This window comes from Anomaloglossus baeobatrachus, chromosome 1, assembly GCF_048569485.1.
Source record: "Anomaloglossus baeobatrachus isolate aAnoBae1 chromosome 1, aAnoBae1.hap1, whole genome shotgun sequence".
NCBI classification, from domain to species: Eukaryota; Metazoa; Chordata; class Amphibia; order Anura; family Aromobatidae; genus Anomaloglossus; species Anomaloglossus baeobatrachus.
In genome coordinates, this window is record NC_134353.1 from 443150950 (window position 1) to 443295128 (window position 144179).

The 144179-nt window shown below is 48.0% G+C and overlaps 1 protein-coding gene across 1 annotated transcript; it reads left to right on the forward strand.

Annotated features, from left to right (window-relative positions):
* Nucleotides 1–879: 879 nt before the first annotated feature.
* Nucleotides 880–111905, forward strand: MED16 (mediator complex subunit 16). The gene is made up of 14 exons (XM_075352694.1): nucleotides 880–1153; nucleotides 50096–50203; nucleotides 50390–50559; nucleotides 50657–51088; nucleotides 51216–51321; nucleotides 75112–75267; nucleotides 75394–75602; nucleotides 79767–79973; nucleotides 83670–83880; nucleotides 83970–84103; nucleotides 88798–88990; nucleotides 89854–90067; nucleotides 93566–93649; nucleotides 111004–111905. Exons 1-14 carry the CDS (start codon nucleotides 1018–1020, stop codon nucleotides 111128–111130), a joined length of 2487 nt encoding a protein of 828 aa, XP_075208809.1. The 5' UTR covers nucleotides 880–1017; the 3' UTR covers nucleotides 111131–111905.
* The last annotated feature ends 32274 nt before the right edge of the window (nucleotides 111906–144179 follow it).

Below are 144179 nucleotides of genomic sequence, written 5' to 3' on the forward strand. Positions count from 1 at the left end.
GATTTACATGAGCGACGTGACGTCCCATCGCTCCTTTAGATCCCGCATGTGCGCACTTGCCATTCCTGCAGCCTTGTTATCCGGGTGTTTGCTTTTCAGCTTCAGACGTGCACTGCGCATGATCAGAAGACTCCTGCGGTTCCAGTCATGCGGAGCGCATGTCTAAAGCCGAGAAGAAGGCACCCAGATAACGGCTGCGGGAATGGCAAATGCGCATGCGTGGGATCCCAAGGAGCGATGGGACGTCGTTCATGTAAATCCATGGTATCACGCCCACAGGGGGCGAAGCGACGCTCATGGGACTAGAGCCCCTGCTCATTTGCATAGGGAACACATAAGTAATAAAACACATTTTTATACATTCACATTACACAATATTACAACACAGGGATGGGTAGGAAGGGGTTACTAGACCAGACATCACCCTGCTACTAGGTTAGACCACATACATTACCTGACAGGTTTCTTTAAGTTTGGATATAACTGTCTGTTCTTCGCAATGCATCACGGGAGTGGGAGAAATGCAAATCTGTGTGATGAGGTCATTGGTAAGCGACACCACTCAGCCACACGCTTTTGGTTGTGGCTAAATCCCATTGAGTAGAAGGACCTGTGGGCGTGATGGGCTTCATTGGTGGGCGTGGTGATGTTTCCGCCCGTCCACCATACTCATACAAGGGGGGGGGCTTCGCACCCCCTGCACCCCCAATTTGGGGGTCTTACCCCAGACTCCCGCTTCTATTTTAATCAACTCCATGCCCAGATGGACTTAAAAGAATAATGTATTTTCCTGGTACCAGCAATGCTGGCGGAGGCCACGCCCCCTTCTGTCACATGGGCATGACGTCTTTCCACTGGGATTTAGACGTTACCACACGCTTCTTGTGTCATAGCTAATGGCCCGTGCGTTCCACTGGTGTGTGAGGCAGTGCTGTCTCCGGCAGGTAGCTCCCGGTCTCCTATAATTACCCGACACTGGTGTTTCCCTGAGTGTCCGTGGTCTCGCAGACTTCCACCATGGACGTAGCCTACATCTGTGAGTGGGACAGAAAGCCCCGGACCAGCCACTGCCCCTCCATCCCGCTGGTGTGTGCCTGGTCTTGTCGCAATCTGATTGCCTTCACCACAGACCAACGCAATGAAGAGGAGAAAGGTAAGCCGGCTGTGCCCGCGCCCCTGTGCTGAGGCGGCTCGGTGTGTGAGCGCATGTCAGCGATGCCCAGCGAAGAGGTGATAAATAGGCAGCAAACTGTGCCCGCAGATTGTTAGGTGTGGGGAGTCGTGGGACTGTGTACATCGCCGCTACGTAACCCAAGCCTTAATAGCATTGGCTGTGCAGTAAAGCCTGTTTATTATTTCTTCTTACTGACCTGTGGGGTCTGACCACTGGGATCTGCATCGACATATCAGGGACTTTATTCACAATGGTAACTTTGTACAGAATAGTATAACGAATCAGACGCCCGACCGCTGCTCTGCTCATTCTCTACAGAATAGTATAACGAATCAGACGCCCGACCGCTGCTCTGCTCATTCTCTACAGAATAGTATAACGAATCAGACGCCCGACCGCTGCTCTGCTCATTCTCTACAGAATAGTATAACGAATCAGACGCCCGACCGCTGCTCTGCTCATTCTCTACAGAATAGTATAACGAATCAGACGCCCGACCGCTGCTCTGGTCATTCTCTACAGAATAGTATAACGATCAAACGCCCGACCGCTGCTCTGCTCATTCTCTACAGAATAGTATAACGATCAAACGCCCGACCGCTGCTCTGCTCATTCTCTACGGAATAGTATAACGAATCAGACGCCCGACCGCTGCTCTGGTCATTCTCTACAGAATAGTATAACGAATCAGACGCCCGACCGCTGCTCTGCTCATTCTCTACAGAATAGTATAACGAATCAGACGCCCGACCGCTGCTCTGCTCATTCTCTACAGAATAGTATAACGAATCAGACGCCCGACCGCTGCTCTGCTCATTCTCTACAGAATAGTATAACGAATCAGACGCCCGACCGCTGCTCTGGTCATTCTCTACAGAATAGTATAACGAATCAGACGCCCGACCGCTGCTCTGCTCATTCCCTGCAGAATAGTATAACGAATCAGACGCCCGACCGCTGCTCTGGTCATTCCCTGCAGAATAGTATAACGAATCAGACGCCCGACCGCTGCTCTGGTCATTCTCTACAGAATAGTATAACGAATCAGACGCCCGACCGCTGCTCTGGTCATTCTCTACAGAATAGTATAACGAATCAGACGCCCGACCGCTGCTCTGGTCATTCTCTACAGAATAGTATAACGAATCAGACGCCCGACCGCTGCTCTGGTCATTCTCTACAGAATAGTATAACGAATCAGACGCCCGACCGCTGCTCTGGTCATTCTCTACAGAATAGTATAACGAATCAGACGCCCGACCGCTGCTCTGGTCATTCTCTACAGAATAGTATAACGAATCAGACGCCCGACCGCTGCTCTGGTCATTCTCTACAGAATAGTATAACGAATCAGACGCCCGACCGCTGCTCTGGTCATTCTCTACAGCAGGGGTGGGGAACCTCCGGCCCGCGGGCCGTATACGGCCCGTCACGACTTTTTATGCGGCCCCCAGGCACATTCCCAGGGACCGCTGTGCTCTGGCAGCAGCCGCGCTTTTCCCGGCTGCCGGCCCTTTAAATCTCACTGCCTGATGCCTTGAGGGTAGATGCTAGAATGTACGGGCTCTATCCAGATCCTGACTTCCAGGACCTGACTGCAGCCCATACATTCTAGGCTTAACCCCGGCCTGTGCTAGTGTGCTCTCTGCTCTGGTGGGCGGGGTAAGCAGCACGCTGCGATATGTCACAGAAGAGCTGCAGCAGATTTACCAGCCTCCCGGACCTGCTGTCTGCGTGACTCCTCCTCCCCCTCACTGTGAGTACGCAACCCATCGCTACCCCCCCCCACCTCCCGCTAAGTGCTGTGTACTCCCTTGTGCTGTGTGTACCCCCTAATGCTGTGTATCCCCCTAATGCTGTGTATCCCTCTAATGCTGTGTGTACCCCCCAGTGCTGTGTACCCCCCCCTAATGCTGTGTGTACCCCCTAATGTTGAGTACACCTCTAGTACAGTGTTTACCCCTTAGTACTGTGTGTGCTCCCCTAGTAATGTCTGTACCCCTTGGGTGATGTCTATGCCCCCCCCAGTGCTGTCCGCACCACCTAATGCGGTCCATGCTGCCACCAGTGCTGTCCATGCCACGGTCAGTGCTGTCTGTGCCCCCTTATGCTGTCCGTGCTCCCCAGTGCTGTGTGCCACCCCTCAGTACTATGTACCCCCCAGTGCTCTGAACTTGCTACTGCTGTCTGTACCCTCCCACTGCTTTCTATGCCCCCAGTCTGTGCCCTCCTGTTGATGTCTATGTTCCCCCAGACTTCTCTGTGTCTCCCTAGTGCTGCCACCTAGTGCAGTCCGTGCAGCCACCTAGTGCAGTCCGTGCAGCCACCTAGTGCAGTCCGTGCAGCCACCTAGTGCAGTCCGTGCAGCCACCTAGTGCAGTCCGTGCAGCCACCTAGTGCAGTCCGTGCAGCCACCTAGTGCAGTCCGTGCAGCCACCTAGTGCAGTCCGTGCAGCCACCTAGTGCAGTCCGTGCAGCCACCTAGTGCAGTCCGTGCAGCCACCTAGTGCAGTCCGTGCAGCCACCTAGTGCAGTCCGTGCAGCCACCTAGTGCAGTCCGTGCTGCCACCTAGTGCAGTCCGTGCTGCCACCTAGTGCAGTCCGTGCTGCCACCTAGTGCAGTCCGTGCTGCCACCTAGTGCAGTCCGTGCTGCCACCTAGTGCAGTCCGTGCTGCCACCTAGTGCAGTCCGTGCCGCCACCTAGTGCTGTCTGTGCCACCGCCAAGGCTGTCCATGCCCCCCTACTGATGTATATGCCCCAGCCCCCTCCTGTGATGTGTACTCCCAGTGTCTCCTGTAATTTATGCACCCCAGCCCCTCCTGTGATCTATATGCCCCCAGCATCTCCAGACCGAGACAAACCTGGAAAAGCAGCTGTGAGAAACAAGATGATCAATATCACCGAACACACAGTCACACCAAACAGAAGCAGCTCCGGCCACCACAATAGGGGTGAGTTAATTAATCGTTTGACCAAATTTTTCAAGTTGATAATGTTGTGCGGCCCCCAAAGGTTAGTAGGAAATTCCAAATGGCCCCCGGCAGTAAAAAGGTTCCCCACCCCTGCTCTACAGAATAGTATAACGAATCAGACGCCCGACCGCTGCTCTGGTCATTCTCTACAGAATAGTATAACGAATCAGACGCCCGACCGCTGCTCTGGTCATTCTCTACAGAATAGTATAACGAATCAGACGCCCGACCGCTGCTCTGGTCATTCTCTACAGAATAGTATAACGAATCAGACGCCCGACCGCTGCTCTGGTCATTCTCTACAGAATAGTATAACGAATCAGACGCCCGACCGCTGCTCTGGTCATTCTCTACAGAATAGTATAACGAATCAGACGCCCGACCGCTGCTCTGGTCATTCCCTACAGAATAGTATAACGAATCAGACGCCCGACCGCTGCTCTGGTCATTCCCTACAGAATAGTATAACGAATCAGACGCCCGACCGCTGCTCTGGTCATTCTCTACAGAATAGTATAACGAATCAGACGCCCGACCGCTGCTCTGGTCATTCCCTACAGAATAGTATAACGAATCAGACGCCCGACCGCTGCTCTGGTCATTCTCTACAGAATAGTATAACGAATCAGACGCCCGACCGCTGCGCTGGTCATTCTCTACAGAATAGTATAACGAATCAGACGCCCGACCGCTGCTCTGGTCATTCTCTACAGAATAGTATAACGAATCAGACGCCCGACCGCTGCTCTGGTCATTCCCTACAGAATAGTATAACGAATCAGACGCCCGACCGCTGCTCTGGTCATTCCCTACAGAATAGTATAACGAATCAGACGCCCGACCGCTGCTCTGGTCATTCCCTACAGAATAGTATAACGAATCAGACGCCCGACCGCTGCTCTGGTCATTCCCTACAGAATAGTGTAACGAATCAGACGCCCGACCGCTGCTCTGGTCATTCCCTACAGAATAGTGTAACGAATCAGACGCCTCGACCGCTGCTCTGGTCATTCCCTACAGAATAGTGTAACGAATCAGACGCCCGACCGCTGCTCTGGTCATTCCCTACAGGATAGTGTAACGAATCAGACGCCCGACCGCTGCTCTGGTCATTCCCTACAGGATAGTGTAACGAATCAGACGCCCGACCGCTGCTCTGGTCATTCCCTACAGGATAGTGTAACGAATCAGACGCCCGACCGCTGCTCTGCTCATTCCCTGCAGGATAGTGTAACGAATCAGACGCCCGACCGCTGCTCTGCTCATTCCCTGCAGGATAGTGTAACGAATCAGACGCCCGACCGCTGCTCTGCTCATTCCCTGCAGGATAGTGTAACGAATCAGACGCCCGACCGCTGCTCTGCTCATTCCCTGCAGGATAGTGTAACGAATCAGACGCCCGACCGCTGCTCTGCTCATTCCCTGCAGGATAGTGTAACGAATCAGACGCCCGACCGCTGCTCTGCTCATTCCCTGCAGGATAGTGTAACGAATCAGACGCCCGACCGCTGCTCTGCTCATTCCCTGCAGGATAGTGTAACGAATCAGACGCCCGACCGCTGCTCTGCTCATTCCCTGCAGGATAGTGTAACGAATCAGACGCCCGACCGCTGCTCTGCTCATTCCCTGCAGGATAGTGTAACGAATCAGACGCCCGACCGCTGCTCTGCTCATTCCCTGCAGGATAGTGTAACGAATCAGACGCCCGACCGCTGCTCTGCTCATTCCCTGCAGGATAGTGTAACGAATCAGACGCCCGACCGCTGCTCTGCTCATTCCCTGCAGGATAGTGTAACGAATCAGACGCCCGACCGCTGCTCTGCTCATTCCCTGCAGGATAGTGTAACGAATCAGACGCCCGACCGCTGCTCTGCTCATTCCCTGCAGGATAGTGTAACGAATCAGACGCCCGACCGCTGCTCTGCTCATTCCCTGCAGGATAGTGTAACGAATCAGACGCCCGACCGCTGCTCTGCTCATTCCCTGCAGGATAGTGTAACGAATCAGACGCCCGACCGCTGCTCTGCTCATTCCCTGCAGGATAGTGTAACGAATCAGACGCCCGACCGCTGCTCTGCTCATTCCCTGCAGGATAGTGTAACGAATCAGACGCCCGACCGCTGCTCTGCTCATTCCCTGCAGGATAGTGTAACGAATCAGACGCCCGACCGCTGCTCTGCTCATTCCCTGCAGGATAGTGTAACGAATCAGACGCCCGACCGCTGCTCTGCTCATTCCCTGCAGGATAGTGTAACGAATCAGACGCCCGACCGCTGCTCTGCTCATTCCCTGCAGGATAGTGTAACGAATCAGACGCCCGACCGCTGCTCTGCTCATTCCCTGCAGGATAGTGTAACGAATCAGACGCCCGACCGCTGCTCTGCTCATTCCCTGCAGGATAGTGTAACGAATCAGACGCCCGACCGCTGCTCTGCTCATTCCCTGCAGGATAGTGTAACGAATCAGACGCCCGACCGCTGCTCTGCTCATTCCCTGCAGGATAGTGTAACGAATCAGACGCCCGACCGCTGCTCTGCTCATTCCCTGCAGGATAGTGTAACGAATCAGACGCCCGACCGCTGCTCTGCTCATTCCCTGCAGGATAGTGTAACGAATCAGACGCCCGACCGCTGCTCTGCTCATTCCCTGCAGGATAGTGTAACGAATCAGACGCCCGACCGCTGCTCTGCTCATTCCCTGCAGGATAGTGTAACGAATCAGACGCCCGACCGCTGCTCTGCTCATTCCCTGCAGGATAGTGTAACGAATCAGACGCCCGACCGCTGCTCTGCTCATTCCCTGCAGGATAGTGTAACGAATCAGACGCCCGACCGCTGCTCTGCTCATTCCCTGCAGGATAGTGTAACGAATCAGACGCCCGACCGCTGCTCTGCTCATTCCCTGCAGGATAGTGTAACGAATCAGACGCCCGACCGCTGCTCTGCTCATTCCCTGCAGGATAGTGTAACGAATCAGACGCCCGACCGCTGCTCTGCTCATTCCCTGCAGGATAGTGTAACGAATCAGACGCCCGACCGCTGCTCTGCTCATTCCCTGCAGGATAGTGTAACGAATCAGACGCCCGACCGCTGCTCTGCTCATTCCCTGCAGGATAGTGTAACGAATCAGACGCCCGACCGCTGCTCTGCTCATTCCTGCAGGATAGTGTAACGAATCAGACGCCCGACCGCTGCTCTGCTCATTCCCTGCAGGATAGTGTAACGAATCAGACGCCCGACCGCTGCTCTGCTCATTCCCTGCAGGATAGTGTAACGAATCAGACGCCCGACCGCTGCTCTGCTCATTCCCTGCAGGATAGTGTAACGAATCAGACGCCCGACCGCTGCTCTGCTCATTCCCTGCAGGATAGTGTAACGAATCAGACGCCCGACCGCTGCTCTGCTCATTCCCTGCAGGATAGTGTAACGAATCAGACGCCCGACCGCTGCTCTGCTCATTCCCTGCAGGATAGTGTAACGAATCAGACGCCCGACCGCTGCTCTGCTCATTCCCTGCAGGATAGTGTAACGAATCAGACGCCCGACCGCTGCTCTGCTCATTCCCTGCAGGATAGTGTAACGAATCAGACGCCCGACCGCTGCTCTGCTCATTCCCTGCAGGATAGTGTAACGAATCAGACGCCCGACCGCTGCTCTGCTCATTCCCTGCAGGATAGTGTAACGAATCAGACGCCCGACCGCTGCTCTGCTCATTCCCTGCAGGATAGTGTAACGAATCAGACGCCCGACCGCTGCTCTGCTCATTCCCTGCAGGATAGTGTAACGAATCAGACGCCCGACCGCTGCTCTGCTCATTCCCTGCAGGATAGTGTAACGAATCAGACGCCCGACCGCTGCTCTGCTCATTCCCTGCAGGATAGTGTAACGAATCAGACGCCCGACCGCTGCTCTGCTCATTCCCGCAGGATAGTGTAACGAATCAGACGCCCGACCGCTGCTCTGCTCATTCCCTGCAGGATAGTGTAACGAATCAGACGCCCGACCGCTGCTCTGCTCATTCCCTGCAGGATAGTGTAACGAATCTGACGCCCGACCGCTGCTCTGCTCATTCCCCGCAGGATAGTGTAACGAATCTGACGCCCGACCGCTGCTCTGCTCATTCCCCGCAGGATAGTGTAACGAATCTGACGCCCGACCGCTGCTCTGCTCATTCCCCGCAGGATAGTGTAACGAATCTGACGCCCGACCGCTGCTCTGCTCATTCCCCGCAGGATAGTGTAACGAATCTGACGCCCGACCGCTGCTCTGCTCATTCCCCGCAGGATAGTGTAACGAATCTGACGCCCGACCGCTGCTCTGCTCATTCCCCGCAGGATAGTGTAACGAATCTGACGCCCGACCGCTGCTCTGCTCATTCCCCGCAGGATAGTGTAACGAATCTGACGCCCGACCGCTGCTCTGCTCATTCCCCGCAGGATAGTGTAACGAATCTGACGCCCGACCGCTGCTCTGCTCATTCCCCGCAGGATAGTGTAACGAATCTGACGCCCGACCGCTGCTCTGCTCATTCCCCGCAGGATAGTGTAACGAATCTGACGCCCGACCGCTGCTCTGCTCATTCCCGCAGGATAGTGTAACGAATCTGACGCCCGACCGCTGCTCTGCTCATTCCCCGCAGGATAGTGTAACGAATCTGACGCCCGACCGCTGCTCTGCTCATTCCCCGCAGGATAGTGTAACGAATCTGACGCCCGACCGCTGCTCTGCTCATTCCCCGCAGGATAGTGTAACGAATCTGACGCCCGACCGCTGCTCTGCTCATTCCCCGCAGGATAGTGTAACGAATCTGACGCCCGACCGCTGCTCTGCTCATTCCCCGCAGGATAGTGTAACGAATCTGACGCCCGACCGCTGCTCTGCTCATTCCCCGCAGGATAGTGTAACGAATCTGACGCCCGACCGCTGCTCTGCTCATTCCCCGCAGGATAGTGTAACGAATCTGACGCCCGACCGCTGCTCTGCTCATTCCCCGCAGGATAGTGTAACGAATCTGACGCCCGACCGCTGCTCTGCTCATTCCCCGCAGGATAGTGTAACGAATCTGACGCCCGACCGCTGCTCTGCTCATTCCCCGCAGGATAGTGTAACGAATCTGACGCCCGACCGCTGCTCTGCTCATTCCCCGCAGGATAGTGTAACGAATCTGACGCCCGACCGCTGCTCTGCTCATTCCCCGCAGGATAGTGTAACGAATCTGACGCCCGACCGCTGCTCTGCTCATTCCCCGCAGGATAGTGTAACGAATCTGACGCCCGACCGCTGCTCTGCTCATTCCCCGCAGGATAGTGTAACGAATCTGACGCCCGACCGCTGCTCTGCTCATTCCCCGCAGGATAGTGTAACGAATCTGACGCCCCGACCGCTGCTCTGCTCATTCCCCGCAGGATAGTGTAACGAATCTGACGCCCGACCGCTGCTCTGCTCATTCCCCGCAGGATAGTGTAACGAATCTGACGCCCGACCGCTGCTCTGCTCATTCCCCGCAGGATAGTGTAACGAATCTGACGCCCGACCGCTGCTCTGCTCATTCCCCGCAGGATAGTGTAACGAATCTGACGCCCGACCGCTGCTCTGCTCATTCCCCGCAGGATAGTGTAACGAATCTGACGCCCGACCGCTGCTCTGCTCATTCCCCGCAGGATAGTGTAACGAATCTGACGCCCGACCGCTGCTCTGCTCATTCCCCGCAGGATAGTGTAACGAATCTGACGCCCGACCGCTGCTCTGCTCATTCCCCGCAGGATAGTGTAACGAATCTGACGCCCGACCGCTGCTCTGCTCATTCCCCGCAGGATAGTGTAACGAATCTGACGCCCGACCGCTGCTCTGCTCATTCCCCGCAGGATAGTGTAACGAATCTGACGCCCGACCGCTGCTCTGCTCATTCCCCGCAGGATAGTGTAACGAATCTGACGCCCGACCGCTGCTCTGCTCATTCCCCGCAGGATAGTGTAACGAATCTGACGCCCGACCGCTGCTCTGCTCATTCCCCGCAGGATAGTGTAACGAATCTGACGCCCGACCGCTGCTCTGCTCATTCCCCGCAGGATAGTGTAACGAATCTGACGCCCGACCGCTGCTCTGCTCATTCCCCGCAGGATAGTGTAACGAATCTGACGCCCGACCGCTGCTCTGCTCATTCCCCGCAGGATAGTGTAACGAATCTGACGCCCGACCGCTGCTCTGCTCATTCCCCGCAGGATAGTGTAACGAATCTGACGCCCGACCGCTGCTCTGCTCATTCCCGCAGGATAGTGTAACGAATCTGACGCCCGACCGCTGCTCTGCTCATTCCCCGCAGGATAGTGTAACGAATCTGACGCCCGACCGCTGCTCTGCTCATTCCCCGCAGGATAGTGTAACGAATCTGACGCCCGACCGCTGCTCTGCTCATTCCCCGCAGGATAGTGTAACGAATCTGACGCCCGACCGCTGCTCTGCTCATTCCCCGCAGGATAGTGTAACGAATCTGACGCCCGACCGCTGCTCTGCTCATTCCCCGCAGGATAGTGTAACGAATCTGACGCCCGACCGCTGCTCTGCTCATTCCCGCAGGATAGTGTAACGAATCTGACGCCCGACCGCTGCTCTGCTCATTCCCTGCAGGATAGTGTAACGAATCTGACGCCCGACCGCTGCTCTGCTCATTCCCCTGCAGGATAGTGTAACGAATCTGACGCCCGACCGCTGCTCTGCTCATTCCCCTGCAGGATAGTGTAACGAATCTGACGCCCGACCGCTGCTCTGCTCATTCCCCTGCAGGATAGTGTAACGAATCTGACGCCCGACCGCTGCTCTGCTCATTCCCCTGCAGGATAGTGTAACGAATCTGACGCCCGACCGCTGCTCTGCTCATTCCCCGCAGGATAGTGTAACGAATCTGACGCCCGACCGCTGCTCTGCTCATTCCCTGCAGGATAGTGTAACGAATCTGACGCCCGACCGCTGCTCTGCTCATTCCCTGCAGGATAGTGTAACGAATCTGACGCCCGACCGCTGCTCTGCTCATTCCCTGCAGGATAGTGTAACGAATCTGACGCCCGACCGCTGCTCTGCTCATTCCCTGCAGGATAGTGTAACGAATCTGACGCCCGACCGCTGCTCTGCTCATTCCCTGCAGGATAGTGTAACGAATCTGACGCCCGACCGCTGCTCTGCTCATTCCCTGCAGGATAGTGTAACGAATCTGACGCCCGACCGCTGCTCTGCTCATTCCCTGCAGGATAGTGTAACGAATCTGACGCCCGACCGCTGCTCTGCTCATTCCCTGCAGGATAGTGTAACGAATCTGACGCCCGACCGCTGCTCTGCTCATTCCCTGCAGGATAGTGTAACGAATCTGACGCCCGACCGCTGCTCTGCTCATTCCCTGCAGGATAGTGTAACGAATCTGACGCCCGACCGCTGCTCTGCTCATTCCCTGCAGGATAGTGTAACGAATCTGACGCCCGACCGCTGCTCTGCTCATTCCCTGCAGGATAGTGTAACGAATCTGACGCCCGACCGCTGCTCTGCTCATTCCCTGCAGGATAGTGTAACGAATCTGACGCCCGACCGCTGCTCTGCTCATTCCCTGCAGGATAGTGTAACGAATCTGACGCCCGACCGCTGCTCTGCTCATTCCCTGCAGGATAGTGTAACGAATCTGACGCCCCGACCGCTGCTCTGCTCATTCCCTGCAGGATAGTGTAACGAATCTGACGCCCGACCGCTGCTCTGCTCATTCCCTGCAGGATAGTGTAACGAATCTGACGCCCGACCGCTGCTCTGCTCATTCCCTGCAGGATAGTGTAACGAATCTGACGCCCGACCGCTGCTCTGCTCATTCCCTGCAGGATAGTGTAACGAATCTGACGCCCGACCGCTGCTCTGCTCATTCCCTGCAGGATAGTGTAACGAATCTGACGCCCGACCGCTGCTCTGCTCATTCCCTGCAGGATAGTGTAACGAATCTGACGCCCGACCGCTGCTCTGCTCATTCCCTGCAGGATAGTGTAACGAATCTGACGCCCGACCGCTGCTCTGCTCATTCCCTGCAGGATAGTGTAACGAATCTGACGCCCGACCGCTGCTCTGCTCATTCCCTGCAGGATAGTGTAACGAATCTGACGCCCGACCGCTGCTCTGCTCATTCCCTGCAGGATAGTGTAACGAATCTGACGCCCGACCGCTGCTCTGCTCATTCCCTGCAGGATAGTGTAACGAATCTGACGCCCGACCGCTGCTCTGCTCATTCCCTGCAGGATAGTGTAACGAATCTGACGCCCGACCGCTGCTCTGCTCATTCCCTGCAGGATAGTGTAACGAATCTGACGCCCGACCGCTGCTCTGCTCATTCCCTGCAGGATAGTGTAACGAATCTGACGCCCCGACCGCTGCTCTGCTCATTCCCTGCAGGATAGTGTAACGAATCTGACGCCCGACCGCTGCTCTGCTCATTCCCTGCAGGATAGTGTAACGAATCTGACGCCCGACCGCTGCTCTGCTCATTCCCTGCAGGATAGTGTAACGAATCTGACGCCCGACCGCTGCTCTGCTCATTCCCTGCAGGATAGTGTAACGAATCTGACGCCCGACCGCTGCTCTGCTCATTCCCTGCAGGATAGTGTAACGAATCTGACGCCCGACCGCTGCTCTGCTCATTCCCTGCAGGATAGTGTAACGAATCTGACGCCCGACCGCTGCTCTGCTCATTCCCTGCAGGATAGTGTAACGAATCTGACGCCCGACCGCTGCTCTGCTCATTCCCTGCAGGATAGTGTAACGAATCTGACGCCCGACCGCTGCTCTGCTCATTCCCTGCAGGATAGTGTAACGAATCTGACGCCCGACCGCTGCTCTGCTCATTCCCTGCAGGATAGTGTAACGAATCTGACGCCCGACCGCTGCTCTGCTCATTCCCTGCAGGATAGTGTAACGAATCTGACGCCCGACCGCTGCTCTGCTCATTCCCTGCAGGATAGTGTAACGAATCTGACGCCCGACCGCTGCTCTGCTCATTCCCTGCAGGATAGTGTAACGAATCTGACGCCCGACCGCTGCTCTGCTCATTCCCTGCAGGATAGTGTAACGAATCTGACGCCCGACCGCTGCTCTGCTCATTCCCTGCAGGATAGTGTAACGAATCTGACGCCCGACCGCTGCTCTGCTCATTCCTGCAGGATAGTGTAACGAATCTGACGCCCGACCGCTGCTCTGCTCATTCCCTGCAGGATAGTGTAACGAATCTGACGCCCGACCGCTGCTCTGCTCATTCCCTGCAGGATAGTGTAACGAATCTGACGCCCGACCGCTGCTCTGCTCATTCCCTGCAGGATAGTGTAACGAATCTGACGCCCGACCGCTGCTCTGCTCATTCCCTGCAGGATAGTGTAACGAATCTGACGCCCGACCGCTGCTCTGCTCATTCCCTGCAGGATAGTGTAACGAATCTGACGCCCGACCGCTGCTCTGCTCATTCCCTGCAGGATAGTGTAACGAATCTGACGCCCGACCGCTGCTCTGCTCATTCCCTGCAGGATAGTGTAACGAATCTGACGCCCGACCGCTGCTCTGCTCATTCCCTGCAGGATAGTGTAACGAATCTGACGCCCGACCGCTGCTCTGCTCATTCCCTGCAGGATAGTGTAACGAATCTGACGCCCGACCGCTGCTCTGCTCATTCCCTGCAGGATAGTGTAACGAATCTGACGCCCGACCGCTGCTCTGCTCATTCCCTGCAGGATAGTGTAACGAATCTGACGCCCGACCGCTGCTCTGCTCATTCCCTGCAGGATAGTGTAACGAATCTGACGCCCGACCGCTGCTCTGCTCATTCCCTGCAGGATAGTGTAACGAATCTGACGCCCGACCGCTGCTCTGCTCATTCCCTGCAGGATAGTGTAACGAATCTGACGCCCGACCGCTGCTCTGCTCATTCCCTGCAGGATAGTGTAACGAATCTGACGCCCGACCGCTGCTCTGCTCATTCCCTGCAGGATAGTGTAACGAATCTGACGCCCGACCGCTGCTCTGCTCATTCCCTGCAGGATAGTGTAACGAATCTGACGCCCGACCGCTGCTCTGCTCATTCCCTGCAGGATAGTGTAACGAATCTGACGCCCGACCGCTGCTCTGCTCATTCCCTGCAGGATAGTGTAACGAATCTGACGCCCGACCGCTGCTCTGCTCATTCCCTGCAGGATAGTGTAACGAATCTGACGCCCGACCGCTGCTCTGCTCATTCCCTGCAGGATAGTGTAACGAATCTGACGCCCGACCGCTGCTCTGCTCATTCCCTGCAGGATAGTGTAACGAATCTGACGCCCGACCGCTGCTCTGCTCATTCCCTGCAGGATAGTGTAACGAATCTGACGCCCGACCGCTGCTCTGCTCATTCCCTGCAGGATAGTGTAACGAATCTGACGCCCGACCGCTGCTCTGCTCATTCCCTGCAGGATAGTGTAACGAATCTGACGCCCGACCGCTGCTCTGCTCATTCCCTGCAGGATAGTGTAACGAATCTGACGCCCGACCGCTGCTCTGCTCATTCCCTGCAGGATAGTGTAACGAATCTGACGCCCGACCGCTGCTCTGCTCATTCCCTGCAGGATAGTGTAACGAATCTGACGCCCGACCGCTGCTCTGCTCATTCCCTGCAGGATAGTGTAACGAATCTGACGCCCGACCGCTGCTCTGCTCATTCCCTGCAGGATAGTGTAACGAATCTGACGCCCGACCGCTGCTCTGCTCATTCCCTGCAGGATAGTGTAACGAATCTGACGCCCGACCGCTGCTCTGCTCATTCCCTGCAGGATAGTGTAACGAATCTGACGCCCGACCGCTGCTCTGCTCATTCCCTGCAGGATAGTGTAACGAATCTGACGCCCGACCGCTGCTCTGCTCATTCCCTGCAGGATAGTGTAACGAATCTGACGCCCGACCGCTGCTCTGCTCATTCCCTGCAGGATAGTGTAACGAATCTGACGCCCGACCGCTGCTCTGCTCATTCCCTGCAGGATAGTGTAACGAATCTGACGCCCGACCGCTGCTCTGCTCATTCCCTGCAGGATAGTGTAACGAATCTGACGCCCGACCGCTGCTCTGCTCATTCCCTGCAGGATAGTGTAACGAATCTGACGCCCGACCGCTGCTCTGCTCATTCCCTGCAGGATAGTGTAACGAATCTGACGCCCGACCGCTGCTCTGCTCATTCCCTGCAGGATAGTGTAACGAATCTGACGCCCGACCGCTGCTCTGCTCATTCCCTGCAGGATAGTGTAACGAATCTGACGCCCGACCGCTGCTCTGCTCATTCCCTGCAGGATAGTGTAACGAATCTGACGCCCGACCGCTGCTCTGCTCATTCCCTGCAGGATAGTGTAACGAATCTGACGCCCGACCGCTGCTCTGCTCATTCCCTGCAGGATAGTGTAACGAATCTGACGCCCCGACCGCTGCTCTGCTCATTCCCTGCAGGATAGTGTAACGAATCTGACGCCCGACCGCTGCTCTGCTCATTCCCTGCAGGATAGTGTAACGAATCTGACGCCCGACCGCTGCTCTGCTCATTCCCTGCAGGATAGTGTAACGAATCTGACGCCCGACCGCTGCTCTGCTCATTCCCTGCAGGATAGTGTAACGAATCTGACGCCCGACCGCTGCTCTGCTCATTCCCTGCAGGATAGTGTAACGAATCTGACGCCCGACCGCTGCTCTGCTCATTCCCTGCAGGATAGTGTAACGAATCTGACGCCCGACCGCTGCTCTGCTCATTCCCTGCAGGATAGTGTAACGAATCTGACGCCCGACCGCTGCTCTGCTCATTCCCTGCAGGATAGTGTAACGAATCTGACGCCCGACCGCTGCTCTGCTCATTCCCTGCAGGATAGTGTAACGAATCTGACGCCCGACCGCTGCTCTGCTCATTCCCTGCAGGATAGTGTAACGAATCTGACGCCCGACCGCTGCTCTGCTCATTCCCTGCAGGATAGTGTAACGAATCTGACGCCCGACCGCTGCTCTGCTCATTCCCTGCAGGATAGTGTAACGAATCTGACGCCCGACCGCTGCTCTGCTCATTCCCTGCAGGATAGTGTAACGAATCTGACGCCCGACCGCTGCTCTGCTCATTCCCTGCAGGATAGTGTAACGAATCTGACGCCCGACCGCTGCTCTGCTCATTCCCTGCAGGATAGTGTAACGAATCTGACGCCCGACCGCTGCTCTGCTCATTCCCTGCAGGATAGTGTAACGAATCAGACGCCCGACCGCTGCTCTGCTCATTCTCTACAGCAGACCTGGGCAAGGGGCGGCCCGCGGGCCACATCCGGCCCGCCTGCTCTCTGTGACCGGCCCGCCCGTCTTCAGCCGGTGCAGTGGAGCCGGGCTGCAGCGTGCGAGCAGGGAGAGATCCTGTGCAGGTCCGCACAGTAAGTGCAGGCAGCGGAACGCAGGAGTCTTTCCTCTGTTCCCTGCCGGCACTAATTGTCAGTGACACACGCGCGCGCTCTGACGTTGTCAGTACTGCGCTGCGTGTGTCATTTCAAAAGTTCCCGCCCGGCAGGAGAAGGAGCAGCACAGCAGACGGAGTAATTCATCCTGCTGCTTGCAGGACCTGCGATGATGTCACGCCCATGTGACTGTGTGGGAGGAGATACGGGATGCCGGGCAGAAAGCAAAGATACTGAATCCTGAAGGAGATGTGGACACATGATGACTGGTAATGAGAAAAGAGGGGACATGAGGGGGAGGGGGGCTGCAGGGTGAGGGGCATATGAGGGAAGATGGAGCTGCAGGGTGAGTGGCATATGAGGGCTGCAGACTGACAGAAGGATGTGAAGGGGTGCAGAGTGTTTGAGAGGGGTAAGTTGGAGTACAGGCAGGGTGAGATATGTGGGCATGGTGTGTGACATATGGGGGTGTAGTGTGTGTGATATGGGGGTGCAGGCTGTATGTGGGGAGCAGGGTGTGTGACATATGGGGGTGTAGTATATTACAGGTGTGCTATATGGAGATGTATATTGTGGTATAGTATATGGGGGTATAGTGATGTAGTATATTACAGGTGTGCTCTATGGAGGTGTAGTATATTACAGGTGTACTATATGGAGTTGTAGTATATTACAGGTGTGCTATATGGGGGTGTACTATATTACAGGTGTAGTATATGGGGTGTAGTGATGTAGTATATTACAGGTGTACTATATGGAGGTGTAGTATATTACAGGTGTGCTATATGGAGGTGTATATTACAGGTGTGCTCTATGGAGGTGTAGTATATTACAGGTGTGCTATATGGAGGTGTAGTATATTACAGGTGTGCTCTATGGAGGTGTAGTATATTACAGGTGTACTATATGGAGTTGTAGTATATTACAGGTGTGCTATATAGGGGTGTAGTGATGTAGTATATTACAGGTGTGCTATATGGAGGTGTAGTATATTACAGGTGTACTATATGGAGGTGTAGTATATTACAGGTGTGCTCTATGGAGGTGTAGTATATTACAGGTGTACTATATGGAGTTGTAGTATATTACAGGTGTAGTATATTACAGGTGTGCTATATAGGGGTGTAGTGATGTAGTATATTACAGGTGTGCTATATGGAGGTGTAGTATATTACAGGTGTAGTATATGGGGTGTAGTTATGTTGTATATTACAGGTGTATATAGGGGTGTAGTGATGTAGTATATTACAGGTGTGCTATATAGTGGTGTAGTATATTACAGGTGTAGTATATGGGGTGTAGTGATGTAGTATATTACAGGTGTAGTATATAGGGGTGTAATGATGTAGTATATCGGAGGTGTTGTAATACTATTGTATGTTTGAGGATTTCGATAGCGTTAGGGCAATGACAGCCAGAGACGAGTTTGTGGTACAAGATGTTTTTATGATATGTAACCACGGTAGATACACAACGGAAATACACAGTATAACAAACACAAAACAATACCTTTCTGAAACGGAGCGAAGGGGATTCCCGGGGCCACGCACCGGACTCCCCCAGGGAGACCACCAGAGCGAACCCCTATACAGGGACTGTCCGGCAATCAACCCCGGAAGGCCTAAATGCGGTGCAGCCGGGACACAAGGGGCAAGCGGTAAAGTCCAGAAGTGTCCGTACGGAATGAAAGTCCAGAATGGTTATGAACCGGAAGAAACCGGGCAGACGTGCTGACAAAAGACGGCAGACGGAGTCCGGGCACAGTTTGAAGAAACCGGGTGTGGTCCAGAGTCGGTCGGTAGATTTCCAGGAGGATCCAAAGGTAATCAAGTAGCAGCAGCAGCAAAGCAGGAGCACACAGCAAGCAGTATACTCAGGCACTGGACTAAGCTTAGAGGCGGCCTTTTAAGCAGCTGGACAGGAAGTAGGGCAACAGAACACAAAACTCCATGTTAACTGAGGGCAAGCTTTTTCAAAAGAGGACTGGAAAACCCGGAAACCTGACAGGTGTATTATATAGTGGTGTAGTATAATACAGGTGTATATGGGGGTGTAGTATATTACAGGTATATGGAGGGAGTGTAGTATAATACAGGTGTAATATATAGGGGTGTAGTGGTGTAGTTTATTACAGGTGTAGTATATGGAGGGGGTGTAGTGATGTAGTATATTGGGTAGAACTGACGTAATTATATTAGTCCGGCCCTCTAAACCAATCCCAATTTCTCATGCGGCCCCATGGGAAAATTAATTGCCCACCCCTGCTCTACAGAATAGTATAACGATCAAACGCCCGACCGCTGCTCTGCTCATTCTCTACAGAATAGTATAACGAATCAAACGCCCGACCGCTGCTCTGCTCATTCTCTACAGAATAGTATAACGATCAAACGCCCGACCGCTGCTCTGCTCATTCTCTACAGAATAGTATAACGAATCAAACGCCCGACCGCTGCTCTGCTCATTCTCTACAGAATAGTATAACGAATCAAACGCCCGACCGCTGCTCTGCTCATTCTCTACAGAATAGTATAACGATCAAACGCCCGACCGCTGCTCTGCTCATTCTCTACAGAATAGTATAACGAATCAAACGCCCGACCGCTGCTCTGCTCATTCTCTACAGAATAGTATAACGAATCAAACGCCCGACCGCTGCTCTGCTCATTCTCTACAGAATAGTATGAGTCGGACGCCCGACCGCTGCTCTGCTCATTCTCTACAGAATAGTATGAGTCGGACGCCCGACCGCTGCTCTGCTCATTCTCTACAGAATAGTATAACGATCAAACGCCCGACCGCTGCTCTGCTCATTCTCTACAGAATAGTATAACGAGTCGGACGCCCGACCGCTGCTCTGATCGTTATACTATTCTGCAGAGTATGAGCAGAGCAGCGGTCGGGCGTTTGATCGTTATACTATTCTGCAGAGTATGAGCAAACGCCCGACCGCTGCTCTGCTCATTCTCTACAGAATAGTATAACGAATCAAACGGCCGACCGCTGCTCTGCTCATTCTCTGCAGAATAGTATAACGAATCAGACGCCCGACCGCTGCTCTGGTCATTCTCTGCAGAATAGTATAACTAATCAAACGCCCGACCGCTGCTCTGCTCATTCTCTACAGAATAGTATAACGATCAAACGCCCGACCGCTGCTCTGCTCATTCTCTACAGAATAGTATAACGATCAAACGCCCGACCGCTTCTCTGCTCATTCTCTACAGAATAGTATAACGATCAAACGCCCGACCGCTTCTCTGCTCATTCTCTACAGAATAGTATAACGATCAAACGCCCGACCGCTGCTCTGCTCATTCTCTACAGAATAGTATAACGAATCAAACGCCCGACCGCTGCTCTGCTCATTCTCTACAGAATAGTATAACGAATCAAACGCCCGACCGCTGCTCTGCTCATTCCCTACAGAATAGTATAACGAATCAAATGCCCGACCGCTGCTCTGCTCATTCTCTGCAGAATAGCATAACGAGTCGGACGCCCGACCGCTGCTCTGCTCATTCTCTGCAGAATAGTATAACGATCAAACGCCCGACCGCTGCTCTGCTCATTCTCTGCAGAATAGTATGAGTCGGACGCCCGACCGCTGCTCTGCTCATTCTCTGCAGAATAGTATGAGTCGGACGCCCGACCGCTGCTCTGCTCATTCTCTACAGAATAGTATGAGTCGGACGCCCGACCGCTGCTCTGCTCATTCTCTACAGAATAGTATAACGATCAAACGCCCGACCGCTGCTCTGCTCATTCTCTACAGAATAGTATAACGATCAAACGCCCGACCGCTGCTCTGCTCATTCTCTACAGAATAGTATAACGAATCAAACGCCCGACCGCTGCGCTGCTCATTCCCTACAGAATAGTATAACGAATCAAACGCCCGACCGCTGCGCTGCTCATTCCCTACAGAATAGTATAACGAATCAAACGCCCGACCGCTGCTCTGCTCATTCTCTACAGAATAGTATGAGTCGGACGCCCGACCGCTGCTCTGCTCATTCTCTACAGAATAGTATGAGTCGGACGCCCGACCGCTGCTCTGCTCATTCTCTACAGAATAGTATGAGTCGGACGCCCGACCGCTGCTCTGCTCATTCTCTACAGAATAGTATGAGTCGAACGCCCGACCGCTGCTCTGCTCATTCTCTGCAGAATAGTATAACGAATCAGACGCCCGACCGCTGCTCTGCTCATTCTCTGCAGAATAGTATAACGAATCAGACGCCCGACCGCTGCTCTGGTCATTCTCTACAGAATAGTATAACTAATCAAACGCCCGACCGCTGCTCTGCTCATTCTCTACAGAATAGTATAACGATCAAACGCCCGACCGCTGCTCTGCTCATTCTCTACAGAATAGTATAACGATCAAACGCCCGACCGCTGCTCTGCTCATTCTCTACAGAATAGTATAACGAGTCGGACGCCCGACCGCTGCTCTGCTCATTCTCTGCAGAATAGTATAACGAGTCGGACGCCCGACCGCTGCTCTGCTCATTCTCTGCAGAATAGTATAACGAGTCGGACGCCCGACCGCTGCTCTGCTCATTCTCTGCAGAATAGTATAACGAGTCGGACGCCCAACCGCTGCTCTGCTCATTCTCTGCAGAATAGTATAACGAGTCGGACGCCCAACCGCTGCTCTGCTCATTCTCTGCAGAATAGTATAACGAATCAGACGTCCGACCGCTGCTCTGCTCATTCTCTACAGAATAGTATAACGAGTCGGACGCCCGACCGCTGCTCTGCTCATTCTCTACAGAATAGTATGAGTCGGACGCCCGACCGCTGCACTGCTCATTATTTACAGAATAGTATAACGAATCAGACGTCCGACCGCTGCTCTGCTCATTCTCTACAGAATAGTATAACGAGTCGGACGCCCGACCGCTGCTCTGCTCATTTTCTACAGAATAGTATAACGAATCAGACGTCCGACCGCTGCTCTGCTCATTCTCTACAGAATAGTATAACGAGTCGGACGCCCGACCGCTGCTCTGCTCATTCTTTGCAGAATAGTATAACGAGTCGGACGCCCGACCGCTGCTCTGCTCATTCTCTGCAGAATAGTATAACGAGTCGGACGCCCGACCGCTGCTCTGCTCATTCTCTACAGGGATGCTGAGAAAATTCAAGTGTGGCACTCAGCATTGCCACTAACTGGGATGGGGAGCAGGACACCCATAGTTAGACCACCACTGATCAATCAGTTATCACATACTGTGGTAATATACAAGAGGACAAGAGTAAAGTGCAAAATTCAATATACTTTATTAAGACATACACAACACAGGTTAAAATGGTACACTACCATATCAATAGGGAACACTAAACCACAATCCTAGTGTAATAGAATAATAGCCTACTGTGGTATATCAATGTATAAGAGCAAATAGCTATATAGATAGTGGCTGTCAAAGGGTTAATTCAGGACAGAAGGTAAATGGTAATGTCTAATAAGACAGGGGCTGTGGATGGGGATACAGCACATAGGTCCATCATGGAGTCTCCAGCAAAAAACTGGGAGAGACCATGATGATGATAAGGCTAAAATCAGGAATAGAGAATACAAATCCTACAGATTTGAGGATAAGGAACCATCAGTGTAGGAGCACACAGGAGATTTACTTCATGTTCTTACCTAAAGTGCTAGTGCAGTGGAGGATTCAAGTGTGCTCCAAGTGCCGATGGCCCCAGCACAGTCCCAAGTCTGAATGAAATCCCTAAAAAACGCCCAGGGTCTCCATCCGACGCGCGTTTCGTGGGGTGTAAGCTTTCTCAAGGTGGGGAGCCACTTTGGCTCCTTATCCTCAAATCTGTAGGATTTGTATTCTCTACCTATTGATATGGTAGTGTACCATTTTAACCTTTCTGTGTTGTATATGTCTTAATAAAGTATAATCATAATAATATACAAGAGGACAAGAGTAAAGTGCAAAATTCAATATGAGTAGTGCAGGCACCTCCTCTGCCCTACCTCGGCCGACGTGGTGCTTATATTGATGGCTCTCATTATGAGAATTGTGTTAACTACCCACAGTATGTGATATTAAAGGGAAGGTATCGTGCCCAAAAAAAAAATTCAATAACTGAAAAAATGTAAAGTTTTAATGTTTTGCACTACTCACACAGGCCGACAGGTGACAGGCCATGGGGGGAGAGCGTGGGGCTGTAATTGGAGATGGTAGCATTGATGACGGGGGGAGGGGCGCCGGTACACTACTCACACAGGCTGAACGGGTGACGGGGAATAGTTCAGCACACAGCATGACCGCTGTGAGCTGCAGAAAGATGGCGCTGATCTCCTCCCTCTGTTGTGATCTGGACAGCCCATGGGGCGCGTCCAGGGGAGCTCTCCTGTAATAAGCCTAGGGGTCGGATTCCGACAATCAGAGTGAATGCACAGGGGCTGCCATAAAGGAGGTGAGTAACTGTCATTACACATAGCAAATCCAGCGTGGCAGACCCCAGTGCTTTCGGTAAAACTAGAATTTAATAAAAATTAAATAAACAGTGAGTTTAATTTTGCATTAATAGTGATTATGAAATCAAGTATTTTTAATACAAAAATAAAAAAACACGACACCCTACCTTTAACTTTAGGGGCCACTTTTATGGTCTTTGAGGTCTTGGACATATACATTAGTTCAGGGGTCTCAAACTTGGCTGGGTGTATGGGCCGCACAATTTTAATTTGAGAGCCACATTGATTGCAGGATAAAGTGACATTTCTATTGGTACCTTTTTTTTTTTTTTTTTTTTTTTTTTCCCTATACACCTTTTGGATCACTATTTTTGAACATTTTTTTTGCTCGTTAAGGCTGCTTTCACACATCAGTTTTTTTGCTGTCAGGCACAATCTCATTTGTGCCTGATACAACTGATTCGTCGCAGATTGTGTAAAAACTGATGCGACGGATCCAGCAAAAAACGGATTCGTTTTTTTTTTTCCTTTTTCATGCCGAGAGAGACCCCACCATAACCGCACACACCGGCACTACCGCCCCCATCATCACCGCACACACTTGGACACTACCGCCACCATCATCACTGCATCGACCGGCACTACCGCCCCCATCATCACCGCACACACGCAGGCACTACCGCCCCCATCATCACTGCGCACACACCGGCACTACCTGAGTGACGTCACCGCTGACAGCGCGACTCACTTCAGTTGCTGCGTGGAGCTCACAGAGAGCGGTAGTGTTCTATGGCCGCTCCTGTAAGCTTCCGATGTAGCAGAGCTGAAAGCGTCGTGGGACCTCGTGTGGATTACTTCGGACCTGGAGGGGTATTTGGGGATTAATAAAGTGGTGAAAGAGGATGTTTTTTTGTCTTTTATTTCAAATAAAAGATTTTTCGGTGTTTGTGTTTATTTACTTTCACTATAGCTTAATCATTGGGGGTGTCTCATAGACGCCTGCCATGATTAACCTAGGACTTAGTGCAACTCTGGGCTGCCATTAACTCCTTATTATCCCGATTTCTACCACACCAGGGCAATTCGGGATGAGCTGGGTAGAGTCCCGGGACTGTCGCATCTAATGGGTGGCTGGGGGGCTCCCCATAATGTGGGGCTCCCTGGGAATACTAGCCTTCAGCCGTGTGGCTTTACCTTGGCTATATCACAATTGGGGGGACCGCACGTCGTTTTTTTAATTTATTTATTTTACTGCAAGATATAGACCCGCCCACCGGCGGCTGTGATTGGTTGCAGTGAGACAGCTGTCACTCAGTGTGGGGGCATGTCTGACTGCAACCAATCATAGGCGCCGGTGGGCGGGGGAAGCAGTGAATACTAGATGGAATAATGAGCGGCAAGCATTTTCAAAAGCAGGAGAAGCCGCCAGAGCAGTGTGACAGCCGTACAGTGCCGAGCCCGTGAACGGTGTGTATAAAGGAGGGAGGGAGAGAGAGACCGACAGAGAGAGACTTTTTACACACCGCCCAGAAACAAAAAACGGATCCATTGTTGGTTTCCGGCATATTCCGGATGACGCCAAATCCGGCGCCTATAAGCTGCCATTATACAACATGCCGTATTACATCGGATTCGGCGTTGTTAGTTTCCGGCTGCCAGACAATGACTTTTTGCCAGATTCGGCGGATGCTGCATACAATGCAAGTCCATCTGGCACAATCCGGCTTTCATACAAGTCTATGGGGAATAAAACTGATCCAGCACCGGATCCGTCTTCCCCGTTTTTTGCCGGATTGTGCCTGATGCCAAAAAACTGATGTGTGAAAGCAGCCTTATTATAACACGCACGCACACGCAATGTCTCATCCTGGTCTTCTATTGTGCCATTACACAAATACGCACTAGCAATGTCCCATCCTGATCTTCCATTGTGCTATTAATCACTAGCAATGTCCCATCCTGGTCCCCTATTATGCGATTAGAGACACACGCACACAATGTCTCATCCTGGTCCTCCATTGTACCATTGAACACGCACGCACAGGCAGTGTCCCATCCTGTGCCATTAAAAACACACACACACACACACACACACACACACACACACACACACACACACACACACACACACACACACGTGCAATGTCTCATCCTGGTCCTCCATTGTGCTATCTCTCCCTCTCCCCCCCCCCCCTCTCTCTCTCCTCCCCCCTCTCTCTCTCCCCCCCCCCTCGGCCACAATCGTCAAGGGGGGCACCTGCCTGTGGGCCGCATGCGGGTCGCGTGTTTGAGACCTCTGCATTAGGTATTTTATGCCTCAGTATATTGACCCCTGACCACTGAGGTCTGCCATCCCTGCTTTGATTGTTTACCGGTTGAACACTACCTACATTAGCTCCTCATTACTAAAACTAATAAAGCAAAGTAATTGCCTATAATGACTTATCATATTCCATTTTCCTGTGAGAATAAGAAAATTATCAGTGACCAGGATGATTATTGTAGGCAACATAATGGGCACTCAGAAAAGAGACAAAACTGTGACAGGGTGCAGTTATTTGAATAGAAACTCTATTACAAAATAAGCAGATAGATAGAATATCTTTCTTCAAGTTCCATCTTCTTTGTTCTGTCACGTGTATAAGGACAGGCTCTGGATCTGAGTTCTCAATTACCATCTGAGACCATGCAAATTAATTAAACATTAATGAAGAAAAGTCCAGCTCACCACCTGGTTTTGCCCCTCCTCAGAATGGAGCAAAAGAGTCCAGCCTCGCCAGTGACCAGCCATCCAGTAAATAAACGGATCTAGCTCTTGTTGTAGCTGTTCTGTTTTGTCACAAGTCAGCTTATGGGATCACCAGTGAGGTCCTCTGAATTAGGCCTCTTCAGGCCTAATCAAGATCGAGCGCTCGGAGAAAGAGACCTGCATCATTCATGTGAGCATGATCAATTTTCCTGTTTATTTAACCAAAGTACAGTTTATTTATACCATTTACAGATCAATGTGATATTGCAAAAAAAACTTCTAGCTGGACTTCACAAGTTGCTCATATGACCTTTAAGTTTTAGCAAAACAAAAATGTAGAGTCATGCATATGAGATAAGAAGAAAAGAACATTTAGAGACAATAATAATCCTTGATCTTGTCTCTTATTCCGAAGGCTCTATGACTATGAACTACTTACTAATGAAATAAAATATCTTTAATAAAGAAATAGAGAAACCATTTAACCCTTCTATATCAATTTCCCCCTTTTGTAAATGGTATAACCTTCACTACAGGGTCAGTAGGTGTCCAAACAGGAGCTGCTGGCTCATGGGCCTAGTACCCATGAGGGGTCTTCCTACCACTTCACCCATCCACCCTCAGTGTGGACACCTACTTCCCGTCAGTAGAGGCCATTTGGGGTCCGTAGTAAACTACAGAGGGTTCAATACTGAAACTCTTAGAACATACATTATTCAATAGTTTAGCTAACGCATATATCAATGTTTTTACAGCTATATAAAGCAATAGACAGAACAACAATATTTGCATACAGGATTGTATAATGCCAGAAACCCAACCTGCTAGGCCCTTAAAGGGAACCTGTCAGCAGAAATTTCCCCTAAAACCTCACAGATTCCCCCTCTGCAGCTCGTGGGCTGCATTCTAGAAAGGTCCCTGTTATTATTGTGCCCCCTTTCTGACCAAAAAAAAGAGTTTATAAAGAGGTACCTTTTTGGCTTCTGATTCTCTAAATGTGTCACGGGGGCGGGCAGCCTGATGGCCGTTATTCTGCCCCCTGGTCCTGTATGCCGCCCCCATCGCTGATTTCCATACTTTTGGACGCCGCCCACTGTTCCAGCCATCCCCGCGCATGCCCAGTGCCAGTCTCACGGGACTGAGCACTGTGACTGCTGGTGACGTGTGCGCAGGCAAGTGATTATGGGCGGGACTGTGACTGTTATCAGCAAGTACCCGCCCATAATCTCGTGAGCGCGCAAACCTCTCCAGCGTCACACTGTGCTCAGTGTAGATGCTAGACTGTATGGGCTGCTTCCAGGTATGACATCCCTTTGTCACGTGATAGTATTTTGAACACGCCCCTATCACGTGACAAAGGGACGTCATCCCTGGAAGCAGCCCATACAGTCTAGCATCTACACTGAGCACAGTGTGACGCTGGAGAGGTTTGCGCGCTCACGAGATTATGGGCGGGTACTTACTGATAACAGTCACAGTCCCGCCCATAATCACTTGCCTGCGCACACGTCACCAGCAGTCACAGTGCTCAGTCCCGTGAGACTGGCACTGGGCATGCGCGGGGATGGCTGGAGCAGTGGGCGGCGTCCAAAAGTATGGAAATCAGCGATGGGGGCGGCATACAGGACCAGGGGGCAGAATAACGGCCATCAGGCTGCCCGCCCCCGTGACACATTTATAGAATCCGAAGCCAAAAAGGTACCTCTTTATAAACTCTTTTTTTTGGTCAGAAAGGGGGCACAATACTAACAGGGACCTTTCTAGAATGCAGCCCACGAGCTGCAGAGGGGGAATCTGTTAGGTTTTAGGGGAAATTTCTGCTGACAGGTTCCCTTTAAACCAATTAGCTGGATTCATAAAAGAAAATGTATTTCCCCACCAGGAGTCTTTGCTGGAATCATCCATATATATACATATATACATATAATAGGAGAACAGACAAAAACTGGTGACTATGTATGTAGATACACACATAGACACAAACACACGGAAAAAATCATTGTCCTTTCCATAGATAGCAACATCGTTATATTGAAGACTGAACCATAATCCATCGTAGGTAATGGGGCCTGAATGAGGGATCTTAGTCTTTAGTTTGGTAACTACACCCTCAATGTCCGGATTGTATTCCATCCACCACGACTGTCCCCTAGGCTGTGTGATATTTAGCTGGAACCAGGGATTAGTGACCTTTCCAGCTATAGTTAAGGTGGCAAATACATCTTTTCACCAGAATATCGATAGAGTCCAGGTTTCATTGTACATACAGTCTGATATCAACACCTCCTGTGGTTCCAGAGGTAAGGCTAAATAAGGCATAGTCTTTGAAGAAAATAAAACTGTGTGTGCAGATCCAACAGTCTTTTGGCTTTCCTCCTTCCATGTCCTCAGTAAGAGAAATATGGTGGCGAATGAGTTTATTATCCCAGTCCGTATTTAAAAGTTTGCTCAGTGTCTTTGTTTGGCGCAGCAACCCTGCTACACCTAGCAGGATAATTAGCAAAACTGTCATTCTGCCGGTGGAGTGACCTTTTTACAGTGACTGGCGTGGATCCAGGTGGGCTTTCCCTCAAGTTTCACTGAGGTGGATGTGGTCAGCTGGACTTGGAATGGGCCATCAGAGCGTGGATCTAGGCCCTTCTCACGTGTCTGCGCACGACCACCCAATCACCTGGATTCAGTTGATGCACATCTGCACTTGCATTGGGATCTGGAATGGATGAAAAGACATGTTTATGCACCACATTAAGTCTTTCCTGTAAGGTCTGGACGTAGGCTGTCATAGTGCCGTGTTGCATCTGTAACACTTGTGGAAAAGTAGAGACCTGTTTTTGGGGCACTACCAAACAGGACTTCAAAAGGAGACAAGCCTGTCTTTCTATTTGGAGTGTGTCTGACTGAAAAGAGTGCCAGGGATAAGCACTCTACCCAATTCTTTCCTGTCTCTGCCATGGCCTTTTGAATTTTTAGTTTAAGTGTCCCATTTAATCTCTCTACTTTTCCACTGCTCTGTATATGATAAGGGGTATGGAATGCCTGCTCTATTCCCAGGGCCTGCATAATGTCCCTCATTATTTCTCCAGTGAAGTGTGTACCCCTGTCACTTTCTATGGCTTCTGGGATGCCATACCGACAGACTAGTTCCTTCATCAGTTTTTCTGCAGTTGTTTTAGCATTTGCACATTTTACTGGATAGGCCTCAACCCATCCTGAGAAGAAATCTACACATACCAGGACGTATTCATACACTCCTACCTTGGGTAGTTGTATGTAGTCTATTTGCAGTCGTTGACACGGTAGAGCGGTCTGGGTGTTGCTTTCTTAGGGACTTTTACTGTTTTACCTGGGTTGTGTTGTGCGCAGATAATGCAGGATTGTACGTGTTTGGAGGCTACGTAACTGAAGCCAGGAGCGATCCAGAAGGCATTCACCTGGTTACACATGTGACTTTTTGAGGCGTGAGTGGGGCCATGTGTTGCTTGTGCCATCATAGGGAACAGGGACCTTGGTAAACACAACCTATCCTTACTTTCCCATACTCCATTTGAGTTCAGCCCAGCTCCCATTTTCCCCAGTGTTCCTTCTCTGTTTGGGCAGCCTGATGCTGGAGGGATTTCAGGACATCCAGACTTACTGTGGCTGGGACTTGCTGGCTCCCTGCCACTATCCTCTGATCCCTAGGCCTCTTTGCCGCTGCTTTCGCAGCCGCATCCACCCTTCTATTGCCCGCTACCTCCAGTGAGTCACCTTTTGTGTGTGCTTTCACCTTAATGATGCCAACCTGGACTGGTAACATTAGTGCCTCCATTAACCGTTTTACCAATTCTGCATTTTTAATAGGCTTACCAGCTGACGTAAGAAAAGCTCTACTTCTCCAGATAGGGCCAAAATCATGACAGATCCCAAATCCATAATTTGAGTCTGAATAAACATTAATTTTCCTACCTGACCCCGCTCTACACGCCTCAATGAGCGCTGTTAGCTCCGCCTCCTGCGCGGACATTTGCGGCGGGAGTGGTTCAGCTCGGATTACCTCATGTGAGGATACTACTGCATATCCAGTGTAGAATCTCCCATCCAGGTGGTATCTGGAGCCATCTACAAAAAAAACTCAAAATCTGCATTAGTAATAGGTGTATCATAGACATGTGGAAAACCTGCTGTCTCCTGACTCATCAGCTCTATGCAGCCATGCTCGTGCGTCATGTCAAAGTATTCATCCTCACTTGCTACCATTGTCACCAATTCCCCCTTTTCTGAATCTACTGGCAAAAGGGTGGCTGGATTCAGAACATTACACCTCTTGAGGGTGACATACTCAGGAATCAGAAGGGCACATTCAAGTCTGAGCTGTCTGGCCATAGACAGGTGTTTCGGTTGGACTTGCACAAGTATAGCATGAATGTCATGCGGGGAGTAAATTGTTAAGGGAAATGTCAATGTGATCTTGCAAGCTTTCCCTAGCAGTACTGCAGCAGCCGCTACAGCACGGACACACGTGGGAGACCCTCTGACAACTGGGTCCAATCGCGCTGAGTAGTAAGCTATTGGTCTTTGTTTGTCACCATGTTGCTGTGTGGGGACGGCTGTCGCATGCCCTCCCCGTTCTGTGCAAAACAAGAAAAATGGTTGATCGTAATTTGGAATACCCAGGGCCGGGGCAGATACAATGAGTAGTTTAAGGGAATGAAAGGAATCAATAGCTTCCTGAGTGAGGTCAAAGGGGTCAGATGACAGACAATCATAGAGGGGTTGCATCATTTGCGAGGCAGACCTTATCCAAGGCCTGCAGTATGACACTAAGCCCAAAAAGGTGCGCAGTTGCCGGTGGGACCTGGTAAGGAGAGATTTTGGACTGCTTGTTTTCTCTCCTCAGTCAGGTGTCTCGTACCTTCAGAGATACAGTGACCCAAAAATGTTACCTTTTGCTTACAGTACTGTAATTTTTCACGTGAAACTTTGCAACCATTCTCTGCCAGAAAACACAGCAAAGAAATTGTGGCTTCCTTGCAGGACGTCTGGTCTGGACAGCAGAGCAAAAGGTCATCCACGTACTGCAATAGCGTAACCTGTGGATGAGGCGGTTGCCACTGTTCCAGAATTCCTGCCATAGCTGTAGAATAAATGGTAGGTGAATTCATTCCTCCTTGCAGGAGGACTGTCCACATGTACTGTTTCCCCTCATGTGTGAAGGCAAAAAGATACTGACAGTCAGGGTGTAGAGGCACAGAGAAAAATGCATTTGCCAAATCAATTACCGTAAAACATTTGGAGGTCCCTGGGATTTGTGACAGTAAGGTATGTGGGTTTGGAACAATAGATGTTACACTCTCAGTGACAGCATTGACAGCTCTCAAATCATGCACCATTCTGTACGTGTCAGGGGAACCTTTGGGCCCTTTTTTTCTTGATTGGATACAAGGGAGTGTTACAGGGGGGAGGACCTTTGTACTAGAGCCCCTGCTTGCACATATTCTCTGGTCAGGGCCATTGATTTGGCTGGGCTTAAGGGATACTGTTTTATCAAGGGAATTTCAAACACCAATCCCTCCAGTCCCTTCATGGTCACCAGTTTCCTAGGCCAGAGGCAAAGGAGGAGGGAAGGAAGGAGGAGAGTCAGTCCGCTCCCTCTCCTATTTGGGGTTTTTGCACTGTCTGGCGTAATGTCCATTCTGTCCACAATTCCAGCACTGTACAGTCGCTCGGTCACCTGGTGCCCTCCCTTTCTGCTTCCACTGTTTTCCTTGTGCTCTAGCATACATAACTGGTTGCTTGCATTTTGTCAGTTCAACCCCCTTAGCTACTTGCAGAAGGTCTGTTGGGTCCATGTTTCTCCACTCAGGTCTGGCTGTCTGTACTGCTTTTCGTAAAACCTTATTCATACCGTTAACGAATATACTCATCAGTATTTTGTCATTAAGGGAGGTTCTGACTTTGTCCCCCACGCCTGCCCACTTCAGCTGTAACCTCCAAAGGTACGTCTCTATACTCTCCCCTTCCTGCTGTATTACGTCAGTCAGGGAAAGAGGGAAAGGTTGGTCTTCAGGGTCAGATAACTGTTTTCTTTCCTCACCATCAGAGTAATGTCCAGCTTCCTCCCCAAAACTCAATTCCTTCACTACCTCTGTCTCAGTGTCAGCGTCCTCTGTCATCACATGTGATCTGGTTCGAACAGGATTTAGTGCAATCTGCTTAGGGCGAGTAACATTACACGTAGCACAAGTACTTCTCCAGTCTGGGTTTTTCTGACTACAATGTTTACAAGTCCATTCATCTGGTCTGGGTTTCTGATCATGTGAAGGTGGGGCGGTAGCAGTCACAGTTTTTGCTCTTGGTGCATTAAAACATTTATAATACACTTTACATAACAATAATATAATAATACATCCCACTGTTATTTCTTTACATCCACAATGCTGCACCTCTTCCTTGAATCTGTGCCATTTCTCAACATCCAAACACCCACGCTCTGGCATGTCTGCCTTTCTGAGTATTGGTCTGACATTTTTCACTGCTTCCTTGACTTTCCTTTCTTGCACTATCTGTTTGGCTGTTTTGGATCCTGCTGGAGCCCCACACTGAACAAGTTGCCCATGGCTTCAACTTATTCCCACACAGCCCACCTTTCTGCAAATGCCCTCTCAGTGTCCCTGAACCTTGTTAACAGGCCACACTTCTCCTGGCAAGTCAGAATGGGCTCTCAAGTGGTAGCAGGAAGGCTCAATCAGCATTCACTCTCACCTGCTACACTTGTAGGGCGTATTGGGAAGGGTTAAAAAACACCTCTCACCCAATAGACCAGATGACTAAAGCAGGAAGGACCAGGTGTGATAGTCCTCTCACCTGCTAGACCACCTCCATGTAAGTGGGAAGGCCACAATGCTCTCTAACCCACTTAGACCTGATGTGCAGTTGGGTAGTCCATGCTGGTCCTTTACAAAGTATTCCAGCAACGAACGTAAACTAGAGTTAAACCAATAAACCAATACAATCCTCAGAGCTGACTTTGTCACAGAGGGCAGAAAATCACGCAGCTGTTCCCAACAGAATGTCAGCAGCGCACAGTTTGTTTAGCAAGAGTCTTATCTCGTCCAGATTCAGCTTTCCAAAACACAATCCTAATACCCACTGGTATAATACACAATCCCAGCAGAAAATTGAGACTACTTATATACCTTCTCAGTACTAATATTCTACTTTGCTATAAAACCTTCATCCCCATTTTGAGGGGAAGAAACACACAATATCTCACTATAAGGACAGATCCCAGGACCACTTGTCTTACTCATTCATTGATTCCAGAAACATATGTAACAATACACCTTCCAAGGGTTAACCTCACATGCAAATAAAATTATCTAAACCGCTCTTGACACTGATGGGAAAAAAATACATATGTCAGGTATCCACTCAAATACTCTATATGGCTATGCCCTGTGACATTTCACAACCGGAACATCTTTTCACAGTCCACAGTATGACCTATAACCATTAGACTTATACATACATATTATTTCACCAAGTCTCTTATCTCTTATCTCAATTACTTGTCACTTTGTTATTCAGAGGCTTCTCATCAATATACAACAACCTATTGCCTGCCTACTTTATCTAGGCATTAATATGAAACCACTTATGAACACATATCCCTAGACCAGTGTATTGCCCATCAAAGATGCAAAGATGGCCAAAGCGAAACACAAAACACAGCAAATGCAATTATACAGAGACTGTCCCAAATTCCGTGCTATGCAATCAGATAATGGACGGACAACAGATTATCTTATTACTCTATATTTCAACTCTCATTCAGACATGCATGAAAAAAAACAATACTCACTGGTGATGCCAGAGTTCTTGAACCGTGTGTACAGCCTTACCCAGAATATTCGGGAAATCAGAGAGAGTGAAATAAAGTGTAAGAATAAAGCTTCTCACCTTGCTGCAGCTGAAATTTCACTGTCTCAAGAGTCCCCAAAACCTCTTCCGAATAGGTTGGTTGGCCACGGCTCCACGTTGGGCACCAAAAACTGTTGTAGCTGTTCTGTTTTGTCACAAGTCAGCTTATGGGATCACCAGTGAGGTCCTCTGAATTAGGCCTCTTCAGACCTAATCAAGATCGAGCGCTCGGAGAAAAAGACCTGCATCATTCATGTGAGCATGATCAATTTTCCTGTTTATTTAACCAAAGTACAGTTTATTTATACCATTTACAGATCAATGTGATATTGCAAAAAAAACTTCTAGCTGGACTTCACAAGTTGCTCATATGACCTTTAAGTTTTAGCAAAACAAAAATGTAGAGTCATGCATATGAGATAAGAAGAAGATAAGAAGAACATTTAGAGACAATAATAATCCTTGATCTTGTCTCTTATTCCGAAGGCTCTATGACTATGAACTACTTACTAATGAAATAAAATATCTTTAATAAAGAAATAGAGAAACCATTTAACCCTTCTATATCACTCTTCACATCCAAGGTGCAATTTATTCATCCACATTAGAGCACATTATGGCAGTTACAATATGCAGTGAAAACCCTTTTAACACGTTTCAATTGACGGAGCAATCTTAGTCATCATCACTGCCCGCTGTGAAGTTCAGGCTGCAACTGAAGGGAGTTACTCAGGTTAGCCACGGCAACAGCATGGCCACTGCCTCCACCTGTGACAGCAAATCACCTGAGTTACATTCCGCTGATCGCGCGGCTCACTTCAGTAACTCCAGGTTATTTGCTGTCACACGCAAGGCTGTGGAATCAGAGTTCATTTTGGTGGAGTCGGTATAAAATGGATAGACTCAGACTCCTAAAATATGATCAATAGGGTACAGTAGTGCAATGCAGAATGTGCTGAATATTTTTTCATAGGAATTTGGGAAAGTTATTAAATGTCCTATAAATGGCTGTTCTATTCCTGATCTAAGGCTACATTCACACAAAGCGTTTTTGCTGCATTTTTTTGAGGATACGTTTTTCAGCTGCAAAAGCAGATCAGCTTTTTTAAAAACCGCATCACCTGAAAGGTTTTTGAGCTCATAGATAATGTTTTCAATAGAAAAAGCAGATTAGAAAAACGCCACACAAACTGAATGCTCATTCTTTGTATGGATCTGTATCTGAGCCCAAAAACGGATCCTCACAAAACGATGTGTCTGAATGTCATATCTTGAAACCCATTGACTTTGCTGGGATGCCCAGAGTTAAAGCATTTCACTGAACTATTTTGCCATCTATGTTCGATATGTTTGTGACAAGAAAGAAATGGTTACCAAGACACTGGCAGTAACCGATACTAAAGCTCATCACACCAGCCAGTTTCTCCAGGCCTTAATGGAAAAAGTTCTGCAAGATTACGAACTCAAAAAAGAACAGGTTCTTGCTATTGTAACAGACAATGCTTCAAACATCAGTACAATTAAACTGATGAATGAGAGTAATGAACAGCTAGAAGAATATTTAGGATTCAGTTTGTTTGAGATGGAAATCCACAGTGCTGTTCATGTAACTGAGGAACAAACAGATATTACAACAGAAGAACAGGAAAATGATACTTTAGAATTAGATGATCTTGTTGAAGCTGCTTCAGAAGACTTTCATATTCATCACATGCGCTGTGTTGTGCACTGCAGTTGGCAATAAGAGATAGTCTGCAAGAGGGACATGCGGAAAATCTGATTGAAAAAGTGAGGAAATTGGTTATTGCCGCTAGAACCCCTAAAATTGATTCCATGTTGAAGAGATGTGCTGGGAAAGGGGCAATTGTCGATCAAGCCACTCGGTGGGGTAGCACTTATTTAATTATTAAGTGATTGCTTGAACTAAAACAGTTTCTTATAGATCTGGCAAACCCTCAGGTAACCCTAAATGAAGATGAATGGACACAGGTGGCTGAATTAAAGGAATTGCTTAATCATCCATTTACCGTGACTAAAAAATTACAAGCTGAGGATTTAACTCCTGGCATTTTCATAAGGGAGTGGAAGAACTTGCTATTTTGCCTGTCCCAAAGAGGAGGTTTAATCGCAGACGGCATTTCTGCTTCAATGAAACAGAGAGATACAGCTAGTGGAAAATAAAATTCTTCTGGCAGTTTATGTGGACCCAAGTCATCGTATACTGCTTGATGATCAACAGCTCACTCAAGGAAAATAAGCTTTGACTGATTTAGCAGTTAGGATGAGTGGCCTTCAGGACTGCCAAGTGCAAGAGGACTTGGGTCCTTACAGTGCTACTGCTGCCATATCTTCATCCTTATCAGATGAGTTTAACTTTGACAAGTATTTGGATGACATGGAGCAGGCAAAGCATTGCCGCAAGGAAAAAGATTTCACTCCGTCTCCTATAGCAGCAGATTGACCAGATTTCAGCAAAATTTTTCACTTGCTCTCAAAGAAATAGAAAAATTCAACCCTTCATGAAAACTGACTGTGCAAGAGGCAATTCCTTATACCCGGAAATTGTTAGAGATGTTGCCCATGTGGTTACGGCTTTGCCTCCAACCCAAGTTAGTGTAGAGAGGTTGTTCCCTAGCCTTAAGCCTCCTTTACACGCTGCAATGTATCTTACGATGTGTCGGCGGGGTCACGTCGTAAGTGACGCACATCCGGCATCGTAAGGTACATTGCAGTGTGTGACAGGTACGTGCGATTGAACGTTAAAACGTTCATCGCATGCACATCGTACCTTTCTCTAGAATTGCACGTCAGATTGTTCATCGTACCCGGGGTAGCGCACATTGCAGTGTGTGACACCCCGGGAATGATTAACAGATCTTACCTACGTCCTGCGGCTCCCGGCCCACAATGCGGAAGGAAGGAGGTGGGCGGGATGTTTACATCCCGCTCAGCTCCGCCCCTCCGCTTCTATTGGCCGGCTGCCGCGTGACGTAGATGTGACGCCGAACGTCCCTCCCACTCCAGGAAGTGGACGTTCGCCGCCCACATCGAGGTCGTATGGAAGGTAAGTACGTGTGACTGGGATTAATCGTTTGTGCGGCACTTCAACAAATTGAACGTGCCACACATACGATAGTTGCGTTGCAAATCGCATACAATATCGTATGCGAAATTGCAACGTGTAAAGCAGGCTTTAAAATTATTAGGTCCGATTTGAGGTCATCTATGAATTCTATTTCTTAAAACAAATTCATAGACTGCACAAATTTGTTATTTAGTATGTTTTTGTTGAAAACTGTTTTTGGCCACTTACATGGTTTATTACATGGTGATTTATATATATATATATATATATATATATATATATATATATATATATATATATATATATATATATATATAATGTGTGTGTGTGTGTGTATATATGTATATGTATATATATATATAATAAATATATATATATATATATATATATAGTGTGTGTGATCTATATTACATAGTGTATTGCATATTTACAATTTATTACAGTTTTTTAGTGTTCTACAGTTGTATTCCAATAATATACTTTATGCTCTATCTAAATATTTTGATTATTGTATCTTAACCCTTTAGTGACGGAGCTAATTTTCACCTTAATGACCAGACCAAATTTTGCAATTCTGACCAGTGTCACTTCATGAGGTTATAACTCTGGAACGCTTCAACGGATCCCGGTGATTCTGAGATTGTTTTTTCGTCACATATTGGACTTCATGTTAGTACCAAATTTAGGACAATAATTTTTGCGTTTATTTATGAAAAAAAATGAATATTGGCAAAAATTTTGAAAATTTAGCAATTTTCAACTTTTGAATTTTTATATCGTTAAACCAGAGATTTCTGTGACACAAAATAGTTAATAAATAACATTTCCCACATGTCTACTTTACATCAGCACAATTTTGGAAACAAAATTTTTTTTTGTTAGGAAGTTAGAGGGGTTCAAAGTTTATCAGCGATTTCTCATTTTTACATCAAAATTTACAAAACCATTTTTTTAGGGACCACATCACATTTGAAGTGACTTCAATAGGCCTAGATGACAGAAAATACCCAAAAGTGACACCATTCTAAAAACTGCACCCCCCAAAGTACTCAAAACCACATTCAAGAAGTTTATTAACCCTTCAGGTGCTTCACATGAACAAAAGCAATGTGGAATGAAAAAAAGCAAAAATTAAATTTTACCTAAAAATGTTGCTCTAACCCAAATTTATTCACTTTTAGAAGAAATAGCACAACAAAATGGACCCCAAAACTTGTTACCCACTTTCTTATGAGCGCGCCGATACCCCACATGTGGTCAGAAACCTCTGTTTGGACAAATGGGAGAGCTCGGAACAGAAGGAGCAATATTTGAATTTTGGAAAGCAAACTTGACTGAAATAGATTGCGGGCACCATGTTGCATTTACAGGTCCGCTAAGGTACCTAAACAGAAGAAACCCCTCACAAGTGACACCATTTTAGAAACTAGACCCCTCAAGGCTTCTATCTAGGGGTATAGTGAGCATTTTAGATCCACAGGTACTTCACAGATTTTGTTAACGTTACGTTGTCATATTGAAAATTTTAATAATTTTCTCAAAAATGTTGCTTTAGCATCAATTTTCTCACTTTTTCAAGAGGTAATTCCAAAAATTTGACCTCAAAGTTTGTTAACCACTTTTTTATGAGCGCGGTGATACCTCACATGTGGTCTGAAACCTTTGTTTGGACAAATGGGAGGGCTTGGAACGAAAGGAGCAATATTTGAATTTTGGAAAGGAAATTTGGCTGAAAAAGATTGCGGGCACCATGTCACATTTGGAGGACCCCTAAGGTACCTAAACAGCAGAAACCCCGCACAAGTGACCCCATTTTGGAAACTAGGCCCCTCAAGGAATTTATCTAGATGTTTGGTGAGTACCCTGAACCCCCAGGTGCTTCACAGAATTTTATAACGTTGAGCCATGAAAAAAAAAAAATAAAATTTTACCACAAAATTGCTATTTCAACCAGGTAGCTTTTTTTTTACAAGAGTAAAAGGAAAAAATTCAGCATAACATTTATTGTGCAATTTCTCCTGAGTTTGGCGATACCTTATATGTGGTGGAAATCAACTGTTTGGGCGCACAGCAGGGCTCGGAAGGGAAGGAGTGCCATTTGACTGCAAAATTGGCTGGAATCAATAGCGGACGCCAGGTTGCATTTGGAGAGCCCCTGAGGTGCCTAAACAGTGGCGGTCCCCCACAAGTGACTCCATTCTGGAAACAAGACACCTCAAGGCTTTTATCTAGGTGTATAGTGAGCAGTTTGAATCCACGAATACTTCACAGAATTTGATAAGCTTAGGTTGCCATATTGAAAATTTTCATTTTTTTCACAAAAATGTTGCTTCAGCATCAAATTTCTCACTTTTTCAAGAGGCAACAACAAAACGTGGAGCCCACAGGTTGTTATCCATTGTCTTATGAGCACAGGGATACCCCACATGTGGCCAAAAACCTCTGTTTGGATAAATGGGAGGGCTTGGAATGGAAGGAGCACCATTTGAATTCTGGAAAAGTTGAAATAAATTGCGGGCACCATGTCACATTTGCAGGGCCCCTTGGGTACCTATACATTAGAAACCCCCCACAAGTGACCCCATTTTGGAAACTGGATTTTATTCAGGAGTATAGTAAGCATTTTGAATCCACAGGTACTTCACAAAAATGTTGCTGTAGCAACAAATGTCTCACTTTTAGGCTATGTGGCCAGGATCCAGCGACACGGCGTCTAGTACACAGTGTCAGCCTCCTGCAGAGATGTGAGTGTTGTCCACGGGAGAACGCAGCTGCCCATGCCCACGATTTGGGTTCAGGCCGCTGTGGAGCTCTATGCTACCTGCAGAGAACACTCATCTCCGCAGCATAAATTGACATGCTGAGGCTCGGGAAGCTGCGCCACAGGTCGGTTTATGCTGCGGAGAAAAGAAGCACATTGGGCATGGGATTTCTAAAAATCCTTCCACTGTGCTTCTACTGCACAATGCAGCGCTATGGACACAGGGACACACTATGGACACACTCTGCGCCCAAAACGCTGCAAATCCCGATTATGGGCGCACAGCCTAAAATGCTACAATGGATGAATGGATAGATGTCAAACATATATAACGTCCCACCCCCTGCATATTCTAAGCTGGCGCCCTTTAGTGCCTTTCATGTGGCACTAAAGGGTGCCTAGCCTTGTATTTAGCCCCCCAAAAAATTAATAATTAAAATAAACGACGTGGGGTCCCCCTATTTTTGATAGCCAGCTAGGGTAAAGCAGACAGCTGTAGCCTGCAAACCACAGCTGACAGCTTCACCTTGTCTGGTGATCAATTTGGAGGGCTCCCCAGGCGTTTTTTTTTAAAAAAAAACAAAAACGTGGGGTCCCCCCCAAATTAGATCACCAGCCAAGGTGAAGCGGACAGCTGGGGTCTGGTATTCTCAGGCGGGGAAGAGCCATGGTTATTGGACTCTTCCCAGCCTAAAAATAGCAGGCCGCAGCCGCCCCAGAAGTGGCGCATCCATTAGATGCGCCAATCCTGGCGCTTCGCCCCAGCTCATCCCGCGCCCTGGTGCGGTGGCAGACGGGGTAATATATGGGGTTGATACCAGCTGTAATGTCACCTGGCATCAAGCCCTGGGGTTAGTGATGTCACGGCATCTGAACAGATACCCGACATCACTAACCCAGTAAGTAATAGAAAAAAATAAAGACAAAAAAAAATGTATTTGAAAAAACACTCCCCGAAACATTCCTCTTTCCCCAATTTATTGAAAATAAAGAAATTCCGGTCGCTGTAATCCATTTTGGACGTCCCACGCCGACTCTGGATCTTCTAGAATATGGGGGGCACGTTCAGGTAATGTATCCCCCATTTTCTGGAAGAGCAAGCTCTCCATGAGCAGTGTGGGTGCAGTAATCTGAGAATTACTGCACTCACACTGCCCCGGTCCAACTTAGGGCAGAGTGACCTGCAGTAACCTCATTCCAGAATATGAGGGGCACGCTCACAGAACGTACCCCCCATTTTCTGGAACAGCAGTCTCTCCATGTGAGGACCACACTCCTCACATGGAGAGACTGCTGATTACTGCACTCACTCTCCCCCGGTCCACAGTGGAGAGCCTGTGCAGCAGCGACTTCAGCGTCCCAGGGATCCAGCTGACAGCCGCTGTCTGCGCATGCGCAGCCAGCATTCAAGAAGGAGGCGGCGTGATCGCGGGACGGATCACCAGACAGGTAACGTATGACCGGGGGCTGGGGGGGGGTGGGGTGACGGGGGGTGAGCTAGCGGGACCTGGGGACTTGGGGGCACCTTTCTGTCGCATGTGACGTGTCACATGCGGCAGAAAGAGCAGAATGAATGCGGCCGCGCGGCGCCGCCATCTTCCACGCTACGGAGGGGGGAGGGGGGAGGCGGCTCTGGAGACCGGAGGGGGCTCCGGGGACCAGAGATCTCCGGTGTACCGGAGGAGAGGTCAGGGGGAGGACATTTCCCTCCGATCTGAAATGTTTGATCATTTCAGATCGGAGGGAAATGACTGCAGAGCCGGCGGCGGCTGCAGTTTTCTGTGCGCTTCGGCGCCATTTTGGGTGTCCGGTGGGGGTAGGGGTGGGGGTGGGGGGACTCTCCGGTACCGGGGGCTTTGGGGGCACTAGGGGTTTAGATTTCTTTCTCATCTGACATGTTTGATCATATCAGATGAAAAAGAAATCAGTTTTACCGGCCATTTCTTTTTTTTTTCATGTGTTCGTCGGTATACGGTGTATACCGGCGATCACATGGTCGGGGTCCAAAAAAAACACCCCGATTCATAATCTGGGGGGTCTCAGCTACCCCCGGTAGCTGAAACCCCCGAGATTTTCGGTCGCTGGGGGGCGCTACAGGGCTTTTTCGGGCCGCCGCTTTAAAGCGGCGGAACAGAATAAGTACCCTGTTTTGCCGCCGCTTTAAGTCGTACGGCCGTCGTTATGAGGTTAAAAATGATTAAATGTCTGATGTTCACATTGTACTACAATAAATTTTTCACTTATATTGCTTATATTTATGTGGGATTCGTGGAGTCTGAGTCAGTGCAAGGGAAATTGAGGAGTCTGAGTCGAAGTCACAGGTTTGGCTTACCGATTCCACAGCCCTGGTCACAGGTGGAGAACTCCAGCTGTGGCTGCTGGTAGCCTGTGTGATGTCACCGCTTATCGCGCTGCTCACGTCAGTTGGTGTGTGGAGCACACAGCGAGCAGTCTTGTTCTATGGCGTTCGCTGTGAGCTTCAGATATGTAGCAGTGCTGGAAGCGTCGTGGGTCCTCTCGTGTGGATTACGCTGGACCTGCAGGGGTGTTTGGGGGGTTAATAAAGTGGAGAAAGAGGGTGGCTTATTTTTGTGTTGTGTTTTTTTTTTTTTTTTTGTTTTTTTTGTTTTTTTTTCCCCCAAATAAAGGATTTGTGATTGGGGTTGTCTCAGACGCCTGCCATCACTAAGCTAGAGCTTAGTAGCAGCTGTGAGCAGCCATTAACTCCTTTATTACCCCATTTGCCATCACCAGCGCAACGAGAAGAGCAGGGTCCAGTGCTAGATTTGGCGCATCTTATGGATGCGCCACTTCTAGGGTGGCTGTGGGCTGCTATTGTTAGGCTGGAATGAGCCAAATAATGATGGCCCTTCCCACCCTAATAATATCAGCCCCCAGTTGTCTGCTGTACCTTGGCTGGTTTAAAAAAAAAAAACAAAAAAAAAAAAACGTGGATTCTCTATTTTTCATAACAAGCCAAGGTACAGCAGACAGATGAGGGATGAAACTGCTGCTGTTTCTGTGCTGGATATGAATAGCTCTATAGAGATATTCTGTTTCTTTCTATCTATTTTATATGTTCTATTTATCTATCTATCCTTTCTATCTACTTTTTCTATATATATATTCTAGCTATCAATTATCCTATCAATTATGTTTCTCCTTTAAAAAACGCATTAAAAAAAAACCGCAGCAAAACATGTTTTTTGGGCCACAAACTGCGTTTTCTGAGACCACAGGAAAAAGATGCAGTCAAGATGCACTCAGAAAAAAGATACATCATGTGAACATAGCCTAATAGTAAAATAAGAGCTAACACTTACCCGGTAAATATCCTGCCATACTTGCACCACCACTGTGGAGCTCCCCACCATGCTCTGTGTGCTTGGCTGCAGCCATAATTTGTCTTCTACATCTAGACCAGGGGTGGGGAACCTCCGGCCCGCGGGCCGTATGCGGCCCGCGACTACTTTTTCTGCGGCCCCCGAGCTGATTCCCGGGGATTGCAGTGCTAGAGCGCCAGCCGCATCTTGCTGGCTGCTGGCCCTTTAAAACCACACAGCGTGTTCAATGCTGAACGCTGCATTTCCTATAACTGAAAGACTACGTCCCCACCTACGTGAGGACGTACTTTGTAGGTGGGCTCGGCGTGAGGAGCGCTAAAATCAAACAGGGGAGGATTAACTGCCAATCATCCCCCAGGTCTGTTCCCGGCGGCGGTGGCGGCTCCCTGTTCCCGGCGGCGGTGGCGGCTCCCTGTTGGCGGCGGCGGCTCCTTGTACCCGGCGGTGGCTCCTTGTGGCCGGCGGAAGCTGCTCCTCTCTGTGCGCGCTGGCAGTACTCTCCGTGCCCGCAGCCACCTCCAGCACTCAGTGATCCAGGCCTCCCCCAGTTCTCTAATTGCCTCCAAGCTCCCCCGGGTCTGCCTGTGCCCCCAGTGATCTGTGCCGTCTCCCCAGTGATCTGTGCCGTCTCCCCAGTGATCTGTGCCGTCTCCCCAGTGATCTGTGCCGTCTCCCCAGTGATCTGTGCCGTCTCCCCAGTGATCTGTGCCGTCTCCCCAGTGATCTGTGCCGTCTCCCCAGTGATCTGTGCCGTCTCCCCAGTGATCTGTGCCGTCTCCCCAGTGATCTGTGCCGTCTCCCCAGTGATCTGTGCCGTCTCCCCAGTGATCTGTGCCGTCTCCCCAGTGATCTGTGCCGTCTCCCCAGTGATCTGTGCCGTCTCCCCAGTGATCTGTGCCGTCTCCCCAGTGATCTGTGCCGTCTCCCCAGTGATCTGTGCCGTCTCCCCAGTGATCTGTGCCGTCTCCCCAGTGATCTGTGCCGTCTCCCCAGTGATCTGTGCCGTCTCCCCAGTGATCTGTGCCGTCTCCCCAGTGATCTGTGCCGTCTCCCCAGTGATCTGTGCCGTCTCCCCAGTGATCTGTGCCGTCTCCCCAGTGATCTGTGCCGTCTCCCCAGTGATCTGTGCCGTCTCCCCAGTGATCTGTGCCGTCTCCCCAGTGATCTGTGCCGTCTCCCCAGTGATCTGTGCCGTCTCCCCAGTGATCTGTGCCGTCTCCCCAGTGATCTGTGCCGTCTCCCCAGTGATCTGTGCCGTCTCCCCAGTGATCTGTGCCGTCTCCCCAGTGATCTGTGCCGTCTCCCCAGTGATCTGTGCCGTCTCCCCAGTGATCTGTGCCGTCTCCCCAGTGATCTGTGCCGTCTCCCCAGTGATCTGTGCCGTCTCCCCAGTGATCTGTGCCGTCTCCCCAGTGATGTGTGCCGTCTCCCCAGTGATGTGTGCCGTCTCCCCAGTGATGTGTGCCGTCTCCCCAGTGATGTGTGCCGTCTCCCCAGTGATGTGTGCCGTCTCCCCAGTGATGTGTGCCGTCTCCCCAGTGATGTGTGCCGTCTCCCCAGTGATTGTGCCGTCTCCCCAGTGATGTGTGCCGTCTCCCCAGTGATGTGTGCCGTCTCCCCCAGTCTCCCCAGTGATCTGTGCCCCCCCCCAGTCTCCCCAGTGATCTGTGCCCCCCCCCCCCAGTCTCCCCAGTGATCTGTGCCCCCCCCCCAGTCTCCCCAGTGATCTGTGCCCCCCCCCCAGTCTCCCCAGTGATCTGTGCCCCACCCCCCCCAGTCTCCCCAGTGATCTGTGCCCCACCCCCCCCAGTCTCCCCAGTGATCTGTGCCCCCCCCCAGTCTCCCCAGTGATCTGTGCCCCCCCCCCCAGTCTCCCCAGTGATCTGTGCCGTCTCCCCAGTGATCTCTGTGCCCCCCAGTCTCCCCAGTGATCTCTGTGCCCCGAGCCTCTCCCAGGTCTGTCTGTGCCTTCAGCCTCTCACATCCGTCTCTGTGCCCCCAGGGCTGTCTGTGTCCCTCCGGCATCCCCCAGGGCTGTCTGCCCCCGGCTATATATATAACCCCAGCAATATTTATGCCCCCCAGTCTTGTCTGTGCAAACCAGTGATATGTATGTACCCCCAGTGACGTCTATGCCCTGCTGCTTCCCTAGTGATGTATATTCCTCCCAGCCCTCCCCAGCAATGTTTATGCCCCCCCAGCTATGTCTGTGCTCCCCGTCAATGATGTATTTACCCCCCAGTGATGTCTATGCCCCCAGCCTCCCCGGTGTTCTATATTTCTCCCAACCCTACCCTGTGGTGTATATGCCCCCATACCCTCCTCTGATGTATATACAGCAGTCCCAGACAATTCAAACCTGGAAAAGCAACAAGATCAACATCGCCTAATATTACAGCTGCACCAAAGAGTAGAAGCTCCAGCCGCCACAGTGAGTTAATTGTTTGACCAAATATATTAGGGTAATTTTCAAGTTGATAATTTTGTGCGGCCCCCGAAGGTTGGTAGAAATTTCCAAATGGCCCCCGGCAGAAAAAAGGTTCCCCACCCCTGATCTAGACAATGACTGCTAGCCTTAGGCTGGGACCACATGAGTATTAATGCGTCACAATCACTTAACACTGGGTTCCTGCTCTGCTGGAGTGTAAAGTGAGTGTTATGCCACTGTACTGCAATCACAGCACAGCTGCTGAGGAGGGGGGTGGGCAGTGTAGAGGGGAGGGAGCAGGGGCGTAATGATCGCGGTCGCAGAGGTCGCCACTGCGACCGGGCCCGCAGGGTTATAGGGGCCCGGCAGCCGCTCTGCAGAGCCGGCTGCCGGGCCCCTATGTGTAGTGCCACTATGTAGTGGCCGACTGTGAGAACGTTAGGGGGCCGGCCTGTGAGTCAGGGGGGCCCAGTGTCTGCAGGGGGGCAGAGGGGCCCCTGACCTGGAGAGGTCACCAGGCGTTTCTGACCTGCTGCAGAGGAGATGTGCTCCTGCACGGCAGACGGAAACCATCCCTACCAGGACCTGCGATGACGTCACGCCCATGTGACTGTGTGGGAGGAGACACAGGATGCCGGGCAGAAAGCAGGAGAAGATACTTCAAACACATGAGTGGTAATGAGAAAAGAGGGGACATGAGGGGAGGGGCTGCAGGGTGAGTGGGATATGAGGGCTGCAGACTGTGACAGAAGCATGTGAAGGGTGCAGAGTGTTTGAGAGGGGTAAGTTGGGGTACAGGCAGGGTGAGATATGTGGGTCAGGGTGTGTGTGTGATATGGGGGTGCAGGCTGTATAGGGAGCAGGGGTGTGACATATGGGGGCAGGGGCGTAACTACCGCAGTCGCAGGGGTCAGAAGGAGCTGAGAGGTACTTGTTTTTTTATTTTGCTGGCTGCATGACACATATAGGTCCGGGGAAGCTGCCTGCATGATACATGGAGGCCCTGGTGGGGCCGGCTGGCAGGCTGCATTACACATAGAAGCCCTGGGGGCTGGCTGCATGACACATAGAGGCCCTGGTGGGGCTGGCTGCATGACACATATAGGTCCGGGGAAGCTGCCTGCATGATACATGGAGACCCGGGGGGGGGGGGGGGGGGGGGGATTGGCTGCATGACACATACATAGAGGCCCTGGGGGGGGGGCTGGCTGCATGACACATAGAGGCCCTGGGGGGGGGGGGGGGGGCTGGCTGCATGACACATATAGGCCCAGGGCAGCTGCCTGCATGACACATGGAGACCCTGGGGGGGCTGGCTGCATGACACATAGAGGCCCTGGGGGGGGGGGCTGGCTGGCTGCATGACGCATAGAGGCCCTGGGGGGGCTGGCTGCATGACACATAGAGGCCCTGGGGGGGGGGGCTGGCTGCATGACACATTGAGGCCCTGGGGGGGGCTGGCTGCATGACACATAGAGGCCCTGGGGGGGGGCTGGCTGGCTGCATGACGCATAGAGGCCCTGGGGGGGCTGGCTGCATGACGCATAGAGGCCCTGGGGGGGCTGGCTGCATGACGCATAGAGGCCCTGGGGGGGGGGGCTGGCTGCATGACACATAGAGGCGCTGGGGGGGCTGGCTGCATGACACATAGAGGCCCTGGGGGGGGGGCTGGCTGCATGACACATTGAGGCCCTGGGGGGGGCTGGCTGCATGACACATAGAGGCCCTGGGGGGGGGGGGGGCTGGCTGGCTGCATGACGCATAGAGGCCCTGGGGGGGCTGGCTGCATGACACATAGAGGCCCTGGGGGGGGGGGGGCTGGCTGCATGACACATTGAGGCCCTGGGGGGGGCTGGCTGCATGACGCATAGAGGCCCTGGGGGGGGGGCTGGCTGGCTGCATGACGCATAGAGGCCCTGGGGGGGCTGGCTGCATGACGCATAGAGGCCCTGGGGGGGCTGGCTGCATGACGCATAGAGGCCCTGGGGGGGGGGGGGGGCTGGCTGCATGACACATAGAGGGGGGGGGGGGGCTGGCTGCATGACACATAGAGGCGCTGGGGGGGCTGGCTGCATGACACATAGAGGCCCTGGGGGGGGGGGGGCTGGCTGCATGACACATTGAGGCCCTGGGGGGGGCTGGCTGCATGACACATAGAGGCCCTGGGGGGGGGGCTGGCTGCATGACACATTGAGGCCCTGGGGGGGGCTGGCTGCATGACACATAGAGGCCCTGGGGGGGGGGCTGGCTGGCTGCATGACGCATAGAGGCCCTGGGGGGGCTGGCTGGCTGCATGACGCATAGAGGCCCTGGGGGGGGCTGGCTGCATGACGCATTGAGGCCCTGGGGGGGGCTGGCTGCATGACACATAGAGGCCCTGGGGGGGGGCTGGCTGGCTGCATGACGCATAGAGGCCCTGGGGGGGGGCTGGCTGCATGACGCATAGAGGCCCTGGGGGGGCTGGCTGCATGACGCATAGAGGCCCTGGGGGGGGGGGCTGGCTGCATGACACATAGAGGCGCTGGGGGGGCTGGCTGCATGACACATAGAGGCCCTGGGGGGGGGGGGCTGGCTGCATGACACATTTAGGCCCTGGGGGGGGGGCTGGCTGCATGACACATAGAGGCCCTGGGGGGGGGCTGGCTGCATGACACATATAGGCCCAGGGAAGCTGCCTGCATGACACATGGAGACCCTGGGGGGGATGGCTGCATGACACATAGAGGCCCTGGGGGGGGGGGGGGGTGCTGGCTGCATGACGCATAGAGGCCCTGGGGGGGCTGGCTGCATGACACATAGAGGCCCTGGGGGGGGGGGGGCTGGCTGCATGACACATAGAGGCCCGGGGGGGGGGGGGGGGCTGGCTGGCTGCATGACGCATAGAGGCCCTGGGGGGGCTGGCTGCATGACGCATAGAGGCCCTGGGGGGGCTGACTGCATGACACATAGAGGCCCTGGGAAAGGGGGGGGGGGGGCTGGCTGCATGACACATAGAGGCGCTGGGGGGGGCTGGCTGCATGACACATAGAGGCCCTGGGGGGTCGGGGGGCTGGCTGCATGACACACAGAGGCCCTGGGGAAGCTGCCTGCATGACACATGGAGACCCTGGGGGGGGGGGGGGGATTGGCTGCATGACACATAGAGGCCCTGGGGGGGGGGCTGGCTGCATGACACATAGAGGCCCTGGGGGGGGGGGGGCTGGCTGGCTGCATGACACATAGAGGCCCTGGGGAAGCTGCCTGCATGACACATGGAGACCCTGGGGGGGCTGGCTGCATGACACATAGAGGCCCTGAGGGGGGGGGGGGGCTGGCTGCATGATGCATAGAGGCCCTGGGGGGGCTGGCTGCATGACGCATAGAGGCCCTGGGGGGGCTGGCTGCATGACACACACAGGCCCGGGGGAAGCTGGCTGCATTACACATGGAGACCCTGGTGGGGCTGGCTGCATGACACCTGGTGGGGCTGGCTGCATGACACATGGAGGCCCTGGTGGGACTGGCTGCATAATACATGGAGGCCTGGGGGTGCTGGCTGCATGATACATGGAGGTCTATGGGACTGCATAATAAACATGAAGGACACCTTATACATAGACTATAGCAGCGCATTATACATGGAGGTCTATGGGGCTGCATTATAATACATATAGGACTATGGGGGCTACATTATAATATATGGAGGACTATGGAGGCTACCTTACACATGGTCTGTGGGGGTGCAGTATAAAGCATGGGGGACTGTGGTGCAGTATAAAATATGGAGAACTATGGGAAATGCATTATAATACATGGATGACTATGGGGGTGCATTCTAATATATAAAGGGTTATGTGGGACCCTTTATACTATATGGAAGGCTATGTGGGGGCCATTATAGTATTTGGAGAACTATATATGAGGGAGGAAAAAGATACAAGTATGGGATGGGAATGTTTTGTGCTGAGGGAAAAGGGCTCTTTCCCATGCTCTGCTATACATCTCTCAGCACCCAGCTTTCCCATGCTCTGCTATACATCTCTCAGCACCCAGCTTTCCCATGCTCTGCTATACATCTCTCAGCACCCAGCTTTCCCATGCTCTGATATGGAAAAGCTGGGTGCTGAGGGAAAGATGTATGACAGAGCATGGGAAAGCAGGGTGCTGATAGAGGGATTTTAGATCATGGGAAACCTGGGTGCTGTGGGTAAAAGCCAAGTGTCAGCATCATTATCCCGTACCCTAAGTGTTGTGTACATGGAGGGGGGCCCCAGTCCAAAGTTTGCACCAGGGCCCATCAAACTCTAGTTACGCCACTGGGAGGGAGGGAGTAATCTCCCCATCTTCTCTATTGTCAGCTGATGCGGTTCTCGCACTGCACTCGCATTACACAGGTGTAATGTGAGTGCAGTGCGATGCTTCCCTCGCATCTATAGAAACTGAATCGGATTCCAGCCGCAGCATGCTGAGACTGTTTTCTCTGTCCGATTAGGGTTGAGCAAAATCACTCATGGGAGCTCCCCTATAGAGTAACATGGGTCCGGGTGGAATGCAATCCTTCTTCCTTTTTTTTTTTTTTTTTTTTTTATCACATACCACTCTCTGTTTTACTTGCTGTGTGCGCTTACCCTTGGTGTTGTACTGAACAAAGCCAATGATTTGGCTGCTGCTCTCATTTCAGAAAGATGGCAGTATTTACTGCAGACAAGTAAAAAGGAAATGACCGGGAGCCCTTTTTTTTTTTATAAATGGGAAAACCCCTTTTAGTAATTTGGTTTATACTTTTTCTCTTTTTGTGTCACATTGAAGATCTTACACACATGATTCACATCCTGGACACAGAACATCCTTGGGATGTCTACTCCATAAATTCTGGCCATCAAGAAGTCATCACTAGCTTGGAGTGGGATCAGTCTGGTAAGTGATGGCAAAGGTTTCCTGAAATGTGAATGAAGGTGGGGGAGGGTGTGGGGTTGTGGGGTTAACACTCTACTTAGTAAATATCTTTAAAACTGTCTTTATTTTTTGTTTAATGAATTGTGATCTTAGTGATTGTGATACTAGTAAAATGATGTTCTCAGCATTGTTTTACTTGTTCTATAGGTTCCCGCCTTCTTTCAGCTGATGCAGATGGTCGGATAAAATGCTGGGGAATGACAGACCACTTAGCAAATAGCTGGCAAAGCTTGGTGGGTAGTGAAGTGGATGGTGACCCTATAGTCGCTCTTTCATGGCTTCATAATGGTGTGAAATTGGCACTTCATGTGGAAAAGGTGATATACTTATTTATGACTATGTCTCATAAGTCTTTTGCATAGAATATTTTGTAGTACAGTTATTTTTGTCTCACTAAGTTTATTCTTTTACTAGTCTGGAATTTCCAGTTTTGGCGAAAAATTCTCCCGTGTAAAGTTTTCTCCATCCCTCACCTTGTTTGGAGGAAAACCAATGGAAGGCTGGATTGCTGTTACTATCAGCGGATTGGTGACTGTGTCTTTACTAAAGCCCAATGGACAAGTGTTGACCGCTACTGAAAGCCTGTGCCGCCTTCGATGCAGGGTGGCACTGGCTGATATTGCCTTTACAGGTGGTGGCAATATTGTTGTAGCCACTTGTGATGGAAGCAGCACATCCCCTGTACAGTTCTATAAAGTCTGTGTGTCTGTTGTAAGTGAAAAATGCAAAATCGACACAGAGATTCTTCCATCACTCTTCATGCGCTGCACCACTGATCCTGCGCGCAAGGACAAGTTTCCTGCAGTGACACATCTCAAGTTCCTTGCTCGAGATATGTCTGAACAGGTAAATGCAAAGAGAAAGACAGTCTAGAAAGCTCAAGTTCTAGAATTAACCTATATTCCTTTCCTTAATCCATATGATGTCCTTAAATCTGTCTCAACCTATGATAAAACTGTTTTGTTTTTCTTAGGTGCTTCTCTGTGCTTCTAATCAGTGCTTTAGTGTAGCCGAGTGCTGGTCCCTGAGGAAAGAAGGACTCCCTCTTAATAATATTTTCCAGCAGTTGTCTCCAGGTGGTAAGGAATACTTCTTTTTTTGTGATCTACAAAGTGTGAAAAGTGCATAAAACAACAAGTTCATCAGGTACTCGCTCCCCTACCCCTGGTCCATCGCTGGCCTCTGCTGCTGCGGTCTGGATGTTGTGACTAGAGCAGCATCATGTCAGCAATACATGTCAGTGATCTAGCCATCCATTAAGCTCATTGTTTGTGTAGAGTTTGTCGGCATATGACACTGAGCTCAATGACTGGCTGATGTGGTGACGCGCAGTGTTGACATGACATTACCATTCCAGTCACTATACAGGGACTACAACAGGACTGAATCAAGCACTGAACCCTGTGGGACGAGTACTTGAGTTTATTTTATGTATCGTATTTTTCAGATTTTAAGACGCACTTTTCCCTCCCAAAACTTTTGGAGGAAAATGAGGGGTGCGTCTTAAAATCCGAATGTAGCTCACCAGGAGGTGGTGAATAGGCGCTGTGGTGGACGCTGTGTGGAGTAGGGCGGTATGGCGGGTGAGATGCTCTGTCGGCGGTGCGGGACTGTGCTGGCTGCGGCAGGTGAGATACTCTATTGACAGTGCGGGGCTGTGCTGGGCGCTATGTGGAGCAAGTCAGTGGGGGAATGAGATGCTCTGTTGGCGGTGCAATCTTTAAATAATGCCGCTAGGAGTCGGCGCCTGTACAGGTGGAACTCTTGGATTGTCATTGAGCCATGAGCTCCATCAGCGCAGGCGCCGATTCCGGGCAGCATTATTTGAAGATCGCACCGCTAACAGAGCATCTCACACCTGCACTGCCCTGCTCCACACCGCCTGCGCGGCTGGCCGCACAGCAGCCTCCTGTGACCTCCGCTCCGCCTTTTTTTTTTTTTTTTTTTTTTAAACTTTTTATCTCTCTATTTGGGGTGCATCTTATAGTCCGGTGCGTCTTACAAAGAGAAAACTACGGTACTTTGCAAACTTTGGGGACCACGTTACTGAAAGTGGCAACCCCTTTTATTAAAATACCAGAACTAAGAATTAGTTATATGACAAAGAATGTAAATTCTGTGTGAAAAATTCTATAATTGCATGTGCATCATGCAGGGGTGTAACTGATGTAGGGCAGTATCAGTGATTTAGAGTTCAGACACCCATGTATCATGCAACTAGCAAACCCCAACCTATGATACTTGGCTGGATACAAAGTGAAAGAGCACTCAATTGTTTAGAAAAGTAGAAAAACTTTATTTAAATCATTGATTTCTAGTAAACAATTAAAACATTGTTTTAATTGTTTACTAGAAATTAATGATTTAAATAAAGGTTTTCTACTTTTCTAAACAATTGAGTGCGCTTTCACTTTGTATCCAGCCAAGTATCATAGATTGGGTTTTGGTAGTTGTATGTTTTGAAGTGTGTGCTATACAATAGGATAATTGGTAAATAACCCATGTATCCTGGTCTGAGTGCTGACTGCAAAGAACAGGCTGGCAACCTGTTTCCTGACCCTATATGCACCATACCTCTCAACTGTTCTGGAGCTATTGGGACGGTCCTGAATCTGAAAAGCTGTCTCGCTGGAATTAAGTGATATGTACCAACTTCAACTGTATCAGTCTTCTCAAGACACAGATACTACTGAATATAACGGTGGAGCAGAGAACCATCAGATCCCTCTTCCACTTTTCATTTTATGTATTGACTGAAGATCTGGCCAGGATCCTGTGATGCTCTGAGCCCAAAATGATAAAAGTGCAATGTGAATGTTTGTTGTTTTGATGTTGCCACATGACATTCTCACATTACCTATAGATCCTGGCAGGACATTCAGTCTTTGCATAGACCAGACCTGGGCAAGGGGCGGCCCGCGGGCCACATCCGGCCCGCCTACTCTGTGACCGGCCCGCCTGGCTCAGGGCGTCCTTGCTGTCCGGTCACTGATGAGGTCAATCTGACTTGTTGTCCGGAGCTCCAGGCTCCGGGAGGCGCGTGGTCAGACTGCCCTCATCACACGCTGCGTGCCAGGTAGGAAACAGAGGACAGATCCTGCAACTCTGCACAGTCAGTGCAGGCAGCGGAACGCAGGAATCTCTCCTTTGTTCCCTGTCCGGCACTTTTCTCTGTGACACACGCGCACCCTGATATCGTCAGTGCGCCGCGCGTGTGTCATTTGAAAAGTTCCCGCCCAGCAGGAGAAGCTGCTGCAGCGGCGGGGGCCCGTACGGAGAGAGGCAGCGGCTCCTAGGAATACAGCGTCGGCGCAGCCTGGGTGTGTGAAAGAGAAGCCGCTCAGCAGGGGGCTCGTACGGAGGAGCCTGAGGAGGGGACAATAAGAAGAGAGGTGAGTGGTTCCTAGTAACCTGCGGGGACAATGGGGGGGGGGTTAACTGTTGACAAATATTTGGGGTGTAGTGGTTTAGTATATGGGAATATAGTTTTACAGGTGTGGTATATGGGGGGGGGGGTGTAGTGGTGTACTATACAGTGGTGTAGTATAATACAGGTGTATATAGGGGTGTAGTATAATACAGGTGTATATAGTGGTGTAGTATAATACAGGTGTGTATATAGGTGTGTAGTGATGTATATTACAGGTGTATATAGGGGTGTAGTATAATTCAGGTGCATATAGGGTTATAGTGGTGTAGAATAATACAGGTGTATATAGGGGTGTAGTATGATACAGGTGTATATAGTGGTGTAGTATAATACAGGTGTGTATATAGGTGTGTAGTGATGTATATTACAGGTGTATATAGGGGTGTAGTGGTGTAGTATAATACAGGTGTGTGTATATAGGTGTGTAGTGATGTATATTACAGGTGTATATAGGGGTGTAGTGGTGTAGTATAATACAGGTGCATATAGGGTTATAGTGGTGTAGTATAATACAGGTGTATATAGGGGTGTAGTGGTGTAGTATAATACAGGTGTATATAGGGGTGTAGTATAATACAGGTGTATATAGGGGTGTAGTATAATACAGGTGTATATAGGGGTGTAGTATAATACAGGTGTATATAGGGGTGTAGTATAATACAGGTGTATATAGGGGTGTAGTATAATACAGGTGTGTGTAGTGATGTATATTACAGGTGTATATAGGGGTGTAGTGGTGTAGTAGAATACAGGTGCATATAGGGTTATAGTGGTGTAGTATAATACAGGTGTATATAGGGGTGTAGTATAAAACACGTGTGTGTATATAGGGGTGTAGTGTAATACACGTGTATATAGGGGTGTAGTATAATACAGGTGGTTCCCTGAAAAATACCCACAGGAAAATTGCCCACACGGAAAATCGCCAATTGCAGCATTGCAATGTTTCAGATTTATGATATTTGAGGTGCAAGGTTTATGATATTTGAGGTGCAAGGTGAGGATGTTCACATGATAGGTGATCAACTTGTGATTTACAGTTGACCTAGTGCAAAACTGCAAAAATGCTGAAGAACTGTGGTTTGTAGCAACAGTCTGTCATTATCAGTGATAGATAGATACAGTCTGCTCTCATCTCTCACTGATGCTGCCTTAGGATACTTTATACTTGCGTTGAACGGCATCCGTCACAATGCGTTGTGTGACGCATGTCACGGATGCGTTGTAAATAGTGTGATATTATGGCACGCTCCCCGGTCCCCGTGGCATGCTCCCCGATTCCCGACGGCGCTCCTCGCTCACCACTCCTGTCCCCGGTCCTCCTGCTCCCTCTCCCTCGCCGATGTCCTCCATGCGTCCCCGCTCCAGGCGCCCCTCTGCATCACAGGACACTCTGCCCGGCACTCCTGCTTCTTCAGCGCCGCTTCCTTCCCTGGTCTCAGGCACTCGGGCCTCACGCATGCGCGTTAGGGCGTGCGGTCATTGACCCTCTCTTAAAGGGCCAGCGTCCAGAAACAGGATATTGGCTTGCAGGTACAGGGTATAAGAGGATTCTTCTTCCAGGTGGGCGGGGCCTGTTCTACGTGTTTAGTAAGCTAGGAGTTTAGGGTCCCCTTTTTCCTTGTCCAGTATTAACCCTTGTTTGTCTCGCAGAGCCCGTCCTGCCACGCCAACCGGTCCTAACCATGACTGCTGCTTAACTCCTGTCGGTGACGGTCGGCTGAGGACTCCACCATCTTCGTCACCCGGACCCGGCTCTGATCCCCAGCTCCACGTGGTGACCTCCGCCCTCTCGTCCAGCTGGATCCGGTTCCACCTGTCATCTCCACCCGGCACCTGAACCAGAGCCTTGTTATCGGGACTACCATCTGGAACCCTGTGACCTCAGGGACAACTTCCTTCCTCTTTCCGGAACGGACTGTGCCTGTACAGCTAGTGCTTCGGCTACCGTGCATCAAGGCCCTCTGGCGGGGTGACCGGACAGTCCCTGTATAGGGGTTAGCTCCGGGTTGCTCCACTGGAGGAGTCCGGTGCACAGTCCAGTTTCCACCACCAGGACCTTACATATAAAGGCAACAGATTCCTGTGAAATAACACGTTGCATTAAGCCAAGAGAGAGAGCCCCCATCATCACTGCACACACCCCGGCACTACCGCTTCTATCATCATCGCATACACACCGGCACTACCGCTCCCTTCATCACCGAACACATTACCTCAGTGACGTCCCCATTGACAGCGTGACTCACTTCAGTTGCTGCCTGGAGCTGACAGAGAGCGGTGGTGTTCTACGGCCGCTCCTGTCAGCTTCATGTAGCAGAGCTGGATGCGTCGCGGGACCTCGTGTGGATAACGCCGGACCTGGAGGGGTATTTGGGGATTTAAAAAGTGGTGAAAGAGGGTGGTTTTCATTCTTTTATTCCAAATAAAGTATTTTTTCGGGTGTATGTGTTTATTTACTTTCACTTACAGGTTAATCATTGTGGTTGTCTCATAGACACCTGCCATGATTAATCTAGGACTTAGTGGCAGCTATGGGCTGCTGCCATTAACTCCTTATTACCTTGATTTGCCACCGCACCAAAGCAATTCGGGATGAGCCGGGTAGAGTCCCAGGACTGTCGCATCTGATGGATGCGGCAATTCCGGGCGGCTGCTGGCTGATATTGTTAGGCTGGGGGGCTCCCCATAACGTGGGGCTCCCCATCCTGAGATTACATTCTTCTGATGTTTGACTTTACCTTGGCTGGTATCAAAATTAGGGGGACCGCATGCCGTTTTTTTATAATTATTTATTTATTGTACTGCACGATATAGACCTCCCATCGGCGGCTGTGATTGGTTGCAGTGAGACAGCTGTCATTCAGCATGGGGGCAGGTCTGACTGCAACCAATCATAGGCACTGGTGGGCGAGGGAAGCAGTGAATACTAGATGGAATAATGAGCGGCCGGAATTTTTAAAAGAGGAAAAGCCGCCGGAGCTTTGTGACAACTGTGCAGCGTCGCGCCCGTGATCGGTGCGTATGAGAGAGGGAGTGAGAGTGGGGAGAGAGACCAGGAGTGATTTTAAACGATTTCGATCGTTCTGCTAGACATACTGAGCATGCTCAGTAGAACGTGACGGTATCCGTCAGCGGATTCCGCCGCTTAGCGCATAGCGGCGGAATCCGCCACCATAGACAATCATTAGACACTTTGGCGGATTCCAACAGAGGTGCATTATTTTAATGACTCAAAAACCGCTACATGTAGCATTTCCTCCGTTTGACGCAGCGTCAAAATAACGATGCAGCGTCGTCCAGCGGATGGAACGCAGACACTTGCGTTACAGTGCGTTGTCAATACAAGTCTATGAAGAATAGCGCAGTGCGTTAACGGACTGCGCTATTCTCCATAGCGGCAGATTGCGCTGAACGCAAATGTGAAAGTAGCCTTACTCCTCCCACAAGCCTAAAACGGCAGCACATGCAGAACCAGCAGCAGTGTGATCCAGAGGAGCAATCACTACTATCTGTACTCACAAAAGTATCACTGTATTATCTGTTGAGTTACATGGGACTGCAGGTCACATCTAATACATTATCATCTCAGTGGGAGCCCACCAAAAGCAGGGTGCTGCTGGCAGAGACAGTTGGTCCTGAAATCCCCAAAGGCACAGCAGAAAGGTGAGACTCTGTGGCTTGTACGACCTTGTGTTTGTGCTGGAAATGTATGATATGTTTTTGCAGGGCCGCCATCAGGGCATTACTACTGTGACTGCTGTAGGGGGCCTGGTGAAGAGAGGGGGCCTGGACAGGCCCGGGGTAATTACTTAGCTTTGTTAAGCCCTGGGCAGGCCAGGCCTCCCCTCTTCACCCGGCCCCAGTCACAGCCGTAGCAAAGGGGCTCGCCTGTTTCAGCCACTGCACACACACACTGCTAAAACAAGGCCGGAAACGAGGCGCATGGAGCAGAGCAGGGAGGCGGCGCGTCATCCCGCAGCCCAATGTGATGAGGTCATCACTCTGCGCCTCATCACAGTGCTGTGGGCAACGCGGAGGTGGCGAGGACACGGCATCCGGCAGGGGAAGGTAGGCGCTCGGTGAGCTGAACACCGCCGGGGATGGGGGCGGGGGCAATGGGGGCGGGGGCACCCCTGCCTTGCTTTAGTTGAGGGGTTGCAACCACGGGCCTGCAATGACCTTTTTTTGTGCCCCCCAGGCAGATTCCCGGGGGCCGCAGTGCTCCGGTGCTTACATACAAATGTGGTTGGGACTGTGTGAGCGGGTTTAGCTGTGTGCCTGGAGTCCCCAGTCTGTTGTGTGCCTGCTCTCCAGTGAGGTCAGCCCCCCAATGCTGTATGTAGCCCCCCTCAATGCTGTCAGCCCCTCCAGTGCTGTGTGCAGCCCCCTAGCACTGTGTGCAAGCCCACATTGCTGTGTACATGCTCCCAATGCTCTGTGCCGCCCACCCAATGCTGTGTGCAGCCCCTTAGTGCTGTGTGCAGCCCCTTAGTGCTGTGTGCAGCCCCTTAGTGCTGTGTGCAGCCCCTTAGTGCTGTGTGCAGCCCCTTAGTGCTGTGTGCAGCCCCTTAGTGCTGTGTGCAGCCCCTTAGTGCTGTGTGCAGCCCCTTAGTGCTGTGTGCAGCCCCTTAGTGCTGTGTGCAGCCCCTTAGTGCTGTGTGCAGCCCCTTAGTGCTGTGTGCAGCCCCTTAGTGCTGTGTGCAGCCCCTTAGTGCTGTGTGCAGCCCCAATGCTGTGTGCAGCCCCCCAGTGCTGTGTGCAGCCCCCCAGTGCTGTGTGCAGCCCCCCAGTGCTGTGTGCAGCCCCTTAGTGCTGTGTGCAGCCCCTTAGTGCTGTGTGCAGCCCCTTAGTGCTGTGTGCAGCCCCTTAGTGCCGTGTGCAGCCCCTTAGTGCCGTGTGCAGCCCCTTAGTGCCGTGTGCAGCCCCTTAGTGCCGTGTGCAGCCCCAATGCTGTGTGCAGCCCCCAGTCCTGTGTGCAGCCCCCCAGTGCTGTGTGCAGCCCCCCAGTGCTGTGTGCAGCCCCCCAGTGCTGTGTGCAGCCCCCCAGTGCTGTGTGCAGCCCCCCCCCAGTGCTGTGTGCCGCCCCCCCCCCAGTGCTGTGTGCCGCCCCCCCCAGTGTTGTGTGCCGCCCCCCCCAGTGCTGTGTGCCGCCCCCCCCAGTGCTGTGTGCCGCCCCCCCCAGTGCTGTGCCGCCCCCCCCAGTGCTGTGTGCCGCCCCCCCCCCCCAGTGCTGTGTGCCGCCCCCCCCCCCCAGTGCTGTGTGCCGCCCCCCCCCCCCAGTGCTGTGTGCCGCCCCCCCCCAGTGCTGTGTGCCGCCCCCCCCCGTGCTGTGTGCCGCCCCCCCCCCCCAGTGCTGTGTGCCGCCCCCCCCCAGTGCTGTGTGCCGCCCCCGCCCCAGTGCTGTGTGCCGCCCCCCCCCCCCAGTGCTGTGTGCCGCCCCCCCCCAGTGCTGTGTGCCGCCCCCCCCCCCCGTGCTGTGTGCCGCCCCCCCCCGTGCTGTGTGCCGCCCCCCCCAGTGCTGTGTGCCGCCCCCCCCAGTGCTGCGTGCCGCCCCCCCCCAGTGCTGCGTGCCGCCCCCCCCAGTGCTGCGTGCCGCCCCCCCCCAGTGCTGCGTGCCGCCCCCCCCCAGTGCTGTGTGCCGCCCCCCCCCCCAGTGCTGTGTGCCGCCCCCCCCCAGTGCTGTGTGCCGCCCCCCCCCCCAGTGCTGTGTGCCGCCCCCCCCCCCAGTGCTGTGTGCCGCCCCCCCCCCAGTGCTGTGTGCCGCCCCCCCCCAGTGCTGTGTGCCGCCCCCCCCCAGTGCTGTGTGCCGCCCCCCCCCAGTGCTGTGTGCCGCCCCCCCCCAGTGCTGTGTGCCGCCCCCCCCAGTGCTGTGTGCCGCCCCCCCCCAGTGCTGTGTGCCGCCCCCCCCCCCAGTGCTGCGTGCCGCCCCCCCCCCCAGTGCTGTGTGCCGCCCCCCCCCCAGTGCTGTGTGCCGCCCCCCCCCAGTGCTGTGTGCCGCCCCCCCCAGTGCTGTGTGCCGCCCCCCCCCAGTGCTGTGTGCCGCCCCCCCCCCCCAGTGCTGCGTGCCGCCCCCCCCCCAGTGCTGTGTGCCGCCCCCCCCCAGTGCTGTGTGCCGCCCCCCCCAGTGCTGTGTGCCGCCCCCCCCCCAGTGCTGTGTGCCGCCCCCCCCCAGTGCTGTGTGCCGCCCCCCCAGGACTCTGTGCCCGCCCCCCCAGGGCTCTGTGCCACCCCCCCAGTGCTCTGTGCAGCCCCCCAGTGCTCTGTCTGTGCAGCCCCCTCCAGTGTGGTTTATCACCACCAGTGTTGTGTTCCGTCCAATGCTGTGTACCACCGCCAGTGTTGTTTGCCCCCCCCTAGTGATGTCTGTACTCTGCAATTGCTGACTGTGCCACCCAGTGATGTCCATGCCCCGACTAGGGATGTCTGTGTCCCCCTAGGGATGTCTGTGCTCACCTAGGGATGTCTGTGTACACCCTAGTGATGTCTGTGCGCCCCTCTAGTGATGTCTGTGTATCCCCCATGTGATGTCTGTGCGCCCCCCCTAGTGATGTCTGTAAAGTAATTTTTTTTAGGGAAACACTTCTTTTTCTGAAACAACTTCAAGGGTGCTAACACTTTTGGCCGTGTGTATTTGTGTTTGTGTGAGTGTATATATGTATGTATCTACAGCATATGTGTGTGTGTGTATATGTATATGTGTGTGTATGTATATATATGTATATACTTTTAATTTATATTTATTATTCTATCCATATCCAGAGTTGCCTGGGTTGGTAGCTGTCTCTCTCTCCCCCACTGTCCCTCTCTCCCAGCCTCACTCTGTCTCCCTCTCTGTCTGTTTCTTTCCCTGTCTGTCTCTGCCTGTGTGTCTGCCTCTTTCCCTGTCTGCCTCTTTCCCTCTCCCTGTCTGTCTCACTCCGTCTGTCTTATTCCCTGTCTGCCTCTCTCCCTGTCTGCCTCTCTCCCTGTCTGCCTCGCTCCCTGTCTGCCTCTCTCTATTTGTCTCTTTCACTGTCTGTCTCTCTCTGTGTCCCTCTGTCTCTATCTTTCTCTCTCTGTCTCTCTCTCTCCGTCTCCCCACCGATATCATATTATCGTATCATAAGCGTCTTATACTAAGAATGTCCTTTGTTCCTATAGCAACCAATCACAGTTCCTATTAATGACCTGTAGCTCCCAGCTCCGTTGACTTTAATGGTGGCAGGATTTTTGGTGAACAACTAAAGCGTGGGGTTAAATTTTCTCATAAAAACATAGTCTGACAGTCCCTGACTCACATGAGGCATCTGGAAAATTTCGTGATTGTAAATGTGACGGTGCGGATTCCTTTAGCGGACATACACACACAGATACATACAGCTTTATATATTAGATTATATATATATGCACACACACGTTTTTCCAAGCATGGCGTCAGGAGTGTGGAAGGTTTGAGGGGTGGAGACAGAGCTGGGGTGCAACCTATGCAGAGTCTCAAGGGGGCCCAGAACTTTTGCCAGTATGGGGTCCTGAAATTCCTAGTGGTGGCACTGTGTTTTTGCAGTGGTGTAATTAGAGTCCAATGGGCCCCAGTGGGAAATTTGGACCTGCTCCCACCACTCACACATGTTTTTCACATGTATGGGCCCTTAGCGTTCTAACTTCTACCAAGACTTATGAACTGCCTCCTGTCCCCCTCCTGGTATATATACCAGATCATCCTGGTGAATATTTCCTTATCCTGGTGAATATGTCCTCATCCTGGTATATATGTCCCAATGCTGGTATATAAGGTCCTCATCCTGGTATGTATGGTCTACGTTGTCTCCATCCTGGTATATATGCCCCCTTCCTGGTATATATGTTCCCATTCTGGGTTACATGGTCCCCAATCCTAGTGGGCATTCATGTCTGTTGGCAATTTTCTGTGGACATTTTTCACATATCATTGAACATCCTCACCTTGCACCTCAAATATCATAGATCTGAAACTTTCTGATGCTGCAATTGGCAACTTTCCGTGTGGGCAACTTTCCGTGTGGGCAACTTTCCGTGTGGGCAACTTTCCGTGTGGGCAATTTTCCATGTGGACAATTTTCCTGTGGGCATTTTTCATGTGGCCATTTTTCTGGTCACCAATACAGGTGTATATAGAGGTGTAGTATAATACAGGTGTGTATATAGGTGTGTAGGGATGTATATTACAAGTGTATATAGGGGTGTAGTGGTGTAGTATAATACAGGTGTATATAGGGGTGTAGTGGTGTAGTATAATACAGGTGTGTATATAGGTGTGTAGGGATGTATATTACAAGTGTATATAGTGGTGTAGTATAATACAGGTGTATATAGGGGTGTAGTGGTGTAGTATAATACAGGTGTGTGTGTGTGTGTGTGTGTGTGTGTGTATATAGGGGTGTAGTATAATACAGGTGTGTATATAGGGGTGTAGTGGTGTAGTATAATACAAGTGTAGTATACAGGGGTGTAGTGATGTAGGTTATCACAGGTGTAGTATATAGTGATGTAGTGGTGCAGTTTATTACAGGTGTAGTATATAGTGATGTAGTATATTACAGGTGTATATAGGGGTGTAGTGATGTATATAGTGGTATAGTATATAGAGGTGTAGTTTATTACAGGTGTAGTGCATAGGGATGTATATTACAGGTGTATTATGTGGCGGGTATAGTGATGTAGTGGGTATAGTGATGTAGTATATGGGGATTGCGTGTGTATGTATGTATACATTATATATATATATATATATATATATATATATATATATATATATATATATATATATATATATATATATATATATATATATATATATATATATATATATATATATATATATATATATAAATTATTTTAGTAGAACTGAGTTAATCATATTAGTTCGGCCCTCTAAAACCATCCCAACTTCTCATGCGTCCCCATGGGAAAATTAATTGCCCACCCCTGGCATAGACTGGACAGTAGCTGAGAGATCCACTGACTAGGCTGCAAAGACTAGGAGATGGCACATGCAAGATGTGTGTGTTGATGTAACAAATTTGTGTGTACACCTAGGAGGGCTCTGTGGGGTCCATGAAAGGTGTACCATTTTGTGTGGGAAAACTATCGGCCTTCACTAGAAGAAATATTTCTATGTGGCTACGTATAAAGGAAGTTGTGAGCAAAGTTAGGTTACTGACTTGGCGGAAAATAAAAATTGCCAGTCTAGTATGTGTCCCTCTTTCTGGTCTTTTATAGTTGAGGTATGTACTGTATATGCCTATGAGGCTGTCAAATTCAGGAAACCCATGGTTACTCTGCATCACAATCAGTGCATGGACTGTAAAGCACAGGCGGGGAAATTCAGCTCGTGGCCTTATTCAGACAGTCCTGTAAAATCAAGTGTTGGCACCTTTTGAAATTGTTCCAGAATATGAAGTATTTCTCCCAGAAAATTAGTGCAATTATATGTTTTGTTATACACGTTTAATTCCTTTTATTTGTATTAGAACAGCACAAAAAAACACGAAATAAGGCAAATTGGACTTAATTTTAAAGGGAACCTGTCACCTAAAATAGGTCAGAATGCATATCAGCAGACACATGTGTGCCCTAATTACACCTCCCTACCCATCCCTGTTATAAAATTGTATAATATGAAAGTAATAAACGTTTTATTACCTTCATATTTCGTATGTAAATAGCAGGGAATATAGTCACAGGGGCGGCGCCTTGCCCTGCATACTTTCCGTGGTATCACGCCCCTGTGGGCGTGATACCATGGAGTCACACGAGTAAAGTCCCCGTCGCTCATTCTATCCTGCGCGCGTTTACACTTACTATTGCCGCAGGCTTCTATTCCAGGTTCTCCTTGTCAGTTTCAGACGCGCACTGAACACCCGGAAACGAAGCCTGCCACAATGCATGCAGGATAGAATGAGTGACTGTGACGTTGCTCATGTGACTCCATGGTATCACGCCCACAGGGGCGTGATACCACGGAAAGTATGTAGGGCAAGGCGCCGCCCCTGCCACCATATTCCCTGCTATTTACATACGAAATATGAAGGTAATAAAACGTTTTTATTACTTTCATATTATACAATTTTATAACACAGGGATGGGTAGAAAGGTGTAATTAGGGCACACATGCGTCTGCTGATAGGTCAGAACGCATATTTTAGGTGACCGGTTCCCTTTTTAAGCACACAGATGGGATAGACAAAATTGTCATTCTTCCAAAATTGTGAGTAAACAACTTTTCTTTTAAGCTTGTAATACTCGTTCAAATGACCTGTGGCAAAGTAACAGGTGTGGGCAATGAGGACTTGAGAACCAAAATGATCAAAATATCAATATTCTCAAGGATACAAGTCCATCTCCAGAGATCTTGATGTTTCTTTGATCATGGTGCGCAATATAATCAAGATGTTTACAACCTAAACAACATATGGTACTGTAGCTAATTTCCCTGGATGGGGATAGCAGAGAAAAATTGAAAGGTTGCTACTCAGGATAGTCCGGATGGTGGATAAGTAGCCCCAATCAAGTTACAAAGTGATTTAAGCTGTTCTACAGGCTCAGGATGCATCAGTGTCAGAGTGAACTATCTGTCCACATTTGAATGAAATGAAACTCTGTGGCAGGAAATCCAGGAGGACCCCACTGCTGATACAAAATACATAAGTTAGACTGCAGTCTGCCAAAATGTACGTAAGTCAAAATCCTTTTGGGAAAGCATCTTGGGAACAGATGAGACGAAAATAGAGCTTTTTGGTAAAGCACATTATTTTACTACTCCCTGAAGACAGAAGGATGTCTACAAAGAAAAGAACACAGTACCTTCAGTTACATATGGTGGAGGTTCAAAAATGTTGTTTGTGGTTTGTCATGCTGATTCTGGCACTGGTCGCCTTGACTCTTTCCAAAGCATCATGAAATCTGAAGATTACCCAAGGATTTTGGATTGCAATGTAGTGCCCAGTGTCAGAACCCTGGGTTTGCATCCTAAGTCATGGGTCTTCCAGCAGGACAATAACTCCAAACAAACTTCAAGAAGCCTCCAGAAATGGATGGAAACAAAGCACTGGAGAGTTCTGCAGTGGCTGCAATGAGTCCAGATCCAAATCCCACTGACCACTTGTGGAGAGAGCAATTTTAATAAAAATTGCTGTTTAGAGAAGGCACATTCCAATATGAGAGACCTGGAGCAGTTTGCAAAAGAGTGGTTTAAAATATCTTCTGAGAGGTGCAAGAAGCTTGTTGATGGTTATAGGAAGTGATTGATTTTAAAGGGTGTACAACTAAATATTAAGTTGAGGGTGCCAATAATTTTGTCCTGCCCATTTTTTGTGAAATTATGTTCAATTTGCCTTTTTTTTTTCCAATACACACAAAGGAAATAAACGTGTATAACAAAACAAGTGTAATTTAACGATTTCTCCCAGAAAATGATTTTCTGGAACAGTTTCAAGGGTGCCAACACTTTTGGCCATGACTGTCTCATGGTTTGAAACTCATTTAAGGACCGACTGTGGGTCTCCTGACCAGAACTTAAGGGGTACTTTACACGTTGCAACATCGCTACCACTATATCGTCGGGGTCACGTCGTTAGTAACACACATCCGGCGTCGGTAGTGACATCGCAACGTGTAAATCCTAGGTGGAACAATGAACGAGCACAGAAGCGTACAATCTCGCTGATCTGTGTAACGTCGTTCATTACCATAATGTCAGATCGACCACAGGTACGATGTTGTTTGTCGTTCCTGCAGCTCCACACATCGCTGTGTGTGAAGCTGCAGGAACGACAAACATCTCCTTACTCTTGTCCCGACGGCAATGCGGAAGGGAGAAGGTGAGCGGGATGTTATATCCCGCTCATCTCCGCGCCCCCCCCCCCCTCGCTTCTATTGGCCAGCCGACTAGTGACGTCGCGGTGACGCTGAACCCACCTCCCCCTTGAAGGAGGGATTGTTCGGCAGTCACAGCGACGTCGCCGAGCAGGTATGTGCGTGTAAAGCTGCCGTAGCGATAATGTTCGCTACGGCAGCAATCACCACATATCGCATGTGCGACGGGGGCGGGTACTATTGCGCTGGACATCGCTACCCGATTCTAGCGATGTCGCAGCATGTAAAGTACCCCTTACAGTCTTCAATACATGTTATCAGTCCAAAAAAATCAGTGTGGAACCCTTATATACAGATGTCTTTTTTTTTTTTTTTTTTATTCTTTATTTATACAGCGGAACCTTACAAAACATAAGGCTGTCAACTGAAAAACATTTGTACAGAATTTGAGAGTACACATCTTAATACATAATATCCATCGGACCAACCCTCTCAATCCGTATTGTGGGGTCTGTTCCTTTTCAAAATTTTAACATAAACGGGAAAGAAAAGTGCCTTAAAGAAAGGCGAAAGTACATTAGGATCACTTAGACTCCCCTCAGCTGGGGGAGGGTCCCACATGTTGGGAAGAAAGGGGGGAAAAAGGAAAGAGAAGATGGGAGAGAAAGCCAGAGAAAGAAGAGAAAAAAAATAAAGAGGGGGGAGGTTCTCCAGGGGAGGAAAAAGCCAATGCCACCAGAATATCCACACCTCCTACGCATCGCATAGCAGGCGGTCATAGTCATTAGAAAACTTAAATTCTAGCCAGGGGAGCCAGGTCTCGTAGAGGCGCTCGTACGTGTCATATAGTGAGGAGGTCAGTTCCTCCATTTGTAAAAGATCATTGACCCTGGAAGCCCAGAGAGCCAGGGTGGGAGGGGCGCCAGACTTCCACCTCAAGGGGATGCACGACCTAGCCGCCATCACCAAGAAATGCAGAAGCGAGTGTTTATATGAAGAGACCGAGGTTTCTGTCAATTGTAGCAGGGACAACTCCGGGCCCGTCACGTGTTTGATCACCTCTCCCACCCTGTCCCAGAACCCCTGAAGAGCCGGACACGACCAGAATATGTGCACAAAATCCCCCTCAGCCATCCCACATCTCCAACATTGAGTTTCTACGCCAGGAAACATCTTGTGCAATCTGGATGAGACCCTATACCACCTTGCCAAGAGTTTAACGTTGTACTCCTGAAGTCTGGAGCTTAGCGCATAAAACCTCGATAACGACAAAGCTTTATTCCTCTGTGTTTCTGTCAGAGAAAGTCCCAGGTCACGTTCCCTTTGCAATAAATATCCGGGGGGGTATCGCCCGGGTGCACTAACATCCCATATACCAGGGAAAGAGAGTGTCGTAGCACCCCTTCCCCCTATACACAGAATTTCGAACTCTAAAGGGCGAGCCGTATAGTGCGAATAGTCAGGGAGGGAGCTAAGATAATGTCTAAGGCTAAGTTCACATTTCCGCTAAAATGTATCAGTCACAATCCGCTGCTCTTGTAAACAACGGAATCCGTTTAGCGGATTCCGTTGCTCCCATAGACTTGTATGAGCAGCGGATTGTGACTGATGATGCTGCGTTGCACCCTCCGCCCGACTGATCAGTCTTGGAACGACTGACCGCCGGGCGGGAGGAACGCAGCATGTAACGTTTTTTGAGCAGCGCGATCCGTCGGATTTCGCTGCGCATGCTCTCTGGCTCCCTGCACACGTCACCAGCTTTGGTTGGTTACCCGATATTTACCCTGGTTACGGTGCAAGGAGCCAGCACTAAGCGGTGTAGGCCCGTAACCAAGGTAAATATCGGGTAACCAAGGTAAACATCGGGTGCTTTGCTACCCGATATTTAGTCTGGTTACGTGTGCAGGGAGGCCGACACTTCCCCGCTCGGCCCCGTCCCCTCCCGCACTCCGCACATGTGTGTACACACACCTGTCCCCAGCCATGCAGACAAGCACTGCCACTGACACCCTCGTCTGGCTCCGCCCCCTCCCGCTCTCCGCATGTGTACACACACACACTCACACTCACCTGTCCCTAGCCATGCAGACCGCAGAACTGCCACTGACATCCTCAGCGCCTGGCCCCGCCCCCCGCTCGACTCTGCCCCCTCCCGCATTCAGCATGTGTATATACACACACACACCTGTCCTGCAGTCCCTGCGGCACTGACGTCCTCAGTGCCACGGCCCCGCTCGGCTCCCAACCCCCCCCCCCACCCGAACTACGCCCCCCGCACACAACGGAATCCGACAAAGAATTCTGTTCTTTGTCATCCGTTGTACAGCGTTGAACAGCGCATCAGTCACATGCGTCAAGCGATGCATGTGACTGATACAAAACAACGGAAATGTGAACTTAGCCTAAGTTGGATGGATCTCCAAGTTCTCAGCTGTTCCGGTGTCCCGCATTCTGTAATTGCCTTGAGCGAAGGCCAGCCCCCACCCATCTCCAAATGGCATGCCCGAAAATGTCCCCCCTCTATCCAGCTACGGAAGACTAGGTCCGACACAGGCTCAGGCAGAAGTCTGGGGAACCAATTATGGGCGAAAGCGGTGAGGGCACAGGGAGCAACAATCCACGAACCGGACAGAAGAGCAACACTCCAGGGTGGCGCCAATAGTGGGATGATGTCTCAGGTTGACAAGAAGGGGGCTCAATATCCAAGGAGCTGCAGATAGACGAACTTCAAAGAAAATCTGTTCCAGAGCCACCCATGGCTTCACCTTGGCGTGGCGGCACCAGTCAATAACCCTGACCATGTGAGCGGCCTAATAGTAAACCTTCAAGTCAGGGATCCCGAGCCCCCTCCTCTTGGGTCTGCTCAGCAAGGAACGAGAAATTCGGGCCGGCTTGTTGTCCCAAATAAACTTAATTTGCAGAGATGCCAACTCCTTAAAAAAGGAGCTGTGAATCCGTATTGGGAGAGCCTGGAGGAGATAAAGAATGCGAGGAAGGACACTCATCCTAAATATGTCGCATCTGCCAAACCATGTAAACCAGCCTTTAGCCCATCTCGTACAGTCCTCACGGATGGTCCCAAGGAGGGGGAGGAAATTCAGTTTGGAAAGCAAATTGGTATCCGCCGCCAACTTAAGCCCCAGGTACCCAAGGGACAGAGTGGCTCATTTGAAGCTCAAAGATGACTGAAGTGAGGCAACCATGCCCGGGGGCAGGTTGACATTCAGGGCCTCTGAGTTAAGGCTGCTTTACACGTTACAATTTCATATGCGATCTCGTATGCGATTGCACCCGCCCCCATCGTTTGTGCGATGCAGGCAATTTCTTGCCCGTGTCGCACAATGTTTTAACCCCCCGTCACACGTACTCACCTTCCAAACGACCTCGCTGTGGGCGGCGCACATCCACTTCCTGAAGTGGGAGGGACATTCGGCGTCACAGCGACGTCACACAGCGGCCAGCCAATAGAAGCGGAGGGGCGGCGATGAGTGGGACGTAATGATCCCGCCCAACTCCTTCCTTCCGCATTGCTGACGGGACGCAGGTAAGCTGTGTTCATCGTTCTCGGGGTGTCACACGGAGCGATGTGTGCTGCCTCGTGAACACTGAACAACCGGACGTTCAATTTTTAGAAATTGAACGACGTGTATGCGATTAACGTACAATCAGGGTTGCACATAGGTGTTACACGCTACAATATCACTAACGATGCCGGATGTGCGTCACTTACGACGTGACCCCGCCGACATCTCGTTAGATATATTGTAGCGTGTAAAGCCTGCTTTAAGGCCCTGTAACACACAGAGATAAATCTGCAGCAGATCTGTGGTTGCAGTGAAATTGTGGACAATCAGTGCCAGGTTTGTGGCTGTGTACAAATGGAACAATATGTCCATGATTTCACTGCAACCACAGATCTGCCAAAGATTTATCTCTGTGTGTGACGGGGCCTTTAGTCATGTTTATTCTGAAGTTGGACAGACCAGAGTAAAGGGGGCTTTACACACTACGACATCGCTAATGCGATCTCGTTGGGGTCACGGAATTTGTGACGCACATCCGGCCGCATTGGCGATGCCGTTGCATGTGACACCTATGAGCGATTTTGCATCGTTGCAAAAAACGTGCAAAATCGCTCATCGGTGACATGGGGGTCCATTCTCGATTATCGTTACTGCAGCAGTAACGAAGTTGTTCCTCGTTCCTGCGGCAGCACACATCGGTACGTGTGACGCCTCAGGAACGAGGAAGCTCTCCTTACCTGCGTCCCGGCCGCTATGCGGAAGGAAGGAGGTGGGCGGGATGTTACCGCTCATCTCCGCCCCTCCGCTGCTATTGGACGGCGGTTCAGTGACGCTGCTGTGACGTCGCTGTAACGCCGCACGGACCGCCCCCTTAGAAAGGAGGCGGCTCGCCGGTCACAGCGACGTCGCTAGGCAGGTAAGTATGTGTGATGGCTCTGGGCGATGTTGTGCGCCACGGGCAGCGATTTGCCCGTGTCGCACAACAGATGGGGGCGGGTACCCACACTAGCGATATCTGTACCGATATCGCAGTGTGTAAAGTGGCCTTTAGTCTCAAATTCCTGCAACAAGTTGGGCAGAGAGACCCGGGGATTAGTGAGAAAAAAATAAGAGATCGTCCGCATGTTTAAATTCAGTCACTTTAACCTGAGGTCCAGAGATGTCATTTTCTTCTAATGTGGCACAGTAAGGGTTCCAGAGTCAAAACAAATATTAAGGGGGAAAGGGGGCACCCCTGTCTAGTCCAATTAGCTATTGGGAACCTTTCGGAGAGGAGACCATTCACCCTGACCGCTGTCGTGGAATTGCTATAAAGAGAACTAATCCATCTCATCGTAGATCTGCCCAGCCCCACTGCCCTCAAGGCTTCTGTCATAAACTCCCAATTAACACGGTCGAAAGCCTTTTCAGCATCTGTGGAAAGAAGCATCATAGGCAGCTTCTCTAGATGGGCTTTGGGGACCAAATTCAAAGCTTTAGTCGTGTTATTCCTAGCTGCCGTGGGCAGGCTGCGGCGATCCGCGCACATATCAGCTTATTTCAACAGCTGACATGTGCCTGCTAGTCGCGTGTGGAATCGCTTCCACCCGCGACTATTAACCCCTTACATCTCGCTGCCAAAATCTGGCAGCGAGATGAATATGCACGCCGCCATTATGCTGACATACCCCGCCCCCATCGGAAGTCACGTGACATGATCACGTGACTTCCGGTGGTTGCCATGGTAGCACAGGGTCATGTGATGACGCCTGTAGCTAACATGAGTCACTTCCTCTCAATGCCGGAATGCAGCCGGCATTGAAAGTAAAGCAGCATATCTGCAGATCTTAGCTCTGTAGCTGTGATCTGGAGAGATCACAGCTACGGAGCTAAGATCTGCAGATATGCTGCTTTACTTTGAATGCTGGCTGTATTCCGGCATTGAGAGGAAGTGACTCATGTTAGCTATAGGAAGAGCGATCAGATTGCTGATCGCTATAGCCCCCTAGGAAGACTAGTAAAATAAAAAAAAGTTTTAAAAATTTTAAAAAACCTAAAAGTTCAAATCACCCCCCACTTTCACCCCATTGAAAATTAAAGGGTTAAAAAAATATACACATATTTGGTATCGCAATGTTCAGAAATGCCCGATCAAAATATAAAATCAATTAATCTGATTGGTAAATGGCGTAGCAGCAAAAAATTCCAAATGCCAAAATTACGTTTTTTTTTTTGGTTGTCGCAAAGTTTGCGCAAAATGCAATAACAGGCGATCAAAACTTAGCATCTGTGCAAATATGGTACCATTAAAAACGTCAGCTCGAGACGCAAAAAATAAGCAGTCACTGAGCCCCATAGATCCAGAAAAATGAGAACGCTACAGGTTTCGGAAAATGGCGCAAAGTGTGCTACACTTTTTTTGGACAAGCTTGTGAATTTTTTTAGCCCCTTAGATACAAGTAAACCTATTCATGTTTGGTGTCTACAAACTCACACCAACCTGAGGCATCACACCGACACATCAGTGTTACCATATAGTGAACACGGTGAATAAAATATCCCAAAAACTGTTGTTTGATCACACTTTTTTTTGCAATTTTTCCGCACTTGGAATTTTTTTGCCGTTTTCCAGTACATTATATGGTAAAACTTTATGGTTTCATTTAAAACTACAACTCATCCCGCAAAAAACAAGCTCTTATAGGGCAAGGTTGACGGAAAAATATAAAAAAGTTACGGCTCCTGGAAGAAAGAGGAAAAAAACCAAAATGCCCGGGGGCTGAAGGGGTTAACAGTTATTCAGAGTCCATTGACACTGCCTTTCAACGGAACAGTCAAGGGCAAGCGAGATGGTGATCAACGCATGGTCAGAGAAATTAATACTCTTGATAGTCGCAGCTAGCAGGCCGTGGAGATCCCGGTGCCGCAGGAAAAAATGGTCAAGGCGAGAATAACTGTTATGAACCGCAGAGTAGAACGAGTAGTCTTGGTCCGATAGGTGTAATAACCGCCAAGTGTCTGTCATCTGGTATTCAAACAACCCCCGTTTGAAGCGGCGCGTTACCCACTGCGGAAAACATGAAGCTCCCCTGGAATTATTCATATTGGCATCTAAGGTGAAATTGAAATCCTCTCCAATCACTAAGGTGCCCTCGGTGAATTCATCTATTATGTCAAGGAAACGTAAGAGCGCTGTGCATTGCCCTGTATTTGGCAAATATATTGCCGCAAATGTGTATACTTGAGAAGCAATGCGCCCCTTCACCATTAGAAGTCTACCTCCCCCTCAGACCTTGACTCCAATGGCTCCCACTTCAATAAACCGGCTATCAATATGCAAGTCCCCCTGGATTTGGGTCAGGGGAGGGAGAGTTGTACACTACTGGGTATCTTGTGTCCGACAGCTTGTATGGTCTCCCCAAGCAGTAATGAGTCTCCTGCAGAAAGGCAACCTGTATACGGTTCCTCCACAGAAGATTCAGTAGGATTGAGCGCTTCTCGGGACTGTGCAACCCCCTCATATTCAGTGAACCAATATGTAGCATGGAACGCACCTTCTTTATCCTGGATTAGCCTCGACCCCTGAAAAGAACAAACAAAAACAAGGGAAAAACAGAGAAAGGGGGAAGGAGAGAATAAAAATAAAATGGGGGGGAGAAAAGGGAGAGGAAGAGGAGAAAAGCTCTGGGGAAAAAGCAAAGTTTAAGGGGGGGGAGGATGAGTGCCCGGGGAAGGGGGGGTGCCCACCCCGAGAAAGAGGGAGTCAAAAGTGAGCAAGGAGCCCGCAAGCGAGATCGAGAAAAGACACAGCAAAGGCTACACATAAGGTATAGAAAGCTCACACAAAGCTCGCCGACCTTAGGACCCAGCCCAGGGTCCGCAGGGTAGATAGAGAATCGGGGGCAAGTATGGACCCACGGGGGAGCCAGAGTCCGAGCCCATCATCAGAAGAATCCAGACTTCTCCCCCCAACAACACGTAGGAGTGGTAGCAAGTATTCCAACCCCTCCGACCACACACAAAGCACAGACGATATAACATATGAAAAGCAACGTCCTTAAACTTTAACACTAAGAGCACCCAGGGAATAAACGTTATGCGTATACAGGCACATTCTGCAATAAAGAGTCCCAGAAGCCTCCTCTCTGAAACAATGCCTCCGGACCAATCCCGGCAAGATTGTCAAGCCCGCCCCAGCCAGGATACGTACTGGACCAACCAAGATCCAGGCACCAGGAGTCCCAAAATAGCCAGGCAGGATGAACGATCATCCGCTGGAGTACCCCGATCATCCGCTCCTTTTCTCTCTTCGCACAACAGGGGCCATGGGATCCCAGGCAAGCCAGTCCGGGATCGACATCTCAGCGATCCCCAGGAACGCAAGCAGACCCGGAAGATCCAATGGCCTCTTCAGCATGTAGGCAGCATCTCCTTTGCGGATGAGATGAAAGGGGTCACCCCAGCGATAGGAGACACCCTCCTCCTTGACACGGAGTAGGAGCGGATTCAGTTGTCTCCTCATGTATAAGGTGCGGCTGGAGACATCTGGGAACGACACAGAAGCCCCATCCACCTCTACAGGACCGTGTGTCCAGGCCCCCTGAAGGATCTGCTCCTTGTCCCCATAGTAATGAAGACGACATAGGACATCTCTCGTATTGGGGGACGCCCTGATATTCGGGCGAGCCACCCGTTGGATCCTGTCAAAGAGGAATGTAGCGTCTAAAGGTCTGTCTGTGATCTTATTGAAGATAGCCAGGGCATTGGATCGCAGGAGATCTGGTGACCAGTCCTCAGGGATACCCCTCAGCCGGATGTTATTTCTCCTGCTTCTGTTCTCCTGGTCAACCAGGAGCAGGGCCATGTCCCTGATGCGCAGGTTAGAAGATTCAGTCCTTTTCCAGCCGTGACATCCTGCCCTCTAGTGACTCCTGGGCCTGCTCAGTGGCTGTGATCCTGACTTCCAGGACCCCCATTTCCTCCCTCACTGAGGATAGTGCTGTCAGCTGAGCCTGTTCAATTCTGGAGACCACCTCCTCCAGGTCTTTCTTACTGGGGAGGGCCAGGATGAGCTCCCTCAGGGCCCGAACTTCTTGCATGTCAGAGGACAACACCGGGGGGGGGGGGGGGGGTGTCAGAGCCCCCAGAATCACTCTCCCAGGCCTGGCAGCTCCAGCACGGGGGTGCTCCCTGCAATCTGCTCCCCGCCACCCACCCTTCTGGGAAGGTCATGCTGGTGTGACAATGGCGGGGCTCCCTCTGTTAGTACAAGTCTCTCTTAAAGAGCCTGTTGGTAAGGGGCCGCCCGGAGCAGGGACTTCCCCCTCCACCGCGCTCACTGCTCCGATTGACGCCATCTTGCTTCTGCCTACGCTGGAGGGTGCTGCTGCTGGGGCGGAGAGGAATCTCGTCAGACCCCCCCGAGGGTGTCCCTCCAGGTGTCGGGTAGCGGAGGTGGTCTCTTCTTTGGGGACATCGCTCTTCCGTGTGGCCGGAAGGGGAGAGGAGATATCGCTGTAGGCTCAGGAGCTCCGGCAACAAGCGTCCTTACTCCTTCATTCCCAGGACCCGCCCCATATATACAGATGTCTTAATTCAGCTTTCAGACTTATTTTTGGCCTGTGTATTATCAAATGTTAGCCTTAGTGCTTTGTAAAATAATTGCAGCATACTGTAGTCTGGTCCAGTTTACATAACGTAACAGATTGTTCACATTGGAAGAGTGCAGGAACCATCAGAAGGAGCTGCACACAGAGCTAGTCAATTTCTAAATTTGCGGACGTGACTGGTCAAAGTTTTACAACGGCCACCTAAATATAGCATAGAGCAGTAGATGCACTCGCCCTGTACCTCACTTTACCCTATAAAGGACAGAATATCTATTGACTATTAATAACCTTTTGACTGGATATCTGATTGGGTACAATATGGCTTCAATAATTTCAATGCATAGATTGTGGCTTGCGACATCTATGAGCACGTCATTTGGCTCTCGAGATTAAAAAGTTGAGGGCCACTGATATAACGGTCTACACATGTGAATATAAATTATTCTATTTTTTTTTTCTCTATGCCTTATGCTTTCTTCTTTTCTCTTACAGTAAGTGATAAGCAGCCAATGATCCTGAAGTGGCGAATATTATCTGCAACCAATGAACTGGAACGTGTGTCTGCCGTGGCATTGCCCAAACTGCCAATTTCGCTTACAAACACAGACATCAAAGTAGCAAACGATACAAAGTTCTATCCTGGCTTAGGTATGATATTCCTCCTCTTCAGTGTGCGACAACTAAAGTTTTTCTTATAATGAAGTTTGGTTTAATACTAATTGGTTTGAATGTGTAAATGCTTTTCTAATGATTCGACTTCAATCGTATTTGCAGGCCTTGCTCTGGCATTCCATGACGGCAATGTGCATATTGTGCACAGACTATCCCTACAGACAATGGCTGTACTTTTTGGCTCCTCCATGCGCCCATCGGAAGAACCTAGCTTAAAACGGCAGCGATCCCCTACCCCATGCGTACACTTTAAAGCGTTGCAGATGTCTTGGACGTCTCTGGCTTTAGTCGGCTTGGACACTCAGGGCAAGGTTAGTTGAAAGTAAATAAAGAACATAAATTTACTATAATGTGTCATCTAAGATGCCTATTTAATGGGAACTTGTCATCTGATTCATGCTACCCAAATCAGAGGCAGCATGAATTGCAGCCTGGCTGTATGATTGCAGCTTGGTACTGTATATGATTTCCTGAAACTGTATGGGGCATTCCAGAGAGAATATAGTTAGACGATCTGGTCTGTCTTTGCCCGTGGCCAGCTCTTTCTGTCACTCCTACAGGTTGACAGGTTTTTCACTATGGGAGAGATCTGTTTGTCCCCTCGTATGGCCCTGGGGAATATTGGCTGGGGGTGGCACTGGACTAGTCTCTGCTCCGGCTATGGTTTTCATCTGAATCTTTGAAGTATATTGTCTCTGAAATGCTGGAGCATTTTAACGGAAAATTTATAGTAATTCCTGATGCTCAGTTTCATTGTCAGTGTTTTTTCCTTCTTTGAAGGTTACTTTTTTTTTTTTCTCTGCACAGTACACAAAATAGCTGACGGTAGACAATGAAAACCACTAGCGTCCATCTGTAGTAATGGTGATCGAATTATTTCTAAATCCCTTTCTATACTAATGTAGAAGAGAGTTGTTGCTTCTATTCTACTTAATGCAGAACTTTTTTATTTTCTAAACTGTGAACCTTTCAAAGAGGTTTATAACAATTATTCCTCTTTGGGATTGAATATAGACTTTGTATTTGGCTTTACAGCTTTAACATATGTTTTCCTATATTATGTGGAGCATTAGGAAAATAAAAAGCTTAGAAATCACTACTCAGTACTCGGGACCATCTTTCTTTCTTTTGAAGGTTTTTTTACTGAATGGTTTCGGAGCAATAGAATATCCTCTGCATGAAATACAGACCCTGCAAGTCCCAGAGTCTTAAGCGGGCTTTACACGCTACGGTATTTCTAGCAATTGCTAGCGATATCATACGCAAAAGCACCCGCCCCCGTCGTGCAAGCTATATCGTGGGATCGCTGCCGCAGCGAACATTATCGCTACGGCAGCGTCACACGCACTTACCTGGTCGGCGTCGTCGCTGTGACTGCTGAACAATCCCTCCCTCAAGAGGGAGGTGCGTTCGGTGTCACGGTGACGTCACCGCGACGTCACTAAGCGGCCGACCAATCAAAGCGGAGGGGCGGAGATGAGCAGGACGAACATACCGCCCACCTCCTTCCTTCCTCATTGCGGGCGGAACGCAGGTAAGGTGAGGTTCCTCGCTCCTGCGGTGTCACACACAGCGATGTGTGCTGCCGCAGGAACGAGGAACAACATCTGTAAACAACCATTAACAATTTTTGGTTTTTGGACGACCTCTCCATGGTGAACGATTTTCACCACTTTGGAGGATGTTTAAGGTCGCTGGTAAGTGTTACACGCTGTGATACCGTTAATGACGCCGGATGTGCATCACTAACGACGTGACCCCGACGATAAAACATTAACGATATCGTAGCGTGTAAAGCCCCCTTTAGTCTTGCATTCTATTTCTTCTTTCAGCACTTCATATATTGCTGTATATTATATGGTCACGTTTTTATTAAGATCATTTTCAAACATTTATGAGAGAAAAATGACATAAAAATAATTGCAGCACTTACAAATGTTGCCAAGAATTTAGTAAAGGTGGAACTAAATCAACATAGTATCATATCAAATATCAACATAGTAAGACATCTTGAAAACAAGGTAACAACCTAAAAGCCATCTAATTTCTAAGATCAGTCCAGAGTCCTTTAAAATCCTGGTATAGGTTGGAATAATGGCCAACAAGCCCAGTTATGTATATGAGTATGTGCACACAACATATTTCTTTAGGTGGATTCCGCCTGTGACCGGCCTGAAAAGCATTAAAAGAAAAAAAGTCATAAAGGTTATCTGTCAAAAGATCAACCCTCCTAAGCCATCTATATGGACATGTATGTTATAGGGAGCTGAATAAAATAATACCTTGATATCTTTGACCTGATGTCTTACTCTAGAGAAATCCACCTTCTTCTTGCATGGAAATGAACTGTTACAATCTATGGGCTGGACACTGATCTGTATGAAAATCTGCCCCAGGGATTATTATAAATATAAGCGGGAGTTACTGTGATATGGCCCCTGTCTGCTCTCCTGATCTCACTGCAGAGCTGTGTGTGATTTTTTTTTTTTTAAGGCCAAGGACACATGGCGAGTATAGCGGAGTGAGTGGAATGGGTTAAAAAAAATCACATTCAACCCGGACCCATGTTACTCTGTGGTCGCTCCCATGTGCAATTTTTTTTTTTTCTCCGTCCTAATCGGACCGAAAAAACAGTCGCAGCATGCTGGGGTGGAATTCAATTCATTTTCACTCACCCATAAAAATCTATGGGTGCAAGAGAAACCTCAGCTCATAATGCAGGAAATAGGGAGATCAGTCCCTCCCTCTCCTCCGCAGCTGTGATCTGATCGCAGCACAGTAGAATGACACTCGTCTCACACATTCAGCAAAGCAGAAGCCAAGGGTCATTAGCATAACGCATCTGATGCTCTCGCATCGGATGCTAAATGTCTGTGTGTCCTTAGCCTAACTTACCCATCTGCAGGTTTCGCTCAGCTTTTATCTCACAGGCAGACAGTGAAGCAATATTGTTCCAATAGAGCAGAGCGGTGTGTAATTATAACTGACCCATCTGCAGGTTCCTCTCTGCTTCAGCCTCCATCTCACAGGCAGACAGTGTGCAATATTGTCACATCACAGCAGAGCTGTGAGAGCTGCAGCAAATGTGTTTGTAAGGAGACAAAAAGTGCAGTTCTACTATACGTGTCTCACACTGGTAGCTGCCCCTTTTCATTGATAATAATCCCTGGAGACAGATTCTCATGCAGATCAGTTTCTTGCTGCTAGCCTGGAACAGATCATTTACATATAAAAAAAGGTGAATTTCTCCAGAATAATACATCAGATCATACATATTAAGGGACCTTTTTAGTTCGTTTTCTATGACCTACGTGCTCATACAGACAGCTTAGGAGGGTTGATCCTAATGACAAGATTCCCTTTAAAGGGAACCTGTCATGTCTCTTATGCGTTGTGACCTACACACAGTGTCATGTGACCTAGAAACCCCTTCCTACCCATCCCTGTGTTGTAATATTGTGTAATATGAATGTATAAAAAAATGTTTTATAACTTGCGTGTAACCTATGTAAATAAGCAGAGGGTCTAGTCCCCGGGTGTCGCTTTGCCCCGTGGGCGTTTGTATGTTTTCCGTGGTATCAGGCCCCTGTGGGAGTGATACCATGGATTTACATGAGTGACGTCAGTCAGCTCCTGGAGATCCCGCATGTGTACACTTCCCTACCATTCCCGCAGCCTTCTTATCTGGTTGTTTGCTTGTCGGTTTCACCAGTGCACTACACATGATCAGAAGACTCCTGGAGTTCTGACCATGCGCAGAGCGCGTCTAAAGCCGGAAAGTAAACAACCGGATAAGAAGGCTGTGTGAATGGCAAGCGTGCACGCGCGGGATCTCCAGGAGCTGACTGTGACGTTGCTCATGTTAATCCGTGGTATCAGACCCTCTGCTCATTTACATAGGGAACACGTAAGTTATAAAACATTTTTTTATACTTTAATATTACACGATATTACAACATAGGTATGGGTAGGAAGGGGTTACTAGGCCACACATCACCCTTCTTGTAGGTTAGACCACATATGGGACCTTTACCGGTTTCCTTTAAAGAATGAACATATGCAAAGCAATGTCAAAGCAAAGAACTGATTATTCTTCAGGCAACTGTGTAGTAATCATACTGCATCCAGCCTTTTGGTTGTCCCGGTCCGCAGGCTGGACATTGACAGCCGTTGGGCCAGATGTCGTCCTCGGACTGCTCATTTGCTTAGGTCTGCTCTGTGCTTTCGCCCACACAAAGTTGAAAGTATAGTTGTAGTATAACGATAAGAGCACTTGTATTATGAGAATTTTGTTCTTGAGCAGCCCAGGCTGAATGTGAGCAACAACTCTTCACTATATTTTCAATCTCTAACTTGGCAGTGTTGGGAGGCGCAGAAATTCCATTTCTTATTTATTTAGCTATAGTGTACCTATAGACATCCCACTTATTCCTTGCTATTTTAACCCTTGACTGTTCAGACCTCTTATATTACAGCTCAGTATGCTGAGGGTCTCCCCATCAATGGGACATGCACTCGACATGACCACATCGCTTCGTCACCTCCTGTTCCTTCTTGAATACTGCATGGTGACCGGCTATGACTGGTGGGACATATTGCTTCACGTGCAGCCAAGCATGGTACACAATTTAGTTGAAAAGCTGCATGAGGAGTACACCAAACAGAATGCTGCATTACAACAGGTGAGTGCCTTTTCCCAGATCACCCACTAAATAATGCAGACTTGTAGGTTATGGGATATTCTCATGAAGATACTAAAGAGAACCTGTCATCGGGATTATGCATGTTAAAATAAAGGCATGGCCATAAGACGCTATTATACTGATTCATTAGTTGCCTTCAATGAAGAAATCCGCATCCTGGTTGTTTTATCATCATTAGCAGTTTGCCTTTCCTAAGCTTTTGGTGCATATTGTGGTGGGACTGTGGATATGGTCTCTGACTCTGCCCTGGCATCTCGGCTGCCTCTGGTGTCAGTATTTCACATTTTGCACCATCTTAGCTGGGGCCAGTGATTGCACAGATTGCTCTTCTGGCAGCCGTCAGGAAAATGGCGCCGATGGTGTTGCATGCACAGATTTAGATCTCAGCTCAATAACGAGCAGACACCTGCACATGCTCCGCCATAGGCGCTACTTTACTGAAAACTGATGAGTTCAATCTGAACAAGTGCCGCCCGCAGGTAGGATGACGCCGGCGCAAAAGTTAGAACTGGACGAAGATACAGATACTAGATGCATCAGAAGGGACGTAGCAGAGGCAAAGACCATATTCACAGTCCCACCCCAATGCACCAAAAGCTTAGGGAAGGCAAACTGCTAAGTGAAGGTGAAGGGGGCTGTAGCAATATAGACCAACCAGACCAAAAAGGATATTGTCAAGAGAGGTTAACCGACCAACAATTACAAAAAAATTCCCTCTGTAATTAATGCTTTATTAAATTTGCTTAAAAAGTCATTTCAGACAACTAAATAACACAACGGAGAAGTTTGTGTGAAAAAGTGTACACTGGGTATTAAAACACGTGTTCAAGGGTAAATGGGACTAGCTGGTGCAGTGATATACTGAGAGCAGGGCAAGGTTGCCCACTGCATAGGAATTTTACTGCCCCGCCACTGTACACTGTATGTAAGCAGAATCAAATGTAAAGTATTGATGTTTTAACGCTTTGTCTAAATATTATTTGTTTTCAATTGAGAAAATTTTTTTTTTTTTTTATATATATAGATAGATAGAGAGAGATATAAAAAAAAAGTGATATTTTCACTTTTAAATACTAGGGGGAGCAGCTGCTGCAATCCTACTGTAGAGCTACTGTAGAACTAGCTCACTTTACAACTGCAGTAAAAGTGGGTGGAATCTGCTCTCCTGTGTGTGATGTCACGCCTCCCCCTCTCGTTTCCCATTTCCAAAAGGATAAGGGAAGAGGAAGTTTAGGATCACAGTGTGGAGCCATTTTGTTGGTGACAGCAATGTGATCCTAATCTCTAAAGTCTCACTAAAGACAGCTGACAACGTGCGCCTCTGTGTCCCGCACGCTCTGTGTCCCACACTGTATCTTGCACCCCCATATACTGTACTACCGGCCGGGATCGGAGGTCCTAGGTGACATGCGGTGAGGAGGGGTGATCTGCAGCTTTAGCCCGGCACTGTACTACATGGACTTACCTCAGACCTGTGCCCCCGGCAGCCTGTCCTGTCAGCCTGGTGTCTGTTCGTCCCGACTGCGATCACAGCACAGAGGATCGGAAGCCCAAGGTGAGTACATGCGGGGAGGTGAGCGAATGGTGGGGAGGGGGATGGGTTAGCAGGCGGTTTGGGGATGGGTGAGCAAGCGGCGGGGAGGGGGATGGGTGAGCGAGGGGGGGATATGGGGGTGGTCGGCAGTGGGGGGTTGGCAGAGGTGAGGGGGTGGTGAGCAGCGGGGTGGGGAGAAGCATGCCAGGATCAGTTACAGTGCAATCAGCGCTGCACGGCACCGGCACTCACCCCATCCCGGTGGGTGACAGGGGGAAAGTGCAGCACACAGCATACGATGTGAACTCCACAAAGATGGCGGCAATCATTACACACAGTAGATCCAAGATGGCAGTGCCCAGTGTTTCAGTTAAAATAGAATTAAATAAAAACAAAATAAACGGAGTTTAATTTTGTATTAAAAATACTTGATTCCATAATCACTGTTATTAAAACAAAAATAAAAAATGCGATACCTTACCTTTTAAGCACCCTAGGTGTATGTTGCCCCCATTCAATGGTGACTGTCCCTTTTCATCCCTACCTAAACACATATGTAATACCCGTCACCAAGAATCCTCATAATAAAATGCTTTAGGCAAAAAACAATATAGACTGGGCACCATTCATATTTAGAGATGAGCATTCTAATAACTATAAATAGTATAATAGCCCACCAGCCCAGTATAATAACTAAGGAGCTACAATAAGCCCCACAACAAATGCTCTAATTGGCCATATAGTTATATGACCCAATTTGGATACCAAATATGTGATTGCTTCTAAATGAGATAAGCCAGCAAGTTAGTCCTTATTAGTACAGTTGTAAAAAATACTTTAGGGGTACTTAGCGTTTGGATGGTAATTTTCTTAGACCAAATGAGGCTCCGAGTACCAAAGGATACCCCCCACACGAAGATCCTGACGCGTTTACTCTCCAATTAGTATATGGGGTTCATCAGGGGACTACTGGTGGCTTAAAGGACCAATGGTATTCATAAATGGATGGGCCACTTGAAAGAAACCAAGTCCAAAAATTAACCACCTATACCTTTTATATAAATGCCCATATAGATAGTATAAACCTACATTGCGAACTTAACTTATCTAACCTAGAAAGCCGAATAATGATGACAAACGCCTGGGAATAACCGGATAGTATAAAAAGCTAAAATATTTTTTACAACTGTACTAATAAGGACTAACTCGCTGGCTGGTCTCATTTAGAAATCCAAATTGCGTCATATAAATATATGGCCAATTAGAGCATTTGTTGTGGGGCTTATTGTAGCTCCTTAGTTATTATACTGGGCTCGTGGGCTATTATACGTATTAGAATGCTCATCTTTAAATATGAATGGTGCCCAGTCTATAACGTTTTATGCACAAAGCACTTTAATATGAGGTTTCTTGGTGACTGGTATTACATCTGTGTTTAGGTAGGGATATTAAGGGACAGCCGCCGTTGAATGGGGGCACCACACACCTAGGGTGCCTAAAGCCTCATTGTTATAGAGTACAGTGGAGGGGCAGTAAGATTCCTACCCCCATATGCAGTGGGCAACCTCGCCCTGCTCTCAGTATATCAATGCCCCAGCTAGTCCCATTTACCCTTGAACACATGTTTTAATACTCAGTGTGCACTTTTTCACACAAGCACTTCTCCTTTTTGTGATATTTGGGTGTCTGAAATGACTTTTTAAGCAAATTTAATAAAGTATTAATTTCAGAGGGAGTTTTTTTGTAATTGTTGTTTGGTTAACCTGTAGCAATATAGCAATGCGTTGGCCTTTCATGCTCTTTACCAATGGTGATTCATGAGGTCAGACCCTTACTAATCACAATATAATGGGATATCCTTGTAATATGCAATCACTTTATGAAATAACCATTTAAAGGGAATCTCTCACCGGGATAGGAGACCTGTCAACTTTTCAGGAGGGTTTATCAGCAGGAAAGGTGAAAAGTTTTAACTGCGTGCAGCTCTGGTGACAGCCTTCAGCTTTCAGTAAGCAATCCATAAAACGTAGCGCCTGCTTTTTGAGTGGCGGCTTTAGCGCTCTCCAGGCTGGATAATACAGCCAAATTGAATACACATGGATAAATTTAGTAAAACGACACTTTTTTTTTTACACTTTTAGGTCCTTTCCACCAGGATTCTGTCCATGAAAGCATCACTCTGTAAACTGTCGCCTAGCACAATCACTCGAGTTTGTGATTACCACGCCAAACTGTTCCTCATCTCAATCAGCTGCACCCTGAAGTCTTTACTTCGGCCACATGTTCTCAACACTCCTGACAAAAGTCCAGGAGACCGTCTCACGGAGATCTGCAATAAGTTTCCCGACACTGGTGAGGGTCTGGAAGCGCCAGTGTTACATTGACACATGTGCATTTATACCCGAATATGCATTAATATAAGGAAATCCTTTTGTTTTTAGATATAGACAAGGTTATGATTAACCTGAAGACAGAGGAGTTTGTACTGGACATGCCAACTCTTCAGTCTTTACAACAGCTCATCCAGTGGATTGGTGATTTTGTGCTCTATCTACTAACAAGCCTTCCTAATCAGGTAATCTCAACCTCCAAACTGTGCAGGCTATTATTTCAAATTGCTTGAGAATTAACGCTGATGGGCAAGGTGTTTGCCGCCATTATTTCATGTTACATTGCCTGGGGTGAACACGTATTTAATGTTTGGGATCCAAGGGGTAGGCTCCTTTATTTGGAGAGGTAAGCGGAATCAAATAAGACAGCTAACCAAAAAGAGCCAGACTTCCTATGACTAGTTCCCACGACTGTGTGTGGCTCCTATGGCAGTGAGGATTGCTCACATTGAGAATCCTTGGTCTGACCTTCTGTGGAATGTATTCTGTATGTGACACCTCCTGCTTTATGCATGACCAGCATCACAGAGGTGAGAGTGTTCCCCTGAGAAGCATCTTTTACCACTTGTGACTAAAGATATAAAGTTTATAAGTTCATGTCTTGGGAACATTAGAGTCTTACAAAATGGGGGAATAAGTGTCAAGCAGCTTTTCAGTCCCTATTTCTGGATATCCTGTTTAAAAGGTAAAAGTCATGAAAGTTACTTTTTACTTGCTAAAACATTAATCATGAGAAGCATGCCAAAATGTAAATGCAACATAAATCTTGAAAGGGAATGTATCGGCATGTTTTTGCTATTTAATCTGAGAGCAGCAAGATGTAGGGGCAGAAATCCTGATTCCAGTGATTTGTCACTTACCAGGCTGCTTGCCATAGGTTTAACAAAATGTTTTCATCTGCAGAAGTGGCGGATTAGTTGTCTTTGTGCCATATAACCCCACCGCCACCACTGACTGTCGGCTTTCTTTGTGCATTGGAAGAAAGCAGCTTGTAAGTGGTGCGGGAAGGGAGGGGGGGGGGGATTATACAAAGATCAGTATTCAGAGATCCGCTAGGTCTGCAACCGAAAACGCAGAGTTTATTAAAATTGCACCGAGCAGACCGATAATTGACATCAGTGAAATTGAGGAATCTGTCTTTACATAATGCTACTCTCAGACTAAATGGTAAAAGCAAGGTGACTGAATGTAACTTTTAATTAACTAAATGGCCTTTTGGACCATTGTCATAAAGGAATGATAGATACAGTGCCTTGCAAAAGTATTCGGCCCCTTTGAACTTTTTGACCTTTTCCCACATTTCAGGCTTCAAATATAAAGATAAAAATGTAATGTTATGGTGAAGAATCAACAACAAGTGGGACACAATTGTGAAGTTGAATGAAATGTATTGCTTATTTTAAACTTGTTTAAACAATAATAAACTGAAAATTTGGGCGTGCAATATTATTCTCAATGAACTTCTAGAGCAGGGGTCTCAAACACGCGGCCCGCGGGCCGCATGCGGCCCCTAAGGCTGCTTGTTGCGGCCCGCAGACCCCGTGACAATTGTGGCTCTATGCTGAGGGTCGGCGCCGGCAGGAATTTTACTGCTTTTGAATCCATCTGCGGTGCCGCGCAAGCAGCAGTCAGTTCTATCCCAGTTGCTGCTGCTGTCTGCCAATCAGATGCAAGGAGGTGACGTCATACAGCGACGTCACTTCCTTGCATCTGATTGGCAGGCATTAGCCATTGGTCCAGACACAGCTCCTCTGCGCAGCACCGCAAATGGATTCAAATGCAGTGAAGTTCCTGCCGACACCGACCCTCAGCACAGAGCCGCGATCGTCACGGGCCGCAACAAGCAGGTAAGGTACAGGACCCCCTGTGTCCTGGACACAGCGGGTCCTGATCGGCGGGGCCGCAGGAGAACGCAGCTGCCCGTGATCAGGGTTCGGGCCGCTGTGGTCTCCTCGCTGTGCTCTGCCTAGGGAGGACGCTTCCGACTACGCAGCATAAATTCACATGCTGCGGCCTCTGGAAGCCGCACCCAGTTCCGTTTTCACTGCGGGCCGTACACGCACAGTGGGCATGAGGTTTTTAGAAATCCCATGCCCACTGTGCTTTTACCGTACATAGCAGGGTTTTGGACGCAGCTGAAGCATGCTGCATTCAAAGCTCTGCAAGTACTGATCGTGGGCACACAGGGAACGGAGGAAAGGTGAGGAGAATTTTTTTTTTTGTTTGCGTATTACTACAGGGCTGGCCACAATACTATAGGGCTGGCCACAATACTACAGGGCTGGCCACAATACTACAGGGCTGGCCACAATACTACAGGGCTGGCCACAATACTACAGGGCTGGCCACAATACTACAGGGCTGGCCACAATACTACAGGGCTGGCCACAATACTACAGGGCTGGCCACAATACTACAGGGCTGGCCACAATACTACAGGGCTGGCCACAATACTACAGGGCTGGCCACAATACTACAGGGCTGGCCACAATACTACAGGGCTGGCCACAATACTACAGGGCTGGCCACAATACTACAGGGCTGGCCACAATACTACAGGGCTGGCCACAATACTACAGGGCTGGCCACAATACTACAGGGCTGGCCACAATACTACAGGGCTGGCCACAATACTACAGGGCTGGCCACAATACTACAGGGCTGGCCACAATACTACAGGGCTGGCCACAATACTACAGGGCTGGCCACAATACTACAGGGCTGGCCACAATACTACAGGGCTGGCCACAATACTACAGGGCTGGCCACAATACTACAGGGCTGGCCACAATACTATAGGGATGGCCACAATACTACAGGGCTGGCCACAATACTACAGGGCTGGGCCACAATACTACAGGGCTGGGCCACAATACTACAGGGCTGGGCCACAATACTACAAGGGTGGGCAGAGTATTACAGGGATGGGCCACAATACTACAAGGGTGGGCAGAGTATTACAGGGATGGGCAGAATACTACCCAAGAGCTACCACCCAACCGTCCCGGATACAGCGGGACTTTCACGCTTTACATTGTTTGTCCCGTTGCCACGGGCGGGACGGCCGTCTCCCGGGCTCCGCCCACCCACTCTCTCCCCGCCTCACTGCTTTTCCCTCCTACCATCCTAGTAGACGTGGCATAACAGAGAGGAGCGCTGTGCTGCTGCTGGTATGTAAACTGAATCTCCCCAGCGCTGATTTCCCTCACTCCCCCCCCCCACCCCCGGCCGGAGCCTGTCTGTGCGGTCGGCCGGCCGCCTGTCTCTGCGGGCGGACGGCCGCCTCTCTGTGCAGCCGGCCGCCTCTCTCTGCGGGCGGACGGCCGCTTCTCTGTGCAGTCGGCCGGCCGCCTGTCTCTGCGGGCGGACGGCCGCCTCTCTGTACGTGCGGCCGGCTGCCTGTCTGTGCAAGCGGCCGGCCGCCTGTCTGTGCGTGCGGCCGGCCGCTTCTCTGTGCGTGCGGCCGGCCGCCTGTCTGTGCGGGCGCCCCCCGCCGCCTGTCTGTGCGAGCGCCCCCGGTGCCTGTCTGTGCGGGCGCCCCCCGCCGCCTGTCTGTGCGGGCGGCCGGCCGCCTGTCTGTGAAGGCGACCGGCCGCCTCAATGTGCGGGCGACCGGCCGCCTCACTGTGGCTGCCTGCGTGTCCATGCTGGAGGCCCGCCGGCTGCCTGCGTGTCCATGCTGGAGGCCCGCCGGCTGCCTGCGTGTCCATGCTGAATGGGTGTGGATGGGGAGTGGATATGGGTGTGACTGTAAAATGGGTGGGTTAGGGGGCGTGGCCTAAAAATTTGCCGCGTAGCGCGCCACAAACTTTGTCCCTCTTTTCCTTCTTTAAAAGTTGGGAGGTATGCACAATACTACAGGGATGGGCAGAATACTACAGGGATGGCCACAATACTACGAGGATGGGCAGAATACTACAGAGCACAATACTACAAGGATGGGCACAAGACTACAAGGATTGGAATAATATTACTGGGCACAATACTACAGGGCACAAGGATGGCACTATACTAATGGGCACAATACCACAAGGATGAGCACCTTACTACAGGGCACACAGATGGGGATATTACTGCAGCATGGGCACATTACTACAAGATGTTGGCTAAGATTACTATATGATGCTGCTAATTGTAAAACAATTACAAGAAGGTGATAAAATGTAAAAAAATAAAAAATCATAAAAGCATGACTTTTTTTTTACATTAAAAATGCTTTCTGTATATAAACTTAACAAAAAAAGTGCACATTTGTTATAATAAACAAGCGAAAAATGTTTAAAAAAGTGATCCAAGATGTATAGAAAAAAAACATGGATTCATTAAAAATCTTCACTTTGTCCTGCAAATAATGCGGCCCCCCTCAATTTTTTTTTTCTATATGCGGCCCATGCACGCAGCTGAGTTTGAGACCCCTGTTCTAGAGTGAGTTTGCTGCACTGAAAGTAAAGGGGATGAATAATATTGCACGCCCCAATTTTCAGTTATTTATTTTTTATAAAAGTTTAAAATAAGCAATAAATTTCGTTCTACTTCACAATTGTGTCCTACTTGTTGATGCTTCACCATAACATTAAAATTTTTATCTTTGTTCGAAGCCTGAAATGTGGGAAAAGGTTGAAAACTTCAAGGGGGCCAAATACTTTCGCAAGGCACTGTATGTGTGCAAATTTTTGCCATAATCACAGCCAACCAATACTTTGTGAAAAGTTAGAAAAAAGTGTCAAATTTTGCATTTATCTTTTGACCATCCAACATGAGCCACTGTAAAAAGTGTGAATTTTCTGAAACTGTATATTCTTACATTTACACTGGCTGTTTATTAGACTGTACTAGTGTATGTTGAAATGGAGTGTATAATCAGATATGTATTAAACAGGGATCCTCTTTCCGACCCGGACATAGCTTTTTGCGTGATGGAGCATCACTTAGTACATTGCGTGAATTGATGGTCATGATCCGAATTTGGGGACTTCTGAAACCCAGCTGCCTTCCAGTGTACACAGCCACATCCGATACACAGGACAGCATGTCCCTACTTTTCCGTCTTCTTACTCGCCTCTGGATGTGCTGTAAGGATGCTGTTTTGGTAGAAATTCTTCTCTCCCTGAACATGTACAAAATATTTATCCTGTTTTTATTGTCTTGTATGTTGTTTTTCCACTTTCTAATTGCTGCATAGAAAAGACTGATACATGAATGGGGAAATCCAGATTTTCCTACTATAATTAAAAAGCACTGACTAAGCATCTCAACCATTACTCATGTTTTATATTGGGAAGGCTTTGTCGTCATATGGATCCAACCCAGTTCTGCTCATATCCTGATCAATACCACTTTAGCAGCTGATTAGTTATTTGTTACTAAAATGATTGGCTGTGACTGTAGGCATTTGTAAATGTCCTTGCAGTTATGAGCTTAAAAATTATTTCCAGCTTTGAAAGGAATTGGTCGATATCATGAAACCTGATCAATAGTTTTTTTTAATAATTCTAAAAACATTTCCATTTTTTTTTTTTTTTCCCTCCGTGCAAAGTGACTTTTGTGTTTAGCTTGCTGTACAATGCCAATTTTTTCTATAGGATACAGAGGCTTATGAATGGACAAACGTATGGGGACTCAAGTGTAATCATTTGCATCAGGCCCCATAATGCCGTTTTTGGGAAGTTTTTGCATATAGTAAAAATATAGATGTCTCCTTAGTGTATTACATATGTTAAGAAAAACTTGCATGTAAAAAGCAATTGTGAATGTATGCTGAAAACATTACCTGTGTTGGGTGACTGATGCTCTGATATGAAATGCACATAATACAAATTACTTCCACAGTGTAAGTGTGAATTATTTTGCTTGTGGATGTACAAGTTGTGAGGTTTTCTTAACTGTTAGGTAAATTGAAATGCTTAGGCTACAGGTAATGGTCTATTTCTTGTAGGCCGTGATGAAAATCATCCATGTGAACCGGATGAAGCTTTGATAGATGAGTGCTGCCTGCTACCTAGTCAGTTTCTTATTCCTATCATGGATTGGTTGCCCCTGGGAAATGGGTTAATCAGCCGGCTTCAGAGCAAGCTGCCTCTACGCCTCCAGTTTGGGAAACCACCAGGTTCCCCCAGCCATGCTTCTATACAGTATGAGGCTTATACAAGGTAAGCAGAGCAGATCAGCTGGAAATGTCCGAATACTGAGAGATGCGGATGAGCACCTGACCGCAAGTATGAAAATCACATACAGTACCTTGAAAAAGTATTCATACACCGTGAACTGTTTCATATTCTTGATCACTTTACACTCAGATGTATTTTATTTGAGTTGTATGTGATATACCAACACAAAGTAACAAGTATGTGTGAAATGTAAAGGAAATGGTTTTCCACATAGTTAACCCCTTCACCCCGAGACGGTTTTCGCTTTCCTGAACACTCCAAATGTTTCAGTTCTGACCAGTGTCCTTTATGAGAACTCTGAAACACTTCAACGGATCACAGTGATTCTGAGATTTGTTTTTTTTCGGGACATATGGTGCTTCCAGTTAGTGGTAAATTTAGAACGATATATTTTGCATTTATTCGTGAAAATATCAGAAATTTGTTGTGCAATTTCTCCTGAGAATGCCAACACCTCCCATGTGGTGGAAAACTACTGTTTGGATGCACAGTAGGGTTTCGGAAGGGAAGGAGTGTCATTTGACTTTTGGAATGCAAACTTGGCTGGAATTGTTAGTGGAAACCATATTGCACTTGTAGAGCTCCTAATGTGTCTTAACCAAGGAAAACCCCCACAAGGGACCCCATTTTGAAAACTAGAACCCTCAAGAAATTTTGATGTGTGTTGAGCACTTTGAATCCCCAGGTGCTTCACAGTATTTTATAATGTTGAGCCGTGAAAATGAAAAGTCAATTTTTTCCCACAAAACATATTGTTTTATTCCACAATTTTCACAAGGATAGAAGGAGAAATGGATGGACCCCAAACTTTTTTGTGCTATTTTTTTCCTAAGTACGTGGATGGCCTATATGTTTGAGCTGTCATACTGTATAGCTCTGAAAGGAAGGAATGACATTTTAGAATGCAGACTTTGATGGAATTGTCTGCCGGCATCATGTCACAGAGAGGCCCTAATGTGCCTACACACACGCGCGCACACACATGTATGACCATATGTTTTAATTGCTCTAGTGTTTTCCTGTTGTATGAATTTTAGAACATGGGGGCATACGTAGGTTGTGTGGAGTGCATCAGGTTGGCATATGTAAGCTATGTAAAGTACATCAAGTCGCTCAATAAATTAGAGTAAGTCAGTCATAATTTGTATATGAGTGATAGACTTTGAAACATTATTTTATACACAGGCCAGGATTGTCAGGGCAGGTGTTACACTAAAAAATGGTGTCCTTTCTTATCCCTCTTCCCCTCTTCTGTAACACACTTTGCTCTTTTTTGTCACCTTCCTTTCTTTCCAGATTGGGAGATTTCACCTGGCAAATGTTGCCCTGGTACAACACTGGCCTCTTCAGTTCCAGAAGTACTGGAGCCCTCTTCTTCCAGACTTCAAATAATCGGACCTTGATCACTACCTCCAGGAACTGAAGGAGGGTGTCCGTGTGGCCTGCACATCGTGTTATACCTTGCCATCTTTACAATGTGCACTGACAGCTTATTGCAGCACACCTTCGCCTTTTTCATGGCACTACAGGGCTGGAGAACTTGATCAGAGGGATCAACTCCCCCCGTGTTCTTATTGTACCCAAGAATACCTTTGGTTTGTGGACTTGTGTAGCAGTACCCCGTACAGTCATGGGGGTGCTGCTATTACCATGTATTGTGGTCAAGAAAAGGACATCCCTCTTGTCCTTGTACTTGACCACAAGCATGTTGTTACTAAATTGGGCTGTGTTCTCTCCCTTTCTGAGCATAAAATTCTCAGTGATAAGAAATGCATAGCAGTATGGACTAATATACAGCAGGGAAAATACTAATATAACATAACAACCCGAGGGGAAAACAACCAAAGTCCACATTGACTGTACAAAAATCTCAACTTTATTGAAACAGAATCATTGGAGAGTACAAAAGGGAGGTGCATGCAAAAAAGCAAGAGCACACATTCCGTATATCCAATCAATATATTAGATTATACCTATTAAGGAGCAGCAGTCTGAACAGTTTCCTAAAACAGTAATATAACTAAACCACCACTTGGAGTATACAACTATTTAATAACTTAAATTGAGAAAAGTGACTCAAGTTCATATATCAACAAATCACAAAATGGGCAACAGACACACAATTTCATATGTTACCTAGAGTAACTACAGTGAAATTCCCAGGCGAATAATGTCCACCCTAACCCGTGTTTCGGAGCTCAGCCTTAGTTAGGGGGTCGTCTCAGGGTGGGCACTGTGCATTATTGTTGTAATACAAATATTTGTGGCTGGTCCCAGCGTGTCTAGGTCATGGCCATGCGGAATACTGGAGTGTTATATAAACCATCAACACTCCAATATTGCTGAACTCCTGGCTTCTTCACTATCCCCATTGAAGAACAAGGCCCCAAAAGGACATCATTTCTACTGCATCTATGGGAGTCCAGTTAGAAAATGATAAAGTGGGGCTTTGGGCCCAAAATTATTGGATGTATAAATTTCTCTTGGCCACCATGAAATTTAACAAATTCTCAGAAAAAAAAAGTGTTTGGAAAAGTCAATTTCTGTGAGGCCGGCAGTGTCAAACTGTATTTTTGGTTGGGTTACAAAACCAGGAATGTGAGGCAGGTGGGGTCGATAGGTGGTCATTAACAGAGGGCTTATTTGCTGTCCTTCGACACTGCACAACACTTTGAAAAAACTATCCCCACCATCAAACATAATGGTGGCAGCATGACGCTTTGGGGATGCTTTCTTTCACTAGGGATAGGGAAGCTAGTCAGAGTTCACAGGAAGATGGATGGAGTTAAATACATTGTAATTTTGGAGGAAAACAACTGTTAGATGCTGCAAAAGACTTGGGACTGGAGCCTAGCTTCACCTTCCTGCAGGAAAATGAACCTAAACTTAATGCCCGAGCTACAATGGATGGTTTAGATCAAAGCGCAGACCAAAATCCCATTGAGAATCTGTGGTAAGATGTAAAAACTACTCTTCACAGACTCCTCCATCCAATATCACTGAGGTATAAAGCTAATTTACATAGAAGAATGGGCAAAAATTTCAGGCTATGGATGCACAAAGCTGGTAAAGATAAACTATACAAGACTTTCAACAGTAATTGTGGAAAAAGATATCCTACAAGGTATTTACTTATGGGCTGAGTACAAATGCACGTCACAAATTTCAGATTTATATTTTTTAAAATATTTAGAAAAACACGTATCATTTCCTTTCCACTTCACAAGTACTTGCTACTTAGGGTTTGTAGATTACCTAAAATACCAATAAAATACATTTGTGTTTGGGGGTGTAATGTGGAAACGTTCACAGGGTATGAATACTTTTGCAATGCGCTGCACTTGCGGTCTTGAGCTGTGTCTTATCAGTGAGTATATGACACATTATTAGGGCAGCTTGCTGAAAGTTTGCCCTGGGTTGAAAATGTGAGCACTTTTCAAAATTTTCATTTGAATTTTTTTTTTTTCCTTTGTTTCACAGGTCACCCACCCAACCAAAAATTGATCATTTGAGAAGACTGCATCTGGGAACCTTTCCCACTGAGCCCTGCAAATCCTGCACACGGTGAGCTTAATGGGTCCCATGAAACAGTGATGCCAGTGTATTCTAAACCCTTCCTGATATGGCCAATTTCCATCCATGTGTCTTTGATTTTTCCTCCCCTTCTTCCGATAGCCATGACTTTTTTTTTATTTCTTCTGCCCACATAGACTTATGGCAGTACTTTTTGAATCTCAACATTTATTTTAGCATTTAATGTACTGGAAAAATGTGCAAGTGCGTTGAAATTTCAAAAAAAAAAACCCATCACAATGCTGACATTTTGTTTTCTGAGAATTATTTTTATGGCGTACATTTTAGGGTAAAAATGACCCGGCAGTATGATTCACCTCATCAGTTTGATTGCATGATACCAAACGTATACAATTTTTCTATTTTTTTTTTTTTTTTTTGTTTTTTGTGCTAAAAAAAAATCCAGACATTTGCTACAAAAAAATGCAAATAGTTTTTTTTTTGTCTCCATTTTCCAGAAGGTTTTCAGTTGACAGAGCTGTGTGAGTACTTATTTCTTTTTTTTTTTTGTGTGGGACATTTTTTGCTAGATGGTGGCGACTAAAAACATGCAATTTTGGTGTTTTCAGAATTTCTTTCCGTTTGTGGAATTTACCGATTAGTTCTTTGATATTTTCATAGATGTCCATGGCGATCTCGCATATGTCCTTTTTTAAATTTTCTTTATTTTTCATAGAAAAGGGGGAGGATTTGAACTTTTTACTGTATTTCTTAAGGCCCTGTCACACTAAGCAACATCGCTAGCAACATCGCTGCTAACGAACAACTTTTGTGACGTTGCTAGCGATGTTGCTGTGTGTGACATCCAGCAACAACCTGGCCCCTGCTGTGAGGTCGTTGGTTGTTGCTGAATGTCCTGGGCCATTTTTTAGTTGTTGCTGTCCCGCTGTGAAGCACAGATCGCTGTGTGTGACAGCGAGACAGCAACAACTAAATGTGCAGGCAGCAGGAGCCGGCTTCTGCGGAGGCTGGTAACCAATGTAAACATCGGGTAACCAAGAAGCCCTGTCCTTGGTTACCCGATATTTACCTTTGATACCAGCCTCCGCCGCTCTCACTGTCAGTGCCGACTCCTGCTGTGTGCACATTTAGCTGAAGCACACATCGGGTTAATTAACCCCATGTGTGCTGTAACTAGGAGAGCAAGGAGCCAGCGCTAAGCATTGTGCGCTGCTCCCTGCTCTGTGCACATGTAGCTGCAGCACACATCGGGAAATTAACCCCATGTGTGCTGTAACTAGGAGAGCAAGGAGCCAGCGCTAAGCATTGTGCGCTGCTCCCTGCTCTGTGCACATTTAGCTGCAGCACACATTGGGAAATTAACCCGATGTGTGCTGTAACTAGGAGAGCAAGGAGCCAGCGCTAAGCATTGTGCGCTGCTCCCTGCTCTGTGCACATTTAGCTGAAGCACACATTGGGAAATTAACCCGATGTGTGCTGTAACTAGGAGAGCAGGGAGCCAGCGCTCAGTGTGCGCTGCTCCCTGCTCTCTGCACGTGTAGCTCCGTGCGGTGGTAACCAAGGTAAATATCGGGTTGGTTACCCGATATTTACCTTAGTTACCAAGCGCAGCATCTTCCACGCGGCGCTGGGGGCTGGTCACTGGTTGCTGGTGAGCTCACCAGCAACTTGTGTAGCGACGCTCCAGCGATCCCTGCCAGGTCAGGTTGCTGGTGGGATCGCTGGAGCGTTGCAGTGTGACATCTCACCAGCAACCTCCTAGCAACTTACCAGCAATCCCTATCGTTGTTGGGATCGCTGGTAAGTTGCTTAATGTGACTGGACCTTTAATCTCCTTAGGGGATTTGAACTTGCGATTGTTTGATCAACTCATGGTCTCCTTTTGAAGCCCAGCCACAAGTTGTTTTTCAGAGAAGCTCCATGATGACTGGCACAGGGGTCTTCAACAGACCTCCAGCTGTCATAACAACCCATGGGCATCCCACAATTGTGTCACAAGGACGCCAAATGGTGCATAGAATAATGTGCTCTTATGTTAGTGTGCTGTTTATACCACTGTCAAAGTTTGACTACAGATTTAACAGGTGAACTCTGTCTGGTGGAGCTCTGTTCTACCCACGTTTGTTAGTCAGATTCTGGCTATGTCTCACAGCCATTAGCTGCAGGGTATGGGTCAGAGTTAGAAATCTCGGCGAGAGATGACCAGTTTTTTAACAGTTTTCCTTTATCTAATTAGCACTGTTTATGCATTTAGCAATATGGTTCCGTTCTGAACATTATTTCTTTTGTACTCTCAGAAATTTCATTTGATTTTAACTTCCTACTAGTGGAGAGAACATGACCTGAATAGATACAAGCACCCCAGGGTTGGACTGACCCTTGGGAGAATCCTCTGGTGGGCCATGGCCTCTTCTTCACTCTTCTTCAGGGGTGTCTTTAGTCAAGATGAACCCGATGCTGAATGGCGGCCTGGCCATGCCATCACCATCTGGACAATGGTATCTGTATCTTGGGTGTTCAAATAACGATGAATACAATTGCGGAGTATAGTGAACCCTACATTGCATAGGAGAGCTGTGGGGGCCATAGTGCCATGTATAGGATAGGTACGCGGGCCATAGTGATGTGTATAGGAGAGCTGTGGGGGCCATGGTATGGGGTTTAGAAGAGCTGTGGGGGCCATGGTATGGGGTATAGAAGAGCTGTGGGGGCCATGGTATGGGGTATAGAAGAGCTGTGGGGGCCATGGTATGGGGTATAGAAGAGCTGTGGGGGCCATGGTATGGGGTATAGAAGAGCTGTGAGGGCCATGGTATTGTGTATAGAAGAGCTGTGGGGGCCATGATATTGTGTATAGGAGAGCTGTGGGGGCCATCGTATTTTGTATAAGGAAGCTGTGGGGGCCATGGTATTGTGTATAGGAGAGCTGTGGGGGCCATGGTATTGTATATAGGAGAGCTGTGGGGGACATGGTATTGTGTATAGGAGAGCTGTGGGGGCCATCGTATTTTGTATAAGGAAGCTGTGGGGGCCATGGTATTGTGTATAGGAGAGCCGTGGGGGTCATGATATTGTGTATAGGAGAGCTGTGGGGGCCATCGTATTTTCTATAAGGAAGCTGTGGGAGCTATGGTATTGTGTATAGGAGAGCTGTGGTGGCCATGGTATTGTGTATAGGAGAGCTGTGGGGGCCATGGTATTGTATATAGGAGAGCTGTGGGAGCCATGATATTGAGTATAGGAGAGCTGTGGGGGACATGGTATTGTGTTTAGGAGAGCTGTGGGGGCCATCGTATTTTGTATAAGGAAGCTGTGGGAGCTATGGTATTGTGTATAGGAGAGCTGTGGGGGCCATGGTATTGTGTATAGGAGAGCTGTGGGGGCCATGGTATTGTATATAGGAGAGCTGTGGGAGCCATGGTATTGTGTATAGGAGAGCTGCGGGGGTCATGATATTGTGTATAGGAGAGCTGTGGGAGCCATGATATTGTGTATAGGAGAGCTGTGGGAGCCATGATATTGTGTATAGGAGAGCTGTGGGGGCCATGGTAATGTGTATAGGAGAGCTGTGGGGGCCATGGTATTGTGTATAGGAGAGCTGTGGGGGCCATGGTATTGTGTATAGGAGAGCTGTGGGGGCCATGGTATTGTGTATAGGAGAGCTGTGGGGGCCATGATATTGTGTATAGGAGAGCTGTGGGGGTCATGATATTGTGTATAGGAGAGCTGTAGCTGCCATCGTATTGTGTATAGAGCTGTGGGGGTCATGATATTGTGTATAAGGAAGCTGTGGGGGCCATGGTATTGTGTATAGGAGAGCTGTGGGGGCCATGATATTGTGTATAGGAGAGCTGTGGGGGCCATGGTATTGTGTATAGGAGAGCTGTGGGGGCCATGGTATTGTGTATAGGAGAGCTGTGGGGGCCATGATATTGTGTATAGGACAGCTGTGGGGGCCATGGTATTGTGTATAGGAGAGCTGTGGGGGCCATGGTATTGTGTATAGGAGAGCTGTGGGGGCCATGGTATTGTGTATAGGAGAGCTGTGGGGGCCATGATATTGTGTATAGGACAGCTGTGGGGGCCATGGTATTGTGTATAGGAGAGCTGTGGGGGCCATGGTATTGTGTATAGGAGAGCTGTGGGGGCCATGATATTGTGTATAGGACAGCTGTGGGGGCCATGGTATTGTGTATAGGAGAGCTGTGGGGGCCATGGTATTGTGTATAGGAGAGCTGTGGGGGCCATGATATTGTGTATAGGAGAGCTGTGGGGGCCATGGCATTGTGTATAGGAGAGCTGTGGGGGCCATGATATTGTGTATAGGGGAGCTGTGGGGGCCATGGTATTGTGTATAGTAGAGCTGTGGGGGCCATGGTATTGTGTATAGTAGAGCTGTGGGGGTCATGATATTGTGTATAGGAGAGCTGTAGCTGCCATCGTATTGTGTATAGAGCTGTGGGGGCTATCATATTGTGTATGAGCTGTGGGGGTCATGATATTGTGTATAAGGAAGCTGTGGGGGCCATGGTATTGTGTATAGGAGAGCTGTGGGGGCCAGGGCTGTGGAGTCGGTAAGCCAAACCTTCGACTCCGACTCCTCAATTTCCCTTGCACAGACTCCACAACTCCGACTCCACGACTCCGACTCCCACATATATTGCTTATAGTTAAGTGAAAAATTTATTGTAGTACAATGTGAACATCAGATATTTAATCATTTTTATGATACAAAAATCAAGATATTTAGATAGAGCATAAAATATATTTATTGGAATAGAACTTTAGAACACAAAATACAATAAATTGTAAATATGTTATACAGTATGTAATATACAGTAGATTACATATATATATTGTGTGCATGTATAATATATATATAATTACATATTGTATTACATATTTACAATTTATTACAGTTTTTTGTGTTCTAAAGTTGTATTCCAATAAATATATTTTATGTTCTATCTAAATATCTTGATTATTGTATCATAAAAATGATTAAATGTCTGATGTTCACATTGTACTACAATACATTTTTCACTTAAATATAAGCAATATACTAAATGTTATTATTTAGTAGGTTTTTGTTGAAAACTGTTTTTGCCACACTATGTAATACACTATGTAAGTGGCAAAAAACAGTTTTCAACAAAAACATACTAAATAACATTTGTGCAGTCCATGAATTTGTTCTACGAAATAGAATTGCCTCCATCAGATCCTCCTTCGCAGATGACCTCAAATCTGACCTAATAATTTTAAGGCTAGAGAACAACCTCTCTACACTAACTGGGTTGGAGACAAAGCCGTAACCACATGGGCAACATCTTTAACAATTTCCAGGTATAAAGGAATTGCCTCATGCACAGTCAGTTTTGATGAACGGTTGAATTTTTCTATTTCTTTGAGAGCAAGTGAAAAATTTTACTGAAATCTGGTCAATCTGCTGCTATAGGAGACTGAGTGAAATCTTTTTCCTTGCGGCAATGCTTTGCCTGCTCCATGTCATCCAAATACTTGTCAAAGTTAAACTCATCTGATAAGGATGAAGATATGGCAGCAGTAGCACTGTAAGGACCCAAGTCCTCTTGTGCCTGACAGTCCTGTAGCTGCTCATCCTAACTGCTACCTCACTCAAAGCTTCTTTTCCTTTAGTAAACTGTTGATCATCAAGCAGTATATGATGACTTGGGTCCACGTAAACAGCTGCCAGAAGAATTTTATTTTCCAATAGCTGTGTCTCTCCGTTTCATTGAAGCAGAAATGCCATCTGCAATTAAGCCTCCTCTTTGGGACAGGCAAAATAGGAAGTTCTTCCACTCCCTTATGAAAATGCCAGGAGTTAAATCCTCAGCTTGTAATTTTTTGTCACGTTAAATGGGTGATTAAGCAATGCCTTTAATTCATCCAAGTGTCCATTGACCTTCATTTAAGGTTACTTGAGGGTTCACCATATCTATAAGAAACTATTTTAGTTCAAGCAATCGCTCAGTCATTAAATAAGTGCTGCCTCACCATGTGGCTTGATCAACAATTGCCCCTTTTCCAGCACGTCTCTTTAAGATGGAATCAATTTTAGGGGTTCTGGCCGCAATAACCAACTTCCTCACTTTTCCAATCAGATTTCCAGCATGTCCGCCCAGTTTCACACATCCGGCTTTTCGCCAGTTTGGCGGATGCGGCGCACGCCAGTACAGCACAATACAGTACAGTGGCAGCGCCACAACTTCCGGGTGACATGCTCCGGTCACATGAAAGCATGTGACCATCGTTTGTCGCGCTGCCACTGTACTGTATTCACTGTACTGGAGTGCGCCGCATCCGCCAAACCGACGAAAAGACGGATGTGTGAAACCGGGCTCCCTCTTGCAGACTATCTCTTATTGCCAGCTGCAGCGTGTGCACAACACAGCGCATGTGATGAATATGAAAGTGTTTTGAAGCAGCTTCAACAAGATCAACTAATCGTAAAGTATCATTTTGCTGTTCTTCTGTTGTAATATCTGTTTGTTCCTCAGTTACATGAACAGCACTGTGGCCTTCCATCTCACACATACTAAATCCTAAATATTCTTCTAGCTGTTGTTCATTACTCTCATTCGTCAGTTTAATTGTACTTAAGTTTGAAGCATTGTTCGTTACAATGGCAAGAACCTGTTCTTTTTTGCGTTCCTAATCTTGCAGAACGTTTTCCACTAAGGCCTGGAGAAACTGACTGATGTGATGAGCTTTATTATCTTTTACTGCCAGTGTCTTGCTAACAATTTCTTTCTTGTCACAAACATATCGAACATTGATGGCAAAATAATTCAGTGAAATGCAGTGACTCCGGGCATCCCAGCAAAGGCAATGGGTGAAAAGATATGACATTCAGACACATCGTTTTGTGAGGATCCTCACAAAGAATGAGCATGTCAGTTTGTGTGGTGTTTTTCTAATCTGCTTTTGCTGTTGAAAGCATTATTTATGAGCTCAAAAACCTTTCAGTTGATGCGGTTTTTTAAAAAGCTGATTTGCTTTTGCAGCTGAAAAACGTATCCTCAAAAAACATAACAAAAACGCTGTGTGACTGCAGCATTAGATCAGGAATAGAACAGACATTTATAGGACATTTCATAAGTTTCCCAAATTCCTATGAAAACCTTTTCATCACACTCTGCATTGCACTACTGTCCCCAATCTAATATATAAAGCTCAGTGTATGCAAACTAAGAGGACCAGGGAAAAGCGTAGTCATGGTCACATGTGAGACCAATCAATCAAGGATCAACACGACTTTTTTTGCAAAAATATAACAATACATTTATTTAAATAGATAGCAAAAAAAGTGACATAAATACAATTACAGTAGAACATTAGACAATGATCAGGTTCATAAGGATGTCACAGATGTAAAAACACGTGGGTCCACCTTCCATATGGGGAGTAAAATTACAGTAGTAAATACCATGAACCAAGGAAACCCCAGTGTAATAGAACAATAGTCACAGCAATATCACAGCACTTGGTGCAACATATTTCAAATAAGTGTACCAGATATCACATAGTGAACCAGGCTGTGATTAAACATAGAAAGCATAGTACACTTGGGGACAGGTCATGGACTGAGATAACAGATCAAATAAAACGGGTAGATATACGGTGACTCATAGCATAGTTAACTAACCCACATGGTAAACTCACCCATACTGGTCGGAGGAACCCGAGAAAAACGTGCCCCCGACGCGCACGTTTCGGTGTCTTCTTCGGGGGGCCGTGATGTGAAAATAAAGCTCAGTGTATGTATGTGTGTATGTATATATGTGTGTGTTACATAGTTACATAGTTACTTAGGTTGAAAAAAGACCTAGGTCCATCTAGTTCAACTTCCTCCACCAGTTCTACATTTGGTCACTAAGTCATTTATAACCAACAATGTTGTGTGTAGTGAGGAAATCATCCTGCCCTTTTTTAAAAGCTGTTATAGTATCAGCCATTACTACCTCTTGTGATAGGGCATTCCACAGTCTGACTGCTCTAACTGTAAAGAACCCTTTCCTATTTAGCTGCCGGAATCGCTTTTATTCCACTCGCAGTGAGTGCCCCCTGGTCCTTGGTATTGTCTTTGGAAGAAATAAGTCATGTGCCAGTCCTTTTATATTGACCACACATGTATTTATACATACATATAAATGAGGTCTCCTCTGAGACGTCTTTTTTCTAAGCTAAACAAATCTAACTTTTTCAACCTCTCATCATATGGGAGACCTTCCATTCCTTGTAGTAGTCTAGTTGCCCGCCTTTGAACTGCCTCTAACTTCTGAATGTCCTTTTTAAAATGTGGAGCCCAAAACTTTTTCCCATATTCCAGATGTGGCCTTTATAGAGGGGTAACAATATGTTGGGATCACGGGATCTAATCTCTCTTTTTATACACCCTAGAATCTTGTTAGCTTTAGCAGCTGCTGCCTGACATTGTGTGCTGCTGCTCAGCTTATTTGTAATAAGAATACCCAAGTCCTTCTCCTGTTCTGTAGTCCCGTGTGTACTTCCATTTAATGTATATGCAGCTATAGGATTACTCCGTCCTAGGTGCATTACTTTACATTTATCAACATTAAATCTCATTTGCCAAGTATCTGCCCATTCTGACATCTTATCCAGATCTTTTTGTAATATTGTACTATCAAGGTCAGTTTTTAATATCCTACATAGTTTGGTGTCATCAGCAAAGACTGACACTTTACTATCAGTCCCATCCACAAGGTCATTAATAAAGAAATTAAAAAGAATTGGTCCTAGCACAGATCCCTGCGGCACCCCACTGCTGACTGCAGCCCATTTAGAGAATGTACCATTTATTACTACTCTTTGTTTCCTATCTTTTAGCCAATTCCTTACCCAGTTGCATATAGTTTCCCCTAGTCCTTGCTTCTGGAGCTTTAATATAAGGCTATTGTATGGTACAGTATCAAGCTGCATTACCAATATCCAGGTTTGCACTTACCCCCTCATAGAAGCCCAACAGGTTGGTTAGACACGACTTATCTTTCATGAATCCATGCTGTCTGTCAGTTATTATATTATTTTCTGCAATATATTTTTGCATGTCATCCCTTAAAATGCCCTCAAAAACTTTGCATACTACTGATGTCAGGCTTACTGGACGGTAGTTGCCTGGATCTATCCTCTTACCTTTCTTAAATATCGGTACCACATCAGCAATCCTCCAATCCTGAGGCACCAACCCTGTTACAAGCGAGTCTAAAAAGATGAGATACAGCGGTCTGTCGATAATGGAGCTCAATTCCCTCAATATTCGTGGATGAATGCTATCTGGCCCTGGGGATTTGTCAATGTTTAATTTACTTAGACGTAGGCGTACTTCTTCTTGTGTTAAAATTAATTATATCGGGTGGTGAACTTTGATTTTTCTCTTGTTGAATGATCCCTGGTACAGTCAGTTCCTTGGTGAACACAGATGAGAAATGCCTATTTAATATCTCAGTCTTTTGTTTGTCCTCTATAACTAACGTGTTATTATATTTTAAGGGGCTAATACTATCCTTTGTTTTCCTTTTGGCATTAATGTATTTATAAAAGATTTTGGGATTTATTTTAATGTCCTTGGCGATTTTTGTTTCAGTAGCTAGTTTTCCTTGCTTGATTTCTTTTTTACATTTCCTATTGATATCTTTTATACTTCTGAAATGTTATTTCTGTATTCTCAGCCTTTAAGATTTTAAATGCCCCTTGTTTTTGTTTTATTATACTTTGTACAGTCTTATTTATTTATAGTGGTTTCTTTTTATTCCTGGACATTTTATTACCAGAGGGTATAAGCTTTTTACAGGACTCTAGCAGTATATCCTTAAACTTACCCCATTTATGTTCGGTATTCCCAGTTACCATGACTTTGTCCCAATCTACACATTTAAGCTCTTCCCTTAATTTGTTGAAATCAGCTTTCCTAAAGTTCCAGGTTTTTGCATTTCCCCTTTGAAATGTTCTATTGAATATTACTTTGAAGCTTACCATATTATGATCGCTGGTGCCCAAGTGCTCCCGGATCTGTAGGTCTGAAATGGTATCCGGTCTATTTGACAGGACCAGATCTAGCAAATTATCTCCCCTGGTCGGGTCATCTACCATCTGAGAGAGAAAATGGTCTTGAATGGTAGATAAGAATTTACAGATTTTAGCAGAACCAGAAGATTCTATATCCCACTGAATGTCTGGATAGTTGAAATCCCCCATAATAAAAACCCAATTATTATTATTAGCTGCCTTTTCAATTTGTTCCAGCATTTCACCCTCTATTTGTTCAGGTATGTTAGGAGGCTTATGGCAAACTCCAATTAGCATTTTTCTATTATTCCCCTCCCCATGTACATTTACCCATAGTGCCTCTACATTGTTGCAGTTCCCCCCAATGTCATCATTCAACACAGGTTTTAGGTTAGATTTGATAAATATACACACCCCACCACCTTTTTTGTCTTTCCTGTCCTTCCTAAATGTAGTGTAACCCTGTATGTTTGTCACCCAGTCATGGCTTTCATCCAGCCAGGTTTCTGTAATGCCCACCACATCATAATCCATGGTTGACATAAGAGTCTCCATTTCATTCATTTTGTTTGCAAGACGTCTTGCATTTGCCAGTAGACATTTAATCCTATTAACACCTTTATTACTCCTAGCCTTCCTACGTTCCTTGCATGTCCCATCCCCCCCTAATCCTTCATTGACCATTACCATCTCACTGTCTCTATCTGCTCTATCTATCCCCTTATTTACTCCACTACCCTCCCTCCCCCCAGAACCTAGTTTAAAAGCTCCTCCATCCGTCTGACCATTTTCTCCCCCAGCACAGCTGCACCCTCCCCATTGAGGTGCAGCCCGTCCCTACCGTAGAGCCTGTAGCCAAAGTCGGCCCAGTTCTCCATGAACCCGAACCCTTCCTTCCTGCACCAATTTCTAAGCCACGTATTTATTTCCCTAAGCTCCCGCTGTCCTTTCTAGTGCCGCTCATGGCACCGGTAGTATTTCTGAAAACACCACCTTGGAGGTCCTGGACTTCAGCTTCTCTTCTAGTTCCCTGTAATCATTTTAAGGACCTTCCACCTGCCTCTAACTTTGTCATTAGTACCAATGTGCACCATGACCGCTGGGTTTTCCCCAGCCCCACCCAGCAATCTGTCTATCTGATCCGCAATATGCCGAACCCGAGCACCCGGCAGACAACACACTGTTCGGCATTCACGGTCTCGGCGACAGATGACCCTGTCTGTCCCCCTAATTATAGAGTCCCCTACCACCAACATCTGTCTGGGCTTTGCTGCACTCCTCTTTCCCTCCTTCCTACAGCAGTCGTTCTCCTGGTTGCTAGGAGCAACGTCCTGCTGTAGTGACCCTAGTCCTGGCCCTTCATTCCTAATATCAGCCAAACAGGCATATTTACTAGATTGTGCCAGGTCAGGACTAGGCTCCCTGACACTTTTCCCCCTACCTCTTCTTCTAACTGTTACCCAGCTACCTACCTCTGGGTCCTGATCTTCCCCACCTCCACCCTCCTCCATATCATTGGCCCCAGCCAGAGAAAGCTCAGTGAGCTCTAAACTCCTCTCCAGGTTTGCAATGCCCCTGAGTGTTGCAAGCTGCTTATTTAGATCAGTTACCTTGGCTTCCAAATATGGAACATGCTTGCATCGAGTGCAGACATATTCACCCTCGAACGGCTGCTCAAGGCATGCATACATCTGACAAGATACACACCTGGTAGCATTGTCCATGGAGCTGCTATTAAATGGGGATAGACAGTAAAGTTGAAAAACAATGAAAAGAAAACAATGAGAAACGTATAAGGATAAATTCAAACTATGTTCTTGTGTCAAACTGATATTGTGTTTAAACTATGAAGCACTTATCTGTAACCCGCACCCGTGTGTGTGTGTGTATGTCCGCTAAAGGAATTTTCACCGTCGCATTTACAATCATGAAATTTTGCACAGACTCCTCATGTGACTCCAGGAACGTCATAGACTATGTTTTGACGGGAAAATTTAACCCCACACTTTACAGTTAGTCTCCAAAATCCTGCCTCCATTAAACTGAATTGAGATGGGAGTTACAGGCTCTTAATAGCAACTGTCAGTGGTTGCTATAGGAACAAAATAAACTGTTAGTATAAGAAGCTTGTGTGTGAGGTAATATGATGTCGGTGGAGAGATGGGATAGAGAGAGAAAAAGACAGCCAGAGACACAGACAGAGAAAGACGTGGAAAGAGACAGACAGAGACAGACCGGGCGAGAGAGACAGACCGGGCGAGAGAGACAGACACACACACACACACACACACACACACACACACACACACACACACAGAGACAGACACAGAGATGGAGACAGACTGATACAAATACAGACAGAGAGAAACAGACCGTGAAATAGACACGGACAGAGACTGGGAGAGACACAGAGAGACAGTTACTATCCCGGGCAACGCCCTGGTACTACAGCTAGTTTATTATATATTTTAGGAGTCTGAGTCGGTACATTTTATAATGACTCAGACTCCACCAAAATGAGCTCCGACTCCACAGCCCTGGTGGGGGCCATCGTATTGTGTATAGGAGAGCTGTGGGAGCCATCGTTTTGTGTATAGGAGAGCTGTGTGAGCCATGGCATTGTGGATAGGAAAGCTGTGGGGGCCACCGTATTGTGTATGAGCTGTGGGGGCCATTGTGTTGTGTATAGGAGAGCTGTGGGGGCCATGTAATTGTATATAGGAGAGCTGTGGGGGCCATGGTATTGTATATAGGAGAGCTGTGGGGGCCATGGTATTGTGTATAGGACAGCTGTGGGGGCCATGGTATTGTGTATAGGACAGCTGTGTGGGCCATGGTATTGTGTATAGGAGAGCTGTGGGAGCTATGGTATTGTGTATAGGAGAGCTGTGGGGGCCATGGTATTGTGTATAGGAGAGCTGTGGGGGCCATGGTATTGTGTATAGGAGAGCTGTGGGGGCCATGGTATTGTGTATAGGAGAGCTGTGGGGGCCATGGTGTTGTGTATAGGAGAGCTGTGGGGGCCATGGTGTTGTGTATAGGAGAGCTGTGGGGGCCATGGTGTTGTGTATAGGAGAGCTGTGGGGGCCATGGTATTGGGTATAGGAGAGCTGTGGGGGCCATGGCATTGGGTATAGGAGAGCTGTGGGGGCCATGGTATTGTGTATAGGAGAGCTGTGGGGGCCATGGTATTGGGTATAGGAGAGCTGTGGGGGCCATGGTATTGGGTATAGGAGAGCTGTGGGGGCCATGGTATTGGGTATAGGACAGCTGTGGGGGCCATGGTATTGGGTATAGGACAGCTGTGGGGGCCATGGTATTGGGTATAGGACAGCTGTGGGGGCCATGGTATTGGGTATAGGACAGCTGTGGGGGCCATGGTATTGGGTATAGGACAGCTGTGGGGGCCATGGTATTGGGTATAGGAGAGCTGTGGGAGCCATGGTATTGTGTATAGGGGAGCTGTGGGAGCCATGGTATTGTGTATAGGAGAGCTGTGGGGGCCATGGTATTGTGTATAGGGGAGCTGTGGGGGTCATGGTATTGTGTATAGGGGAGCTGTGGGGGTCATGGTATTGTGTATAGGAGAGCTGTGGGAGCCATGGTATTGTGTATAGGGGAGCTGTGGGGGCCATGGTATTGTGTATAGGGGAGCTGTGGGAGCCATGGTATTGTGTATAGGGGAGCTGTGGGGGCCATGGTATTGTGTATAGGGGAGCTGTGGGGGCCATGGTATTGTGTATAGGGGAGCTGTGGGGGCCATGGTATTGTGTATAGGGGAGCTGTGGGGGTCATGGTATTGTGTATAGGAGAGCTGTGGGGGCCATGGTATTGTGTATAGGGGAGCTGTGGGGGCCATGGTATTGTGTATAGGGGAGCTGTGGGAGCCATGGTATTGTGTATAGGGGAGCTGTGGGAGCCATGGTATTGTGTATAGGGGAGCTGTGGGGGCCATGGTATTGTGTATAGGGGAGCTGTGGGGGCCATGGTATTGTGTATAGGGGAGCTGTGGGGGCCATGGTATTGTGTATAGGGGAGCTGTGGGGGTCATGGTATTGTGTATAGGAGAGCTGTGGGGGCCATGGTATTGTGTATAGGGGAGCTGTGGGGGCTATGGTATTGTGTATAGGGGAGCTGTGGGAGCCATGGTATTGTGTATAGGGGAGCTGTGGGGGCCATGGTATTGTGTATAGGGGAGCTGTGGGGGCCATGGTATTGTGTATAGGGGAGCTGTGGGGGCCATGGTATTGTGTATAGGGGAGCTGTGGGGGCCATGGTATTGTGTATAGGGGAGCTGTGGGGGCCATGGTATTGTGTATAGGGGAGCTGTGGGGGTCATAGTACTGTATTCAGGCATCAAATCTCCTTGGGATTACTCTGGCATCAACATACTGTTCTTGTTGGAGGAATTCCCTGGAGAGGTATTATACTATGTGTGAAGCAGGATTTTTGGGGACATATTTAAAGGGAGGAGAAAGAGGAGTTTTCACCCAGAGTGCTATCCAAATGTCCCAGGTATCTTAAAATGTAACTTATATTATCTTCCATAAAAACACGTTACAAATTGGCAGTATAAATCCAGTGAGGTATAAAGGACAACGCATCAGACCATGATGGTGAGTTAAATTGCTGAAACGCGTTGTCTTTTATATCTCACTGGATTTATACTGCCAATTTGTAACGTGTTGGCTCATTTTATGGAAGATAACAAAAGTTAAGATTTAAGATACGTGGGACTTTTTGAGATCATTCTGGGTGAAAATTCCTTTTTTTTCTTTATTTCTCTGTACAACGTGGATGTGGTGAGTTACCAGAGTCCTCCATGCGGATTCCATCAAGATGAAAGCAAACTCACATGAACTAAGGTAAGCTGGCAGCGTGTTGCGTTTTGTTCATATTTAAAGGGACACCTGAAGGAAGTGTTGTAATAGGGGCAAACCCTAAGGTGCTTCTTTTTGCAAATTTCATTGACTTTTCTCTCAGTTCATCAATTTCAGATTTGTTGGGGTCCAGTTTTTCCTCTGACACTGCTCAGTGGTCAGAGTGAGGGTTGACCGGAGGAGGTCCAGGGTGCGAGTGTGACAGGAAGGGGAGATGCAGGGAGGAGACGTTTGGGATCAGGCGACTACCATCAGTGATCATCTCTCCCTGCTGCTGTCAGACTGCAGTTCAGAGTGCAGCACAGTAATCCTGGCACTGCTGTGCTCGGAACACTGACTCTGCTCTGGTATATCAATGTGCGCCTCTACAGGAGGCTTACGCTGACACAGCATAGCTGTGTATCTAGTGCCATCATGTGATACCCCCAGAGCTGTGTACCTAAAATCTGTCATGCAGGAACCAGTAGTTTGGGTTTTTTTTGTTGTTACCTTTTACCACTTATTGTGGGTGCTACAACCTTGTAAGCTGAGCACATTACCAAAACAGTATTTCCCCTTCTATTTGGATAAGACCTTACTGTGGTGGTTTGTCCATAGCATTTCAGGTAAAACCCAAAAACCCATTCTGCGATACCCCCAGAGTTGTGTATGATATACCCATCTTGTGTGATACAACCCAGAGCCATGTATATAAGTGGATGGAGTTGGGTCACACATTACACTATTGCTCCTATAGAAGTGGATGGAGTGGTGCCACATTACATTACAGCCCCCATAGACTTAGATGGGGTGGGGTCACACATTACACCACTGCTCCCATAGAAGTGGATGGAGTGGTGCCACTGAACTCTATCTAATCCTATCATGTGTTATTCTGCTTATCTGATCACTGTGTGTATCTAACCCCAGTGCATGGTACAGCGAGCAGCACCAAGGAGCAGAGTCTGCCAGCTGTCCTTATGTCAATATCCGTTGTCTGATCGCTTAACATGCATTTTCTGCTGACAAAAAAAAAAAAATCACATTTATTTTATTTGATTTTTTTTTCTTGCACTATTGTTTCACTGTGGGATGTTCCCCGTTGCTGGATTCCGCTCTTTTCCTGTGTGTCACAATAATCCGCTCAGGCTCTTTCATGCTGATTAATAGGACCAGGATACATCTGGAGGATACAGTGAGCTGATCTACCATTTTTTTTTTTTGTTAGCCTGCACATATGGGGTCAGGCTGCAGGTTGCTAGTTCTCCAAAGCTGCACAGCTACACAATCCTTTTTCCAGGTCATATTTACCACACTAGGAGTACATTATAAGCAAAAAAAACAATGGTGGAATTTTTTTTTTTTTTTTCTTTTTTACCATTTCATCACACTTCAAATTTTTTTGCTATTTTTCTGTACATTATATGGTATTATTAAGGCTACCATTCAAAAGGACAGCTAGTCCTACAGAAAGCAAGCCCTCGCGTGTTTGTTGAATAAATGAAAGCACAATAACAAAAATAATATACTCCATATATAATCCTTAAGGGGTTAGTATTCTGAGATGCAGGAAGATTATGTAGGTGCCATGTGACCACAAGAATGCAAAATCCTTATGAGCAATTATGATGACCAAGAAAAGCCGAATTCTAATACTATAAATACAGTGCCTGATGAAAATTAGCCCTGGTCTTAAAAACTTATTTAATTATGATTCTGAGGGACCACCTTTAGGCTCTGTGCCCACGTGTGCGCATTGCATGCAGTTACGCTGCGTTCTGCACCGCAGCGTAACTGCCTGCGTCCCCAGCACAATCTATGAAGATCCATGCACATGTTGCGTTTTAGAACGCAGCGATTTGCATGCTGCCAAATCGCTGCGTTCTAAAAAGTAACATGTCACTTCTTTCATGCGCTTTGAATGCAGCCCCCGCTCTGTCTATGGGAGAGGCTGCATCCAGAGCGCATGAAATCGGCTTTTCAGTACGCAGTGTTTCTGCAGCGATTTGAAGCGCACAAATCGCTGCAGAAATTTCTGCAGGGACAGAACGCAACGTGGGCACATAGCCTAAATCTATCCAAGTCTTCTGGGGGGGGCCAACAGTATAAGCACATTCTTCTATTCACATGTTGTGTTTATGGCCAGGAACTCTACCAGAGAATCCACCATAAATGTAAAGATGACCTTTGGCTAGTATCTGCACTAAAAATTTCAGAAATAGAGCTGAATGAAGCTCTACACAGAAATAGATCATATGGCACAATAAGTTAGATACTTTTGCCTGCAGTGCACTTTCCTGACTCTAAAGTGTCACCTACCTGCTCAACCCCCTCTGATGTGGAGATCCTAGTGTTTTCAGGAGGGATGTAATAAATTCGAATACACTTCTGTCTTATTTTACGTAGTTGAGCTGAAAGCCTCACTGTTAATATTAATGTGTTTTCTTTTGTTTTTTTTCCTTTCTGGGTACTCAGATGCGGTTGTGTAACAATGCTCAAGTCTCCGAACAAAGCTACAGCAGTGAAGCAATGGGAGCAAAGGTGGATCAAAACCTGCCTATGTGGAGGACTTTGGAGAAAAATGCCCCATACCTATTCATGACTTTTTGCAATTTTTCGTCATCTTTTAAAAGACTGATGCTGATTATCTCTCTAGCACTTCAATACTGACTAAACTCCTATACAGTGTAGGCCAAAATGACTTTTTTTTTTTTATTTTCTCAGTCCACTTTAAGTTCATTGACGTGTCACCGGGGCTGCCTAAAGAGGTCACTTAAACCTCAGTAAACCACAGTAGGAAATGAGCTGCCATTTAAGAATAAAAGGTGGTGTTGTTTTTTTTTTTTTTATATACCATATTTTTCGGACTATAAGACGCACCGGACTATAAGACGCACCCTGGTTTTAGAGGAGGAAAATAGGAAAATAAAATTTTAAGCAAAAAAATGTGGTCATGACACACTGTAATGGGGCGAGGATCTGCTGCTGACACTATTATGGGGGTAATGTCCCCAAATTCTCTACTAAGGTACCCCATCCTGGTAATGATCCTCCTGCTATAAACCCCCATCCTGCTCATATACCAGCATCCTACTCTTATTCCCTCATCCTGTTCATATACCCCCATCCTATTGATATACCCCCCATCCATCCTATTGATATTTCCCCTATCCATCCTGCTCATATACTCCCATCCTGCTCATATACTCCCATCCTGCTCATATACCCCCATCCTGCTCATATACCCCCATCCTGCTCATATACCCCCATCCTGCTCATATACCCCCATCCTGTTCATATACCCCCCATCCTGTTCATATACCCCCCATCCATCCTGTTCATATACCCCCCATCCATCCTGTTCATATACCCCCCCCATCCATCCTGTTCATATACCCCCCCCATCCATCCTGTTCATATACCCCCCCATCCATCCTGTTCATAAACCCCCATCCTGTTCATATACCCCCCCATCCATCCTGCTCATATACCCCCATCCTGTTCATATACCCCCATCCTGTTCATATACCCCCCCATCCATCCTGCTCATATACTCCCATCCTGCTCATATACCCCCCATCCATCCTGCTCATATACTCCCATTCTGCTATATGCCCCCATCGTGCTCATATACCATCCTGGTATATGGCCTATATCCTATAGCACAGAGAAATAAAATAAACGTTTATACTCACCTTTTCCTCACTCCCTCCAGCACCGATCATCTTCCTCTCAGCGGCAATGACCTGTGTGTTTGGAGCCGTTCCCCTGCAGCACGCGATGTCTTCCTGTCTGTGCCGATGAGCTGATCAGCACAGATCAGCTGACCGGCACAGACAGGAAGACATCGCGTGCAGCAGGGGGACTGCTCCACACACGGGGACGGGTGAGTGCACTGATTCACTGCACCCCGCGCTGATGATTATGTGCGGGGAGCAGTGAATACAGCCGCACATGATCGCTCCAGGCTGTAGTTGCCAGGGGTGATCATGCGGACCGGCTCTTTACTATGCGCGCTTCCCCGCTCATCCTCCCGCCCACCTGTCAGTGCCGGCTTCAGCGCTGAGAGATGGGCGGGAGGATGGGCGTGCATATGTAATGAGCGGGCCCACGTGGTCACGGCAGGCGCTGCTGCTGCCTGCTCGTGCCCCCGATGACCCGCTCCACCGCAGCACCCTCGTTCCCGGCCGCAGCCCTATAGTCAGACCATAAGACGCACCCCCAACTTTCCCCCAACATTTGCAGGGAAAAAAGTGCGTCTTATGGTCCGAAAAATACGGTACATTTTGTGTCAAAAAACTTCAAATTAGTGGTAGGTAATTGCCTATATACCAGTTTGTTTTAATTGTCTGGGTTTTGATTAGAAAGGTGGATCAGCATGGTTGCGGCTACATATTGCTAGGTGAACCCCTTTCTTTATACAGTTGTGATCCAGCTTGCCACCTTATCGATTTCTACTAACTCTAAGCAAGGCGTTCTGTCACGTCAATGTGAGAGGGCATTCTCTGTCACTATTACACGAAGTTAAAACTGTTAAAATATGCTTACTGAAACTTTTCTTTCCTCAAGCCTAAAGGAAAAGGTTAGCATTTATTTCTTCCCGTCTAGAACAGAAGAAAAAAAAAAAAAGCAGGTAATTGAGCAATTAGGTGAATCCCATAAAACAGCCCCAATTCATTAACCATTTTTTAGTGATGCCATTTATTGGAGTTGGGATGCTTGTGTTGCTACACATGTATGTGTTTTTTTTCATGGATACCACACGTACCCATTATAACCTATGATGATCTTCCTGTCCATGTGAATCATACAGAGACATGTCCATTTTTTCAATACAAGTCTAATGGGTCTGTGAAAAACACGTACATTACACTTATGGTATTCATGTGCCATCCATGTGCTGTATGTGTTTAACATTACAAAGTATAGGAGAAGCTTTGTAATTTAATTTTTTTTTTATATATATCCTTACTGGAAAAATATGGATGACACTCTGATGGAAAATACTGACACCTGTACCATTTGTTCACGAATGTGTTTTTCATGCACGTGTGAAGGTTGCCTAAAGTAGAGAAATAGGTTTAACCTCTATCGTACTACAAGCAACTCAGAAAGGCAATGTGAAAGCAATAACAAGGGTTTTAAAGACTAACTGCAAAAGAAAGCACTTGGATGCTAGAGACCCTGCCTATAGCACACAAAATTTCCAAGTTGTTGTGACGGGCAAATGTACAAGAGGATGCCCAGGGTGCTGCTCTGCAGGTTTGTTCCAAAAGTGTACCACAAGGGGAATCTGTCAGCAAGTCTTTGCTACACCATATGACAACAACAAGCAAGAAGGAAGCCCAAGAATTATATAATATATAGCAAAACTTTATTCATTAAAAATTAAACACGGTGGGAGAGATTATGCAGTAAACAATGGCCACCTGACACATAGTGAACATATCAATTGATATTGGGACAAGGTAATTAATGTGTGTTACATCAATGAATAATTAATAAATACAATAACATGCAACAGTGAAAAATGAGTATTACAAGCCTATAAGAAGAGTCCTCTCCTGCTGGAAGGACGCCAGCCCCAACACACTTTTCGACAATAAGCCTTTGCCACTTATCCGATTGATGCGGTCAGCAGGGAAGGCCTGACCGGCCACATCACTGCAATCACGTGACCGGAGCAGGTCCCTTGAACCTGTAAAGAGTGAGCAGCAGGGAGGGAAAGAGAGGTAATGGGTGCGTGCTAATAAAGGTATATATTTCACATAATTGCCTGCAGTATGAAAAATGGACACTAGTGGGCGCCAATCACAATGGAAAAACAAATGCATTTGGAAATAATTCATTTAAAGAATCTATTTAAAGATAAATTGGCGGGAAGGATGGTACAAAGAAAAATTAAGAAAGCAGTGTGCTGAAAAAAACGGATTTGTAGGTGAATGGAAACGGACAATAGTCATATAAAAAAGGTGTGTGAGAAATAAGTGATAAGAATAATAGGTTTTTGCTACACTGTATGAAAGTAGCCATTACCAACACAAGACCAGATTACCAGTGCACTAGCATGATGCTTTTTATATCATTTTTCATCTTTTTATGGTCTGTCCTGTGAGGTGCACTCTCGTGTAGTCCTGGGCAGCCCACCTGATCTAACCCCTTCACGACCGATGATGTACCGGGATGTCCTAAATCATGAAGGGGTGATCACCGCCAGCTGCTGCAGTGAGTCAGCGGCGATTCCTGCACATGTCTGGTGATTTGAACAGCGGACATGTGCGGCTATCAGGCTGTTAACCCCTTAGTTCGCACTGTCAAAGTGTGACAGAGTAATTTAATTTGCCACAGCAGGGAAATAGCCGTTCCCCACCGCCATCGGAAGCCCTGCGATGCGATCACAAGGAGCTGAGGTTGACATGGTAGCAACGGGTCATGTGATGATGACTCCTGTCGCTATCATAATGTAGTTCCTATTACAGCCATCAGAGCACTGGCTCTAAACGGTCCATGGTGTAGGTGTGCATCTGTCCATGTGTGTGTTTTAGCGTGTGCTGTCAGTGTGCGCTGTCAGTATGCTATCCGTGTGACATCCACATAGCACACTGGCAGCATGAACTTCTATACTTACCTGTCCTTGGTGCTGCTTCAAGTGCCCGGTGCAGTGCATATGGAATGAGCATAATGAGCGGGGGTCGGAAGCAAGTGACAGCAGTGCTGGAGACATCAGCGGTGGAGATAGGCGAGTATAAAAAAAAAAATAATTTTTTTTAACAGACGTGGTTTTCTCCGGTATGTCTCACACAGATCACATTAGTGCGACACCCGTGCTGACGGAAAAAAACGGGACAGGTCTACATGTGGATCATGCGGACTGTTGCCTACACGTACCCCCTCCCGTGACGCTGGATCCTGGGCTGGACGACGGGTTCCATAGACACCGATTTTCCAAAGCCCAGGGCAGAGGCACAATTCTTCAGCCCCTCTTCGCAGGCTCTGAGTTGAATATGGCATCAATTCCTCAGACCCTCTTTGCAGGCTCTGAGTTGAATATGGCACCGTTGTGACCGGATACAGCAAGCTGACTCTGCTATTGTCACTGCCTGAATTGAAGCAGTGTTTAAGGTGAGATCTCCCCCTGACTGGTTTGACAGACAAAGGGAGAAAAGGCTGTGCAGGAAAGGCTCCCAGGGCTGAATATACAGTATTATGAGAAAGTCCCTGGCTAATGCAAGGAAGAGAGCCCCAGGAATCCTGAACACAGTGTTAACTTTCCCTAGCTTGCTGGCTGGAGGAGGGGGGAAGTCCCTCCTGTTTGCAAAATCCTGCACAGATAATTTCCCTGTGGCAGGGGGGAGGGGGTGGCTAGAGAATCACAGAGCTCAGGGACTCACGCTGTTTATTATCTGCTCTGTTTATTTTATCTAGCAGAAAAGCCGGCTGATAACCACCAGTGACACGCTGTGTGCTGACTAGAGGGAGAGGGAGGAAAACTATCAGAAGCTCCTTTCCCGACGTTTTTTACTACCCACAGCGGGGGGGCACACTGACTACTTCTTCGCGCTCTTTTAGCGCTAAGCCCTGCCCCCCGTGGCCGCAATAAGCCCCCCCCAGGAAAGCGTGGGAAGATCTCCAGCCATCGGCTGAGTCTGGTAAGGTGCTGCTCACTGTAGCTCTGCTGAGCATTGCTCCCCCTCCTAGCATACTCCTATCAGGAACATGCAGAATTCAAAAGGCACTAAGAGGGCTAAGGCTCACATAGTCTATTATTCAGCCTGCACTGCCTGCCACGTTGAGCTACCACGTAAACACACCTCTTCTCTCTGTGAGTCCTGTGCCCCTATAGCCCTCAAAGACCCCCCTACCACCACCGCCGCAACCGTCAGCCCAGAGCCTAGGGCACCCAGCCCACCGGAATGGGCACAGTTTCTGTCCCAATCCATGGAAAAACTGTCACAGAACCTGGCGCTGGCTATGCAATGTCCTCCACACCCTTCTGGGTCCCTGGACGGAACGCAGCCTGAGGATACCCCTATGGAGGATCCTTCTGAGGTAATCCGGGCACATGCTTCACCGGTTGCAGGGATCAGGAAAAGAGCACACGGCCGGGTGTCTCCAGCGGGCTCTCCCTCGGGAGCACACAGGGCAGGCTCTCCCACACGCTCCACGGCTTCTGAAGAGCTGGAGGAGGGAGAATGCTGTTTGTACCAGGAGGATTCCTTGGTTTCAGCCTCCCCAGATGATCAAACTGCAATAGACTCCCTTATAGCAGCAATCAACCAAACTCTGCATGTGGAGGATCCCCCATCCACTACCACTGACCATGCGGTCTCCTTTAAGAGGGCAAAGAAACCCCAAAAGGTTTTCGCTGATCATCCTGAGTTTCAGGATATACTCACAAAGCAAAGGGAGAAAGAAGCCTGACAGGCGCTTCGGTAACCGAAAACTCATGGAGTCCCGGTACCCTTTTGCCTCACCTGCCCCTAAGGGCTGGGCCGATCCGCCCTCGGTCGACCCGCCCGGTCTCCCGCCTGACCACAAAGATGCTCCTGTCTTTACCTGATGGTTCCTCCATCAAGGACCCGACAGACAGACAGGTAGAGCACCTCGCCCGCTCTGCTTTTGAGGCTGCGGGTTCCTCCCTCTCGCCCTCCTTTGCCTCTGTGTGGGTCGCAAAGGCGATCTCGGTCTGGGCAGAATCCCTTAACACTTCGCTTGAGGAATCCCATTTCACTCATACCTTCACAAAGGTAACAGCTCAAATTGCCGCTGCGGCGGAGTACCTCATGCAGGCCTCCATGGATGCTGCTACCTGCGCAGCGTTTGCAGCCTCAAATGCCATAGCCATCCGTAAAGCTCTCTGGCTCCGACAATGGCGAGCGGACTCTGCCTCCAAGAAGTCTCTCACGGGCCCCCCCTTTTTTCCAGACCCATTGTTTGGCGAACGTCTGGACAAGCTCATTTCTGACGCCACGGGAGGAAAGAGTACCTCCCTCCCCCAGCTGAAGTCCAGGATGTCCTTCCCCAGACGTCCACAGTCCTCGTTCCGCTCCTTTCGGAACTCATTTGGTTGGTCGACACCCCGTGCTGTCCACGCCACCAGCCGCGGACTACGCAGGGACCGACCTTCTCAGCTCTCCCCGAAATCTACTTCGTCATGGCAGCCTAGACCGAAACAGTCCAGGACTAGGGAGACTTGGCCACGACGTTTTCCCCCCTCATGACGACTCCTTCGGCGCCCCGGAAGACACACTCATTGTAGGAGGTCGACTGCGGCTCTTTCAACACATCTGGTCTGCCGCCTCACACGACAAATGGGTGCGAGACCTTGTGTCTTCCGGTTACCACATAGAATTTTGGACCCGACCCCTGAGTTGGTTCTAACAGCAGGAGTGATAATACCTGTCCCAGACGACGAGAAGTTCGGGGGTTTTTTATTCCAACCTCTTTGTGGTTCACAAAAAGGATGGGTCGAACTGACCTCAAACACCTAAACAAGCATGTGCACATACGGAGATTCAGAATGGAGTCCCTAAGGTCCATTATTGCATCCATGGTCGAAGGGGAATTCCTCGCATCCATAGACATCAAGGACGCGTACCTGCACATACCCATCGCCCCAGATCACCAAAAGTTCCTCCGCTTTGCAATTCAGGACTCCCACTTTCAATTCGTAGCTCTACCCTTCAGCCTTGCCACTGCACCAAGGGTCTTCACCAAAGTCATGGTGGCCGTCATGAGCGTCCTTCACGCCAGGGGAGTGGTCGTTCTCCCTTACTTGGACGACCTCCTCATCAAGGCCCCCTCCTTCCGCGACTGCTCAACCAGCGTACAGTGGACACCCTATCCCGCTTAGGGTGGCTAGTGAATCTGGACAAATCATCCCCGGTCCCATCACGATCCATCACCTTCCTGGGCATGCCCCTGGACACCCGTCGGGGCTTGATCCTTCTCCCTCAGGACAAGGCGATCGCTCTTCAACGAGCGGTACGTTGCCTTCTACGTCCTCCGTCTCGCTCCATTCGATTCAGCATGAAAGTGCTCAGCAGGATGGTGACGGCTATGGAAGCAGTACCCTTTGCTGAACTGCACCTCCGCCCACTGCAGCTAGCCCTTCTAGCGGCCTGGGACAAGAGCCCCTTCTCACTAGACAGACATCTTCACCTGACGCCTTCAGTCAGGTACGCACTCCGCTGGTGGCTTCGGTCCTCATCCCTATCGAAGGGGAGATCCTTTCTCCCAGTGAACTGGCTGGTCCTGACCACGGACGCCAGCCTCCTAGGCTGGGGAGCAGTGTACCGGCACCACACTGCTCAAGGACGTTGGACGCCCCAGGAGTCTTCCCTACCCATAAACACCCTGGAACTCCGCGTGATCTTCCTCGCGCTCAGAGTGTTCTGCCCTCTGCTAGCGGGTCGTTAGATTCGATTGGACAATGTGACAGCTGTAGCCTATATCAATCGGCAGGGGGGAACCCGCAGTAAAGCGGCTTATCTCGAGGCCCACAAGATCCTCAGCTGGGCCGAATCGACGGGATCAGTGATATCAGCGGTACACATACTGGGGGTAGAGAACTGGGCAGTAAGTCGCCAAGGCCTGGCCGCCAGAGAATGGTCTCTCCACCCAGATGTGTTTCTACACATCTGTACTCGCTGGGGCACACCAGACATGGACCTAATGGCCTCAAGGTTGAACGCAAAGGTACCCGCGTTCATAGCCAGATCACGCGACCCGCAGTCCATCGGCGCGGATGCTCTAGTCTGCTCCTGGCACCACTTCCGTCTGCCTTACATATTTCCACCTCTACCCCTGCTGCCGCGGGTGATCAGGAAGATCAAGGCAGAGGGAGTCCCGGTGATACTGATAGCACCGGACTGGCCCAGGCGCGCCTGGTACGCCGAATTAGTACAAATGCTCAGACGCACCGTGGCGCCTTCCAGACATCCCAGACTTGTTGACCCAAGGGCCCATTTCCCATCAGAACTCCAGAGCCCTGAAGCTGACGGCATGGCCATTGAGACCTGGGTATTAACAAGAGCGGGATTCTCCCCCGCGGTTATTTCCACCATGATCAGCGCCTGAAAGCCTGCTTCATCCCGCATTTACCACCGTACGTGGAAAATCTTCCTTTCATGGTGCAGAGAAACTAACGTCCAGCCTATGCCTCTGGCCATCCCCAGAATTATCGACTTTCTACAGTCTGGCTTGCAAGCGGGGTTGGCTCTCAGTTCCCTTAAAGGGCAGGTCTCAGCGCTCTCAATCTTCTACCAATGCCGCCTGGCTCAAAAACCGCAAGTCAAGACCTTCCTCCAGGGCGTTTCCCATCTAGTACAAACGGCCGCTGGACCCATGGGACCTCAACCTCGTTCCGGACGGTCTCCAGAGGTCTCCCTTTGAACCCTCAAGGAATCCTCCCTTGCTCTTCTGTCCTGGAAGGTAACATTCCTGGTGGCAATTACGTCCATCAGACGGGTTTCGGAGCTAGCAGCACTCTCTTGTCGCGAGCCTTTCCTGATCTTTCACCAGGACAAGGTGGTTCTGCGCCCCCTTCCGGATGTCCTTCCAAAGGTTCTTACCCCGTTTCATTTGAACGAGGACATTGTTCTGCCTTCATTTTGTCCACACCCAGTTCATAGGGTGGAAAGGTCTCTGCATTCGTTAGACCTCGTCAGAGCTCTCAGATATTACATATCCAGGACAATCCCCTTTTAGGAAAACGGACTCTTTGTTCGTCATTCCTGAGGGGCCTAAGAAGGGACAGGCAGCTTCAAAGGTGACTCTGGATCGCTGGATTCGCTCTGCGATCCAGGAAGTCTACCGCCTGCAACTCAAGCCCATTCCTAGTGGGCTGCGGGCTCATTCCGTGCGAGCAGTTGGCGCATCGTGGGCCATTCGGCATCAGGCTTCAGTGGAACAGGTGTGTAAGGCTGCGACCTGGTCTAGCCTACATACTTTTTCAAAGCATCACAGAGTCCATACCCAGGTTTCAACTGAGGCAAATCTGGGTAGGAAAATTCTGCAAACGGCAGTAGAGCACCTCTCTCAGTAGGCGCTCCAAGCTGTCTGGGACTGCTTCCTAGTCCTTGGGTTGTGTTATCTTTTATGTTTCCCACCCATGGACTGCTTTAGGACGTCCCATGGTCCTGTGTCCCCCAATGAGGCGTCAGAGAAAAACGGATTTTTGTGTACTCAATGTAAAATCGTTTTCTCTTAGCCATCATTGGGGGACACAGCACCCACCCTGTTGCCCTGCGGAGCCTTGGTTCTCTCAGTACCTTATTTGGTTTCGACTCTTCTTTTCTCATGTTCCTCTGTTGAGAAGTTTTTTTTACTGCTTTTTTCTCCTACTGCTTGTGTACTAAAACAGACTGCCTGGCCCGGCCAGGGGGTGTATACTGCAGAGGAGGAGCTATGCTTTTGCATCTACTTAGTGTCCTCCTATGGATAGGCAGCATAACACCCATGGTCCTGTGTCCCCCAATGATGGCTAAGAGAAAACAATTTTACGGTGAGTACACAAAAATCCGGTTTTTTTCTGCACTTATTTTTTTTTTTTGCTGTTTTCCAGTACACTATATGGTAAAATTCTTGGTTTCATTTAAAAGTACAACTCTGCCTGCAAACAACAAGCCCTCCTATAGCAAGATTGATGGAAAAATAAAATGGCACAGCTCCAAGAGACCTTTATTTCAAGAGAGCATCAACTTGTATACAGTGGGCATGCTCGCATGTGTCCATTGGTCAGTGGGTTTGTCAATGGGTTAGTGTGTGGGCTGATCCGTGGGCCGGTTAGTGAGTTGGCCCGTCAGGTCATCAGTGGGTTGGTCCATGAGGTTGGCTAGTGGGTCTTTTCCTTATATGGTGATCATCTTACAGCTGGACATTCCTGACATACCAGGGCAGGGTGTGGAGAACAGGAAATAGCGGCCATCTTAAATGTGTGTCACACGATATATCTGAACTGACTTATGTAAGGAGAAACTATTTAATTGGACATTTTCCTAAAATCACCTGTCTCAAGGTTAAGTATTTGATCCAATGGCCCTCCTCAACAGTTCCCCCTAAATACTTAATTAACCTGTTGACCCTACCATGGTCCCCTAACACATCAGCTCTAATGCTTATCTCCAACTATTTTTTCTTTTTGCTGCTTGTTAGATGAACAATGCTAACCCTTTGCCCCCCTTGGTACAGACTTGATTAGAGAGTCTGATGTGATCGCCCTACTCTGACTACCTAGTTGGGAACTGTAAAAGACTGAAGAGAGCCTAATGGACCCATATCCATAGTATAACTAGCCTCTTGAGCTAGGAAAGTGTGAACTGATGTTTCTATTCCTTTCTCGATCATCTTCCTTTACACAACAGACAATAATAGCAACAATTAAGACAACCAGGATATAAGGCCTATCTGGGCTAGCCATCTCTGCCATTACATCATGTCTGCTAGTTTAAATCTACTGAGATGGGTGCAACCAGCACAACTGTCATATCTGAGTGTCCAATAGGTAGGTGCTGCTGTCACCAGACAGAGTTTCCCAGATGGAGGACTAAGGCTAAGTGTCCACGGTAGAATGTACCTGCGGATTTTTCTGCATAAAAATCCGCGACTTTCGCGGCAAATCCGCACCTTTTTTTTGCCGCGGATTTACCGCGGAATTGCCGCGGATTTTGATGCGGATTTTTTATTTTTTTTTTCCCAATTCTATAGCCAAAATCCGCAACAATAATTGACATGCTGCAGATTTTTCCGGATCAAAATCCGCGGCAAATCCGCCGCGGAAAAATCCGCAGCATGGACACAGCATTTCCAAAATGCCATTGAAATGGCTGGGAAGTGCCGCTGCTGCAGATTTTCAGAAAATCCGCGAGAAATCCGCAGCGTGGACACATAGCCTTAGGCTATGTGTCCACGCTGCGGATTTCTCACGGATTTTGCCGCGGATTTATCGCGGATTTACCGCGGATTTCCTGAAAATCTGCAGCAGCGGCACTTCCCAGCCATTTCAATGGTATTTTGGAAATGCTGTGTCCATGCTGCGGATTTTTCCGCCGCGGATTTGCCGCGGATTTTGATCCGGAAAAATCTGCAGCATGTCAATTATTGTTGCGGATTTTGGCTATAGAATTGGTAAAAAAAAAATAAAAAATCCGCATCAAAATCCGCGGTAAATCCGCTGCAAATCCGCGGCAAAAAAAAGGTGCGGATTTGCCGCGAAAGTCGCGGATTTTCATGCAGAAAAATCCGCAGGTACATTCTACCGTGGACATATAGCCTAAGGGGTTGCATTGGCCGATAGTGTCAAAAGACCTGGAGACTTTCATAAGGGAAAATGTCATTCTGGTGAGTAGGGATTTGTCCTGAGTCATGTTTATTCAAGGCTGTGTTTGGTCTATAGCCCAAATCTTCACCAGTGTTCCACCCGACCGCCCTCCATTAACTACAAGTTTGTCCCCATCCATCACTCGTAACACATATATGTGTATATATATATATATATATATATATATATATATATATATATATATATATATTGATTGTTGTCCTGATCTCAACAGTGTCGGTTGACTCATTAAGGAAGCCCATTGAGTATCGCACTGTACTACATCACAATAATCAAATTAAAAAGAGACAATGTGTGCAGCGGTGTGATACTAGAATGTGATCACCCCCCACTTGAGTAATCGCGGCCTGTTGAGCTCCTGTGAAGGAGTATAGAATAGACAAGCAAGTGCCTTGTCTATCTGAAATATGCACCAATAGAAAAATAGGGGCATGAACAGAAATGTGAGACTTCCCAATCATCCGTGTTAGTTGAATCCAATGACATTATTAGCTATAGGACAAGATGGCAACTTTAAAAACAAAATGGAATATATCCTCTCACATTCCCCTCTTCTGTGGCCAATTATGGGTATATCAGTAGGTATATAGGCGTGCGCTACCAGTTCCTTACCTGAATATACATAATTGTATTAACACTAATGGATCTCTTCTTGTTTCTGGTCCATAATATACCACCAGGAAGTCTTAAACAAGATTTCCCATACACACGGATCAGATTACCTTCAATAACTGAACAACTGAACTGATCTCCCCTTCTCTCTGCTGTGTGTGCTAATACCTGGTAGGTATGTTAAATCATCCACCCTACTTTACCAATATATCTGACCTGTTCTCTCTTTGCTTCAATATATCCCTGGCATGCTCCAACATCTCACTGTGACCTCTCCTCCCCCTGTTCCCCTCCATCCTTTTATGACCTTTGTTTACTCTGCCTATGTGATGCTGCATCTGGCTTCTTTGAGTGATCCAGTGGTTTTTGTTGCACCCCACCCCTTCACAGCTGATTACACCTTTATATGTATATATTGGGGCACCTAAAAGTCTGCACAAAGACAAGTATGCACCATATAAGTATGATGCATTGAATTAGGCCAGAAGTGACCGGAAGGTAACCGGAAACATACACTCTGTAAACAATGTTTGTGTTTATCTTTACTTTCACCCCTATAATACTTCACTTTCTACTGCACCCTCTGATCCCTAAACCCAGTAATGAACTTTTCATCTCTCACACCATCCTCCCCACCCATCTCACCTTCCCCTCACATATTTTCCTCCACGTTTTACTCAGTGTCTCCAGACACACATGACCATCTCATGGCCTCTCCTGCTCCCACCTACTAACACACTCTCACTGCTTCTCCTCACTGCTGGGGATCTCTCCTAATCCTGGTCCTCCTCACCACATCCCTATTGTCACTTCAAACCTTCATCCACAACCTAACACAAATTTCCGCAACCTCTCTAACCTCATACCCATCCACCCAGCCCCCGCTCCCCCAGTCCCACTAACTGGAGCTCTGTGGAACACTCGCTCTGTCTGCAACAAACTATCCTACATTCATGATCTTTTCATCACTAATAAACTTTCCTTCCTCGCCATCACTGAAACCTGGCTCACCCCCTCTGACACAGCCTCTCCTGCTGCACTTTCTTATGGCGGTCTCCAACTCTCTCACACCCCCCGCCATAGTAACAAGCATGGTGGAGGAGTTGGTTTGCTCCTGTCCGACCAATGCTCCTTTACACCAATTCCACTACCACCCTCTGTTACTCTCCCATCTTTTGAGGTGCACTCCGTACGCATCTACGCCCCTCCAACCTTCAACTGGCTGTCATTTACCCCCCTCCAGGGCCAGCCACTGCCTCTTTTGACCATTTCACCACCTGGCTACTATACTTCCTTTCCACCGACATCCCCACCATCATCATGGGTGATTTCAATATCCCCATTAGCACTTCCCACTTATCTGTCTCCAAACTTCTAACACTCACTTCCTCCTTCGGCCTCACCCAATGGTCTTCTGCAGCCACTCACAAAGATGGCCACACGCTGGACCTCATCTTTACTCACCTCTGTTTCCTATCTAACCTCTCTAACTCACCTCTTCCCCTGTCTGACCACAACCTACTCACATTCTCTTCCCTCTCGTCTCCAAGTATGCAACCCCCCCTCCACAAACTTTCACACCCTCGCAGAAATATCAAACACCTTGATTTACACGCACTTTCTCAGTCCCTTCTCCCTCTCACAGACGTTGCATTTTTACACGATGCAGATGCTGCTGCAACTTTATACAACACTACAATCTCTGCACCTCTCAAATCAGACACCCCCTCACACACACCAAAACCCGCACAATCAACAGGCAACCCTGGCACACGAGTCAGACTAAAGAACTGAGACGGGCTTCCAGAATTGCTGAGCGCAGATGGAAGATGTCTCACTCCACTGAGCACTTCATTGCATATAAAGAGTCCCTCACCACTTTCAAGCCTTACAAACCTACTTATCATCCCTCATATCTGCTCTCTCACAACCCTAAACAGCTATTCAACACTTTCAATTCTCTCCTCCGTCCTCCAGCACCACCTCCCTCTCCTCTCATCTCAGCTGAAGACTTTGCCTCTTTCTTGAAGCATAAGATTGACCACATCAGAGCAAGCTTTGGCCCACAATCACCACGGCCCCTCATCATAGCTACTCAGCCCTCTTCCTCCAAATCCAGCTTCTCCACCATGACAGAAAACAATCTTTCCACTCTACTCTCAAGATTACATCTAACCACCTGTGCACTGGACCCGCTCCCATCGCACCTCATCCCCCAACATCACCGCAGTCCTCATCCCAGCCCTAACCCATCTCTTCAACCTATCACTAACAAGTGGTGTATCCCCCCCAATCTTGCTTTAAACATGCCTCCATTACACCCATCCTCAAAAAGCCCTCCCTTGACCCATCCTCTATGTCAAACTATCGCCCCATATCCCTTCTCCCCATGCCTCAAAACTACTGGAACAGTATGTCCATCTTGAACTGTCCTCATACCTCTCCTCCTGCTCCCTCTTTGACCAGCTACAATCTGGCTTCCGACCACATCACTCTACTGAAACTGCCCTAACCAAAGTCACCAATGATCTACTAACCGCCAAAGCCAAGCGACACTTCTCTATCCTCCGCCTCCTGGACCTGTCCTCTGCCTTCGACACAGTAGATCATTCCCTCCTACTACAGATTCTCTCATCTCTGGGTATCACAGACTTGGCCCTATCTTGGATCTCCTGATACCTAACCGACCTAACTTTCAGCGTCTCCCATTCTCACACCACTTCCTCATCTCGCCCCCTATGTGTCGGTGTCCCCCAAGGGTCAGTTCTTGGACCCCTGCTGTTCTCCATCTACACCTTCAGCCTGGGACAGCTCATAGAGCCCCACGGCTTTTAGTATCATCTCTATGCCAATGACACACAGATCTCTGGACCTGACATTACCTCTCTACTAACCAAAATTCCACAATGTCTGTCTGCTATTTCATCCTTCTTCTCTGCGCGATTCCTAAAGCTTAACATGAACAAAACAGAGTTCATTGTCTTTCTTCCTCCTCACTCATCTCCTCCAACAAGCCTTTCAATCAAACTTGATGGTTGCTCACTCTTCCCAGTCTCACAAACTCGTTGCCTTGGAGTAACCCTCGACTCTTCCAAGTCCTCTTCACCTCATGCAGACTACAACTCAAAAATATCTCCCGGATCCGTGCTTTCCTTAACCCCTTCACGACCATGGACGGATATATCCGTCATGGAGCGTGTCCCGTTAAGCCCCGCTCCCTTCCGCGGGCAGGCGGCGGTCGGCACAAATCAAATATCAGCTGTTTTCAACAGCTGACATGTGTGCCTGCATGTTGCGAGTGGAATCGCTTCCACTCGCAACATTTAACCCCTTAAATCTCGCTGCCATCATCGTGATCACGTGACTTTCGGTGGTTGCCATCGTAGCACAGGGTCATGTGATGACGCCTGCAGCTAAGAAGTTTCACTTTCGTTTTCCCTCGGCCGTGAGCAGAGAGAAACAGAAAGTGACTGAATCTGCTGTTTACAGCTGTATAGCTGTGATCAGCAGATAGATAAGAGCGATCGGATTGCTGATCGCTACAGCCCCCTAGGGGGACTAGTAAAATTAAAAAAAAAGTAAAAAAAAAGTTTTAAAAAATAAAAAAAAAACCTAAAAGTTCAAATCACCCCCTTTTCCCCCCATTGAAAATTAAAGGGTTAAAAAATAAATAAATATACACATATTTTGTATCGCCGCGTTCAGAAATGCCCGATCTATCAAAATATAAAATGAATTAATCTGATTGGAATTTTTTACCAAGCGCCAAAATTACGTTTTTTAATCGCCGCAAGTTTTACGCAAAATGCAATAACAAGCGATCAAAACGTAGCATCTGCGCAAAAATGGTACCATTAGAAACGACAGCTCGAGACACAAAAAATAAGCCGTCACTGAGCCATAGATCCCAAAAAATGAGAACGCTACGTGTTTCGGAAAATGGCGCAAAACGTGCGCCACTTTTATTGGACAAGCTTGTGAATTTTTTTACCCCCTTAGATACAAGTAAACCTATACATGTTTGGTGTCTACAAACTCGCACCGACCTCAGGCATCATACCCACACATCAGTTCTACCATATAGTGAACACCGTGAATAAAACATCCCAAAAACTATTGTGCCATCACACTTTTTTTTGCAGTTTTTCCACACTTGGAATTTTTTTTCTGTTTTCCAGTACACCATATGGTTAAACTTATGGTTTTATTTAAAAGTACAACTTGTCCCACAAAAAACAAGCCCTCATATGGCAAGATTGACGGAAAAATAAAAAAGTTACGGCTCTCGGAAGAAGGGGAGCAAAAAACAAAAACGGAAAGTGCCCCGGGGCTGAAGGGGTTAACAAAGAATCAGCAAAAACATTAGTATATGCCCTCATCATCTCCCGCCTCGACTACTGCAACCTCCTGCTCTCTGGCCTCCCTTCCAACAGTCTTGCACCCCTCCAATCTATCCTAAACTCTGCGGCCCGCTTAATCCACCTCTCCCCTCGCTATTCCCCAGCCTTGCCACTCTGCCAATCCCTTCACTGGCTTCCCATCGCCCAATGACTCCAGTTTAAAACATTAACCATGACATTCAAAGCCATCCACAACCTGTCTCCTCCCTACATCTGTGACCAAGTCTCCCGGTACCTACCTGCCCGCAACCTCAGATCCTCACAAGATCTCCTCTACTCCTCTCTTATCTCCTCTTCCCACAATCGCGTACAAGATTTCTCTTGTGCCTCCCCCATACTCTGGAATGCTCTACTTCAGCATATCAAACTCTCCCCTACCGTGGAAAGCTTCAAGAGGAACCTCAAGACCCAACTCTTCCAACAAGCCTACAACCTACAACAACCCTCAGTCCAGTACACCACTGCGCAACCAGCTCTGTCCTTACCTATTGTACCATCACCCATTCCCTGTAGACTGTGAGCCCTCGCGGGCAGGGTCCTCTCTCCTCCTATACCAGTCTGTTTTGTACTGTTAATGATTGTTGTATGTATACCCTCTTTCACTTGTAAAGCGCCATGGAATAAATGGTGCTATAATAATAAATAATAATAATAACAACACAGAGTAGCACTTTTTCAGCTTCAAATACCAACAAAGAAAGATAATACCAGTTATACACAGGTGTGTGTTTTCATTAAAAAGTCACTTAAACCCTTGAACTAATTAGTTGGTTCAGATCAGATAATGTTTTTCCTACCATGAGTCCTTATTTATGTAAAGTTCCTGTAACTATCACTCCCTTATTTTGGCTATTTCCCGCATATCCGCTCCAATCTAGAAATTTCCCATAAGATCCCATGTCCAGCACTATGTGTGTTGTGACCCTCATTCTGCTGGTGATGTGACTTTACGGCAGCTGTTGTGCATCCAGATGGTTTTTCCCTCAAGATTCATGGTAGTTTCTCTGGTTGGGAAAAGCTTATCTTTAGCTCATGGCTCTCATCCTTTTAGGATCACACAGTCTCCTGGCTTGAAACCATGTGCTCCTAATACTAATTTAGGATCTGGAATTGGAGAATACACCTGTTTATCACACTGTTTAGTCAATTATATAAGGCTTGTACATCATTGGTCAGGATATAACACTGTATCTGAAGTATCTGTGGGAAATATAATCATATTCTAGGTGCTAAACCAAAAAAGTATCTTATATGGAGATCTATTTATTAAGAAAAAGGAAAAACAAGCATTTGTTACATGATTTTTGATTTTCCATTCAGCCTTTCCACAGGAGTGTGGAAAGGTGCTAATTCCCAGATACTGTAAGATCTCTATAATGACCTCTGCTATAAGATATGCACTTTTACCACTTTTAGGAACTCCATTTTTACATACTACCATCATCATGAGTTTTTCAGCACTAACATAGTTTCCTGCACTGGATATGCCTCAGATCAATACTGAAAAGTATTTCACACAACACGCACAAACTCATATAAAACTTCACCTGGTAGATATATATGACTAATCTGCAATCTCTGGAGCAGTACAGCGGATGAAGGGTGTGTTTGTGCTAGGTCTTTTCAGTTTTTTTACCTTATATTAAGCACACGTCTTAGGGTGGTTTCACATCAGCGGTATTCTGCCGCACTCGCAGATCCGGCACAAGGGCAGTACAGTACAATACAGTTCACTGTCAAGCTCCAGGCACATGCGGTCAGGTGACCGGAGCATGTGACAGCATGTGACCGGGGCTTGCAGCACTGTCTGTGAACTGTATTGTACTGTACTGCCCTTATGCCGGATCCGGCAGTGTGGCAGAATACCGCTGATGTGTTTGTGCCCTTACAAGACTGGGTGTGTCTGACCACCTGGGTACTGAACCCTGCTGCCACCCATACCTCGTCCACCACCACACTTATAACGGTCTTTGTCGGATGTGTTAGTCCATGGGTTACCTGGGCTATCACTGAGTAGAGAGCTCATGGCAGAGAAAGCTTACCGCCCTTAATTCACAGACCTTACTCAGTCAGCTGGCTCCCTGAATCTCACACTCCATTCCTTGCTGAATGACTTGTTCCTGTAGGGATTTAAGAACACAAAGAGTGACAAATGTCACGGAAGTGACAGGTGCCACCGAGGTACTGATCTACATTGGTAAAAGACTCTCAACTTTAGGGTACGCTCACACGAACGACAACTATGGATGAGAGCAATGCGAGAAATTCTCGCATTACACTCGTACCAATGTTATTCTATGAGTGTGAGCTTTTGGTCAGCTTTTCTCGCATCCAGAATCTGGATGCGAGAAAAGCGGCAGCATGCTGCGTATTCATGCGTTAAACGGCCGAGAATCGCCAATGAAAGCCAATGGGTGCGATTAAAAAACGTAACACACACGGACCGTCCGTGTGTTTCACGTATGCTGTGCAATTTTTCTTTGAAAAAAAAAAGGAAATTACATCATATAAATTCAGTTTGCATGTGTTTAAAAAAAAAACAAAACAGGAAGTTTAGCCTCCACGGACAACTTCAAGACTAGAGTTGAGCGCGGTTCGCGGTTCGTGGTTCTCCAGTTCGCGGCTCGAGTGATTTTGGGGGTTGTTCTAGATCGAACTAGAACTCGAGCTTTTTTGCAAAAGCTCGATAGTTCTAGATACGTTCGAGAACGGTTCTAGCAGCAAAAAACCCAGCTAATTCCTAGCTGGCTTTCCGCTGTAATAGTGTAAGTCACTCTGTGACTCACACTATTATGACATTTCAGTGTATAGTGTGCGGGAACAGCGCATTCAGATCACTGCTGTTTGGATAATGGCGATCGCCATTTTTTTTTCCCTTGTCTTCCTTCCCTAAGCGCGCGCGTGTAGTGGGGAGAGCCAGCATGTCAGCCAATCCCAGACACACACACAGCTAAGTGGACTTTTAGCCAGAGAAGCAACGGCATGTGTGATAGGATGTCCATGTCACATGTCCCTGCATTATAAAAACGAGTATCTGCCCGTCCGGACGCCATTATCTCTTCTGCGTCCTTGGTGTCAGACATCACTGGCGCAGCTCCTATCGCCGATACAGCTGTATACGCTCCATACACAGCTCTGGACAGCATAGGGATAGCACTTTCTATCAGTCCTTTTAAGGGCTCATACCGGCAGGGTCAGACCCATAGGTGACAGGTCCTGAAAACAGAGTTTAACAGCTACACAAGATGACAGCGTCTGTGTAGCTAAGGTCAGGGATTTCCTCGCTGCATTTCCCCATTAGGAGGGATAGAAAGGCAGGCTTCCTTTCCTCTACCCAGAGACCCACAACCCTGCCACTGTACCCTCCTGCCCTTTGCACACTCCAACTCATTGTTACTAAGCCATTATACTAGCAAACACTGAGTGAACTTAGTGGCATCCTAAACGTGGCTATTGGACTTCTGTATAGTCCCAGTAGTGCAAAGATATTTGCAGCACGTCTGGCTGCATTGCACACTCAAACTCATTATAACTAAGCCATTATACTAGCAAACACTGAGTGAACTTAGTGGCATCCTAAACGTGGCTATTGGACTTCTGTATAGTCCCAGTAGTGCAAAGATATTTGCAGCACGTCTGCCTGCATTGCACACTCCTACTCATTGTTACTAAGCCATTATACTAGCAAACACTGAGTGAACTTAGTGGCATCCTAAACGTGGCTATTGGACTTCTGTATAGTCCCAGTAGTGCAAAGATATTTGCAGCACGTCTGCCTGCATTGCACACTCCTACTCATTGTTACTAAGCCATTATACTAGCAATTTATGCTGCCAGTTTAAGGGCCGTAGTTGCATTGTCAGGGATATTTATTCTTTATTATTCTGCTGTTAATAAAGCTAGACCACCGCTGCAATCTACACCACCTCTCAATTTTTACTACCACATTTTCAGTGCACAATCTTGTCGCAATCAACATGAGTGGCAAAATGACAGATGCTGGTGGAAAGGGGAAGAGGCGTGGTGGAAAAGGAAAAAAAGGGTTTGTCTGTGGGGAAGGTGGCAAAGGTCCATTATCATCTGCTGAAGATAGACCATCTACCAGCAAAAGTAAGATGTCTACTACTTACCGTGGACAATCCGATGTGCTCCCTTTTATACGGACACAAACAACAGGAACAAAGGTAGATGATGGACAAAAAAGGAAAATGCTTGAATGGATCTCAAGTGGTCCAACAAGTGCCCTCTCAGCCACCTCAAGTACCGCATCCAAAAAACACCAGTCCTCTGAGTTGTCATCCCAATCAAACTTGCTTTCTCCCAGCTCTGAAGTCTCCATCAGCCCTGCACAGTATGGTGGAACTGAGATGGCTGAGTCTGCAGAGCTGTTCAGTCACACTATAGCCTGGGAATCAGAGGTCTGCTCCCCAGCTACAGTGAGTACAGACCAGGAAATGGTCTGCAGTGATGCCCAGAACCTTTTTGACTCTGATTCAGGCCGTGAGTACCAAGTTTCTGAGCATAATGTTGACCCTTTGTCACAAACTGTAACACCTGTGGTTATAGACAATGAGGAACATACTGATGACGATGAGACGCAGATACCAGATTGGGATGACAACTTAAATATTCGGTCAGGGCAAGAAGAGGCTCGGTCTGAGGGGGAGGGGAGTGCAAACACAATTGATGATGAAGTTCTAGATCCCACCTACTGTCAACCCCCAGTCAGGCACTCAAGGAGGTCAACAGAGGCGGTGGAGGAGGATGCAACCGACGACGAAGTTACCTTGCGCCTTCCTGGACAGAGTCGGAGCACTGGTAGCACATCTACAACTGCATCATCAGCCACCACTCTGCCTCTGAGCACTAGTCGGGGGGGCTCAGCAGGTCGCATGCCCTCTAAGCCTTGCCTAGCCTGGTCCTTTTTTGACATAGAAAAAGATTGCCCAAATTATGTGATGTGTAAAATTTGTCGTGATTCTGTTAGTTGAGGTCAAAACCTCAGCAGTTTGACAACTTCTTCCATGAATCGTCACATGAATAAATATCATAGGTCCCAGTGGGAAGTTCACCGTGCTGCAATGCGGCCTAGCGGAGCGAACCATCCACGGCCTGCCCCTTCCAGTGCATCCGCGCGCTCTTCATCTTCTAGGACTGTGGGGACAGCTGTCACACCTGGTTTTCCACGCACAACTTCCACCACTGTAACCGCAACAGGCAGTTTGCTTGGTAGGTCATCAGTTGGTTTGGAAGGGGAAACAAGTGAGTGTGTACAGCTCTCTCAGACATCGATAGCACCAACGTTGGATGAAGGCAACATCATGTCTCCGCCTGCACTTTCCTCACAAACCTGCATTTTTCCAGGGACACCCTACTCAACACCGTCTACACACAGCAGCCAGATGTCTGTCCCTCAGATGTGGTCAAATAAAAGGCCATTTCCTGCAACCCATGACAAAGCTAAGAGGTTAATTCTATCCCTCTGTAAGCTCTTGGCTACCGAAATGCAGCCTTTCCGCCTAGTGGACACACAGGATTTTAGAGACCTTATGTCTGTCGCTGTGCCCAGTACCAGATACCTAGTCGCCACTACTTCTCTAAGAACGGTGTGCCCGCGCTACACTAGCATGTCGCACACAACATCACCGCTTCCTTGAGAAACTCTGTGTGTGAACGGGTGCATTTCACCACCGATACTTGGACCAGTAAGCCTGGACAGGGACGTTACATGTCGCTGACTGGGCACTGGGTAACTATGGTGATAGATGGTGAAGGGTCTGCTGCACAAGTCTTGCCGTCCCCACGACTTGTGTGTCAATCCTCTGTCTGTCCAAGTTCCGCTACTGCTTCTGCCTCCTCCACCTCATCTGTGTCCTCAACCTCCGCCCCAAGTCTGCCTGGTCAGGCCACCAGCGTTCTCACTGCGCAGAAGGAATCACGCACCCCTCATTACTATGCTGGCAGCAGAGCGCAACGGCATCAGGCGGTCTTTAGCTTGACATGTCTTGGTAATAGGAGTCACACAGCTGAGGAGTTGTGGTCAGCTCTGCGGTCCGAGTTTAATAAATGGTTGTCTCCACTCAACCTGCAGCCTGGTAAGGCCGTGTGCGACAATGCTGCAAACCTGGGTGCGGCCCTTCGCCTGGGCAAGGTGACACATGTGCCTTGTATGGCTCACGTGTTGAACCTTGTTGTCCAGCAATCTTTAACACACTATCCCGGCCTAGATGGACTTCTGACCAGGGCACGAAAACTGTCTGCTCACTTACGCCGGTTGCATCGCTCCAGAAGTCTTTCGGCCTGCCGGTTCATCGCCTGAAATGCGATGTGGCGACACGCTGGAATTCGACTCTCCACATGTTACAGTGACTGTGGCAGCACCGCCGAGCCCTGGTGCAATACGTCATGACGTATAGCCTGGGCCAACGAGATGCAGAGGTGGGGCAGATCACCCTGATGGAGTGGTCTCAGATCAAGGACCTATGCACCCTTCTGCACAGTTTCGACATGGCGACGAATATGTTTAGCGCTGACAATGCCATTATCAGCATGACAATTCCAGTCATTTACATGCTGGAGCACACGCTAAACACTATTCGGAGTCAGGGGGTGGGACAACAGGAAGGGGAGGAACTACAGGAGGATTCATATGCGCAAGGGACAACAACATCACCAAGGTCCAGACGTTCATCATCTCCAACGCGGCAGGCATGGGACCATGGGGGACAGGGATCAACAAGGGCGCATAGTAGCAGGCGAAATGTTGAGGAAGGTGCAGTAGAACGTGAAGAAATGGAGGACGAACTGTCCATGGACATGGAAGACTCAGCGGATGAGGGAGACCTTGGTCAAATTTCAGTTGAAAGAGGTTGGGGGGAGATGTCAGAGGAAGAAAGAATGGGTAGCACCTCTATGCCACAAACACAGCGTGGACTTGGTCCGCATGGCTGCACAAGACACATGAGTGCCTTCTTGTTGCACTACCTCCAACATGACCCTCGTATTGTCAAAATTAGAAGTGATGATGACTACTGGCTTGCCACACTATTAGATCCCCGGTACAAGTCCAAATTTTGTGACATAATTCCAGCCGTAGAAAGGGACGCACGTATGCAGGAGTATCAGCAGAAGCTGTTACTCGATCTTAGCTCGGCTTTTCCACCAAACAACCGTGCAGGTGCAGGGAGTGAATCTCCCAGTTGTAACTTGACAAACATGGGACGGTCTCGTCATCTTCAACAGTCTACCCGTACCAGTAGGACTGTATCTGGTGCTGGTAACAGCAATTTTATGGAATCTTTTCATAATTTTTTTAGACCCTCCTTTGCAAGGCCACCAGAGACAACAAGTCTGACACATAGTCAACGGCTGGAGAGGATGATACAGGAGCATCTCCAAATGAACATCGATGCCATGACTTTGCAAATGGAGCCTTGCTCATTTTGGGCTTCAAATCTAGAAAAATGGCCAGAGCTCTCCACTTACGCCTTGGAGATTTTGTCGTGTCCAGCTGCCAGCGTTGTCTCTGAACGTGTCTTCAGTGCTGCTGGGTGTGTGCTGACAGATAAGCGCACGCGTCTGTCCAGTGACAATGTGGACAGACTAACGTTCATCAAAATGAACAAGTCATGGATCCACCAGGAATTTACTACCCCTGTGTCATCCTGGGGAGAGTAAATGCTTGTGGATTTGGAATGTGCTTGATGCAAATCTAGCTGTGAAGTGTACAACAAGGGCACAAGTGCTGCCACTGAATGGGTGGGTGTGTGTGGGGCACAATTTTTGGAAAAAAAGGGAGACTCCGCTTGGAGTAACCCTTGCTTGCTGTGTTTTTTAAAAATGATCCAAGATGAACAGAGCTGGGATCAGGAAAGAGTTTGCTACCTACCCCGGTGTCATCCTGGGGACGGTTAAGTATGGCGTATTTTTGAATGTGCTTGATGCAAATTTAGCTGTGAAGTGTACAACTGGGGCACAAGTGCTGCCACTGAAGGGGTGTCTGTGTGGCCCAATTTTTGGAAAAAAGGGAGACTCCGCTTGGAGTCACCGTGCGGTGTTTTACATGATTTTAGAAGGGTATGCCATGCCTATATCTGTGTCTCGTCCTCTTTTTCCTCGTAACGCTGTTTTGTTTTCGCATGAGAATTTGTCCTTGTCACTTTCCCATGTGTTTGTGTTGTGTTGTGAGTTGTTTGTCACCTTTTGGACACCTTTGAGGGTGTTTTCTAGGTGTTTTTATGTGTTTGTGATTGCCTGCCATTGTTTCCTATGCAGTTCGAGTTCGGTTCGTCGAACGTTCGACGAACCGAACTCGAACGGGAGCTCCGTTCGGCGAACCGACCTCGAGCCGAACCGCGACCGGTTCGCTCATCTCTATTCAAGACACATGTCCAGGCACATCAATGTAGAGCTGCTGCTGGTGATGGTGCAGGAAAGGCCTGAAATATGGGATACAAGACACCCAGACTACTGTGACCGTGATAGACGTGATGCCAGCTGGATAAACATATGTCAACAATTATTTCCCATTTATAATGAGTCATCTTCTGAAGTTCGTCAAGAGATAAGTAAGTGCAAATGTTAAATTCAATGTGTAGATGTTTTATATCACACATGCCAAAAATGTACGTTAGGGTAATTTTTAATGTCTGTGGTTTCTCAATAATATAGTGTGTGATGTAATTCGTCGCTGGCGTAGTTGCCGTGATCAATACCAACGGGAAAGGCAACAGCAATGTCGTAGTGGATCTGAGGCTCAGTGGAAGCGGAAAAATATATATATATATATTTTGATCGTTTGAATTTTTTGGCACCAATAATGGATTTAAGACCGTAAGTAAACATATATATATTACTTTAAACTGAACCTAAAAATGCTTGAAATTAAGATTATTTCTTTATAATATTTCAGAACAGACAGTAATTTAAGAAGTCGTTCAACATCAGAATCTGAGGCACAAGTTGAACAAGCAGCGGAGCAGAGAGAAGAGGGCACCTCTTTGGCAAATCCAATAAACAATGATAATGAATCGCAAGATTTCAATAACATACCAGCATTGTTTCAAAATCCTGATAAGGAAGTTCAACAACAAAGCAGCAGCCCTACAGTGGCTTTAGACCACTCCCCTGTTGCCCTGCCATTGTCACGCCGACCACGACGACATCGAAAACTCCCCATCATCAATACACGGCGCAAGGTAGATAATGGAGTTTTACAATATCTATCTCGGACTGTTAATGATGATGGGGAGGAGGCATTCACAAGAAGTATGGCAAACTATCTTAGGCAAATTCCAAGAGAAGTGCGTCTCTGTGCTAAAGCAGCCATGCAAATCGTCATTGATGCATGTACCTCACCAAACAACCCACAAATAGTGTTTCATTCACTAGAACAATGGCAACAGTCAAATAATAATCAGCTGAGAATGCCATACAACCTGATAATGCAGTTAGGCAGCAAGCACAACCTGAAAATCAACCCATTTCACAAACAGTCATGCATCCACCACAATTTCAAACACAAACATTACAATCAACACAGCAACAACCAACACCAAACCAATCCCAACATCAACAATATGTACCACAAAACACTTTTGTTGCTCAACATGTTGCTAGTGAACCGGTTACCTATGGCACTCATGTAATTGAGCCACCTGGATCACGTGCCCAACACGGTAATCAATCATGGAATTTTGTAAGGCCTCATCAAGGTTCTAATTTGCCTCAACATATGCACTATCATGCACAACAACATGGTCAAGCATCAGGATCAGCCCATAGTCAACAAACAAATCAATACATCACACCAAATTCAAACATATCAACACACCAGCCACTGAATGTTAACATTTCCCATTCACCACACACATATCAGTATTTATGAGCATAATGGTTTTTATGTTACATGTTTTTGTTTTATTTTGTATCCATATAAAGCAAATATGAAAGCAATAATTTTGCGCTAATAAAAACCAAGGTGTTTTGTTTTTTTTTCCAAATAATATGAAGCTAAACAAACAAAACAAAAATGTTTGTTCAATATCACACATAGTTGTGTAAAGTTAAGTAAAGAAAACATTATATAAGCTAAATAAATAAAAATTTTGGTTTCAGCATCAATGAATTTGTTTTTTTTTAAACATGAACAGTTTATTTATTTATTTTTTTTCAAGAAATTTAGTCCATGTTTACATGCTCAATCAAAACATGTTGTGGTAAATCTATTTCACCCTCTGGCGAAACAAAGTAATTTGTGAAAATTTCTCTCACACGTATGGCGGAAGGGGCACGTATGTTTCTTGCCATGACTTGGCTGCCATGTGTTTCATTTGGTTCCATTGAAGATGTAATATTATCTTCAATGTTATCATTTTTTCTGACAAAATTATGCAACACAACACATGCTTTTATAATGGTGTTGACATTGTTTTCACTCAATTGCAATGGTGTGATCAAGACTCTCCATTTGGCTGTCAGGATGCCAAACGCGCATTCAACAACACGTCGTGCTCTGGTTAATCGATAGTGAAAAATACGGCATCTGTTATCCAGAACACGACGTGGATAAGGCCTAAGGGCTTCTCTACGAAGTTGGAAGGCCTCATCACCTACTATTACAAAAGGTGCCTGTGTGTCAGATGTGCCAGGCAATAGACGCGGGGGTGGTACAGACAAATCATTGGACCGTAGTCTCTGACCTATTACTGAATTATTAAAGATTCGGGAATCTCCTGTTCGACCATACGCACCGATATCTACAGCCACAAAATTGTAATTAGTATCAGCTATGGCCAGGAGAACAACTGAAAAATATTGTTTGTAATTAAAATATTGTTTGCCCGAGTTTGGTGGTTTTTTTAACACGTATATGTTTTCCATCAATGGCACCAATGCAATTAGGAAATTGTGTTTTTTCATAAAAGCCATTTGCTATCCAGTACCAATCTTCAACACTTGGCTCAGCCATCACTAGAGGTTGTAATTTCTCCCAAATGGCATGACATGTTTTCCTTACAATGATAGAAATAGTAGATTTGCCAAGTAAAAATTCAAGATGTAAGGCAGAGTAGGATAATCCAGTTGCAAGGAATCTATATCATAAAGGGAAAAAGTGGAGAAATGATAAAAATTCTCGTATTGTAAATAATTATATAATAAAACATTTAAACATAAAACAATACCTTATAGTGATTAGCAAACGTTGCTCAGGAGATATGGCACAACGCATATTTGTGTCCTGGTATGTGATCATTGGCCTAATCTCATCCAACAAACGATCAAAGGTAGTTATGGTCATGCGGCTGTAAGCGTGGAATTTGTCTTCATTTTTCCTTAACTCAAGATAAAGACGATTGAAATGTCCTCTGCTGTATCGTTTGCATAGTAGAGGATGGACCCAAAATCGACGCTGCCTCAGCGGTACATGGTCTTCTGGGTATTGCGCGCCAAACTCTCGGGACAATAACCAATGGTATAAAATCCTTTCAGTTGTGTTGAAAGTAAGATGCAAAGACATTTCTCCAAAGGATATTACACAATGGGTTCACAGAACTGAAAACACAGTTGGACAGTGTAATGTGTAGTAGTCAAACTGTCTCATTGTTCTGCTGTTCATTTATTAGGTAGCCCAAACAACTTACTCATGATCACAATTAAAAAATCATTAACAACATATGTTAAATGTCAATTTAATGGTTAAAAAACGCATTCCACACGTATTACACACGGAATGCACATGGACTGTAATACGGATGAAGGTTTGACACACGCATTACACACGGATCACTATGGCACGACTATCGCACACGATAATGGGACCGTTTTTTTATACGCCCGTGTGAGTCCAGCCTTAGGCCCGTTCACTGCTTCTTTGTTGGCTGCATCTATGCGAGCATCTCCTCTGGCTCCATCAGTCAGCTCAGGTGTGAGCTTTATCTCCACTATGCCAGGCTCATTTGATAACAGGAGAGCCTCCACCTGGGCTCATACACCCTCTACGGTCTTTATAGGTTTATCATGTCACACTAGAAAAGATCTGCTGCCTATATTTAAGCATCTTACCCATTTCTGCTCTACAACCACAGTGATTGGAAATCTTCATCTCTTTCTCCTATTCCGATGGGAGAGGAGGGAGTGGTTTGATTTTTATTACCTGATATTGTGTAACCTCAGCATATCCAGTGTAAAATTAACCAGCATCTTCGTATCTGGATCCATATACGGAAAAACTCAAAATCTGCATTAGTAATGGGCTCATCTGAGACATGATTAAACCCTGTCATTTCTTGTTACATCAGAGCAATCATGAGATATATGTGTGCCACCCCGTGGCTCCGTTAGCTTCAGGTCGTCTCAGGGTCTTCGGGGACGGCGCGTCATGAATCCTGCTGGTCATAGGTAGGTTGACTTCTATGGGATTCGTGACGCCACTCTCGGTATTTTGGTCAGGGCAACCGCCACTGCAGTTTAAGGGACACCTGGGGCTGATGGTGGGTACAGTTAAATGTGGTGGCCTCCCGAGAGTGAGGTTGGCCCCAGGGCCCGGGCTAGGGGTGTGGCACCACAGGTCACAGAAGAACTCACACGTACCGCAGGAATGTCTTTCAGGGTTTTTACTCACTTCAGGTGGCAGGGTGAGTAACCCGGGCGATGCTGTGATGTTCCAAGAGGGGAACCAGGCTCCTTCAGGTTGACTTAGGGGGTGGCTGCTGACTCACCTTCCTAGCCCTCGTGTTTTTGTGGTGACCCAGACTTGTAGTCCTACGGGGTCACCCAGGGAAGTTGCTTCCGCCTGTTCTCCCCTTTTTCGGCCCCTTTGCTTGTAGCCTGGACCAGGTCACTACGGCTGCTTGCCTCTTGTGATCTATGGGCCCTCTCATTGCTACGTGGCTGCAGACTCTGTGGTGTTTTGGTGGAGGGTATGAAGTACCCCCACCTGCAGGTTGAGCAGGCCAACAAAATGGGCCCCTGCTCTGTGGACCTGTAACCCCGTGCGGGCCTGGTCCTCGCCTGGCAGTCCCCATACTCCGCAACCTCTCTGCACTCCGGCTTTAGGTGGATTTCGGGCGGCACTACCAGGTGACCGTTCTCCCCTGCCAGCAACCACTGCACCTGCGGTGTCTGACTAGTGACAGCCTCCAGGTTTCCTCCTTGCGACTACTCTCCCTGAGCTTCACTGACTGACTGGCTCACTGCTCCCTCCCCTCTGTGCCTGCCTCTGCACCTTAGCAACCAGGCTCTCTACCACACCCCTTGAGTGGAGATGGAGGCCACGCCCCCTCCTGGATTCCCCAGGGGTCCCTTCAAAGGTCCATGTGGGAGACCTGGTTACTATGCGCTTGTGTAACCACACCCTGGGCAGCCTTCTGGACTACCTGAGTTGTTCTGCCCCCAGCATGGGTGCAGTACTCAGTGGTGCCTGACCAGGTCAGGGGTGCCACATATGTATGTATATGTATGTCTGCTGTATCCTCCATTAGAGATAAAACTATAAAGAAAACTAAATTTTGGTGAACTAATTAAAAACTTAAAAATAGGTGACCGTGACTTTTCACATCATCTTTTCCCCCTTTTTTGAATCCATTATTCAAAGCATAACTGGATTCAAAAACTGTGTGGCAGTGGAGTTCTACATTTAAGGCATAAGAAAGTCACATTGTGTCTAGATTGTACCTAACTGGAAACACCATAAATATTGTATTATGTGTAACCTTCTAATGGAAAAATATTTCTGTGGCTTTTTTAACCTTTGCTTCTGTATTTTAATCTTTTTTTCCTCTATGAGACTACTCTGTACTGACAGAACTTTAGCCTGTTCTCTGGGAAATACAAAAGGAAATTAGATTATTGTTATAAAACCAAAAAGTCATAAATTATCCATATACTTTAAGCTAAATTATAATTATTAATAAACTAGATTATTAATACAAATTATTATTATAACTAAAACACACAACCTCTGGATATCGAGGCATCCATTTTTGCTGAATTGAGGATATTATCAGCAAATTGTGGGCATCTTTGTGATAATACTGTCCATGTACACTATAACTCAGGGGCGTACATAGAAATCAGAAGACCAATAATACATTGCAAAATAATGCCGCCACACCATGACCAAATATCACCACATAGAGTCTGAATATAACCACTGTCCTGTTACTGAGCAAAGGCCACTGCACCAAGACCAGTGGGTTCACTACGCAAATCCCTAAAAAATCTGCAATGTGTGAACTTGGCCTAAAGTAGCAATGTCCTTCTTTGTGCCCCTCACCACACACAATATACATTTTCATATCTGTCTGCCCCATTTAATGGTAACAATTATGACCCTCTTTATAGCCTTAGGATCTATAGTAAAACTCTGCAAAGTACAGGGATAATACACACACACACACACACACACAGTGATGGCACAGGGGCAACACACACACACAAAGTGATGGCACAGCACAGGGGCAACACACACACACAGATGGCACGGCACAGACACAACACACACAGTGATGGCACAGCACAGGGGCAACTCACACACATACAGCGATGGCACAGCACAGGGGCAACAAACACACACACAGTGATGGCACAGCACAGGGGCAACACACACACAGTGATGGCACAGCACAGGTGCAACACACACAGTGATGGCACAGCACAGGGGCAACACACACAGCGATGGCACAGCACAATGGCAACATACACACACAGTGATGGCACAGCACAGGGGCAACACACACACAGTGATGGCACAGCACAGGGGCAACACACACACATACAGCGATGGCACAGCACAGGGGCAACACACACACATACAGCGATGGCACAGCACAGGGGCAACAAACACACACACAGTGATAGCAAAGCACAGGGGCAACACACACACAGTGATGGCACAGCACAGGGGCAACACACACAGTGATGGCACAGCACAATGGCAACATACACAAACAGTGATGGCACAGCACAGGGGCAACACACACACACACACACACACAGTGATGGCACAGCACAGGGGCAACACACAGATAGTGATAGCACAGCAGCACAGGGGCAACACACACACAGTGATGGCACAGCAGAGGGGCAACACACACACACACACACAGTGATGGCACAGCACAGGGGCAACACACACAATGATAGCACAGCAGCACAGGGGCAACACACACACAGTGATGGCACTGCACGGGGCAACACACACAGTGATGGCACAGCACAAGGGCAACACACACACAGTATTGGCAAAGGGGCAACACCCACACACAGAGTGATGGCACAGCACACGGCAGTTTTTCTGTAGTGTTACAGGCAGGCATTTGTACATTATAATATTCACCTGTTCCTTTGCTGTGAGAGATGATGATAGTGGCTCCGGCCTCCTTGCTGCACTTTCTGTGAGTCTTCCTGGCTGCTCCTCCTGTCCTCTGCTTTTTCTTTCTATTCTTTCTGTTCTCCGCTTCTCACTGTTTTTTCTGCTCTCTGTTTGCTTTTCTCTCTTTTCTGTTGTCTCTACTCCTTCACTCCTGCACTGTTTTCCTTTTCATCATTTCATTCTCCCGCGGCTGTACTGAACAAGCCCCGCCCGCTCTCCTGATTGGCTGTTCTCCTCCTGGCATCTCTCACTAGAAGAAGCTGCTGTCTGGCCACTCCTTCCTCTTCAGCACAGGCCGTGCACAGTGTGCAGTGTGGGTGCGTCTGCATCTCTGCGTTGGCCAGTCTGCAGCTATATAAACAGTGCCGGCTCCCAGCGGCGTTAATCAGCTGCTTGGTGATGGCCCCGGGGGCATGATGCATGAAAGTGAAAACACACACACCATGGGCAGCCACCCCCGGGCCCCTCCAGCCAGGGCTGCCCCCAGGAATTTTAGGGCCCCATACTGCCAAAATTTTTGGGCCCCTTTCATACTCCACCACAGCTCCGCCTCTAGCCCTTGAAATTTCGGCAATAGAAAAAGTTGTTTCCAGCATCACGTCCAAGAAATAAGGTTAAAAAACAATTTTATTCCAAAAAGTTATAAGCAACGCTAGGTTGGATGAACATCCACAAAGTATAAAACAATGTCTGATGTGTTTCACACCTAACAGAGGTTCTTAGTTTTAGACAGATCCTGCTAGATTTGCACAAGTTATGGAATAAAATTGTTTTTTAACCTTATTTCTTGGACATGATGCTGGAAACAACTGTTTTCTATTGCGGGACTTTGCCTCTTTGAACACGGAGCTGACCTCCCTGCACCGTCCTCCAGGGAGAGGACCCAGGTGATGCATTTACCAGGGGAGCTGAGATCCTCCTGTAC

Excerpts from the sequence above, each read along its gene's own strand:
- MED16 (XM_075352694.1), top strand. The coding sequence starts at position 1,018 with ATGGACGTAGCCTACATCTGTGAGTGGGACAGAAAGCCCCGGACCAGC. Across the intron at positions 51,322-75,111 it reads CCAGCAGTTGTCTCCAGGTG|TAAGTGATAAGCAGCCAATG; the intron begins GTAAGGAATACT and ends TTTCTCTTACAG. Across the intron at positions 75,603-79,766 it reads GCTTGGACACTCAGGGCAAG|CTCAGTATGCTGAGGGTCTC; the intron begins GTTAGTTGAAAG and ends CTTATATTACAG.